Source organism: Coregonus lavaretus (assembly GCF_964263955.1).
Source record: "Coregonus lavaretus genome assembly, chromosome: 15".
Classification (NCBI taxonomy): Eukaryota; Metazoa; Chordata; class Actinopteri; order Salmoniformes; family Salmonidae; genus Coregonus; species Coregonus lavaretus.
In genome coordinates this window covers 36,014,569-36,158,747 of record NC_140002.1, presented here as the reverse complement: position 1 = coordinate 36,158,747, position 144,179 = coordinate 36,014,569, and the positions used below count along the sequence as shown (strand labels likewise).

The following is a 144,179-nucleotide window of genomic DNA, read 5'->3' as shown; positions in this document are numbered from 1 at the left end:
GGGCTTAATCAGGGAGGTCACGGCGCCACTTAGGATGTGTGCGCAGGGGGATCATCAGGAGATGATTCAGCTGTTCCTGATTGACTCTCCTGCGTATCCGGTGGTGCTGGGCATGCCCTGGTTGAGTACCCATAACCCAGCTATTTCGTGGCAGGAGAGGGCTCTGATGGAGTGGTCTGCTCAGTGTGTGGGTAGATGTTTGGGCGTTTCCGTAGGGGCTACCTCGGTGGAGAGTCCAAACCAGGTGCCCGCATTGCACGTTCCACCTGAGTATGGGGATTTGGCTATTGCGTTTAGTAAGGCGAGGGCGACGCGGTTGCCACCCCATAGGCAGGGAGATTGTGCGATAGACCTCCAGGCAGGAGCTGCGCTCCCACGGAGCCATGTGTATCCTCTGTCTCAGGAGGAGAAGAAAGCTATGGAGATTTACATAGACAAATCGCTGAGACAAGGATACATACGGCCTTCCACTTCCCCTGCGTCCTCGAGTTTCTTTTTTGTGAAGAAAAAGGATGGTGGTTTGCGCCCGTGCATCGATTACCGTGGTCTCAATCAGATTACGGTGAAGTATAGTTATCCACTCCCGCTGATTGCGACCATGACTGAGTCGTTGCATGGGGCGCGTTTCTTCACGAAATTAGATCTCAGGAGCGCGTACAACTTGGTGCGCATCAGGGAGGGTGATGAATGGAAAACAGCCTTTAGTACCACCTCGGGCCATTACGAGTATCTGGTCATGCCATACGGGTTGATGAACGCTCCGTCAGTTTTCCAATCATTTGTGGATGAGATCTTCAGGGACATGCAGGGGCAGGGGGTGGTGGTGTACATTGATGACATTCTCGTGTACTCACCTACCCGTGTCGAGCATGTGGCCCTGGTGCGTAGAGTGTTGCGGAGGCTGGTGGAGCACGACCTGTATGTGAAGGCAGAGAAGTGTCTGTTTTTCCAGGAGTCGGTCTCCTTTTTGGGTTATCAGTTGTCTGCGTCAGGGGTGAAGATGGAGGTAGACCGGGTGTCGGCCGTGCGTAATTGGCAAACACCAACCACTGTGAAGGAGGTGCAGCAGTTTTTGGGGTTTGCAAATTACTACAGGAGGTTTATCCGGGGTTTTGGACAGGTGGCAGCTCCCATCACGTCTCTGTTGAAGGGGGGTCCGGTGCGTCTGCAGTGGTCGGCCGAGGCGGACAGGGCGTTTGGGAGGCTGAAGGACCTGTTTACCTCGGCCCCGGTGCTGGCGCATCCGGATCCCTCTTTGCCGTTCCAGGTAGAGGTGGACGCGTCGGAGGCCGGTTTAGGAGCCGTGCTTTCACAACGGTCTGGCGCGCCACCTAAACTCCGCCCCTGTGCTTTTTATTCTAAGAAGCTCAGTCCGGCGGAGCGGAACTATGACGTAGGGGACAGGGAGCTGTTAGCCGTGGTACAGGCTCTAAAGGTGTGGAGGCACTGGCTTGAGGGGGCTCAACACCCTTTCCTCATTTTGACGGACCACCGTAACCTGGAGTACATCCGGGCGGCGAGGAGGCTGAACCCTCGCCAGGCAAGATGGAGTATGTTCTTGACCAGGTTTACTTTTAAGATCACGTACATCCCTGGGTCACAGAATGGCAAGGCAGATGCGCTGTCTCGGCGGTATGACACGGAGGAGAGGTCCGTGGAGCCCACTCCCATACTGCCTGAGTCGTGTCTGGTGGCACCGGTAGTGTGGGAGGTCGATGCTGAACTCGAGCGGGCGTTACGCACCGACCCTAGTCCACCACAGTGCCCGGAGGGTCGGAAGTACGTTCCGCTCGAGGTTCGGGATCGATTGATCTATTGGGCTCACACGTCACCCTCCTCTGGACATCCGGGTATCGGCCGGACAGTGCACTGTCTTAGTGCCAAGTACTGGTGGCCCACGTTGGCAAGGGATGTGAGGGTTTATGTTTCCTCCTGCTCGGTGTGCGCCCAGTGTAAGGCGCCTAGACATCTACCTAGGGGTAAGTTGCTACCCCTGCCCGTTCCACAACGACCATGGTCCCACCTCTCAGTGGACTTTATAACAGACCTTCCCCTCTCCCAAGGGAATACTACCATCCTGGTCGTTGTGGACCGGTTCTCTAAGGCCTGTCGTTTGCTCCCCATGCCGGGTCTTCCTACTGCCCTACAAACTGCCGAGGCACTGTTTACCCATGTGTTCCGGCACTACGGGGTACCCGAGGACATTGTGGCTGATCGGGGTCCCCAATTCACCTCCAGAGTCTGGAGAGCGTTTATGGAGCGGTTGGGGGTCTCGGTGAGCCTCACCTCGGGTTACCACCCGGAGAGTAATGGGCAGGTGGAACGCGTAAACCAGGATGTGGGTAGGTTTCTCAGAACATACTGCCAGGACCGGCCGGAGGAGTGGTCAAGGTACGTTCCCTGGGCCGAGATGGCCCAGAATTCCCTACGCCATTCCTCCACTAACCTAACTCCATTTCAATGTGTGTTAGGTTACCAGCCGGTTCTGGCACCCTGGCAGCAGAGCCAGATCGAGGCTCCTGCGGTGGATGAGTGGGCGCGGCGCTCGGAGGAGACTTGGAACGCTGCACACGTCCACCTGCAGCGGGCCCTCCGACGTCAGAAGGCGAGCGCTGATCTCCACCGCAGTGAGGCACCGGTGTACGCACCTGGTGATCGAGTCTGGCTCTCTACCAGAAACCTGCCCCTCCGCCTGCCCTGTCGGAAACTGGGTCGGCGGTTTGTAGGGCCATTTAAAGTCCTGAGAAGGTTGAACGAGGTATGTTATAGATTACAGCTACCTGTGGAGTATAAGTGTATTAACCCCTCGTTCCATGTGTCCCTTCTCAGGCCGGTGGTAGCGGGCCCACTCCAAGAAAATGAGATCTTGGAGACTCCTCCGCCCCCGTTGGACATCGAGGGGGCACCGGCGTACTCCGTGAGATCCATCTTGGATTCGAGACGTCGGATGGGGGGTCTCCAGTATCTAGTGGAGTGGGAGGGGTACGGTCCGGAGGAGCGGTGCTGGGTGCCGAGGAGAGACGTTTTGGACCCGTCGCTCCTGACGGAATTCCATCGGGGGCATCCGACGCGCCCTGCTCCGCGTCCTCCTGGTCGTCCCCGAGGCCGGAGTCGGCGCACGTCTGGAGCCGCGCGTCAAGGGGGGGGTACTGTCACGGTTTCGGCCGAGGCTGCCTCTCTCCCTTGTTCGGGCAGGTTTCGGCGTTCGTCGTCTCCGGAATTCTAGCTGCCACCGCTGTATGTTTCATGTTCGTTTGCTTTTGTCTGTTTGTTTCCACACCTGTTTCTGTTTTGGCGTAATTAGTGTCCTATAAGTTTCTCGTTGTGTTTGTCTAGTGTTGTGTGTAATTATTTTCCGTCAGTTGTGTGTATTGCTCGGTTGAGCTTCTCTCCACTGCGCTGGAGTATTATCGCACCTGTTTGTGCGCGGTTACATTTTGTCGCACCTGTTTGTGCGCGGTTACATTTTGTCGCACCTGTTTGTGCGCTGTTTCTTTTCGCCGTTGTGCGTAATTTTCGCCTTCGGGCCAAGTTGTCCTTTTTGCCTATGTATGGGCAGTAATACAAGTGATTGGAATATCGTTCTGAGTCCTGCGTTTGATTCCACCATTGCACCTACAGCACGCCCTGACATATATGATCAATACATGTTGATGATTTAATTCCCGTACTGTTTGTAACTACCCTGGTAGGTTGACTGATAACCTGAACCAGGTCGCAGGCACTGGTTACAGTTTGAAGCTTTCTCTTGAGTGGGCTGCCTGATGAAAGTCAGTCAATATTTAAATCACCCAGAAAGGGTTAAGGTTAGAATTAGTGTCCGTGTTAGGGTTAGAATTAGGTTTAGGGTTATGGTTAGGAGCTAGGGTTAGGTTTAGGGTTAAGGTTAGGTTTTTGGGTTAAGGTTAGGGTTAGAGTTAAGGTTAAGGTTAGGGTTAGGGAAAATATAATTTTGAATGGGACTAAATTGTGTGTGTCCACAAGGTTAGTTGTACAAGACTGTGTGTGTGTGTGTGTGTGTGTGTGTGTGTGTGTGTGTGTGTGTGTGTGTGTGTGTGTGTGTGTGTGTGTGTGTGTGTGTGTGTGTGTGTGTGTGTGTGTGTGTGTTTACGTACAGGTGGTTTTGTGAGAATGGTTATGTGTGGTTCTAATAAGCCGTGTGATGGTCTTTCTTTGATCCAGAGGAGATCGGAGAGCCATGTTTTTTCTCCTCTTTCACTACGCGATTTTTAATGGTACTCATGCCTCAGTCAACCCCTGTAGCAACTACCTCCCTCGCTCTTTCTGTATTTCAAAATGTGGACAAAGGAGAGTTCCAGCATACATGCTCCAATCTAGCCTGGCATGCTGAGAATACTGAAATGGAACTAAAGGTCAGTGCAATATAGTTCTGTTTACGTGTAGTCACCTCTGCTCTGTAAACTATGTAGATATTAACGGGGTCCGCCCTATGTTCCCTCAACCCTATGTTCCCTCAACCCTATGTTCCCTCAACCCTATGTTCCCTCAGCTCGTATGTTCCCTCAGCCCTATGTTCCCTCAGCCTTATGTTCTCTCAGCCCTATGTTATCTCAGTCCTATGTTCCCTCAGCCCTATGTTCCCTCAGCTCATATATCCCCTCAACCCTATGTTCCCTCAACCCTATGTTCCCTCAACCCTATGTTCCCTCAGCCCTATGTTCCCTCAACCCTATGTTCCCTCAACCCTATGTACCCTCAACCCTATGTTCCCTCAACCCTATGTTCCCTCAACCCTATGTTCCCTCAACCCTATGTTCCCTCAGCCCTATGTTCCCTCAGCCTTATGTTCTCTCAGCCCTATGTTCCCTCAACCCTATGTTCCCTCAGCCCTATGTTCCCTCAACCCTATGTTCCCTCAACCCTATGTTCCCTCAACCCTATGTTCCCTCAGCTCGTATGTTCCCTCAACCCTATGTTCCATCAACCCTATGTTCCCTCAGCCCTATGTTCCCTCAACCCTATGTTCCCTCAGTCCTATGTTCCCTCAACCCTATGTTCTCAGTACACACTGAAACAACTTCAATCATAATTGGCACAAATGCTTATTGTGCCAAGGTACAAAATGCTGATTATTTCAGCATCTACATAAATATGCAAGGATATGCACTGAGTGTACAAAACATTAAGGACACCTTCCTAATATTGAGTTGCACAGGGATGCTGGCCCATGTTGACTACAATGCTTCCCACAGTTGTGTCAAGTTGGGTGGATGTCCTTTGGGTGGTGGACCATTCTTGATACACACCCTCTGAATGGCACACATACACAATCTATGTCTCAATTGTCTCAAGGCTTAACAATCCTTCTTTAACCTGTCTCCTCTCCTTCATCTACACTGACTGAAGTGGATTTAGCAAGTGACATCAATAAGGGATCATAGCTTTCACCTCGATTCACCTGGTCATTCTATGTCATGGAAAGAGAAGGTGTTCCTAATGTTTTGTGCACTCAGTGTATATGGGTCCTGCTGAATAATATGTTTAATCACTATGACCTTGATCTTTTGTCAATATTAAAGCAGAACTGCATTTTCTGAGATAAAAAAAATATATATCTCAGCATCTACTCAAGTAAGATAAATGTAATGCTTTATCGGAGCAGTTCTATGCAAGGTACAAAAACATTGTGTTACAATAAACATGCATCTGATCTGTTATTGATGGTCCTTATTGATTAATTCGTGCAACAGAGGATCAACTCACTAGAAGACCTGTGTACATCAAGCATGTGAAAAATATATGCTATGTAAAATATGTATTTTCACATAACACATTTACCCTTTTAAACAGGGGTACATTCCGTGCAGCTCCAAAAGTTCTAAATATTGAGAGAATTTGATATAATATTTTTCTCATTTGGGTTGCCGACCAATAGTTTAGAAGATAGAACTGAGGGAACATAGGGCTGAGGGAACATAGGGCTGAGGGAACATGGGGCTGAGGGAACACAGGGCTGAGGGAACATGGGGCTGAGGGAACATGGGACTGAGGGAACATAGGGCTGAGGGAACATGGGGCTGAGTGAACATAGGTGTGTGGGAACTGAGGGAACATAGGTCTGAGGGAAAATAGGGCTGAGGAACCATAGGGCTGAGGGAACATAGGGTTGAGGGAACATCTGGCTGAGGGAACAGGGCTGAGGAAACATAGACATGGTCCCCTATATACAGTATCTCACAAAAGTGAGTATATCTTTTCATGTGACAACACTGAAGAAATGACACTTTGCTACAATGTAAAGTAGTGAGTGTACAGCTTGTATAACAGTGTACATTTGCTGTCCCCTCAAAATTACACAACACACAGCCATTAATGTCTAAACCGCTGGCAACAAAAGTGAGTACTCCCCTAAGTGAAAATCTCCAAATTGGGCCCAAAGTGTCAATATTTTGTGTGGCCACCATCATTTTCCAGCACTGCCTTAACCCTCTTGGGCATGGAGTTCACCAGAGCTTCCACTCCTCCATGACGACATCACGGAGCTGGTGGATGTTAGAGACCTTGCACTCCTCCACCTTCCGTTTGAGGATGCCCCACAGATGCTCAATAGGGTTTAGGTCTGGAGACATGCTTGGCCAGTCCATCACCTTTACCCTCAGCTTCTTTAGCAAGGCAGTGGTCGTCTTGGAGGTGTGTTTGGGGTCGTTATCATGTTGGAATACTGCCCTGCGGCCCAGTCTCCGAAGGGAGGGGATCATGCTCTGTTTCAGTATGTCACAGTACATGTTGGCATTCATGGTTCCCTCAATGAACTGTAGCTCCCCAGTGCCGGCAGCACTCTTGCAGCCCCAGACCATGACACTCCCACCACCATGCTTGACTGTAGGCAAGACACACTTGTCTTTGTACTCCTCACCTGGTTGCTGCCACACACGCTTGACACCATCTGAACCAAATAAGTTTATCTTGGTCTCATCAGACCACAGGACATGGTTCCAGTAATCCATGTCCTTAGTCTGCTTGTCTTCAGCAAACTGTTTGCGGGCTTTCTTGTGCATCATCTTTAGAAGAGGCTTCCTTCTGGGACGACAGCCATGCAGACCAATTTGATGCAGTGTGTGGCGTATGGTCTGAGCACTGACAGGCTGACCCCCCACCCCTTCAACCTCTGCAGAAATGCTGGCAGCACTCATACGTCTATTTCCCAAAGACAACCTCTGAATATGACGCTGAGCACGTGCACTCAACTTCTTTGGTCGACCATGGCGAGGCCTGTTCTGAGTGGAACCTGTCCTGTTAAACCGCTGTATGGTCTTGGCCACCGTGCTGCAGCTCAGTTTCAGGGTCTTGGCAATCTTCTTATAGCCCAGACCATCTTTATGTAGAGCTACAATTCTTTTTTTCAGATCCTCAGAGAGTTCTTTGCCATGAGGTGTCATGTTGAACTTCCAGTGACCAGTATGAGGGAGTGTGAGAGCGATGACACCAAATGTAACACACTTGCTCCCCCATTCACACCTGAGACCTTGTAACACTAACAAGTCACATGACTCCGGGGAGGGAAAATGGCTAATTGGGCCCAATTTTGACATTTTCACTTAGGGATGTACTCACTTTTGTTGCCAGCGGTTTAGACATTAATGGTTGTGTGTTGAGTTATTTTGAGGGGACAGCAAATTTACACTGTTATACAAGCTGTACACACTACTTTACATTGTAGCAAAGTGTCATTTCTTCAGTGTTGTCACATGAAAAGAATGTCAGGGGTGTACTCACTTTTGTGAGATACTGTACATGCAAGTTTCTCTCCAGGTCTACCACCCATTCCTTCTCTTGCCATGCACAGACATTACCCATCAACAGAGGTCACATGGAATGCTCACGAAGACTGTATTTGCACAAAGATAAACATGCACCAAAGCACACTGACTGACGCCCCCCGTGCACGTGGGTGGACGAGACCAGCTCCCCTCTACTCTCAGCATCTGCTGGGCCAGCTGGCTGCACAGGCCCTGTGTGTCCCCACATCCACTCCAGGGATTAGTGTGTTCACACACTGCCCCAGTCCCCTCCAGTGGGGTCCCCCTCTCCTCCCACCGGTCAAGTCTGGGTTGGGCCACATACTGGAGCTCAGCTGCACCATGTCCTGACTGTGTTCAAAACAACAAGACAGTAGAACAGCACGTGAGCAGAGAGATCATGTTCACTAATGCCATTGTGATAGCAAATAGACCTCCACCTCCCTGAGGTAGACAGTTGACTAATCAAGATAGATTTATTGATTAAGTGTGAGAGAGACAGTGATCTGGCATTTGCCTCTGACGCACAAAGACAAATAGAGAGCCAACATCTATGGCTGGCCCAGAGTTGAACCTCCCACTGAGGACAGTGATGGCTAGGAGCAGGTACACACACAAAGCCAAATAGAAAGCCAACATCTATGGCTGGCCCAGAGTTGAACCTCCCACTGAGGACAGTGATGGTTAGGAGCAGGTATATTGCTGAGGATAATGCATTACATACATAGGACCTGAGCCCTGTAAAACACACTGTTCTTCCTTTAGTGAATCTCAGGCATATTTCTATTTTTAATTTTTTTCATTTGTCATTTAGCAGACGCTCTTATCCAGAGTGACTTACAGTTAGTGAGTGCATACATTTTCATACTGGCCCCCCGTGGGAAACGAACCCACAACCCTGGCGTTGCAAGCGCCATGCTCTACCAACTGAGCTACAGGGGACTGTAAAATAGTCTGTCAGGATCAGGTACGTCCAGACAGTCTGGACTGACAAAGGAGGAGAGAAGTGAGATAAGGCTCATGATTGCCCTCTTCTGTTGTCTGATGAATGTGTGTGGGTGCAAGTGTGACTGTGTGTGTGTGTGTGTGTGTGTGTGTGTGTGTGTGTGTGTGTGTGTGTGTGTGTGTGTGTGTGTGTGTGTGTGTGTGTGTGTGTGTGTGCGCATGCGTGTGCTTAGAATGAGTACAATTGTGAGGGGTTTACACGTAAACAACATCCTCAGATAGATTTCCATGACACTCTACATTCAGGCTTTTAAGCTTAGTCGATGAGCTCAGGTCATTTAGTCATAAGGGGATGACCAATGCCACTCACAGAGCCTGCTCATACTCAAGCTCATTCAAGTGGAACTCTCAGCATCCATTTTGACAAGCCTTTCAATACTGCAAAGCTGCTGCTTCTCAGATAACATGGAACTAGAGCCCATTACAGTATTTAAACCATAAACTACTCTTAATCTTTTCTAATCTGTAATTTTTTTCTCCCGAGAGTATCATTTCACAGACTCAACTGGGGAGGTAACAACACATCTGCCACACTGATCCTCAACACGGGGGCCCCTCAGGGGTGCGTGCTCAGTCCCCTCCTGTACTCTCTGTTCACCCATGACTGCATGGCCAGGCACGACTCCAACACCATTATTAAGTTTGCCTACGACACAACAGTGGTAGGCCTGATCACCGACAACGATGAGACAGCCTATAGGGAGGAGGTCAGAGACCTGGCCGTGTGGTGCCAGGACAACAACCTCTCCCTCAACGTGACCAAGACAAAGGAGATGATTGTGGACTACAGGAAAAAAAATAGGACTGAGCACGCCCCCATTCTCATCGACGGGGCTGTAGTGGAACAGGTTGAGAGCTTCAAGTTCCTTGGTGTCCACATCACCAACGAACTATCATGGTCCAAACACACCAAGACAGTCGTGAAGAGGGCACGACAAAGCCTATTCCCGCTCAGGAGGCTGAAAAGATTTGGCATGGGTCCTCAGATCCTCAAAAAATTATACAGCTGCACCATCGAGAGCATCCTGACTGGTTGCATCACCGCCTGGTATGGCAACTGCTTGGCCTCCGACCGCAAGGCACTACAGAGGGTAGTGCGTACGGCCCAATACATCACTGGGGCCAAGCTTCCTGCCATCCAGGACCTCTATACCAGGCGGTGTCAGAGGAAGGCCCTCAAAATTGTCAAAGACTCCAGCCACCCTAGTCATAGACTGTTCTCCCTGCTACCGCACGGCAAGCGGTACCGGAGTGCCAAGTCTAGGTCCAAAAGACTTCTCAACAGCTTCTACCCCCAAGCCATAAGACTCCTGAACAGCTAATCATGGCTACCCGGACTATTTGCACTGCCCCCCCACCCCATCCTTTTTACGCTGCTGCTACTCTGTTAATTATTTATGCATAGTCACTTTAACTCTACCCACATGTACATATTACTTCAACTATCTCAACTAGCCGGTGCCCCCGCACATTGACTCTGCACCGGTACCCCCCTGTATATATAGCCTCCCTACTGTTATTTTATTTTACTTCTGCTCTTTTTTTCTCAACACTTTTTTTGTTGTTTTATTTTTACTTTTTTTGTAAAAAATAAATGCACTGTTGGTTAAGGGCTGTAAGTAAGCATTTCACTGTAATGTCTGCACCTGTTGTATTCGGCGCATGTGACCAATAAAATTTGATTTGATTTGATTTGATGGTAGTATTCATAAATAGCAACTAACCCTCAACAACCCTGAGGAGTAGCCTACCCACGCAACACCCTGGGGAGTATAAATTCACAGTAGAGAGTCAGTCATATCTCCTTAGTTTAGCATCCACTCACATTGGATTTGACGTTACAGAATCTGTCTGCCATGAAAATGATTTCACAGGTTCATGGATAGGTGTGAAGTATCTACATAAATGAGTAGATGGGCACGTTACTAAGGGAATGAGAGGACTTGGGCTTACTTGACATACTGTATTCCTTTCAGCTCCTAGTGGAGCAAAGGGCCTCAACGCTACATATCCAGCTAAATCTGTGCTGGGCGGTTTTCTTGACTTCATTCCAGGTGGTTGCTGCCTTCTCCATCTTCTCCTCATTCGTCCTTTTCCATGTCTTCTGAGAATGAGAGGAGATCACAGATCAATGTAACATCGATCCAAATTAAAATAGTGGAGCAAGTATTGGAGTATTTTCTTTCATGAGAGTTTGAAGCCGTCTTTGGTTTTGCTCATGTAGAACTCTGATCACACAGGCCAACTCGTCTCTTGTCTTGCCTATAGGCAAGTCCAAAAGGACTAACATTTTTGGATATTTTATGCCAGAAAAAACATAAATTAATTAGCTCTCCTTTAAACTGAGGAACTGGCAATGTATGCATGGGATTGAGTGCTGTAAGGGCTGAAGGCGAGGGCACAGGTGAACTCCAAATCACCCCATTCTACAGTATTTGAACAGAACCATCACTCATGTGGATAGATTGGTCCTGAATCTGAGCGGCTGCTGATGCTGTGCAGATGAGATATGGGGCGCCCACAATCCTCTAACAGGCAAAGCTATATATTTCATCAGTTGCCATACCTTTTTTTTTCTCTCCATCTCTATAGTGTTCAGTTGACCACATGGGACTCCAGCCTGTGCGTGTCTGTGTGTGTGTGTGTGTGGCAGAAAGCTCTAATTGCCGGCAGCTAAAAGGTGATTAATGAAGCCCCATTAAATCTTTAATCATCACAGAAGAGATCATTTAAGTCTAATGAGTCTATGAGCATAAACATCCGAACCACAGGTAATACAAGGAGAGTATGACTGCATAGTGGAGGGTCAAAAACTAACATGTCTTTGATAGTCCATCGTGAATGGAATTACTACCTTACAATTTCACCACAATACAGTATTTTAGAGAACGTGATTCCTTAGTCTATACGCATTCATTCTGTGACAAAGGCAACAGAAATTGAACTTATTCCTTATCCAGGTGTGAACAAAATGTCCTTATCTGATCCAATTGAGAAAAGATTCAGTACTATGAAGGTTGGACCTCTGTGCTTCGACTGCATGCTGAAAACAGACTCTTGTTGTGTGTTCATGTGTCTTCGATTTATTCTCTTGGCTGTACGGTGGGCCTCTATTCCCTCTGGCTCTCATAGGCAGGCAGCATCCTCCAGTTTTGACAATAAATCATCATTAGCTGATTCTCAACGTTTTATTAAACTCACACATTTATAAGCAATTAGAGGCGTCCTCCAGGAGTGACTGCTTCACAGCAGAGAGCTGGGGGCCATATCTCACTGCTGCCAGAACCACACATACGCAGGCAGGCCACACCAAAAGAAAACACAAACAACATTTACAGTACGCATACACAGGCAGAAATAACGGAGAGAAAAACAGCGGTAGCTGGGTAAAACTGAGATATGATGGAGAAAGGAGGTAATGACGAGATAACCATTTCTCTGGTGTTATGGAGCACCTTGGACATGTCATTCCCAGTGATTATGGTCCATGGAAGCCCTAGCAGGCCAGCAGACACCCTCTGGAGCCAGTGATCTGTGCTGGCTAGGTCCTGCCTCAACTTCCCCTCTCCCCATCTCTCTCACATCCCCATTAACCCCAGGACAAAAATAACCATTCACTCACCAGCTTCATCATCTCCACAGCCATGGAAGGGCTCACCAGTGTAATCAAAGGTTTTTGAAAGGTTTCTGCTGGACGAAGAAGGACAGGTTAGAAAACGGAGGAGGAAAAATATTGTCTTGGAACAAAGAGCTTGTTAAGGGACAATCATTAGTCGAAACATTAACAAAGTGTACTCCCTGCCACTGTTTCAGCAAAAAGCTGAGGGACGGGGCTGGAGAAATGTAACCACACTCTAATTCATAGACAGAGCTATGCATGCAAGGGTTGACCATCCATGATTATAGTTTTAACTATGTTTTGAGGCTATACAGTGTTTGTTTACATTTACTTTGTTTACAAACACTGGAGTAAAACAAGCTTATATTTTGAGTTCTGATATGGTATGACAGTTGAACTAAGCTCATGCGATATTTGTAAGATATATTCTTCAAGAATCAAACGGGTACATATAATTAATTTAGTCCAAAAAAGGATGTAGCAACTGCAGATTGTCCCTTTAAACAACAGACAGATGATTTGCATAAAGATATTAGAAGTATCTGGCAACTCTCATCCTCTTAATGGCTGAAGTGAAATGGGGAAATTATTATTCATGCATTCTGTCACCGTGGTGATTCTGACAGCCTGGGTGAATGAATGACTAGATGTGCTTTGAGGCAAGTGGCAGCTAATGTGAATTTGTGTCTCGTCATTCATTTAGAGATGTAGTAAGGCAGTCTTTTCATTGTGCTGACAGTCAGTCTCTGTGAGAGCACATCCTATTTAAAGGATTACCGCGCCTTACTGGGATGCTTCCCTGCTGTGCTCTGACAGAAACTAACATCAACACGTGCATTTCCTGTTTAGAAACCCCCTAGATGAATAACATCAGCATGAGCACTACTCAACAGCAGAATAAACCGCTTGCAATTCCTTTTGGTGTATTTGGAGATGAATGGAAGAAAAACGATATTTAAAAAATTTGAATTGTGGAAAAGTGAATTAGAGAAATCGGAAGCATAAGGAGTACTTTCCTGGACTGGAAGATACTTGAAAAGGTCAGAGAGCGTCCCATTCCCTGAACCAAGATATTTAATTAACTAATTTGCATAATTAACATTTTGAGCCAACCCACACAATTAAATCAGCATACATTAATGACATTCATTTGGTGAATATCAATCTAGCCTCGCTTGATAACATATTTCACGCATGCCTGTTATAAGCCCTCATGGAATAATTACAAGAGAATCCAACTGTTTTAATTGCATGTAATTTTACCTCTGAGTAACATTTCTAAAACGTCTAATGACTCATGTGGTGCAGTTTGAATAGAGATACAGTACTTTGTGAATGTGGGTCCTTACTCCATCGTCCTTCTCATTCAGTAGAGTAGTCTTTATTATCACTGGGAGGCAATTCATTTTGCAGCACTTAGTAAAAACACAGGGGACAGATGACAATAAATATACACAAAAACTATATATACAGCAATATGTACACAGGTAGTAGACCCTTAAACCACACATTAATAGTCAGTCCATACCTAACAGTACAGTACTAGTTACAGCTTATTGAGAAACCTGATAGCAGCTGGCATGAAGGAGTTTTGACCTGTTAGTTTAAAACTTAGGCAGCCTGTATCTGCGCTCTGAGGGGGGATGCTGGGAGTCCCTCAGAATGGATTTCGCCTTAAGTATGACTCATGTCTGATACAGGTCAGAAAGGTCAGTTATGTTTGTACCAATGATCCTGCTACTTAGTTTCACAATGTTACCAAGCCTGTTCTTACTCTTTAGGTTTAGATTACCAAAGCAGCAGATCATCTTGAATGTTAAAATGGATTTGATGAATGATCTGTAGAAAATGGTCATCAGCATCTTATTCACCCTGAAACTGCAGTTTCCTCAGGAAGAACAAGCGTTGATTTCTCTTTGCACAGATAGCATCCACATTGGCCTCAAAATTTACAGTACCTTGCAAAAGTATTCATCCCCCTTGGTGTTTTTCCTATTTTGTTGCATTACAACCTGTAATTTAAATGTTTTTTATTTGGATTTCATGTAATGGACATACACAAAATAGTCCAAATTGGTGAAGTCAAATTAAAAAAATAACTTGTTTCAAAAATGTCTAGAAAATAAATATCGGAAAAGTGGTGCGTGCATATGCATTTACCCCCTTCGCTATGAAGCCCCTAAATAAGATCTGGTGCAACCAATTTCCTTCAGAAGTCACATAATTAGTAAAATAAAGTCCGCCTGTGTGCAATCTAAGTGTCATATGATCTCAGTATATATACACCTGTTCTGAAAGGCCCCAGAGTCTGCAACACCACTAAGCAAGGGGCACCACCAAGCAAGCGGCACCATGAAGACCAAGGAGCTCTCCAAACAGGTCAGGGACAAAGTTGTGGAGAAGTACAGATCAGGGTTGGGTTATGAAAAAATATCAGAAACTTTGAACATCCCAAGGAGCATAATTAAATCCATTATTAAAAAATTGAAAGAATATGGCACCACAACAAACCTGCCAAGAGAGGGCCGCCCACCAAAACTCACGGACCAGGCAAGGAGGGCATTAATCAGAGAGGCAACAAAGAGACCAAAGATAACCCTGAAGGAGCTGCAAAGCTCCACAGCGGAGATTGGGGTATCTGTCCATAGGACCACTTTAAGCCTTACACTCCACAGAGCTGGGCTTTACGGAAGAGTGGCCAGAAAAAAAGCCATTGCTTAACAAAACAAATAAGCAAACACATTTGGTGTTCACAAAAAATGCATATGGGAGACTCCCCAAACATATGGAAGAAGTTACTCTGGTCAGATGAGACTAAAATTGAGCTTTTTGGCCATCAAGGAAAAGCTATGTCTGGCGCAAACTCAACACCTCTCATCACCCCGAGAACACCATCCCCACAGTGAAGCATGGTGGTGGCAGCATCATGCTGTGGGGATGTTTTTCATCGGCAGGGCTGGGAAACTGGTCAGAATTGAAGGAATGATGGATGGCGCTAAATACAGGGAATTTCTTGAGGGAAACCTGTTTCAGTCTTCCAGAGATTTGAGACTGGGACGGAGGTTCACCGTCCAGCAGGACAATGACCCTAAGCATACTGCTAAAATAACACTTGAGTGGTTTAAGGGGAAACATTTAAATGTCTTGGAATGGCCTAGCCAAAGGCCAGACCTCAATCCAATTGAGAATCTGTGGTATGACTTCAAGATTGCTGTACACCAGCGGAACCCATCCAACTTGAAGGAGCTGGAGCAGTTTTGCCTTGAAGAATGGGCAAAAATCCCAGTGGCTAGATGTGCCAAGCTTATAGAGACATACCCCAAGAGACTTGCAGCTGTAATTGCTGCAAAAGGTGGCTCTACAAAGTATTGACTTTGGGGGGGTGAATAGTTATGCACGCTCAAGTGTTCTGTTTTTTTGTCTTATTTCTTGTTTGTTTCACCCCCCAAAATATTTTGCATCTTCAAAGTGGTAGACATGTTGTGTAAATCAAATGATACAAACCCCCCAAAAAATGTTATCCCAGGTTGTAAGGCAACAAAATAGGGAAAATGCCAAAGGGGGTGAATACTTTCGCAAGCCACTGTAGGTTGCTGTCAAGGAAAGTGGTATGTCCTGCACACTAACCTACAGGGAGGAAAACGGCTGTACAGTAGGGACACTTTACAAACACCACATCCCCTTGGAGACACAAAGCTATCCTCCAAAATTTCTCAACATTTTGTGACTTGGAATTTTTGTGGAAAATACATTGGAGCTATCCAAGCAGAAGAAACGTCTCCTTCAAATGTTGATATCAACTCAATATCACTTTTGCAATATGGTAAATAGCCTATTAACTTGTCAACAAGTTAACAAATGATATGTTGGATACACGTCTCCATCTCAACAAAAATTAAAATTGTAAGAATTTAAATAATAGGATTTAGCCAGTGGCTCAGCGATTAGAGCTTTGGGACAGTAACTGAAAGGTCGCTGGTTTAAATACACAAGCCGACAAGGTGAACATTTTGTCGATGTGACCTTGAGCAAGGCACTTAAACCTAATTTGCTCCAGGGGCGCCGTAATGGTATGGCTGACCCTGTAAAACAAAACACATTTCACTGCATCTATCTGGTGTATGTGACAATAATTTTTTATCTATTTTTATCCAAGCAGTAGATACATCTCCTTTAAATGTTGATATTTGGTTGGGTTGTCAACCGAACACAATTAAATATTACTTTCGTAAGACAGTAAATAGCGTAATATTACAGGGCAACTCCACCACTTTTCAACCTCATATTCATTATCTCCAGCACCAAACCAGTGCCTACATATGTGAAAACGGCACGTTTCTATGATCTGTGGTAAAAAAATATAAGGTCCTAAATAATGCTTTTCTGTGACATCACAGGGTAGGATAAAAAGTAGTGTTCAGTTGACCACATGGGACTCCAGCCTGTGCGTGTCTGTGTGTGCGTGTGTGTGGCAGAAAGCTCTAATTGCCAGCAGCTAAAAGGTGATTAATTAAGCCCCATTGAATCTTTAATCATCACAGAAGAGATAATTTAAGTCTAATGAGTCTATGAGCATAAACATCCGAACCACAGGTAATACAAGGAGAGTATGACTGCATAGTGGAGGGTAAAAAACTAACGTCTTTGATAGTCCATATTGATTGGAATTACTGCCTTACAATTTCACCGCAATACAGTATTTTAGGGAACGTGATTCCTTAGTCTATACGCATTCATTCTGTGACAAAGGCAACAGAAATGGAACTTGTTCTTCCTTATCCAGGTGTGAACAAAATGTCCTTATCTGATCCAATTGAGAAAAGATTCAGTACTATGAAGGTTGGACCTCTGTGCTTCGACTGCGTGCTGAAAACAGACTCTTGTTGTGTGTTCATGTGTATTCGATTTATTCTATTGGCTGTACGATGGGCCTCTGATCCCCCTGGCTCTCATAAGCAGGCGGCATCCTCCAGTTTTGACAATAAATCATCATTAGCTGATAAAGAAAATATGCGTTTTTCCCACCAGTGGTGTTTTTCCAACAAACGGACTTGCGGATAGAAATCAGTGTGTGATGACGTATCGCGTAAGTGTTCATGTACTGAATAAAAATCTAAAGTTCAATGTGTTTCCATCGCATTTTCAACTCTACCAATAGTTTAGACACAAAAACTGCTGCATTAAATAGCAAATGTGCTTACTCTGGTCTTGGCACATGGGCTCTAGCCAACAGCTCGCTAGACTACATGATGAGATTATTATGGATAAGAGCGAGAATATTTTTATTTGTCAAATGGCAGTCAAGAACTGATCATCATGTCACCAGAATAAGACCCTCGATATTTAATGGAAAGGAGCATCAAGAGCGCCGTGCACTTTTACCACCCTGTGAAATTCATCATAATTTATTTCATCTATAATATGCCATTTAGCAGACGCTTTTATCCAAAGCGACTTCCAGTCATGCGTACATACATTTTTTTTTGTGCATGGGGATCGAACCCACTACCTTTGAGTTACAAGCGCCGTGCTCTACCAGCTGAGCTACAGAGGACCACATCTGCAGCCTAATAAACTGTTCCCGGGTCGTATTGGGAGGACCACACACCATATCATCATGTGACTCCAAATTTACTTCAATATAATGGTTGTTATATCAATATTTGCGTATAAAGGCATTTCCATCGTCATTTCTCACATTATTAATTTTACCGAGACAAAAATATCCCACCATGTCGATCAAACAAATGATCTGTCGGCATTAAAATAATTACACCAAAGCTTCACATTTTGATCACAGTTGTCATTATATTTTTTTATGCTATGGCTTTACTTGCATAACAACTGTGGATGGAAACGTGGTTAGTGTATGAAAATCACTGTTTTTTGTTTTGTTTTAAGTTCTACCCGATGACATCAAAAGTGAATGTTGTATTTTTTTCTACAAAAAAAATCCACCGTTTTCACATACGTAGACACTGGTTTGGTGCTGGAGATGAGGTTGAAAAGTGTCGGCGATGCCCTTTAAGGCTATTTTACAAACTAATGTAACAGTATTTATTCAACCTTAAAATGAGAAACACATCCATGGCCACATTTTGGGGTTACTGTAACAATGTCTTCTTATGTTATCATAGAAAGCGTGCATGTTCAGGGTCGCAGGTCTGTGGAAATCTTCACAATTGCTATAATAATCTACACAGAATCTCAAACGGCATTGATCACTTGCACCATGCCCTTTAATGTAATATCAACTGCAATCCAGGTCATTTGGTTGTGCTACAAGATGAAGCACACAGTGAGAACACATTAAATTGTTATATAAATAAACAAAATATCTGACATTGTATTCCCATTTGAACTTTGTTGTGCTTTTAAATGGTTGAAATCGCAGTGATAACACGTTTAGGTGACAACTAAACCAAAAATCTGACATTGATTTTCCATTGGAATTTGGTTGTGCTTTTTAGATGGTTGAAAGCATAGCGATAACACATTAGGAATTCAACAAACTTCTGGCTGTCTTTTTGAGTGGGTGAAAATAGGTTGTGATCTCATTGATCAACGTATCTACCAAATATTAGGCCTACCCAATTCTCCACGTTGAAATGACGTGGTGTGCCCAATGGGCTCATTCCTTGTTCAAACAAACCTCCAAATAGAGGAGAACATTATGGAAATAATGAATGATTTGATTAACATCTTAAAAAGCTGAATTACATTAAATCATGATTGGCACCTTGTGAATGCAGGTAGAGTATAAAAACAGCCTATTTTTTTCCATTTCACACAGGGGAGCTGTAGGCCTATCAGCTGCATCTAAAGTTATAAGCTATGATGACAAACAAAGGTCTGTGAGACAACAGAGGAGTTTGGACCAAGAAAGGAGGCGGCATACTGAAAGTCAACAGAAGCACTGCTGTGGAACCCAAAGTCTGTGACGATTAGGGAAATGGGATGAAAGCAAATACGGGGACGGGAGGATATGGAAATGGTAATCCACTGACTGTGTCGACTGGAACACAGTATATTTACATGTGAATATATTTACCCCTGGCTGTGTGTGTAACTCATTTAGAATATTAACAGCAGGCAACGTGGAGAAGAGGGAATAAAACGTTGAAATAATTGTAGATGGTGTTGGCTTTGTTTTATTGACACAGCCTCATAAATATTAATGTTTGTAAGATTTCTTCGTTTCAACTGTAAACTGAGCCAACCAAGGGCATGATAATTATTCTCAATATTGTTCAGTATTTTGAACAGTGGCACTCACATTGATGATAAAATAAACATATCCAAGTAATTCATTGTGAACTGTGTGTGTTTGCATTTGCTCTTCTATGAGTAAAACATTTTTTGTTTTTTAACCATTCCTGGAGTGCATCGTGAATATGAGGTGATGTGTAAGTAACTACTCACAATGCTATTCAGCAGACACCACAATGACCCACAAAACAATACGGTTCCACTTTTTATTTTGTCCTGTGACATGATATCAATACACGTGTGTGTGTGCGTATATATATATATATATATATATACACACACAAACATATATACATATACACAAACATATATACATATACACAAACATATATACACACACACACACACACACACATTCTACCAGTCAAAAGTTTGGACACACCTACTCATTCAAGGGTTTTTCTTTATTTTTACAATTTTCAACATTGTATAATAATAGTGAAGACATTAGAACTATGAAATAACACATATGGAATCATGTAGTAACCAAAAAAGTGTTAAACAAATCCAAATATATTTTATATTTGAGATTCTTCAAATAGCCACTCTTTGCCTTGATGACAGCTTTGCACACTCTTAGAATTTTTGCAATTAACAGGTGTGCCTTCTTAAAAGTTAATTTGTGGAATTTCTTTCCTTCTTAATGCATTTGAGCCAATCAGTTGTTGTGACAAGGTAGGGGTGATATACAGAAGATAGCCCTACAAGTCCATATTATGGCAAGAACAGCTCAAATAAGCAAAGAGAAACGACAGTCCATCATTACTTTAAGACATGAAGGTCAGTCAATACGGAACATTTCAAGAACTTTCAAAGTTTCTTCAAGTGCAGTCGCAAAAACCATCAAGCGCTATGATGAAACTGGCTCTCATGAGGACCGCCACAGGAAAGGAAGACCCAGAGTTCCCTCTGCTGCAGAGGATAAGTTCATTAGAGTTAACTGCACCTCAGATTGCAGCCCAAATAAATGCTTCACAGAGTTCAAGTCACAGACACATCTCAACATCAACTGTTCAAAGGGGACTGTGTGAATCAGGCCTTCATGGTCGAATTGCTACAAAGAAACCACCACTAAAGGACACCAATAAGAAGAAGAGACCTGCTTGGTCCAAGAAACACGAGCAATGGACATTAGACCGGTGGAAATTTGTCTTTTGGTCTGGAGTCCAAATTGGAGATTTTTGGTTCCAACTGCCATATCCTTGTGAGACGCGGTGTGGGTGAACAGATGATCTCCGCATGTGTAGCTCCCACCATAAAGCACGGGGAGGAGGTGTTATGGTGCTTTGCTGGTGACACTGTCTGTGATTTATTTAGAATTCAAGGCACACTTAACCAGCATGGCTACCACAGCATTCTGCAGCAATACGCCATCCCATCTGGTTTGTGCTTAGTGGGACTATCATTTGTTTTTCAACAGGACAATGACCCAACACACCTCCAGGCTGTGTAAGGGCTATTTTACCAAGGAGAGTGATAGAGTGCCGCATCAGATGACCTGGCCTCCACAATCCCCCGACCTCAACCCAATTGAGATGGTTTAGCATATGTGGGAACTCCTTCAAGACTGTTGGAAAAGCATTCCAGGTGAAGCTGGTTGAGAGAAGGCCAAGAGTGTGCAAAGCTGTCATCAAGGCAAAGGGTGGCTACTTTGAAGAATCTCAAATATAAAATATATTTGGATTTGTTTAACACCTTTTTCATTACTACATGATTCCATGTGTTATTTCATCGTTTTGATGTCTTCACTATTATTCTACGATGTAGAAAATAGTCAAAATAAAGTAAAACCCTGGAATGAGTAGGTGTGTCCAAACTTTTGACTGGTACTATGTACAGTTGAAGTCGGAAGTTTACATACACTTAGGTTGGAGTCATTAAAACTTGTTTTTCAACCACTCCACAAATGTCTTGTTAACAAACTAAAGTTTTGGCAAGTCGTTTAGGACATCTACTTTGTCCATGACACAAGTAATTTTTCCAACAATTGTTTACAGACAGATTATTTCACTTATGATTCACTGAAACACAATTCCAGTGGGTCAGAAGTTTACATACACTGAGTTGACGGTGCCTTTAAATAGCTTGGAAAGTTCCAGAAAATGATGTCATGGCTTTAGAAGCTTCTGATAGGCTAATTGACATCATTTGAGTCAATTGGAGGTGTACCTGTGGATGTATTTCAAGGCCTACCTTCAAACTCAGTGCCTCTTTGCTTGACATCATGGGAAAATCAAAAGAAATCAGCCAAGACCTCAGAAAAAAAATGGTAGACCTCCACAAGTCTGGTTCATCCATGGCAGCAATTTCCAAACACCTGAAGGAACCACATTCATCTGTACAAACAATAGTACGCAAGTATTAACACCATGGGACCACACAGCCGTCATGCCGCTCAGGAAGGAGACGCATTGTCTCCTAGAGATTAACGTACTTTGGTGCGAAAAGTGCAAATCAATCCCAGAACAACAGCAAAGGACCTTGTGAAGATGCGGGAGGAAACAGGTACAAAAGTATCTATATCCACAGTAAAATGAGTCCTATATCGACATAACTTACCAAGGAAGAAGCCACTGCTCCAAAACTGCCATAAAAAAGCCAGACTACGGTTTCCAACTGCATATGGAGACAAAGATCGTACTTTTTGGAGAAATGTCCTCTGGTCTGATGAAACAAAAATAGAACTGTTTGGCCATAATACCCATCATTATGTTTGGAGGAAAAAGGGGAATGCTTGCAAGCCGAAGAACACCATCCCAACCGTGAAGCACAGGGGTGGCAGCATCATGCTGTGGGGGTGCTTTGCTGCAGGAGGGGCTGGTGCACTTCACAAAATAGATGGCATCATGAGGAAGGAAAATTATGTGGATATATTGAAGCAACATCTCAAGCCATCAGTCAGGAAGTTAAAGTTTGGTCGCAAATGGGTCTTCCAAATGGACAATGACCCCAAGCATACTTCCAAAGTTGTGGCAAAATGGCTTAAGGACAACAAAGTCAAGGTATTGGAGTGGCCATCACAAAGCCCTGACCTCAATCCTATAGAAAATGTGTGGGCAGAACTGAAAAAGCATGTGTGAGCAAGGACACCTACAAACCTGACTCAGTTACACCAGCTCTGTCAGGAGGAATGGGCCAAAATTCACCCAACTTATTGTGGGAAGCTTGTGGAAGGCTACCCGAAACGTTTGACCCAAGTTAAACAATTGAAAGGCAATGCTACCAAATACTAATTGAGTGTATGTTAACTTCTGACCCACTGGGAATGTGATGAAAGAAATAAAAGCTTAAATAAATAATTCTCTCTACTATTATTCTGACATTTCACATTCTTAAAATAAAGTGGTGATCCTAACTGACCTAAGACAGGGAATTTTTACTAGGATTTAATGTCAGTAATTGTGAAATACTGAGTTTTAATGTATTTGGCTAAGGTGTATGTAAACTTCCGACTTCAACTGTATGTATGTATATACACTGCTCAAAAAAATAAAGGGAACACTTAAACAACACAATGTAACTCCAAGTCAATCACACTTCTGTGAAATCAAACTGTCCACTTAGGAAGCAACACTGATTGACAATACATTTCACATGCTGTTGTGCAAATGGAATAGACAACAGGTGAAAATTATAGGAAATTAGCAAGACACCCCCAATAAAGGACTGGTTTTGCAGGTGGTGACCACAGACCACTTCTCAGTTCCTATGCTTCCTGGCTGATGTTTTGGTCACTTTTGAATGCTGGCGGTGCTTTCACTCTAGTGGTAGCATGAGACGGAGTCTACAATCCACACAAGTGGCTCAGGTAGTGCAGCTCATCCAGGATGGCACATCAATGTGAGCTGTGGCAAGAAGGTTTGCTGTGTCTGTCAGCGTAGTGTCCAGAGCATGGAGGCGCTACCAGGAGACAGGCCAGTACATCAGGAGACGTGGAGGAGGCCGTAGGAGGGCAACAACCCAGCAGCTGGACTGCTACCTCCGCCTTTGTGCAAGGAGGAGCACTGCCAGAGCCCTGCAAAATGACCTCCAGCAGGCCACAAATGTGCATGTGTCTGCTCAAATGGTCAGAAACAGACTCCATGAGGTTGGTATGAGGGCCCGACGTCCACAGGTGGGGGTTGTGCTTACAGCCCAACACCGTTCAGGACGTTTGGCATTTGCCAGAGAACACCAAGATTGGCAAATTCGCCACTGGCGCCCTGTGCTCTTCACAGATGAAAGCAGGTTCTCTGGCACACTGTGACAGACGTGACAGAGTCTGGAGATGCCGTGGAGAACGTTCTACTGCCTGCAACATCCTCCAGCATGACCGGTTTGGCAGTGGGTCAGTCATGGTGTGGGGTGGCATTTCTTTGGGGGGCCGCACAGCCCTCCATGTGCTCGCCAGAGGTAGCCTGACTGCCATTAGGTACCGAGATGAGATCCTCAGACCCCTTGTGAGACCATATGCTGGTGCGGTTGGCCCTGGGTTCCTCCTAATGCAAGACAATGCTAGACCTCATGTGGCTGGAGTGTGTCAGCAGTTCCTATTGTCCTACAGTTGATGTGGACTGGCCCGCCCGTTCCCCAGACCTGAATCCAATTGAGCACATCTGGGACATCATGTCTCGCTCCATCCACCAACGCCACGTTGCACCACAGACTGTCCAGGAGTTGGAGGATGCTTTAGTCCAGGTCTGGGAGGAGATCCCTCAGGAGACCATCCGCCACCTCATCAGGAGCATGCCCAGGCGTTGTAGGGAGGTCATACAGGCACGTGGAGGCCACACACACTACTGAGCCTCATTTTGACTTGTTTTAAGGACATTACATCAAAGTTGGATCAGCCTGTAGTGTGGTTTTCCACTTTAATTTTGAGGGTGACTCCAAATCCAGACCTCCATGGGTTGATAAATTTGATTTCCATTGATAATTTTTGTGTGATTTTGTTGTCAGCGCATTCAACTATGTAAAGAAAAAAGTATTTAATAAGATTATTTCATTCATTCAGATCTAGGATGTGTTATTTTAGTGTTCCCTTTATTTTTTTGAGCAGTATATATATATATATATATATATATATATATATATACACACACACACACACATCTCATTTACATTCTTCAGATATGTAAATGACCCCCTTTTTTTGCATTACAGTCATCAGTGGATATTAAAGAAAACATAACCAAAAAAATGCTCACATGGATGACATACAGAAGTATGAACAAAAGGTATCACTTCATTGTAAGGTTTCCTTAATAAGGCTTAATAAATACCTCACATCGAAAGGTTAACAACACACTTTGACCACATTATGTGAAACAAACAAAAGGCAAACAAGAGCTCAGGTTTGTTAAAAAGAGAACAGATATTTTCCATGGCTTATGACAGAGGACATGATCACACCCCTATCATATTAGTGTTGCGGTACATTTGGATCCAAGTCTGTTTCTCATCTTCAACACATGTAATAATTCAATCATTTATCTTAAATTAAAGAAAAGCATGTATTACTCATTTGTATTGCATTGATTAATACGTAATAAGACAAATATGTATCCTTTAATGTCACCAAAGCAACCTAAATATCTTGAGCATTACAACAAGGAATCTACATCGACAATCCAATGAGTTTTTGTTAGTAGGTTAAACGTATACCAGTACAAGACTTCCCGTCATGTCCTATATTTGTCCTTACAGAGCTGAAACACACTGAGGACCTCTGTCCTCTCCTGTTCTAAGAAGCTATGGTCAGTCCTTATATACCATCAGCCATGCAAAGTGTGCCCACCGGTTGACATCTACACTGGAGTGAATATATAATGGGTTAAAACCGCTTTCTCAGCAAAACAGAAAAGAAACAGGTGAGCAATAAGTGGATTAGAGACGTGCGTAGTGACAGTCACTATTGATATGGAAGGAAAATATTTGACACGTGAAATGTAGTCAAATCTATAGCCACAACACGCAAAAATTATTCTAAGTATTTTTTAGGCCTCAAAGCATGTTACAATATTACAGTGTGCATAAAAAATATATTACATACTAATACCAGGAAGCTCTGTTTGTACAAGGCAACCAATGTCTGACAGTTACAGTAAGTAGTATAGAGTACTTAGCGTGTAGAGTAAGGAGTAAAAATTATAGGAGTGAGGGAAATCATGCAAACAAATAAACAATGCAATACTCAATGTGTAAAACCAAAGCCTAACCTCTGGCTTCTTGTCTGGTCAAATTGCTGTCCAAAACAGATGAGAGATTGAGGAGAAATGTGGAGCTATAAAGTCAAGGAGGAGGATAATTAGTATGGTGATACAGATATGGAAACACTGCTGCACCAGTGACCACATAGTGGTAGGAACTGAGGCTAAAAAGGCATCTCCATCTCACAGATATGTTACACACACTTAGAAAAATATCTTCATTTAATAAAAAAAGAACGTATTTTTAACCAACTGCATTCAGAAACAAAGGGAAGACTATGCTCTAGTCAGTCAACTATGGGATAGTGTATTTTAAAGATGTTGTGTTTCTATGTAGTGAAGTGTTCATATGATTTACACATACTGCATGCTAAGGAGGAAACTCCCACACATACTTCAGTCTGACTCTTTCATAGACAAACACTGTCTGTGGGTAAATAACACTTTCCGTATTGCAATCTTTGCATAACAAAATGCCTTCTGATGATTGAATGCATCAGGCTTCTTAGCACTCCTGTAGGGTTGTCAGACACACTGCTCATGAAAAATAATAATTCTAAAGCCCAGCAGAGGGCAGTCATGTTTAAAAACGTAAATTCAAAAATGAAGTGCGAGTTAAATTAACAGTGTGTGGTACTGACAGACGGTGTCATGTCTATCACAACGATAGTAGTGTTTCATCTGCCCTTAAACCCAATTAATTAGGAGGCATAAAATCTGTCAGATCTTATCAACAGTTTGAAAGGACAAGGGGGTAGCTATCAATAGCTCTGTCACTGCTCAGATGCAACTAAATGTAACATACAAAACAGTACAGACATACAGAATGGAGTAAAGGAAAACAATTATAACACTTAACACATGCGTAAAGAAACCGTATACAAATAAAATGAAGTTAAATAGATAAAAAACTTGGTTATACAACAGACTAACATACAAAATCTGAACATAAAAAAAGGATGACAAAATCTACTTCAGGCCCATTTCCACAGAATAGACCTGAAGAGGACCACCATAAAACACGATTCGTTTAGCTTTGACATCAGAAAGCTGCCATCTTCCTTGACTCCAACATACCATCCACTTGGTATACAGTTGGAGTGCAGTAACAGACAGCCTAAGTTTTCTTTGAGACTTGAGGTTTCACTAAAACTTGAGCCAGGCTCTAAAAGTATGCCATCTCCATTTTAGATTTGAGGAGATGAACTATACACATTTTACTGCAATTTGCAATACACATACATACATTTTCTGCTATAAAATAAAGATAATGCACTTGCTGGTTTACCAGCTCCCCCGGAAGGAAGAGGGGATTTAAAACAAAATGGCATTATAACAAAATGTACTATACAAACTATATATACCCCAAAATATGTATTTGCCGAATATTATATTGGCTAGCTAGCATGTCTTAGTGCTTCCAGCTCAAGACTCAGACATTCACCAAGTAGCATTTTATATAGACTTCTCATGCCACTGTTTCTAAATCACTTCTTTCAAGTCTATATATATATTTAAAAAAAAAAGATATTTCCATAAGCAAATGGCATGAGTTCAACCACATTCACAATTCAATTGCACATCTTCCATTTCTATGTTCACAAATATACTATATTTGTTCTGCAAAACAAATAGCAGAGACAATGTTACAGAACGGAACTGTTTTCCTAAGCATAATTAGTGTTGGTACTTTGTAAACTAGACCAAGTTTAACCAACTATTGCTGTCACTCAAACCACTGTCCAAGAGTCCAGCAGTTTCCACTTAATAGACCAATGAGAAAGAGTTCCAAACATCCTGGTGGGCTGGGCCTGTGGGTGGATTGGAGCGGTGTGTAGTGGGTTAGTTGGCACCTCTCAGGGTGTCTGGGACCCAGACCTCTTGAAGCTGCCCAGCAGGCTCTGAACTCCCTTCTTGACACTTGAGCCCACACGGCGTGCCACGGAGTCAGCCGGCGGGCCTGGTAGGCAGGAGCTGGTACTGGGTGGCCTGGCGTCCAGACACTTCTGGTAGCGCAGCTGTCAAAAGGCACACAACATTAGCACCAAATCACAATTGAAATATAAACTTGGATTCAACAAGGCTGTGTATGTTTACTATTTGCTCTTAGTAAAACAGTCAAATCCCTGCAAACAACTCCCATCTAGAAGAACCACTCACCCAGTGTTTATGAAAAAGTTGCCATATCAAATAGGAACCCATCTGAATGCAGTCATGTGTAGGGTAATGCTTTTTTAGGACTACTCACTGCCGATTCATTGACACCACATGGAAGTGACTACAATAATTATGCAAGGAGGAATGATATCCTACCAAGTGAACATTGGCTCCTTGCACAATGCACGTCTCTGTCCATCTGGCTTGTAAATATTCTCAGTTTCAGTGTCGATCTATTTTTCCACTTGTCTGTGCCGCCATCCTTTGTACAGTAGCTAGTTAGCCAACTAGTTAGTTTGATTTGCATTGTTTTGGGCATTTCTAAACTAACTACACGACCAGGCATTAGATTAGAGGTAGAGGAGGGAAGCAAAAATACTTAATCTCAATACTCCTCCATGATGGATTTGAATGACATTTCTGTACATTTTCTTATAGGGAGCAACGTCATCTTATAGGGATGTCTAGCAAAACATAAAATAGCGGAACACTGCTTCCAGCTGTCACAAACTCAATGGCGCTTGAAACTTTGCGGGCAGAGCTCAGTTGATACAATGTTGAAAGTTTGCTAGCGAGAGTGTGAGCTCAAAACAGACAGGCAGAGTAGAGATGATGCGATCGAAAGACAACCTGAACCAACCTCCATGAATAGCCAATGTGATTTAGAGAGGATATTTATTTTCAATAGGATATTTTCTGACGGACAATGCATTTGTATCGGCGAAAAGCCAGCAGTTACTGGCTGACGGAAACGTTGCACTCACCATGCAGGCCGCCTGCACGGCCTCACTGAGGCTGGCAGCGTTGGGCTCACACCAGAACATGTGGCAGATGAAGTCCCCGGAGCCCTCGGCCATGATGAAGGCAAAGGTGTGGATGTCCTTCCCCACACCCATGAAAGACAGGAACCGCACCCGGCACTCTGACAGAACCTCCTCTGTCTGCAGGGAACACAACAGTACACCTTGGGTTCTATTCCCACAGCAATTTAAACAACCTCAAAAATATATATATTTTTTTGAGATTCTGTGTGTACATTTGTGTGTGACCATCTATATGTGTGCTCACCTCAGCAGTGATTATGGTAAGTGTGGCTGAAGCCACGTTCACAGTTACTGGCGTCCACTCTTCCTTGTCTTTGGAATTCATTGCTGTGTCGAGGGCAACGTTAACTAGGTCCATACCTGGATAGGAATAACAACCACCTAGGTTAGCTAGTAGCTACATCTACAGTGCATTCGGAAAGTATTCAGACCCCTTCCCTTTTTCCACATTTTGTTACTTTACAGCCTTATTCTAAATGAATCCTCATCAATCTACACACAATACCCCATAATGACAAAGCGAAAACAGGTGTTTAGATCTTTTTGCAAATGTATAAAACATTTAAAACAGAAATACCTTATTTACATAAGTATTCAGACCCTTTGCTATGAGACTCAAAATTGAGTTCAGGTACATCCTGTTTCCATTGATCATCCTTGAGATGTTTCTACAACTTAATTGGAGTCCACCTTTGGTTAATTCAACTGACTGGACATGATTTGGAAAGGCACACACCTGTCTATATAAAGTCCCACAGTTGACAGTGCATGTCAGAGCAAAAACCAAGCCATGAGGTCGAAGGAATTGTCCGTAAAGCTCCTACACAGGATTGTGTCGAGGCACAGATCTGGGGAAGGCTACCAAAAATGTTTTGCAGCATTGAAGGTCCCCAAGAACACAGTGGCCTCCATCATTCTTAAATGGAAGAAGTTTGAAACAACCAAGACTCTCCCTACAGCTGGCCGCCTGGCCAAACTGAGCAATCGGGGGAGAAGGGCCTTGGTCAGGGAGGTGACCAAAAACCAGATGGACACTCGGACAGAGCTCCAGAGTTCCTCTGTGGAGATGGGAGAACCTTCCTGAAGGACAACAATCTCTGCTGCACTCCAATCAGGCCTTTATGGTAGAGTGGCCAGACGGAAGCCGCTCCTCAGTAAAAGGCACATGACAGCCAGCTTGGAGTTTGTCAGAAGAAACATAAAAGACTCTCAGACCAGGAGAAACGAGATTCTCTGGTCTGATGAAACCAAGATTGAACTTTTTGGCCTGAATGCCAAACGTCACGTCTGGAGGAAACCTGGCACCATCCCTACAGTGAAGCATGGCGGTGGCAGCATCATGCTGTGGGGATGTTTTTCAGCGGCAGGGAGTGGGAGACTAGTCAGGATGGAGGGAAAGATTAACAGAGCAAAGTACAGAGAGATCCTTGATGAAAACCTGCTCCAGAGCACTCAGGACCTCAGACTGGGACGAAGGTTCACCTTCCAACAGGACAACGACCCAAAGCACACAGCCAAGACAACACAGCAGTGGCTTCGGGACAAGTCTCTGAATGTCCTTGAGTGGCCCTGCCAGAGCCCGGACTTGAACCCGATCTAACGTCTCTGGAGAGACCTGAAAATAGCTGTGCAATGACGCTCCCCAATCAACCTGACAAAGCTTGAGAGGATCCGCAGAGAAGAATGGGAGAAACCAAATACAGGTGTGCCAAGCTTGTAGCGTCCTACCCAAGGAGACTCGAGGCTGTAATTGCTGCCAAAGGTACATCAACAAAGTACTGAGTAAAGGGTCTGAATACTTATGTAAATGTCATATTTCAGGTGTTTGTTTTTTTATATACATTTGCACAAATTTATAAAAACCTGTTTTTGCCTTGTCATTATGGGGCTATTGTGTGTAGATTGATGAGGGGGGAAAACTATTTAATCCATTTTAGAATAAGGCCGTAACGTAACAAAATGTGGAAAAAGTAAAGGGGTCTGAATACTTTCCAAATGCATCTGTCTGAGTACACTCAATACCTGATAATATTAGGAAAATGGAAGGAAGGAATTACAGGAAATGTGTTAGTTCATAATTCACAGAAAACAAAGAGAGTTAAAAGTTCAATATCCCTAACAATAGGATAGCTCATAGAAGTCGAGACTTCACACAGTAAGAAATCAGTATGACAATCTGTAGGAGAAATTAGTAGAGAAATACATACAATAATTTGAGACACATTCTGTAAAGTAAATGTGTATTGAATGCATTTCATTGAGTGAAACCGAACTTAGTAGAAAGTTAGCATTAATTTAAATACAGTACCAACATACAGGAGGACAAGTGGAAGGTTAAATACAGGCAGTGACCGAGAAACACACACAAGTTTACCTGAAACAATCATTCAAAACACCACAAGATACACCAACACAACAGCTAGGAAAGAGAAGAAAAAGCATTCCTTACCAAAGCGTTCCTTACCTACGGGTTTAGCCACCGGCACGTTACCCAGGTAGCATACCTGGAAGCGCTGGACTAGCTCATTCTTTGGTGCAGGGAATTCTGTAGGGAGAATAGAGGACAGAGTGAGAGAGAGACAGAAGGACCTGAAGGAGCCCATAGATACATTTGGTTTCAGATTATACATTAAGTATATAGTCATACAGTAAGTGCCAGTGTTTTACCCTGGAAAGGAATGTCCACCAGTTTAGAGGGGTCTATGTTGAGTCTGTTCAGAGAGGACTTGGATGATTTCCTCAGGGCCATTATCTACAGATAAGGAAAGACAAGAGAGACACAGTTTAGCCTTAATTTCAACATTTGAAAAAAGTTAAATGTGGAGACCAAAGTATGGTGCAGTGCACCATAGCAGATGGGCTTACCTTAGAGCAGATGTCATGCATGCTTGTGGCAATGTTCTTAGCAGGTGTGTCACACCTGAACACATGGCACTTCAGAACATGAGTCAGTTTGTCTCTCGCCACATAGGCAAAGTCCCTAAAGTTAGCACAAACACACACAAAAAGAGGTATCAGAGAAAGAGGCTGTTATGAAGGCTGATCGTGACAAATGAGGCTGATGAAATGGACAATGCTGAAATCAGTCAATACTGATCAGGATCTTTGACCAATATTGTTCAGTCTCTACTCAAGAGAACGATCAACCTAATAGTGTACGTTTTCAAGAATACAATGAACAAATGTAACCACAATTAGGACTGAGAACACTTAACGTAGTCAGACTATTATTGATAACTAGTCTACACTGAGTGTACAATATTAAGAAAACCTGCTCTTTCCATGACAGACTGACCAGGTAAATCCAGGTGAAAGCTATGATCGCTTATTGATTTCAATTGTTCAATCCACTTCAGTCAGTGTAGATGAAGGGGAGGAGACAGGTTAATGAAAGATTGTTAAGCCTTGAGACAATTGAGAAATGGATTGTGTACGTGTGCCATTCAGAGGGTGAATGGGCAAGACAAAAATATTTAAGTGCCTTTGAATGGAATATGGTAGTAGGTGCCAGGTGCACCAATTTGTGTCAAGAACTGCAATGCTGCTGGGTTTTTCACGCGCAACAATTTCACGTGTTTATCAAGAATGGTCCACCACCCAAAGGACATCCAGCCAACTTGACACAACTGTGGGAAGCATTGGGGTCAACATGGGCCAGCATCCCGTGGAACGCTTTCGACACCTTGTAGAGTCCATCCCACAACAAATTGAGGCTGTTCTGAAGGCAAAGGGGGGGGGGGGGGGACTCAATATTAGGAAGGTTCTTAATGTTTTGTACACTCAGTGTATAGGTGCTACTTACACAGAGAAACTGATCGAAAGTCATGGGTGTGAGTGAGAAACATCAAGCATTATGGGATGTGGGTGAGGAATCAACAACTGACAAGCCAATGTCGTAACTATGACAACCATAACCTACGTGACATGACGGAAGATGGTGGATACAACAATAACAATACACTACCTCTCCCTGTGTGCCCAAGTGCAGCAGGTTAGAGAGAAAACACCAAATCAATCAATTCAACAGCAAACAAAGCAGGATTCACAAAGTAAGGCAAATGGAGTTTCAGTTAAAAGCCAGGCAAATAAAACTAAAATAAGAAACATTTCCCATAGCAAACTGGCAAAAACTGATATTTGTAGATTTTTTTCTTTTCTTTTTTGAAATATAGTTAGAGTAGCAGGGACTGGCCTGCCGTTGTCCCGGCCCACTCCCCACACTCGGATGCTGACGATAGGCTGGGTGTGCAGCAGAGTCTGGCCCAACGGATCAATCAGGTTCAAGATCTCATTCTCCAGAACAAGGAGCATGTCTTTTCCCTGTGTGGAAACATTACACAACATTTCTCTAAACATTGTTCTACCAACATTTTGAGGTTATATTCCCACACACAAATCATTCAGTCATATTCCCACACACAAGCCATTCTCTGACCTCTCCCCAGATCCCAGCCGTGTCGTGCAGGTTGTGTTTGTGGTAGGAGAGCTGTCTGATGCAGTTGTTGACAGCCACACTGCTCTTCCCTGGGGCCATCTCCTCCTCTGATATCTCCACCCAGCCCAGAGACCGCACTGCAAAAACCTATTCAAATCAAATCACATTTTATTTGTAACATGCTTCGCAAACAGGTGAAGACTAACAGTGAAATGTTTACTTACAGGCCCTTACCAACAATGCAAAAATAAAAACATGTGGAATAAATACATAATGTGTAACGATAACTTGGCTATATACACGGGGTACCAGTACAGAGTCGATGTGCAGAGGTATGAGGTAATTGAGGTTGATATGTACATACAGTGAGGGGAAAAAGTATTTGATCCCCTGCTGATTTTGTACGTTTGCCCACTGACAAAGACATGATCAGTCTATAATTTTAATGGTAGGTTTATTTGAACAGTGACACACAGAATAACAAAAAAATCCAGAAAAACGCATGTCAAAAATGTTATAAATTGATTTGCATTTTAACGAGGGAAATAAGTATTTGACCCCCTCTGCAAAACATTACTTAGTACTTGGTGGCAAAACCCTTGTTGGCAATCACAGAGGTCAGACGTTTCTTGTAGTTGTCCACCAGGTTTGCACACATCTCAGGAGGGATTTTGTCCCACTCCTCTTTGCAGATCTTCTCCAAGTCATTAAGGTTTCAAGGCTGACGTTTGGCAACTCGAACCTTCAGCTCCCTCCACAGATGTTCTATGGGATTAAGGTCTGGAGACTGGCTAGGCCACTCCAGGACCTTAATGTGCTTCTTCTTGAGCCACTCCTTTGTTGCCTTGGCCGTGTGTTTACCAGAGGTCCTCTGTAGCTCAGCTGGTAGAGCACGGCGCTTGTAACGCTAAGGTAGTGGGTTCGATCCCCGGGACCACCCATACACAAAAAATGTATGCACGCATGACTGTAAGTCGCTTTGGATAAAAGCGTCTGCTAAATGGCACATTATTATTATTATTATTATTTTGGGTATTGTCATGCTGGAATACCCATCCACGACCCATTTTCAATGCCCTGGCTGAGGGAAGGAGGTTCTCACCCAAGATTTGACGGTACATGGCTCCGTCCATCGTCCCTTTGATGCGGTGAAGTTGTCCTGTCCCCTTAACAGAAAAACACACCCAAAGCATAATGTTTCCATCTCCATGTTTGACGGTGGGGATGGTGTTCTTGGGGTCATAGGCAGCATTCCTCCTCCTCCAAACACGGCAAGTTGAGTTGATGGCAAAGAGCTCGATTTTGGTCTCATCTGACCACAACACCTTCACCCAGTTCTCCTCTGAATCATTCAGATGTTCATTGGCAAACTTCAGACGGGCATGTATGTGCTTTCTTGAGCAGGAGTTGCCATCTTTCTGCACTTTCTGGGATGATGGCGTTGATGTGAGCCATGACCAGCCTTTCAAAGCATTTCATGGCTAGATGTGAGTGTTAAGGGGCGATAGTCATTTAGACAATTTACCTTGGCGTTCTTGGGCTCAGGGACTATGGTGCTCTGCTTGAAACGTAGGTATTACAGACTGGGTCAGGGAGAGGTTGGAAATGTCAGTGAAGACACTTTCCAGCTGGTCAGTGCATGCTCTGAGTATGCATCCTGGTAATCCGTCTGGTCCTGAGGCCTTATGAATGTTAATCTTACTCACATCGGCTACGTAAAGTGAGATCACACGGTCGTCCGGGGACAGCTGGTGCTCTCATGCATGGTTCAGCGTTGCTTGCCTCGAAGCGAGACTAGAAGGCATTTAGCTCGTCTGGTAGGATCGCGTGACTGGGCAGCTCATGGCTGGGTTTCCCATTGTAATCCGTGATAGTTTGCAAGCCCTGCCACATCTAACGAGCGTCAGTGCCGGCGTAGTAGGATTCGATCTTAGTCCTGTCTTGATGCTTTGCCTGTTTGATGGCTCGTCGGAGGGCGAAGTGGGATTTCTTATAAGCGTCAGGATTAGTGTCCAGCTCCTTGAAAGCGGCAGTTCTAGCCTTTAGCTCAGTGCAGATGTTGCCTGTAATCCATGGCTTCTGGTTGGGATACAGTGCATTCGGAAAGTATTCAGACCCTTTGACTTTTTCAACATTTTGTTACGCTACAGTCTTATTCTAAAATGGATTAAATAAAAAAAACTTTCAGAATGCACTGAATGTATGTACAGTGACTTTGGGGACGACGTCGTTGATGCACTTATTAATGAAGCCACACAAAGACAGAGAAAGAGTGATTGACCTTATGTTGAATGTTGACAGAGAGAAACATTTGTTTGGGATGGGAGTGGAATGATGGTTATGTCCATGTGTCCAAGTGAGAGTACATACCTTTGCCTCTGGGTCATTGATGAGCGAGTTCATCTTTTCCTTTTCTTCAGATTGTGAGCAGCTAGGAGGTGAAATGAGTCAGATTATCAGTGAGTTGACATCTACACAAGTCAAGAGCATCTAATGATAACAGACACCATACATGGTGGGGGGGGGGGGACAGGACTCACCTGAGGTTGATAGAGGCATAACGCAATGTGGCTCCTTCAAAATCCTTTAGGGTCTGATCAGCCATGGCATCTTCCTCCTGAATTTAAAACAAGAACAGTAAGAAGTCACAATCACATTTCTACATTTGATATAGTAAATTGTTCAATGTTTAGGTAAAGGTTTTCAAACTGCATTGATGTTGGGTTTGTTTTAAGTAGAGTCGGCACTCAACCTTCCAGAACTCCTCGTCATTAAACCTGTTGGGGCGGGACTGGGTGAGACTATTCCACATCAACTGAAAATACGAAAAAGAGATAAGGACCAATTAGAAGTAGAAAACTAAATCAGTTAGCACTAGCGGTGGGTGCTTAATGGAAATACAATGACTGTGCGGCACAGGACCTAATTGACACAGGCAGGCATTGAGTACCGGTAGATGGGTCAATGCACGTACAAACCACTTGCTCAGTCCATTTTTTTCTTCAGAATTCACAGTCCTGATAAAGTATGTGGGACAATGTATGCTTCTATCAAATGGCGAGAACAATGTCCTCAACACAGACACACAGCCCCCCTCGCTCTACCCTGTAGCTCTCACCTGTGGCTCCTCGTTGGGTGTGATGGCAGGGGAGGTACTGAATGGTCTTTCTGGGGCTTCTCCCTCCTCTAGGGAAGAGGGGGGCTCCCACTGGGTGGTGCCTGTGGGGATGTGCCAGTAGTATGTACCCGACTCGTCTCTGACCCGCATCCACCCCGCAGGCAGGTCTGTGTCCGTCTCAAACGCACTGCGGTCCCAGTAAGACTCTATACAACAAGGAGGAACAGTGAGATAGATGTAAGGAGATAACTAGGAAACAAGAGATGACAACAATGTTCCACAAACCCAGAAAACAATTGGATTGTGTCCCACTTCCTGTTTATGACAAAAACAAAGTGTGAATCTTATACACAAACACACATTCAAAGCCAATCCATTGTTAAGACATTTTGTTGCCCTTCTTACCTGGGTCACTGTCTGGCGTGCTGTTGGCTGTGCTGCCCTGAGACAGTGACATACAGCTGGAGTCCTCATCACTGGGTGCTGCATTTCTGCCCTGAAACAGCAGGCAGGTGTCCTTGACTTCTCTACTGTCATCTCTCTGAGACTCACTGCTACTCTGCGCCTCAGACGAGTCTGTGTCCCTCTCTCCACCTGTTGGAAGTAGTAGAGACTCTTCCTCGTCCCCATCCTCCTCTTTCTCTTCTTCCTCTTCCTCCTTCCCATGAGGGGTCTCTGAGGTGTTGATCAGCAGAGGCTCATTCAGGTCAGAGCACAGGGACCTCAGGGTCTTAGAAGAGGGGTTCTGCTCACTGTCTTCCTCCAGCTGGTCCACCACTAAAGAGTTATGGTTGGGGTTTCCGTCTGGGCTCTCGTTGTGATTCAAATCCTGGTCAGAATTTCTATTCTGGTCCTGCTGCCTCTCTGCCACTTTGCGCAGTTGATTCTGACCCTCCTTGAGCCACTTGGCATTGGTCCCTGTGCAGTGCTGGCCCTGCTCGTTCTCCTGGTTCCGGACCCTCTCCTCCTCTCGCTGCTGACTGGACTCTTCCTCATCGATGCCATTGCTGCCCATGGTGCCATTCAGCAGGTCCAGAGGTGTGGATGTGGCATAGTTGTGGCGCTTCTTGGTGGAGGACGTGGTGGTGCCTTTGGCCTTCTTGCTCAGGTCAGAATCAAGCAGAGCACTATGTGGGGAGCGGAGGTCAAGGGTCAGCGAGGACGACAAGCATGTGTTCTCATTGGCCAGGTCGGAGGTCTTCTCCAAAGACATGGCAGAGAGCTTAGAGCCACTGTTGGCATGTGGGGGAAACAGGAAATCAGGCCCAAATATTAACAAGGGTGTTTGTCTAACACAGCATACACAACTGTATGGAGACAGAGTCCGTGTATCAGTGTTTAAATTGTCTGCATTTAATAGATCTAATTTGAACCTCATCTGATTTATAAAATGTAGCATGAATATGATTGCAAACCGTTAACTACTGGCAAAGCTTGTCATGCAATTTTTTCAGCTCCTCCCAGCAGGACTCCAAGGCTGTACAAGCAACACAAACTAGGTAAAATATGTTTAATTAGCTAACGCGTTAGCTCGTAAAGGCCCACTGCATGTTTAGCTCGTTGCAAGCCTGTCAACAAGTTAGATGCAACTATGCACACAAAAATGAGGGACAGAGGACATGTCATCTAGCTAGCTAGCTAGCCAGCCCTACAGAAGAACAATGTTTGGAATGTTCGTTAACTAGCTAGCTAACGTTACCTAACGTAGCTGGCTAGTTTGCTAACTAGCTAAAGCTGCCACCATTGAAAAAAATGCTATCAATACTTATATCTAACCACATATGACACACATATTAGCTAGCTATATAATTATATTTCGTATAATAGCCTAGAAGCCGTCAAATACATCACATTAGCTAGTTAGCTCGAGCAAGCTAATGTTCGCTAGTTAGCTACAGTAGCTAGTAGTTGTGACTCTCGTAGCACTATCATTCTCCAATTATAAACACACCCTTAGCTTGGGTGCTAGCGACGCTCTCTAAAAAAAAAAACTCAATGACATGGTAACTTACCCTAAATTGTATTTTGCACTCTTTATTTTCCCTCCCACCTTTATTTCAGTGGTAAATAGATCAACGTAATGGCTCGCGACATTGAAGACGTCGTGGAACGAAATACATTTTGTGAACCGCAGCAGTAGAAAAACACGTCACTCATGAACGTCATTCCGTAGATTAGAAATTGTCCGTAGGGACAGCTGCAGTCCCAGGATCAGCGTTTCCCTCCTGAGAACAGTGTGTAGTGGCTTCATCCTCTGTAAATAATGACAGTCAGACAAGCCGAAGATCAGAGGTGGGTAGAGTACTGAAAATCTGTATTTAAATTAAAGTACTGTTACTTAGGTTGTAATTTACTCAAGTAAAGGTATCCCTCTTAAGAAACTACTGGTAAGAGTAAAACATTATCTGGTCAAAAAACTACTTAAAGGACAACTCAGCCCCTTTCAACATTTGCGTGGTTATTATGAAGCATTTAGTGATGTCCTACACAGTTTTAGTGTAAGTAAAAGTAGCCCTCTTAAGAAACTACTCCTAAGAGTAAAAAAGTATCTGTTCAGAAACCGACTTAAGGGACAACTCAGCCCCTTTCAACATGTGCGTGGTTATTATGAAGCATTTAGTGATGTCCTACACAGTTTTAGTGTAATTTTATGATTTCATGTCTATTGACTGTTTAGTGATGAGCAAAACCGGAAATTGCTTCTCTGTGACGTTTTGAAATAGGATCCATGAGGTGACTATAAATTATGGAGAGTCATTTTCAGCAATTTATATAACCCCTCTGTAGTTTTGATTATATTGGAACTCCCTGCTATATGTTGCTCTGGCTGTCTATGTCTAATAACATCTGTAAATATTCTAAATAGTGCCCAAAAACCTATAGAATTATATTTATAGTCAGTTTACTCCAATATTTGTTCAAGGCTCAAACTCCCATGATTCAATTAGGCAAATCTACTCCCACCATCACCAACCAAAGTTGCAGTGCCTTGTTGTATTAAATTACTTGTAAAAGTCACACTTTGTATTAGTTCCATAGATGAAACTGCTGTTATTGTTGCAAACACTTATTGTTTCTGATGTAGCAGTCGGGCTAGCTAGCATGCTAACTAGATACAATAACTCTGTGTTATGGTTAGCGTAGCTAGTTAGCATCTAAATACAAATTATGTTTGAGGGTATTGCAATTTATTGATGACAATTACATGAACATATATTCAGCATGAAATTCATGCAAGCATATCATATATTTACAACCCAAAAGTAATTTGAAATGTACTCATAATTTATGACATAAGCAATATATTTAGACTAAACTTAATCTGGGTTTGATAGCCAGCTAGCTAAACTAACTGCAGGCTAATTAGGCGGAGCATTGCATCATGGGAGACGAAATGCACCCTAAGAATTGTAGTGTGCTGTAGAGGAGGGCAATACAGAAGCTTCAAAATGACAAAAACGAGGAATATTGCAGTAAGACTAACAAAAAAAGGGCAACAAATGTTTAGCAAATCTTACAGTAGTGCTAACGACAGCATAATAACTGGTTGTAAAGTGGCAGAATTGTCTACTAACAAATTTTGTTAGGTAATTTTTTACACCTTATGGTAAACTTTAACAGCAAACAAAAAGAACAACAACTTAGTATAATTGATTTGACATTCATTTATTATTTAAGCCTGCCAGCACTATGACCAGCACCACTTGTTGACAGTGCACATATGCCCCTCCCGGGAACATGCTACTTCCGCATTCCCAGAGTACAAGTACAGCCCACAGAGAGTAACTAGAAAAGTACTAGTGACACCAACCCTTACTTAAAAAGATTGCAGTCAGAGTGCAGTATAACTGCAGTATAACTGCAGTTAGAGTGCAGTATAACTGCAGTATGCGGCAAATACTGCTTCCAAAATACCACAGTCGACTGCAGTTACTGCATTTTTACTGCAATTTCAAAACTGCTATCTTTTTTGTAAGGGGAAAATGTGCTTAAAGATGCACTATACAGAAATCGCTCAGCCATTTCCTGGTTGCTAAAATCGAATAGCTTGCCTAATTTTATTTTATGTGACAAAACAAGCAAGTTTCACTGCTGTGAATTTTTTTTTTCCATAACCAAAAATATTGTATTTTCAACTGTTTTAAACTTGTGTACAAAAGCACAAGTAAAAGACCAGATCTACCACTTCTTAAACATCGAGTTCTTAGACTTGCCTTCAATGAGAATGACAGATCTATAACTCACATTTCTATGAGAATTGTTGTTGGGTCAGCCAAAAAGGTACATATTGCAGCTTTAAATACATGTTACTTGTAGGGCGTTACTACCCACTGCTGCCAAAGATAGGCATGGGACTGGGTCTCTAGAGTGTCCAGCAGTGTTTGTGGTGTCTTTTTTCAAGAACTTAGCTGGCTAACTAGCTACTCCCCTTTATTTCAAGTCCATAAATCTTAGTAGGCCAAACCCTAATCCTCGCATGAACCCCTGGACAAAACCCAGAGTCCAGGCTAATGCCATACATAAATTGATTTAAAGCACATCAAAATCACTAACAATTGTAGGCCTTTTAATGTACAGCTTTTCTAACACACACAATGAAAACGTTGCATTGGAACCAAATACTGTGCACCGGTCATGTACTGTATCATGTGAATAATGTTCTTATTATTTGTACCTGAGGGGCTCTGTAGGCCTTTTAGGATGCATTATTCAATATAGTTTCATTGTAGTAGACCTACTACCCTAAGTAAAGGGAAAGAAAACAGATTTTGCAAACATGCACATCCAAACATGTTATGCTACTTGAAGTAATTTACACATATTTAGTCTCTGTGAAGGAGAGTGGGGCAGATTTGACCTTGGTCGCCAAATTCAATATTGGCCAGTAGGACTCCGTTGTCCACTTTGATGTAATCCTGCAGTGCAGACAATATACAAACACAAGGAACTGCATGAAAAGGTAACATTTTGAATGTCCAGATTGCCTCTTAAATAATTGTAAATAATAAGGATATGAGATGCAGAAGGAATGCTAACTGAAGAAGCCACACTCACTGCATCATCCTCCAGGATGTTCTCCAGGACCCTGACTATGTCGTTGAAGGAGGGCCTTTGGGTGTTGGGCTCCAGCCAGCAGTCCCTAATCATCTGCAGTCTAGAAGTAAAGGGGTCCATTTACTAGCACACCAGTATCATGCAAATAGTCAGATATGCCTGGGAATATTACATGTAAAAATTTACCAGAGAGGGGACCATTACTCACATCTCTGGCCTGCATGTCTCTGGTACTGAGTTCCTGTTTCCAGAGCAGACGTAGCGCACCACCAACTCTGGAGCCTCCAGGTTAGGATATGGTAATGTCCCTAAGATTAAGATGAATCATTAAGGACTCATTATTAATACATTAGTGAATACATTTCATTCAGTTAATCTCAGGTGCTCTTTCCAACATACCAAATGTTTGCATCTCCCACAGCACAATGCCAAATGCCCAGACATCCCCTTTGAAGCTGTAGTAGTTGTTTTTGAAGTACTCAGGGGGATACCAACGCAGGGGCACTCTTTGCTGTGAACCGAAGAACAAAGAACAACCAAGTTAGAGATAGCATTATGCCCTGGTCACAATGTCTGGGTTACTTCAAGACAGTCCTCCTCACCATGTGGTCCCCTTTGCGGCTGCTGCGATGGCTCCTTTTGTGAGTCAGGTCTTGGGCCAGTCCAAACTCTGCCAGCTTCACCTCTCTGGGGAAATGGTTCACCATGATGTTCCTCAGGGCTAGGTCACAGTGCACCACCTGGAGTATGAACAATTGTGCAACAGAACTGATGAGGACTGTAGGAAAAAATGGAATATATGACATCATTTTTAGAATGATTTTAATGTACCATGTTAGAGCACAGGTGTCTCATGGCATGGGCAATGTGATATGCTGCTGTGGTGAAGAGATTTTGCAGTTGACTGTCCCTGCTCAGTTGGTCTTGATTCACTTGAAGGAAACTGCGCAGGGTCCCACTGCTCACCGACTCTAGGATCAGCATGTAAGGAGCTGGAGTAAAGGGAAATAAAACACACACAACAACACCTTTTCACTTTTTGCCATGGGACAAAATGCAGAAACAATCAACGCTAAATAATCGATACTGAACAGTTCATATGAGGAAATCAGGCAATTGAAATAAATTCATTAGGCCCTAATCTATGGATTTCACGACTGGGAATACAGATATGCATCTGTTGGTCACAGACACGTAAAAAAAAAACGGGCCTCACAATAGGCCTCAGGTCTCGTCACTGTATTTCTGTGCATTGAAATTGGCAACGATAAAATGCAATTGTGTTCGTTGTCCGTAGCTTATTCCTGCCCATACCATTACCCCACCGCCACCATGGAGCACTCTGTTCCCAATGTTAACATCAGCAAACCGCTCGCCCACAGAACGCCATACACGTGGTCTGCGGTTGTGAGATCAGTTGTACATACTGCCAAATTCTCTAAAACGACGTTGGAGGCGGCTTATGGTAGAGAAATGAACATTCAATTCTCTGGCAACAGCTCTGGTGGACATTCCTGCAGTCTGCATGCCAATTGCACGCTCCCTCCAAACCTGAGACATCTGTGGTATTGTGATGTGTGACAAAACTTGTGCGTTTGGAAAATTTCGGGGATCTTTTATTTCAGCTCATGAAACAGGGGACCAACACTTTACATGTTGCGTCTATATTTTGGTTCAGTGTAGTATGTGACTCTTACCCTGTGTGATGTTCCAGTCTAGCAGCTGCAGTATGTTCTTGTGTGTACCCAGTTTCCTCATGATGCTCACCTCTCTGGCTACCCTCCTGTGAGTAATCCCTACAGATGGTGAGGGTTGGAGAGCATTACTCATTGATTGATATTATTGTAAGGATTAAAGTGCATTGTCTTTTTGGTATAGATGATGAATGTGTTAGTGAGCTTGATGGGTGTGTCATAACCCTCTTTGGTAATCTTGCAGGTGACAATGAAGTGGCCCTTGCAGGTGCCACGCATCATCTTAGCCTTGTAGTACACCCCTTCCCTCCCTGCTTTGATGATTTGCTGTAGACCCAGCCCAGACGTGTTGAAGCAGGAACCCTGAGAAATGAAGTCTACACTGTTACACCATTTCACAGCTAAATGTTTTTTTTTACACTGTTGCTTTTTCTCCACAGTAAGTTTACCGTTTGCTGTGGTCTCCAGAGAGACCTAGAAGCTGACTTGGTTGTCTGCCTTTCCAGGGGAGTGGTTAAGCTGGTGTCCTGTGACTCCTGTCCCAGATGGACAGAGACAAGCTCTAGTGTGGGAGGGCTTCTAGTCTCACGCACCAGACACTTCCTCAAGGTTAGGGGACTTCTAGCTGGGGGGTTGGATGGAGGAGCTCTGCCCAATAGACCCTCAACACCCCGCAGCTCTCGAATGGTGTGAATCATAGTGCGATACCTGGAAAGGGTATGAAGCATGTTAGTAGTATTATATGTTATCAGCTGTATTTGGTGTAGTAAGGTTGCATCCAGTATGGAATAATCACATCTACTGCCGATACTGTATTTAGGAAAGGTACAAATGTTTGATATCTTTACAAGTGGTGTAAGCTTACTTCATCATCCACAGAATTGCCAGTAAAATGACAATGGTGACAGTAAACCCAGAAATACTGATTAGAATGTAGAACATCCCGTTTAATCTGCCACCTTCAGAGAAAATACATGTTCACCAGTTACATCAGAGCTTGCGTAACCGTCAACAGTAAGCTTTCCATCTCACATTACATATGATTACACGACTCACCTACTATAGGATCTGAAAATGGATGACCAAGATCATTTGTTATATTTGAGTTCCTGATGATGGAAGTTTCTGTGTGATTACTTGTTGCACTCAGATATGACATTTTTCTGTTGTTGAGTGTGTATGTTTCCTTCATCTGAGGACTCAAGAGCAAAAATATGAAATGGTATGAAACAAATTACATAGAACAAGGAGTCCTAAAGCAGGCATAGAGCTAGGACTTTTTTCAGAGTTACATACATGTAAGTTGTATAGAGAAAGAAGAACATCTCACCCACAGTGCCCAAACTGGTAGTAAGATATTCAAGCAACTTCTGTCCAAATTCATGCGAAATATTTTCTATTGCGACCACTGAGAGGACCATGTATGTGCACTCTTTACCTCACACTTTGCATGTGGCTTCCTGTAGTCCCTCACTCACAGGAAGGAGCAGCTTTGTCATCAGCACCAGTATGTCTTGCTGGACCAATTGAGTTTTCGTCATTCTATATTAATGTACTCGTATGAGCTTTTGGGTGACAACGGCAGTTGGTTAACACTTTATGACTGGCCACTAATCATTTCAAATAAAACATGACCATATTGGACCATAATAACAGTTATCAAAGGAAGTGTGTGTGTCAGAGAGGGCTATGGGTGAGAGGCATTTCCCTGCTGTATTCTGACGCACAAAGCTTACTTTCACCAACAGTTAAAAGGTCTGAGCATAGATTGACAAAACCCACAGTTCTGGGCTGTAAGGGCGGTGGGGGCGACATTACACCTTTGTGGTTTCCTTTGTTTCAAGAAACCTTACTAAAATTAATTTTCGCTGAGTTATTTTAGCTGTACTTTTCAAAAGTATGTGGCCCTGAGAATATGTTGTCTAGCTTTACCTAGGCTACTTGACATTGTTATTAAGTTAGGACCAATAGAAATGACTAAGTTAGGACCAATAGAAACCAATAGACACAAAAGCTGTGGATTTTATTGGCTGCCTGCTTTAATAGTTACAGATAAACTAATCACTCCATATACAAGACAGATCTTTACAGTTCATATTCCAATACATCCCTTTTCCAAAAGTATTTATGTACAGTACATGTTAATTTTTCCTCAAGGGTCAGTGCAAAGTAATTTTAGACTTTAAACAACATTTTAGAAAAGTACATTAAATTAATAATAAATCAAAGAAAAAAAACATTACAACTAAATAGACATAAAACACAAAAATAAAAAAAACATTCAGTAGTAATCACTGTATCAAGGTTTTCAAAGGGACAATACTGAAAATATGACCACCGCAACAGTTGGCTAAGGTTAATGTTAAAAATGAAAGACATCAGAATGCTTATCGTTCTACCATCATAGGTCAGGTAGAGTGGGTAGGTTTCTGTCCAGGTGCTATAAATCAGTAATTGATTAACGAAATAAAGCATATACCTCAACAAGCCTTTAAAGAGAGCAGAAATGAGAGCTGTGGAGTATAACAGATATAGCTCAAGGCCTAAACAGTTAGATTTTTGTATCTTCATATGATTAGATTAATTCAACTACTTGTGAAAATGTTTCACATATAGTGTATGTCAACATAGTTACAGTAAATACAATGTCTTCCGAAGCGTGTAGGGAAAGGCTACCTATTCACTTGTCGCATAACGGTAAGGTGCAACCACTCAAACTGTAAAAATGTCCCACTCTGTCTAATCATACCTATGCCATTCAGAAAGATGCAACATTAATCACAACTTCTGCTCTTTGAAGTTGTGATCTCATTACTTGCATAACGAATTGTGTTAAATTGGGCACAATAATAAAGTATGACATAGCCTACTGGTAGCTACTATAATGACAGTCAACTGTTGATGTGATAACATCACAATGTTGTAATGGCACAGACTGATATGTTGTTGGAATGGACCTGCACACAGAATGGGACAAGCAGACGCTACAGGAAGATTCTCTCAGATGGGTAAGGGGTCTGAGGCTTTGTTCTTAGCAGACCTGACATGATAAACAAACACGAAAGACAGAGGTACATTGCAATGCAAATACATTAATGTAGTTCAGCAACACTGAATATAATCCAGGCCTATCAGTCTAGAGTCTAAATCATTTACATTTGAGGACATCAAAAAAGGGAATTTTCTAAGGAGACATTTTAGAATTGTGACTATGGATTTGACTACTGTCCAAAGCAGGGTATGATGAGGTAGTGAACACTTGCTTCTACTGCAATCTTTTTTTTTGTAGTATTCAATGAGGGGGGTTTTCAGTTACATGTCACTATATCAATTGTATTATAACATCTTTAACTGCAGAGAATACCAATCAAATGTGTCTACACATATTAATGGCATATTGCAACTGGCATTGGTTTACAAACACACACACACACACACACACATTTGTCACATCTGGCCTAGGACCAGCACCATGGGCCTAAGTATGGTCACCCTCCGACAAGGTGTTAATACTGAAACAAACCAATACACAGCCCTCTGTTTTATTTGACATCGCTAACGCAAAATTTATTGAGTACCATTGCTTGAAAAAATGTCTATCCACTATGAAGAGGTGGAGTAAAAATGGTTTGTTGTCCACTTCTAACCACCAGGGATGATTTCTAAGGTTCAGCTCATCTCAACCTGAGAGATTTCAGATTCAAATAGTAAGGTGGTTTTCTAGCACAAGCATGTCGATGAACCAGCAGCACATTGACACATCAACAGTCCATTACTGAAGAACACAGTACTTCTTATAGTCAGATTCAAAGTCCTCGTCCATGCTAGTTGTGTCGGCCATCTTTTTGCCGTCAGTTTTGGGCATGAACAGAGAATAATCCACTCCCTGCTGCTCGTAGAACAGGATATAGGCAGAGTCTGCATCAATCTCCTCTGACCGCAACTCCTGAACACAGAAAACACAGTGAGGCTCGGTTTATACTTGTGAACTTAAAATAACTGAGTTAAAGACGACAATGGACACTGCATCACATACCAGAGATTTAAATTCTGTTTTTGGAATAAAAACTCATGACTTAACTTACCTTACAGCTACTGTCGTTGTAACAGTACCACTTTTCATTTGGGTTTTTGGCATATGTCACATAGTGGCCTCCTCCGAGGATCCCTGAATGGCACTACAGACACAAAAGTGATTGGTAGTTAGAGGATATTTCAGATGGTAGATTGACAGTCACTTTGCACTCCTGCGTCTTCAGCTTATAAGAGCAATATTCTTACAGAGAAAAACTAATATTTAATACTTACTGAAATTGCATACAAGTTGTACATGGGGTCCAAGCAGATTTTGTCTCTTTGGTCCTGAGAGGCCTCCAGATCTATGCTGTCCTCGGTGTAGCCATTGCTCTCCAGCTCAGACACAGACGTTGTGTTGTCACAGTCCCTGGCCGTGTCCTCTCCAGAGGTGGAGTCGTTGAGGCCCTCTCCCCTGCTCCCCATCCCACTGGCCTCGAGCTCCATGGGGCTCTCCCTGCCACTGTCCAGGCTCTCTTTACTGAGGGATAGCTGGTACCTGCTTTCCATGGGCAACACCCGTCCACAGCCCTGCCTCCTGCCCTCACTCTGTGGGCTGCAGTTGGGGCTGACATCTCCGCTGAGGGGAGTGCTGGCCATCCTCCCTGAGCACAGAGAGTCTGAAAACAGACACATACATTCATAGATGAACACCAGCCTCTCTAAAGGAATAAGTCGGATGTGACAGCTACATCTGAAACCAGTCAAGACTCTTTACAAACCTTTCCCATTGTTGAGAGTCAGGGTGGGGTTACAGACAGTGTCTCCACCCCCAGACTTTGGTACTCCTCCCACTGTGTCGTGTAGCTCCTCCCCTAGCCCGTCCCTCCAGCTCTGTTGGCTTTGGTCTGCATCTCTTGGGGTCAGGAAAGCACTGGGATCAAATGTCTCCCTGGGAAACCTCACAATCTTCTGGGATTTGATCCACCGCCCATTCATAAACTGGAACCGTTTTAAATGAATAATCTGTAATTCAAATGGACAGAATAAAGTTTTAGAGTGGGTGATGTCCTGTGCAATCTTGCACTTCAGACATGGCATTCAAACTGTTTGACTGGAGTTTCTTTATTAGGCTTTGCATAGGTTTCAACTGTTGCCTATAGACACTAAAATGAATAGGGAGAGGACTGGGGAGTTAATGCAGAGTGAAGGAGCTGTATATCTGACCAGGATGGGCGGCAGCCTCCACAGGTCTAATTTCTTGGTGGCCAGGCGGTGGGTCTTGCACTTGGAGCAGTAGTAAAGCTCATCCTCTCCCAGCTCCTCCTCACTGGTAAAGGCCTGCAGACAGCTGTCCAGACTGATGGGCTCTGCCTGGGCCCTGCGACTCTGTTCCACACTGGGGTGCTCCTCCACGATCTACAGGACACACACATTACTTAGTATGTCGTCTTTCCATTAGATATGTAATAAATTAGGCATGTGCATCTTTCCTTTTCAAGACGATTCGATGCATGCGCTCCGATACAGAAACAATACATTTTAGTTTGAAACGTTTCGGTTTGATTAGAGGAACGAATCAATGCGATACGATGCACTAACATTTGTTGCATAAACACATCCATTTTCCATTCCAAATTCGAATCTGCTGCTGATAGAGTTGATGAGCTGGGCCTCTCTGAGCTGGATCTGTCCGAGCTGACCTCTGTGTGTTTGTGTGTGTAAATGATGTATTTGTCTATGGCAGTGGTATTCAAAGTCGGGGTCGTGACGGGTGGAATTGCAGTTGGGTCGCCAAATAAAAATATGTTTATAAAAAATTACACATTTATTTGATTTGGGGTGGGGTCAACAGAATTTCAGGCGGGAAAAAATGGGTTCCCTAGGAATTCTATCCCCCCAAAAATGGGGTCCCCGCTGAAAAGGTTTGAATACCACTGGTCTATGGTGTATGTAGGCACTTGACCTGAGCCATAATGGAAACTGGGCATCTACCACCCCACTATCAGTTAGGGGGAGCAATGCTTGCTTTTTGTTCCCCCCCCATCTTTGACCTGAAATCACCATCAACCACTAATTAATGTCATTTTTGCAGATTAAAAGTGTTAGAGCTAGTAATGTATAAATATTTATCTTAAAAAAGGTGCTATTACATAGCAAATTAATATATAGTACAACTTTGGATTTCACCTCCGTCTCATAGTCGAATGGTTTAGACCGTTTGGAAGTTGACAGACTCGGAGTGAACTTCTCTTCTCCTGCTTCGACCATGCGGGTAGCAAAAGTGATTGCTGTCCTCGTTATGAAATTATCAACTTTACCCTATATATCTAAAAATGACTATACATACTGATTGTTTAAAGCAAAACTACCAAAACTATTGCTGATGGTGAACCTGAACAGTTGAAATAAAATCTTATGTAAGCCCCGATCAGCATGTTTATTTTATTTTACAGTGAGGGAAAAAAGTATTTGATCCCCTGCTGATTTTGTACGTTTGCCCCACTGACAAAGACATGATCAGTCTATAATTTTAATGGTAGGTTTATTTGAACAGTGAGAGACAGAATAACTACAAAAACATCCAGAAAAACGCATGTCAAACATTTTATAAATTGATTTGCATTTTAATGAGGGAAATAAGTATTTGACCCCCTCTGCAAAACATTACTTAGTACTTGGTGGCAAAACCCTTGTTGGCAATCACAGAGGTCAGACGTTTCTTGTAGTTGGCCACCAGGTTTGCACACATCTCAGGAGGGATTTTGTCCCACTCCTCTTTGCAGATCTTCTCCAAGTCATTAAGGTTTCGAGGCTGACGTTTGGCAACTCGAACCTTCAGCTCCCTCCACAGATGTTCTATGGGATTAAGGTCTGGAGACTGGCTAGGCCACTCCAGGACCTTAACGTGCTTCTTCTTGAGCCACTCCTTTGTTGCCTTGGCCGTGTGTTTTGGGTCATTGTCATGAAGGAATACCCATCCACGACCCATTTTTGGGTTCTCACCCAAGATTTGACAGTACATGGCCCCGTCCATCGTCCCTTTGATGCGGTGAAGTTGTCCTGTCCCCTTAGCAGAAAAACACCCCCAAAGCACAATGTTTCCACCTCCATGTTTGTTCATTGGAAAACTTCAGACGGGCATGTATGTGTGCTTTCTTGAGCAGGGGGACCTTGCGGGCGCTGCAGGATTTCAGTCCTTCACGGCGTAGTGTGTTACCAATTGTTATCTTGGCGACTGTGGTCCCAGCTGCCTTGAGATCATTGACAATATCCTCCTGTGTAGTTCTGGGCTGATTCCTCACCGTTCTGATGATCATTGCAACTCCACGAGGTGAGATCTTGCATGGAGCCCCATGCCAAGGGAGATTGACAGTTATTTTGTGTTTCTTCCATTTGCGAATAATCGCACCAACTGTTGTCACCTTCTCACCAAGCTGCTTGGCGATGGTCTTGTAGCCCATTCCAGCCTTGTGTAGGTCTACAATCTTGTCCCTGACATCCTTGGAGAGCTCTTTGGTCTTGGCCATGGTGGAGAGTTTGGAATCTGATTGATTGATTGCTTCTGTGGACAGGTGTCTTTTATACAGGTAACAAACTGAGATTAGGAGCACTCCCTTTAAGAGTGTGCTCCTAATCTCAGCTCGTTACCTGTATAAAAGACACCTGGGAGCCAGAAATCTTTCTGATTGAGAGGGGGTCAAATACTTATTTCCCTCATTAAAATGCAAATCAATTTATAACATTTTTGACATGCGTTTTTCTGGATTTTTTTGTTGTTATTCTGTCTCTCACTGTTCAAATAAACCTACCATTAAAATTATAGACTGATAATTTCTTTGTCAGTGGGCATACGTACAAAATCAGCAGGGAATCAAATACTTTTTTCCCCTCTCTGTATTACATTTCACCTTTATTTAACCAGGTAAGCCAGTTGAGAACAAGTTCTCATTTACAACTGCGACCTGGCCAAGATAAAGCAAAGCAGTGCGATAAAAACAACACAGAGTTACATATGGGGTAAAACAAAACATAAAGTCAAAAATACAACAGAAAATATATATACAGTGTGTGCAAATGTAGCAAGTTATGGAGGTAAGGGAATAAATAGGCCATAGTGCAAAATAATTACAATTAGTATTAACACTGGAATGATAGATGTGCAAGAGATGATGTGCAAATAGAGATACTGGGGTGCAAATTAGCAAAATAAATAATATGGGGATGAGGTAGTTGGGTGGGCTAATTTCAGATGGGCTGTGTACAGGTGCAGAGATCGGTAAGGTGCTCTGACAACTGATGCTTAAAGTTAGTGAGGGAGATAAGTGTCTCCAGCTTCAGAGATTTTTGCAATTCGTTCCAGTCATTGGCAGCAGAGAACTGGAAGGAATGGCGGCCAAAGGAGGTGTTGGCTTTGGGGATGACCAGTGAGATATACCTGCTGGAGCGCATACTACGGGTGGGTGTTGCTATGGTGACCAATGAGCTAAGATAAGGCGGGGATTTGCCTAGCAGTGATTTATAGATGGCCTGGAGCCAGTGGGTTTGGCGACGAATATGTAGTGAGGACAAGCCAACAAGAGCGTACAGGTCACAGTGGTGGGTAGTATATGGGGCTTTGGTGACAAAACGGATGGCACTATGATAGACTACATCCAATTTGGTGAGAAGAGTGTTGGAGGCTATTTTGTAATTGACGTCGCCGAAGTCAAGGATCGGTAGGATAGTCAGTTTTACGAGGGCATGTTTGGCAGCATGTGTGAAGTAGGCTTTGTTGCGAAATAGGAGGCAGATTCTAGATTTAACTTTGGATTGGAGATGCTTAATGTGAGTCTGGAAGGAGAGTTTACAGTCTAACCAGACACCTAGGTATTTGTTGTTGTCCACATACTCTAGGTCAGACCCGTCGAGAGTAGTGATTCTAGTCGGGTGGGCGGGTGCCAGCAGCGTTCGATTGAAGAGCATGCATTTAGTTTTACTAGTGTTTAAGAGCAGTTGGAGGCTACTGAAGGAGTGTTGTATGGCATTGAAGCTCGTTTGGAGGTTTGTTAACACAGTGTCCAATGAAGGGCCAGATGTATACAAAATGGTGTCGTCTGCGTAGAGGTGGATCTGAGAATCACCAGCAGCAAGAGCAACATCATTGATATACACAGAGAAAAGATTCGGCCCAAGAATTGAACCCTGTGGCACCCCCATAGAGACTGCCATAGGTCCAGACATCAGGCCCTCCGATTTGACACATTGAACTCTATCTGAGAAGTAGTTGGTGAACCAGGCGAGGCAGTCATTTGAGAAACCAAGGCTATTTAGTCTGCCAATAAGAATGCTGTGGTTTACAGAGTCGAAAGCCTTGGCCAGGTCGATGAAGACGGCTGCACAGTACTGTCTATTATCGATCGCGGTTATAATATCGTTTAGGACCTTGAGCGTGGCTGAGGTGCACCCATGACCAGCTCGGAAACCGGATTGCATAGCGGAGAAGGTACGGTGTGATTCGAAATGGTCGGGGATCTGTTTGTTAACTTGTCTTTCAAAAACGTTCGAAAGGCAGGGCAGGATGGATATAGGTCTGTAACAGTTTGGATCTAGAGTGTCACCCCCTTTGAAGAGGTAGCCTAACTATAGCCAGATGAGAGTTGGCTACTTTTACAACACTATTTAAAACACAATTTTCAACAACGCATTTGTTTCTCTTACCCTCTCCTGAGAGGTCTGGTAGCGGAGGTGCAGAGCGGTGGGGTCCCAGTCCACAGCCATGAAGGCATTCCCCACAGCAGCCCTGTCATCGTTACACTCCACTGTGCAGCCTCTGCAGAACCTGAGGGGCACAACAACAGAGGGTATCAATTAACACCTTCTCCATCTTCAACCGTATTGTGATATGTTGTACTGTGTGTCAGACTTAATTACCTGTACCACGGACACCAAGCGCAGGAGTTGCCATCTTTCTGCACCACACGCAGGGTGAAGGGATACTGGTAGCCCATGCTGTCATCACTGTGTGTTCACAAAAATCCCCAAAATAAAACACACATCAGTATCACACACCTGTGCCATTAGGATAACACTGGGCACTGCAAAGCAACCTGACATAATACAGAGAGTGGTCTGGAGAGACTGACCAGTCCTGGGCGTGGTTGCTGGCCTCCTGAGGGGGCAAGGGACTGGCCAGGCGGGACACCTGGGTCCAGACAGCATCATACAGGTCCCTGGTCCTGGTTTGGACTGTACACGGCACGATCAATGGCATCCCAAACAGACTGGGACGGTTCTTCTGACTGGACAGGAAGTATAACTCTGCCCGCATCTAGGAAACAAACACAAATGACACTTTGTTTAGAAGTGAGCATTATAGACTTTGACTAATCTTGATGCACTGATAATCTTGTCTCCATCTTTAGCCCATCCAGCAGTTCTCACCATCTTCCTATGGATGGCGATGATGTACCCAGAGAAGGGGCTGTCCAGAGGGGGCATCACGTGGCCGTTGGGGAGACCGTTGGCAAGGCTGCCCTCTGTGACACAGGGCACTACAGTGCTGGGCATGCCCTTGGGGATCAGTCCCAGTTTCAGAGAGTTCCTCTCAGTTACCATGGCAGCATTCCCATTCGCTAGCGCTGGAGCTTCTGGAGATGACATGAAGAACAAACAGCTTGTCATGTTGTCAGTGAAGACTCAAATAAGACATAACAGCAGTGTTGACAGCTTCTGTGACGGTCATTTAGCTTTGTTATATTGTTCAGTGTCAAAGTATCTACCTTTCCATCTGTTATCTAAAACCTGTGCATTTGTTGAATTCTAAAATGTTCTTGGTTGCTACTTCTTTGCATTCTAAATCCCTTTCATCACTTTTCACTGATTGCTTTTAAAAAGAGCCTTATGACAATGGCTTTGAAAAGAGAAGAAACCACTGTTAAACAGAAGAACCAATCGGTATACCATCACCATCTGTTTCTGTGGGGGTAGACACCACAGACGTGGACACGCCTGGCACCGGGATCTCAAACGCACACAGGAAGCCGGTCACCACCCGACGCACTTTCTGGTTGTCCAGTGGAAAATTCTAAAAAAAAAAATAGGGTAGACAGACAATCACTTTCACTAGTCTGTGTGCATATTGACAGTGTGATGATTGGATGGACAGTGATGAGGACAGATGATGATGGCTGATGAAGGCTCTACCTTGATGTTAGAGGCATGGACTTCAGCTAGTAGGATCTGCTCAGGGTTAACGCAGCAGAGCTCACTCAGGAGTCTCTTCAGGCCTGTGTACTTCTCATCCACATTGAGCCGGAGCCCATACCGCACTGGGCATGACCCATCCAGCTTAATGACTGGACAGAGGAAACAAAGAGCAGTGTTGCAGAGGCATGGGATCCAATGTACTTTCTCTCACAAGACAACAGGAACAAAAGAGCTTTCTATTCAACACCACACTGTTACTGTAAAGCTCTGAGGCTAGCACAAGAAAGGGTGGACAGGCGACAGATTTCCTGAGACAAATATCTCCAATATGATGCTAATCTCTGATGTTTTGGGAAATGTTTTCTGGATGTTGAACTGAACTGTAGTGCTGTATACACTGCATTATAAGGCTCACCTATGATCTCTAAGTGCATGGAGTTATCCATGGGCAGGGGGAGAGAGAGGAAGTTGAAGGGGTCGAAGCGGGCACTGACATGGCCACAGGTCTTGCACTTGACCTGTGACCTGAGCTGGCCATGGAACAGGTCCACCACGATGGAGCGGTTCCTCCTCAAGTGATTCTCCCACGCCTGGGGGAACACAACACAACTCACCATCATCACACCAGACAACTTCTAGCAGTTCAAGACGGCACAGAAAGCTAATATTACACCCTCAAATCAACATTTACACTCAACTACATGGGGTAATTCACCCAGGGCCTCATTTCTGCATCGCTCCACTATGAAGATAGGAAAAGTGGGTATGAACTCTGACCTCAGAAGCCACCTCCCAGTCTGGCCGCCCGTCGCTGTCCTTCAGCTCCACGTAGGGTTTCTCGTGAACGCGATTCAGGTCCTCGTGAAGGCCGTCCAGCAGGAAGGCCAGCAGCTCCTGGGAGTCCTGCTGCTGGAAGCCATTGAACCGCGGGGCGTACTTTGCTATCGTCCACTGAGGGAAGGGACAGGGTAGACAAGGAGAGAAGGGAAAAAGACAACCATTTGACTCTTGTTTTTTAGGTTGAAAGACTGTACTTTTTAGGTTGGTAGACTGTAGTGTTATTGGGGGGTGTCAGTTGAAGGCTTGTTTGACATACTCTGAGTTTCAGAGGGGCCAAGTTCTTTTGTGTTCCACTCCACAACTCCTGTACCAGATCGCCATAGCATTTGGCCATGTGACCGCGCATCCCAATGGGATTGGTCCTGTTATGAAGACAAAAAGCACAAATGAAAAAGAAACTCGCAGACTCATCTCTGCTTGCTGTGGGTTTATTTAACCAACGTTTTGCCCAAAGTGTATAATAAGCATGCATAATAAAAATACATTATTGTATAATAAGAATGCATTCTTGTCAATCTAAAATAATGCACACATACCTGTTGAGCTCGTAGAGGTGGTTTCCTGAAGTGAAGTAGTCTGTGAGAGGCTTGGTGTTGCTCACACACTGGATACTGGAGTTCATGAAGCACGTGTTGCCAAGGTTGCTCAGTCCAGTCGCACCTTTCTCAGTAGGGACTGTGAACAGGAGGAGGCAACAGTCTGAGGATGCTATTCAACCATCAAAAGCTCCTACAGCAGTCAGTACGACCGCTTTAATGTTTGGTGAAAGCAAAACAAGTATTGTCTGACAGACTTATCTATAATTTATCAAAGTACTTATCAGCTCAGTTAGTGTTACATTCTCAATAGTCGTTCAATGTCATTTCAGCAAGCAATGAAACCCACCATCACAGATTATTCTAAAATCGTTTTTGAAGTTAAAAACAGATCGAAATTAGCAATCCTGTAACATTATTTTGTTGACATTTAATTTGAGCTCTGAGAAATTGATTGCGCCCAAACTGGCCATTTTAATTTATAGGATTCACATAATATATTCAATTAATATAGTACCCAACATCCAATTTGGACCAAACTTCTTCCTACCATTGAGTAAGACAATAAAATGGTCAAAAGCCACCCACGGACCCCCACACACCACCCCAACAACCAGTATCAGTATGGAGCTGAGGCTTGGAGTATTGATTCTTCATCCTATGTAATGTTTTCCCTGTGAATCTGGTGATGTTTTTTTTCCTCCCCTGCTCAGAGAAATTAGCCATTGAAGTATCTTGCATAATTTACCATAAATTAGTGTGAAAGTAATGGATCACAACATTTTCTTTGCAATTTTGGGTAGAAAATCAATAGCTTTTGCTCATTTACATTTTAGTAATTTAGCAGACACTCTTATCCAGAGCGAATTACAGTTAGTGAGTGCATACATATTTTTTTTTTTTTTCATACTGGCCCCCCGTGGGAATCGAACCCACAACCCTGGCGTTGCAAACGCCATGCTCTACCAACTGAGCTACACGGGACTATAAATGATGAAAATAAATAGTCAAGCCAGTCCTCCATGAAAGCAATTCAGTTTGTCTTTCTCTTAGCAACCTAATGCTTCAACCCAATTCTCTTCGAATAGTCCAACAAATGGCAGTTCTCTGAGAGGGCTCTCCCTTTGGTGCTTGTGGGAGGCTTTTGATCATTTTATTGGATTCATCATGTCTTACTCATTGTTTGGAAGAATTATGGTCCAAATCTGATGTTCGCTATATGAATCCTATAAATTAAAAATGGCCAATTTGGGTGCAATCAATTAGCTTAATTTCTCAGAGATCAAATGATATTTAAACAAAATAATGTTTTAGGAATGCTAATCTTATCTGTTTCCAACTACAGAAATTGAGATGGTGGGTGACGAAATCCTTTCTTGTGCTTTTGGAGGTGGACTGACCCAATAAGGATTACACAATAGTAGTGCTAATGTTGTAATGATGTAGCTGTATGCAGTGACTGTCTCACCATTGTGTCTGTTCATCCTGTTGCTGTTAGCGATGAAGGACATCTCCTCGGGCCAGCTCATGTCCTTGCTCCTTACTAATGAACACAAAGAAACTTTAATCTACTCATCCTGACAATACATGATGAATCCATTTAAACACAGATTCATTATGATGCATACCTTCTATAACCATGTACTGTTCATCTGGGATCTTTAACCCCTCCAGGGAATGGTCTTCATCATCAAGAAGGGTCAGATAATTCTGTGGAATACATCGTTTTGAAAGATATTGGAGATTTAACTGTAAATAAAATAATATATATATATATATGTGGCGTGCATTTGTGTGTGTATTGGAGCTTGAGTGTTTACTGTGCATGTGTGTGTGTTGATGCTGAATCAACCTTCTGAGTCCCCACCCACCTCATTGTTAAAGAGCCACAGGCGCATGTCTTCCTCCTTGATGCGGAGTCTCTGGGCCAGGTACTCATGGATGTCTTTGATGGTGCCCACCCTACTGAAACAGCCCGTGTAGACCAGCACACGCTTTAGGGGGGCACTAGGAGAGGGGACATTACCTGGGGAAGGACCGGGAGACACCATTAACTACTGTTCATAGATGGAAAACTGTAAACGCTTGTCGTAGCTAATTTCCAGAATATTTTGCTGTGGCCAAAGGCTCTGCCATACAATGAGGCCCAACTCCTAACTTGAGATCTGCGCAGATCATGCATTGGCGTCAATGGAGCGTGCATATCTTAGGATATTGCCCTGAGTGTCACAGACAAAAGGGTGTAAGAATATTGAGCACTCACTTCCCCACACAGAAGTGACCTCACATGACTGAGATTAATGTGTCCCTGTGCTGCCACAAGTCTTGTGACGTCCATGTAAAGGCCACAAAAAAAACGATGTATTGGTTGTGTGGAGAGAGAACAGAGAGCCGATCTCACAGGCTGCACACTCTGGAACTATTATTCAACAGGACAAACTATTCTATAATTAAAGAAATACAAAAATAGTAAAACTTTTTTTAAACAAGTTGAATGTAGAGTATGATCTAAATCAGACACGCTTCAGACAAAGGTCTGATTGTCAAATAATCAGATTACATCATGGATGTAAAAATAGACTCACAGACTGGCACTGACCCTGCACACTCTTGGAGCAGAAGGTGACTAGGCCCTTGTGCTACGCTTGTCCCTCCTTTGGAAAGGTGCTGGAGACGCATGCAGGGGAAGCTCTTACCCATATTGACCCAGACGTTGTTCTGGGGGGTGCGGGCGGGGGGCTGCTGCCTCAGGAAGAGCAGGTGTCGGGGGAACAGCTCCAGCTCAGCACAGTCTGTCTTGGTGTTTCTGATCACCTGGGAATGCCCACAGGAGAAGAGGAGAGGGGATGGGAATGTGAGGTTATCACAATATCAGGATCAATAGCGATGATAATGGTAACTGGGAAATACACAAGTGGATCTGCTTCATAGAGTTAAACTGTACATACCGGCCTGGGGAGACTCAGGTTGGCTCCGTACCAGTGGTAAAGTGCCCTCCACACAGGCTCTGGCACAACCTCAAAGTCCCTGCTTAGAATCAGGGATGGGGAGCGCCTCAGTAGGCCCCCCTCCATGGTCAATGTGGGAGCCTGGGCAAACAGTTCAAGAGGGACAGGTTTAAAACTGAAACAATATGGCAATATCAGTTTGAGGATTAGGAACATACTTCCACAGTGTTGTTGGTAGTGCCTACCGTACCTTTAAGGGCTCCGACATGACCAGAGGCTGGTTATCGATGGCCCCAGGCCTTAGAACCGCCATGTTCCCATCAGCCCCCAGGAGGCACTGGTTGTCTGTGTCTGGGATGTCATACTGCCGGGCAAAGCAGATATCCGTAGCAGTCGAGCCCAGGGGTAGAATGCCTAAAAATAGCAAATTAATTTGATAAGTTTTCAGTGACATTCAATGGAAGACTTACTCTCAGATATGCAATAGTTAACAGATATGCAATCCTTAAGCTATACTAGTATCCAACTGTTTTGCTAAATGCAACGCTGAGTGCTGAGAATTCTTAGCCACTCACTGCCACTGGTTGTCTCAGAGGCCTCTGATGCACTGGAGATGTTGTCTGAGAACTTCTCCTCTGGGGAGCTGTGGGAGCTGGCCATGCTCTCCACCTCTGGGCCCTGCTCCGCCCTGGCCTGCGTCTGGGCCCCGGCCCCTCCACCACTCTTCCCTGTGCCAAACACTGACGGCTGTTCCACCACGATATGCGTGTTGTCCTGGACGAGGCGCCAACAACCACATCAGCAAAAAAATTATACTGTAGAGTGGGCACATTATGAGAAACAGATGATCCTGGTGTCAAGCGAAAAAGCCTTGCTTACATATTTGACGTAGTCCCTCCACCGCTGCCACCACGGCACTGCTATGAGGAACCAGTAGTCTCCTGGCTGGAGGCCGTGTCTGCTCTCTCTCTCCAACCAGCCCCTGCAGACACAAGTGAATGAGTTTGAGTGGTAGATTGATTGATTGATGAGGGGCATGTGTATGACAGCAGGAGAGGACAATGACATGGTGACACACACACCTGATTATCTGTCCCTCCTCTTCACATGAGGCAGGCCGCAACCCCAGGACAATATGGCACACCTAGGCAGCAACAGGAGAGCAGAAGACTGGTGATCCAGCAGAAAAGCACACACAGCACATAATGGTGACCAAAGTAGAAACACAGTGGCTGGCTCTTACCTGAAACAGCAGGTTGAGGAACTCATTGGCAAGTGCACTCATCACACTCCATATTTGGTAATCCTCCAGGGTCAAATGCCCTTTCTTAAGAACACAACAACAAAATGCTGGTTTCTACAACTTCTGACAAAATTGAAGAAATATGTAAGAATGCAAAGCAATGCAGGCAGTAAGGTAATACCTTAGTGGTGTCATGCTCCTTCAGGATGTCTTCCACAATGGCATGGACATTACTGTGCGTTTCCTAAGGGGACAGAGGCAGCGTAAGGTAAGAACTCAGTGGTTACGGGACAGGTTAAAACAAACATAATCTAACTACAAACACTACAACAGTTATCATTGTCTACTGTATGTCCATCATATGTCCAGTATGGCCAAATGTTACTTACAGGTAGAGGGTCTGTGCGATTGTCTTTCCACACCTCCAGTAATGCCCCAACCATTTCTGTGATTTCCTCCCGAGACAGAAGCCCATCATGGTCAACATCAAACACTTTGAAACAGACTGGGGAGAAGAAACAAGGGTAAAGTCACACATTGAAACTGTCAATAGGCAGGTTTCCATTGACCCAGGTTTATACGGCAAAAGCAATGTCGTAAACAAAATCCTTGCGCCATGCGTAATGGAACTGACCGATACAGGAGAAATTTCAAAATGTTTAGCCATTCGACAGGGGTGGATCTTTGTTTTGTCTAACTTTATGGCGACAAATGACGATGGAAACTGTGTTTTTAGAATAAATTATGATTGCCGAATAATTTTGAAGGTCTGCGGGGCACGTGATGTAATCACGCAACTATAAAGCTCCACTCCACATTTAATTCTAAATGCCTACTGCTTGCAAAATCTATTGTTTCAACTATAACCAACCTTTGCAGGACAAGGATTGTTCTGACTTTCAATAATGCCTGAATTCCTTTGTCACACCCTGGCTCTGGGGACTCTATATGTTGAGCCAGGGTGTGTAGATTCTATGTGTTTTGTTCTATGTTCACAGTCTAGTTCTTGTATTTCTATGTTGGCCAGAGTGGTTCCCAATCAGAGGCAACGAGTGTCAGCTGTTGCTGGTTGTCTCTGATTGGGAGCCATATTTAAACAGTCTGTTTTCCCTTAGTGTTTGTGGGATCTTGTTCCTTTTGGTGTGTTCCGTGTTTAACATAGGACGTCACGTTATCGTTTGTTGTTTTGTTGCTCGTGCATTCATTAAATAAAAGAAGTATGTTCGTTCATCACGCTGCGCCTTGGTCTACTCCGTCTAACGATCGTGACAGAAGATCCCACCATACCAGGACCAAGCAGCGTGTCCAGGAGCAGGCAGCCTGGACATGGGAGGAAGCACCGGGAAAGGAGCTGGAGAGGTTGGCGATGGCCCAGGTGGGCAAAGTGTGGTCCTGGGAGGACATGCTCGGGGGAAAAGGGCCATGGGCTAAGATTAAGGCCCTGGCGAGAGAGGAGCAACGGCGTCAACAGTGTCGTCGTCGGACGGACGAGAGGCAACCCCAAAAAAATTTTAGGGGGGGGGCACACGGCATGGGCGACTGGGCAGCAGGAGGCTGCCACAGGGCGAATTGGGAGGTTGGCAGAGGAGGCCGCCAGGTTACGGGGGCCACTGGTCAAAGAGGGGAAGGAAGGTGTAGAGGCACGGCGAGAGGTACTGGGGTGTGTTACCAGTCCGGTCCGGCCCGTTCCAGATCCCTGCGTAGGGCCAGTGGTGTGTGTCCCCAGTACGGTCCGGTCTGTTCCTGCTCCTCGCACCAAGCCTATGGTGCGCGTCGCCAGCCCGGCTCGGCCCGTTCCTGCTCCACGCACCAAGCCAGGGGTGCGAGTCGTCAGCCCGGTCCGGCCCGTTCCTGCTCCACGCACCAAGCCAGGGGTGCGCATCGTCAGCCTGGTCCGGCCCGTTCCTGCTCCACGCACCAAGCCAGGGGTGTGCGTCGTCAGCCCGGTCCGGCCCGTTCCTGCTCCACGCACCAAGCCAGGGGTGCGCATCGTCAGCCCAGTACGGCCCGTTCCAGCTCCACGCACCAAGCCAGGGGTGCGCATCGTCAGCCCGGTCCGGCCCGTAGCTGCTCCACGCACCAAGCCAGGGGTGCGCATCGTCAGCCCGGTCCGGCCCGTTCCTGCTCCACGCACCAAGCCAGAGGTGCGCATCGTCAGCCCGGTCCGGCCCGTTGCTGCTCCACGCACCAAGCCAGGGGTGCGCATCGTCAGCCCGGTCCGGCCCGTTTCTGCTCCACGCACCAAGCCAGGGGTGTGCGTCGTCAGTCCGGCACAACCCGTGCCTGGGTCACCGGTGCCTGGTCAGGTACCGGTCAGCTGCTCCACACCGGAGCTGAAGCAATCCCCTCCTACGATGTCCAGTCCAGCTCCAGCCAACGGGGCCAGACCGGACCAGGGGCGCTACGGGGGGATTATTGGAAGGTGGTGGGCAAGCCCGGAGCCGGAACCGCCTCCGAGGAGGAATGCCCACCCAGCCCTCCCCTGTTTGGTTTATGTGGCGGCGCGGTCGCAGTCCGCGCCTTTGGGGGGGGGGTACTGTCACACCCTGGCTCTGGGGACTCTATATGTTGAGCCAGGGTGTGTAGTTTCTATGTGTTTTGTTCTATGTTCACAGTCTAGTTCTTGTATTTCTATGTTGGCCAGAGTGGTTCCCAATCAGAGGCAACGAGTGTCAGCTGTTGCTGGTTGTCTCTGATTGGGAGCCATATTTAAACAGTCTGTTTTCCCTTAGTGTTTGTGGGATCTTGTTCCTTTTGGTGTGTTCCGTGTTTGTTGTGTTTAACATAGGACGTCACGTTATCGTTTGTTGTTATGTTGCTCGTGCATTCATTAAATAAAAGAAGTATGTTCGTTCATCACGCTGCGCCTTGGTCTACTCCGTCTAACGATCGTGACATTCTTGTTGGCTGAACTATTTCAGATCTACAGGAGTGCAAGTTTCACCATGGCGTGGACCATGGCGATACGTTGGCACATGAGAATTATTAGAATATGGCAAATATTAGTCAATTTATTAATCGCAATTAGCCTAAATGGGTAATGGAAACACTTCAACCACTTCATTTTTATTAAACACTGTAGGTTTTAGCGAAATAAAGTGTATATATAATTTTTGGGCGTGTGACTAGGGCTGTGGCAGTCATGAAATTTTGTCAGCTGGTGATTGTCAAGCAAATAACTGCCGGTCTCATGGTAATTGACCGTTAATTAGCATAAACACGTTTAGCATGCCCTGGCTTCCAAGCATAGCCTACAAGCCACTGATGCAGACCTTCGGCACATCTACATTATAAAAAGTATAATAAATCAATTTAATATAGCCTACACCATCACAATAAATCCATTATTTTAAACAGGTCTAAAGAAACATGATATGAAGAAAATATAGTATATTTCAGAAGAACAGAATAGCATACTCTGAGTAGCCCTTATGTTAGGCCCTTATATTGCTATGCCATATGGCTGTGGGCTACACTAGTTCATTTAGCAGACAATATTTGCTTAGAATTCCATGGTATTCTTTTTTATTATTTTATAGTATGAAGAATGCAATTGAACATAGCTTAATAAAATAAAGGATATTTTCTCCATACGATTTCATAGGAAGTGCACGAGGCTATTCTGTGTTGAGCAGTTAACAAAGAAACTGGTCCTACTATATGCTTAATTTAGAGTTATTTATGCAACTTTAGTTGTGATACAAACATTGGGCTATATGTTTTGATGTTTAATACATTCTAAGGCTGCATGATGGACTCTAATGATGATTTGAAAAAAGTTGCAAGCTGCACACACTTCATCAGTCTCTCATTCACAATTTGACAAGCACTTGATAATATTCTCACCAGGCCTCAAATTTCCTGGCGGCATCTCCCTTGTGTGGCCGTAATGCCCCCTAAAAAATCCATGCCTTTTACAGCCAAAGTGGCTGTTGTGCCCTTGGGCTGAATATAATAGGCTAATTATAATTATCTTCTCCTGGCTGCCATGCTCCGAAGCACCACTCACTCACATGGCTCTCTCAGATGTAGCAAATGCCCGTCACATGATTGGGTCTTTCTCACAGGCATTTCAACTAAGAAGTAGGCAAAAAATTAATGAAGACAGACACATCCGGGACCTAACTGCACGCATCCTTTGAATTCCGAAGCGCATATTGAAGACGTTAGAACTGTCCACATTTGGCCTACTTTTCGTCAGCCAACAAGATGAGTAGGCCTAACGAACAGCAAAAGCACAAGCCTATGTCAATCTACTGTCCCCATAGTACAAAAGTTGACCTATTCTATTGGTCAACTTCTCCTTCTGTGCAATAAATAAATATTCCAAACATACTCTGGGACAGTTGTGGGATGCGACAGATCCCCAAATTAATACAACCACTCGCATCAAAAAACCTTTTAAAAGCAATGAGGCTGATCATTTAGCTTAAAATGTTGATAAACTATTAGGCGATTTTTTTCACATTATAAGCGCAGCAATGCGCACATTCGCAGTAGGCTATAAGCATGAATGTTCCAAAATGCAATCAATTAGCGGGGAAAATGTTTTCTCGAAAGTGACAGCAAATGTGATTATGCATGTAATGCTTTATTATAAAAGGTGCATTTTTATGGTGGAAATTATCTTGCCCAAACTTTGAGATGGAGACGTGAATCCAACATATCATTTGTTAACAAGTTAATAGGCTATTTACCATATTGCAAAAGTGATATTGAATTGTTTGGTTGTCAGCGCAACCAAATATCAACATTTGAAGGAGACGTTTCTTCTGCTTGGATAGCTCCAATGTATTTTCCACGTAGATTCCAAGTCACAAAACGTTGACAAATTACATTGTGGTCCTCTGTAGCTCAGCTTGTAGAGCACGGCGCTTGTAACGCCAAGGTAGTGGGTTCGATCCCCAGGACCACCCATACACAAAAAATGTATGCACGCATGACTGTAAGTCGCTTTGGATAAAAGCGTCTGCTAAATGGCATATTATATTATTATAACTAGTTTGTGCCCAGTGGGAGAAGAATTTTGGAGGATAGCTTTGTGTCTCCAAGGGGATGTGGTGTTTGTAAAGTGTCCCTACTGTACAGCCGTTTTCCTCCCTATAGGTTAGTGTGCAGGACATACCACTTTCCTTGACAGCAAACTACATTTACATTTAAGTAATTTAGCAGACGCTCTTATCCAGAGTGCAAACATTTTTCATACTTATAGCGCGACTTTAGAAGGGATTGATTGAAGCTACCGAGAACCACATACCGGACTTTTAACAGGGTCGTTAGCATTAGGAGAAAATAAAATGTCTTGCCCAAACCTAGCTCAATATCTAGGCGTTGGATAAAAAAAATGAGAGACTACAGCGTCCATAATTAGACCAGTAGACTTGCCACCTTTCGGACTAAATACGTTTGTAGGGGCAACAGTTTTAATTAAAATGTATAATTTATCGCTCTCACATGCCAATAGAGAACCAACGATGTGCTACCTTTCTGTAGCATTTCTGACAATGCTAATATCTTTTCAGCTGAATCTAAAACCGGGACCAGCAACTTGGTTGCTGCGCAACAGCAGCAGCTAGCTAGTAGCAGGCTAGCAGCTGTAGCTAGCTAGCTAACACCAGTCAGATGAGAAGCAAGCTACAAGCAAAGGTATATTTTGCTATGGAAGGTTTTCATATGGCTGAAGTACAGTGGCTTGCGAAAGTATTCACCCCCCTTGGCATTTTTCCTATTTTGATGCCTTACAACCTGGAATTAAAATTGATTTTTGGGGGTTTGTATCATTTGATTTACACAACATGCCTACCACTTTGAAGATGCAAAATATTTTTTCTTGTGAAACAAACAAGAAATAAGACAAAAAAACATAACTATTCACCCCCCCCCCCCCAAAGTCAATACTTTGTAGAGCCACCTTTTGCAGCAATTACAGCTGCAAGTCTCTTGGGGTATGTCTCTATAAGCTTGGCACATCTAGCCACTGGGATTTTTGCCCATTCTTCAAGGCAAAACTGCTCCAGCTCCTTCAAGTCGGATGGGTTCCGCTGGTGTACAGCAATCTTTAAGTCATACCACAGATTCTCAATTGGATTGAGGTCTGGCCTTTGACTAGGCCATTCCAAGACATTTAAATGTTTCCCCTTAAACCACTCAAGTGTTGCTTTAGCAGTATGCTTAGGGTCATTGTCCTGCTGGAAGGTGAACCTCCGTCCCAGTCTCAAATCTTTGGAAGACTGAAACAGGTTTCCCTCAAGAATTTCCCTGTATTTAGCGCCATCCATCATTCCTTCAATTCTGACCAGTTTCCCAGCCCCGCCGATGAAAAACATCACCACAGCATGATGCTGCCACCACCATGCTTCACTGTGGGGATGGTGTTCTCAGGGTGATGAGAGGTGTTGGGTTTGCGCCAGACATAGCTTTTCCTTGATGGCCAAAAAGCTCAATTTTAGTCTCATCTGACCAGAGTACCTTCTTCCATATGTTTGGGGAGTCTCCCACATGGCTTTTTGGTGGGCGGCCCTCTCTTGGCAGGTTTGTTGTGGTGCCATATTCTTTCAATTTTTTAATAATGGATTTAATGGTGCTCCGTGGGATGTTCAAAGTTTCTGATATTTTTTATAACCCAACCCTGATCTGTACTTCTCCACAACTTTGTCCCTGACCTGTTTGGAGAGCTCCTTGGTCTTCATGGTGCCACTTGCTTGGTGGTGCCCCTTGCTTAGTGGTGTTGCAGACTGGGGCCTATCAGAACAGGTGTATATATACTGAGATCATGTGACAGATCATGTGACACTTAGATTGCAAACAGGTGGATTTTATTTAACTAATTATGTGACTTCTGAAGGTAATTGGTTGCACCAGATCTTATTTAGGGGCTTCATAGCAAAGGGGGTGAATACATATGCACGCACCACTTTTCCGTTATTTATTTTTTAGAATTTTTTGAAATAAGTTATTTTTTTCATTTCACTTCACCAATTTGGACTATTTTGTGTATGTCCATTACATGAAATCCAAATAAAAATCAATTTAAATTACAGGTTGTAATGCAACAAAATAGGAAAAACACCAAGGGGGATGATACTTTTGCAAGGTATGCCAGTTAGGCTCTACACCGGTTATAAAGTGGATTAATGTGCTTAATTTTAAGAAGTTATTTGGCCACTTTAGTTGTGATACAAACCTTCTCAACACATATAGGCCTATGGGCTAGGATACATGAGGTGTGCGACTATGATTTGAAAAAGTTGCAAAACAAAGGTATGCGCTGTTTCTTGCACAAGCTGGGCATCATTCTCAAGTGATAGGCTAATATTGTCACCCATCAGACTATTCTTAATTTAATGTTGTCTTTACATATACTAAATAATATGTGTGAGATATTAGTTTTGATTTAGAATGGACCATTATCATTCACCTGTCTCGGAACAGCGGCATGGAAAAAAAAATACATGTCATCTATGCACTTAAATAGCGAATGGAGGACGCTTTTCCCATGGTTCATTTTCATGCCAGCCAGGTAGGCTATACTCATGTTATAAAGCGAAGCAATGTGCTTAATATTAGGAAAGTTGATACATAAATATAGTAGGCCTAGCCTACAGAAAGCTGATGGGATACCCCTCTTTTTAATAGAGGCCATCAAAACTCTGTTTTCTCACGCAATTGCATAGCCTATAGAAATGTTGCCCAACATGAGCTAATGGGCTCTCATGAAGTGTTTGATTAGAATTTCGAAAACATTTGCATTGATGTCAGAGTGATTAGAGGGACAATAGAGTGCCGAGTACCAGGCAGTTAGCAAGTTTGGTAGGCTACTAATGACCATCAGTAGCATCAGAGCTGGGAGAAGCCTAATTACGTGACTAAACGGTCACTCGTGACCACCGGTGTCACCGTAACAGTCACCTCACCATAACAGCCCTAGGTGTGACGTCATTACGTCCAGCTGTTTTTATCGACACAAGATAGTTAAATGGAAACGGACTGTAGCAGGCAATTCTCATATCTATTTTCTATGCTGACTTTATAAATGTAAAAAAACACTGGACAAGTTAATGGAAACATAGCTAATGTGATGAAAAAATGACAAACAGCAAGGCTTAATGCTTGTGTATCCACTTACACTTCTGTCTCTCTGCCAAAGGCCCTCTGCAGCAAGCAGATAGTCCACACGAGATTTCCTTGAAATCTATGTGATTGTCCCTGTTTTCATCAAAGGCATGAAACAAACCTGGACACAAGGAAAAATGTTGAAGATGGAAGTAGTAATGATTGCTTTCAAAATAAGTATCCAATAAATCTAATCCACATCCTGTGTATTCTCTTACCTTTACTTAGGGATGCATGAATAGGGGGAGAAACTAAAGGGACAAAGGTTTCCAGGTCAAATCGGCCCGTCCGAGACTGAGCTTTCAGCAGCCAGTATCTCTTCTCCAGGTCAATGATATCCGATTCCTCTACTGCAAGAGAAAATCAATAAGTGGCATGACAAGACTAGTGATCATATCAGACCCATAGCCTATACTATTGTTCAGTATATCTCCAAAAGGATCAGGATGAGTGTCACTCACAGTGTGTTACTCCAGCCAAGGTCTGGTAGAAGGTGGGTGTGTCACTATCGTCTGTCAGGGTGACACACACCCCACTGGACAGGAGCCAGCGAGAGAAGGTGAAGGCATCCTTGTTCTGCAGGAGCCAGCTCTTAAATTTCTCATAATTTACCTTCTCACCCTGGTAAAGAAAAGAACAAGAGATCAACATACTGACCGGACATCCATCTACACTAAGCCTTGAACAAAGGTGCAATTATCTTCCTGTGTCAAGTAGCATTAGCAGCCCTGTGCACTTGGTTAAAAGTCCTGTCAGCAGCTTACAATTAGATAAGGCATGAGGATACATTGTGATATGTTTGTAGTGAACAGATGTTGCAGATTAAAATAGAAAAAAAGGTAGCCTAACAAGTACCGGGCCACTGATGGGTAATAGCAGATGTTCACCCACCCTGGTGGTCATACGTGAAAACATGGCTGTCAAAAGGTGTGTTTAAAACAGTAAAATACATATTCAATCAACTAAGGCATACGAGCTGACCTCTGAGAAACACTTCCTGAGAGAAAGTGGGATCTCTCCATCCACGGTCTGCAGCATGCTTTCCATGTCCTCTCGCGTAGCATGATTGCTCGAATCACTGGCAAACAGACTGAAAATGTCTGAAGGAGTGCCACAAAAGAAGCTTAGTCTGTTATTCAACTCTGTCACGTGTGATACGCACAAGGGGATGAATCACATTAGAAGATATTTTCAAGAATAAAAATTACACACCACTATAAAAACTAAGTGTGAAGATAGTCCATTTGTTTAAACTTCATAAATTGTGTACAAAGCCTTTCTTTAAATATTATTCTAACAGAGATCCTATTAAATTATATTAGTCACTATGATTATTCTTGAAATTACATGGTCAACACAAACATCTGTAGTGGTTCCATAAGTCTGTCTTACAATACTCACATTTAGCTTTTTCCTCATCACGTCCTCTAGTCAAGAGGACCAGGCCAACAATGAGGTTGTTGAAGTGCAGGCCTTTAGGGGTCCCGCCGAATGAGCTGTATATCACCTAGAGACAGGGGAAGGGAGCTGGGTTCAATTCAGGTAAACATGTCAACTCATTCATACCCAGTCCTGACCTACTATCTTTGACAGGTTGTTGTTTTTTGGAGAGTGAGCGCTGTAGAAATCATTTTCTCCATGCAAATGGTAAAGGTGGTAGTAGATTAATTAGAGCTTTAAAAGGAGAATGTAGCTTTTTTACAACCAAATCGCTATTTTTGATGTAAATGGCATGTTATAGAACGGTCCAGACACTTTCTTTGCGACTTCACTTGTTTTTGAGAAACTTACTCCAACCAGCGATTCACTTCCTCATCCTTGGTGTGCAGTACAGGGGCTCAGAAAAAAACATGAATGCTCCAAAAACACCCAAATATGTCCTTTTGAAACGGAAAAGCTCTCGGTATAGTGATGCAGGTCTTTAGATGTTGTACACATGAAAGTGTTATTCAGAACTTTATCCGCAATGTTATATTCAATGTTGTTGCGACTGGAGCGATCCCTCTCCGTCTCTCTTAGCAGTAGGCTACACGGATACTGGAACAGCTAGATCGGGAAAAGAACTCGATGCGCACAAAATTGAATATAACGTTACGGATAAAGTTCGGAATGACCAATTCCATGTGTACAACATCTAAAGACCTGCATCACTACACTGAGAGCGTTTTCAGTTTCTAAAAGGATGTATTTGGGTGTCTTTGGAGCATTTGTTGATGTTTTTTCAGAGCCCCATACTGCACAACGACGATTTGGAAGTTAATTACTGGTTGGGATAAGTTTCTCAAAAACATTTACATCAAAAATCTAGATTTGGTTGTAAAAAAGCAAACTTCTCCTTTAAAACAAGGTGACCATGTTAGTCGCTTGGGTAACCAAAATTTGACTAATGATTAGACATACACTGAGTGTACAGAACATCTGCTCTCCATAACAGGTGAAAGCTATGATCCCTTATTGATGTCACTTACTAAATCCACTTCAATCAGTGTAGATGAAGGGGAGGAGACAGGTTAAAGAAGGATTTTTAAGCCTTGAGACAATTGAGACATGGATTGTGTATGTGTGCCATTCAGAGCCTGAATGGGCAAGACCAAAGATTCAAGTGCCTTTGAATGGGGTATGGTAGTAGGTGCCAGGCGCACCGGTTTGTGTCAAGAACTGCAATGATGCTGGGTTTTTCAAGCGCAACAGTTTCCCGTGTGTATCAAGAATGGTCCACCACCCAAAGGACATCCAGGCAACTTGACACAACTGTGGGAAGCATTGGAGTCAACATGGGCAAGCATCCCTGTGGAACGCTTGACACCTTGTAGAAGGTGTTCTGAGGGCAAAAGTTATGCTTGACATAATTTCACTGTCGAGCATAACAGTGAAATTATGAGAAAAAATGGGGAGAATCCCATCCAGATATCTGACTTGCAGGACCACATTCCTAAATCTATTAGGAAGAGTCAAGCCTGTTTGCTGCTACTGTGAACTAACATCAGAAGACCACCGGGGCCGTCTGTTGAAAGGCTCACCTCAGCAACCCTGAGTGGTACGACGTCTCCCAGCACCTCCCTGAGGAAGCACTGCTGGCTCATGTAACAGGATAGGCCACTGGTCCTGCGGAAGGCATCCTTCAGACGCTGGAGCTCCACATCAGTGACTGGGAGGGGATAGAGACACAGTGAGTGTGAAAAAAATACAATCGCTTTTCTGTAAATGAAACATGGACTGTATGGTTACGGCAGAGCATCAAACCATGGTCACCAGTACAAGCAAAGGTTATCTGCTTAACTCCTTCACCCCAACCCACAACCACCATGGCTGTTAAATTGTATTACAATAGCAACTTTCATAACTAAATCAGGGCCTAAAACTAACTTTTTGCCACTGTGGCAGGTACACTAAAAATATACCAGCCACTCAGATTTGATATCAGCCAAAATATATTTTTTGCCATAATAAAAAAAAAAACAGATGAGCATGCTTTGTAATGTTTCTTACACAATAAATGCATTACTAGTAAAAAGTGATGTGGTATATTGCTACAATGTATTTCATTTTTTTGTGACCCGAGTATCGCGGGAGGTTACCATTATAACGACGGCAGGGCACTCAAGCCGCTCGAGTCCTCAGTGACAGTGTGCTATTAGATAAAGAATCTGACTAGTAGGCGATGTGTCTTCGCTAGCAGTTGAAGCAAACTCAAATATTGAAAAACAACCTTTCTTGTGAACAAAACAATGTAAATAGCCAAGAAACACAAGGACAAAGTCTCACTTTAGTACTTTCAAGTAAATTAGACCAACTTTTATGCCTGTGCACAGCGCTTCTAAAAATGAATCTTCAGCCCATCAATCAGTGTGCACAGCTACCCAGCCAGGCAAAGGTGGGATATATATCATAGGATTAGTATTTATTTGTGTGATTCGGTACCAGCTACGAAACAAAACTACAGAAACACTTTGAAAATAGCTACTGTTGCATTAATTTAGCTATAAATGTGCTCATACTTGATTTATTGACTACGAGTGAAGCCCTGACCACTGCTTGCACTGTGGAGCCCTGACCTCCCGCCAACGTGGCTGGTGAAATAGACATCTTACCCAGCTATGCCAAAATCTACTCGCATTTGGCAGGTGTTAATTCTAGGCCCTGTAACGAATCAATACATTTTTGGAAGATGTATCTCTGCGACCCAAAGGAATGGCACAATTACAGTACCAGTCAAAAGTTCGGATACACCTACTCATTCCAGGGTTTTTCTTTATCTTTACTATTTTCTACATTGTAGAATAATAGTGAAGACATCAAAACTATGAAATAACACATATGGAGTCATGTAGTAACCAAAAAAGTGTTAAAGAAATCAAAATATATTGTATATTTGAAATTCTTCAAAGTAGCCACCCTTTGCCTTGATGACAGCTTTGCACACTCCTGGCATGTTGCATAATCACCTTCTGGTGTAAAAACAATGGAAATTTAAAACATAAAACAACGTTTTAAGTGAGAATAGGAATTGGTCTTAAGCCAAAAAAGGAAATTCACATGAGCACCACAATGTCTATTCCACCCATGCTCTACCAAGGTTTTCCAGCGCACAGCTTTGACCTACTACAGTAGCTATGTTGGTATTGTACTTCAAACTATGTGTAGGCAGGTTGCTTAGGTTTCAAACCTTCTCTAACAGCCTAATTCATACTCTTCAGAGGGATAATGAATTTTACAGTGTCCTGCTATTAAAATGATGTATACTGAGATATATATATACACAGTGGGGGAAAAAAGTATTTTGAGAAATTGAGGAAAAAAAATCCAGAAAATCACATTGTAGGATTTTTTATGAATTTATTTGCAAATTATGGTGGAAAATAAGTATTTGGTCACCTACAAACAAGCAAGATTTCTGGCTCTCACAGACCTGTAACTTCTTCTTTAAGAGGCTCCTCTGTCCTCCACTCGTTACCTGTATTAATGGCACCTGTTTGAACTTGTTATCAGTATAAAAGACACCTGTCCACAACCTCAAACAGTCACACTCCAAACTCCACTATGGCCAAGACCAAAGAGCTGTCAAAGGACACCAGAAACAAAATTGTAGACCTGCACCAGGCTGGGAAGACTGAATCTGCAATAGGTAAGCAGCTTGGTTTGAAGAAATCAACTGTGGGAGCAATTATTAGGAAATGGAAGACATACAAGACCACTGCTAATCTCCCTCGATCTGGGGCTCCACGCAAGATCTCAGCCCGTTGGGTCAAAATGATCACAAGAACGGTGAGCAAAAATCCCAGAACCACACGGGGGGACCTAGTGAATGACCTGCAGAGAGCTGGGACCAAAGTAACAAAGCCTACCATCAGTAACACACTACGCCGCCATGGACTCAAATCCTGCAGTGCCAGACGTGTCCCCCTGCTTAAGCCAGTACATGTCCAGGCCCGTCTGAAGTTTGCTAGAGTGCATTTGGATGATCCAGAAGAGGATTGGGAGAATGTCATATGGTCAGATGAAACCAAAATAGAACTTTTTGGTAAAAACTCAACTCGTCGTGTTTGGAGGACAAAGAATGCTGAGTTGCATCCAAAGAACACCATACCTACTGTGAAGCATGGGGTGGAAACATCATGCTTTGGGGCTGTTTTTCTGCAAAGAGACCAGGACGACTGATCCGTGTAAAGGAAAGAATGAATGGGGCCATGTATCGTGAGATTTTGAGTGAAAACCTCCTTCCATCAGCAAGGGCATTGAAGATGAAACGTGGCTGGGTCTTTCAGCATGACAATGATCCCAAACACACCGCCCGGGCAACGAAGGAGTGGCTTCGTAAGAAGCATTTGAAGGTCCTGGAGTGACCTAGCCAGTCTCCAGATCTCAACACCATAGAAAATCTTTGGAGGGAGTTGAAAGTCCGTGTTGCCCAGCGACAGCCCCAAAACATCACTGCTCTAGAGGAGATCTGCATGGAGGAATGGGCCAAAATACCAGCAACAGTGTGTGAAAACCTTGTGAAGACTTACAGAAAACGTTTGACCTGTGTCATTGCCAACAAAGGGTATATAACAAAGTATTGAGAAACTTTTGTTATTGACCAAATACTTATTTTCCACCATAATTTGCAAATAAATTCATTAAAAATCCTACAATGTGATTTTCTGGAGAAAAAAAATCTCATTTTGTCTGTCATAGTTGACGTGTACCTATGATGAAAATTACAGGCTTCTCTCATCTTTTTAAGTGGGAGAACTTGCACAATTGGTGGCTGACTAAATACTTTTTTCCCCCACTGTATAGTGCCAGTCAAAAGCTTGGACACACCTACTCATTCCAGGGTTTTTCTTTATTTTTACTATTTTCTACATTTTAGAATAATAGTGAAGACATCAAAACTATGAAATAACACATATTGAATCATGTAGTAACCAAAAAAGTGTTAAAGAAATCAAAATATATTGTATATTTGAGATTCTTCAAATAGCCACCCTTTGCCTTGATGACAGCTTTGCACACTCTTGGCATTTACCTTGTATGCGGTACAAATCACATTATTGTGGAAGCACTTCCTCTAAGAGTATGAATTACATTACATTTACATTTACGTCATTTAGCAGACGCTCTTATCCAGAGCGACTTACATTATTATTTTATTTTTTTCATACCCCCTGTGGGAATCGAACCCACAACCCTGGCGTTGCAAACACCATGCTCTATCAACTGAGCTACATCCCTACCGGCCATTCCCTCCCCTACCCTGGACGACGCTGGGCCAATTGCACGCCGCCCCATGGGTCTCCCGGTCACGGCCGGCTACGACAGAGCCTGGATTCGAACCAGGATCTCTAGTGGCACAGCTAGCACTGCGATGCAGTGCCTTAGACCACTGCGCCACTCAGGAGACAAATTAGGCTGTTTGAGAATGTTTTAATCATAAGCAACCTGCCTACACATACGTAGTTTGAAGTACAATACCAACACAGCTACTGTAGTAGGTCAAAGCTGTGTGCTGGAAAACCTAGGTAGAGCATGGGTGGAATAGACATTGTGGTGCTCATGAATTTCCTTTCTTTTTCGGCTTCAGACAAATGCCTATTCTCACTTAAAACAGTATTTTTTTTATTTATTTTTTATATCATCATGAATATGATAAATTGAAACATTGGCACAGCACCAGACAGACAATGTCAACGATACAGTACTGGGAGACACACACACCATCATCATCATCATCATCAGTATACTACTAGTTAGCTCTGTCAGCTCTTAGCTAACTACCGGTAGATGGCCTTCCATTTTACATTTTAGTCATTTAGCAGACGCTCTTATTCAGAGCGACTTACAGTTAATGAGTGCATACATTTTCATACTGGCCCCCCGTGGGAATCGAACCCACAACCCTGGCGTTGCAAGCACCATGCTCTACCAACTGAGCTACACGGGGCCAACTGAGCTTCCAAGTCCCTGATTGCACAGTTGCTGTTCCAGCTCTAGGCTATGCCTGAATATGATAACATATCATGAATATGATAAATTGAAAAATTATCAGAGCACCAGACAGACGACAAGATGCGTTCATAAATTCACTCTGGCTATCTACTCCGATTTCAGAGCACTCTTGTCCGAGTGTGCCAGAGCGCAGAATAACTAACGAATTTATAAACGCCCAACACCCGTTGAATATGACCCGGTCAAGTCAGTAAACATCTGCAAAAAAAACGTTATTAAATTGACAATGTCAACAAACAGCTAGCGTTAGCTTCTCAGTGCAGCTGCTACTTGGTGGTGTCATGCATGCACTTCTAGATGACAGGGCATTGACAGTTACTGAAGATAGCTAGTTACTAGTAGCTCTAGGCCTTATTTTCCGGTTGTTGACCTCTCCCGGACACATATGTCATCATCAACCTATCCTGATCCCGAGGGCAGTATTGTAACGTACATTTTGGGTAAAGAAAATGTGTATATAAACTAGCTAACCGCAGCACTGCACCTTATTAACGTTAATGCCATTGCTAGCCAAAAGCTAGCTGTACTAGCTACCTAGCTAGCTAAATTAGCTAGTTAGCTAACCTGTACCAGCTGACATATTTGAATTAAGCCTTAGTCCACTTGACAGGGTTAGCTAGCTAGTAAAGTTAGCAACGTATTGCCCATCCAACAACAGCTAGCTAGCCTAAGTTAAGTTAGACAGCTAGCCAGCTAGCTAATGAATCTAACGCTAATGTTGACAGCTAGCTAGCTAGCCAAGGTTAGCAAATCGTCAATTATGTTTACCTCTGTTGATGGCCTCATCATACGAAAGGAAACCTATCCTTGACTCTTTGGCTCCCATGTTTTCCTCATTTCATAGCAGCAGCCTTACAAATATAACAGGCAGCTAGCAACTGCTGTTCATTTAACTAGCTTGTACACTGCCGTCAAAACTAGCTAATAATGTCTAGCTAGCCTCGCGTCTACCGACACTTTGCTGATGTCTCCTCCACTAAAAGTCACGTGATCACCTGTCAAGGCCAATAGTATCCAGCTGCAGCCCCGCAGCAGACAGTGACTATTGCCGCGTTCAAAACAACTGGGAACTGGGACCTCAGATATATCCTACTTCCGACATCAGTGCTTTCAAGACAACTGGGTACTCGGAGAAAAAAAACGAGCTCCGACTGGGAGAAATCGTTTTGAACGTTCATCCAACTCGGAATTCCAAGTTGGAAACTCGGACATCTTTCTAAAACTCAGACTTTCCGACTTCATGATTTGACCTCGGTTATTTTCGAGTTCCCAGTTGTCTTGAAAGCACAATAAAACTAGCCTGTCACTAAAACCAATACTAACGCCATCTACTGGCAGTGGTTAATTCCTACCACATACATGTGAACTTTTCTTTCCTAGATTCCTTTCTTCCTTTCCTCGATCCATTTCCTTTCTTCCTTTCCTAACTTCATTTTATTCTTCCTTTCCTTTCCTTTCCTCTGTACTGGTCATGGTTAATCTCAACCACATACATGTGAACTCCTCCTTTTCTTTCTTGAAACTCCTTTCCTCCTTTTCTCTCCTCCTTTCCTAGCTTCTTACCTTATCTCCTTACCTTTCCTAATTCATTTTTTCCTTTCCTAGCTCCCTTGTCCTAGCTTCCTTTCCTTCTTCCTTTCCTCCTTTTCTTTCCTACATTCCTCTCCTCCTTTTCTCACTCCCTGTCCTTTCCTCCATTCCTAGCTCCCTCTCTTTTCCTCCTTTCCTAGCTTCCTTTCTTTCCCCACCTCCTTCCCTATCTCCTTTCCTTTCCTAGCTTCCTTTCCTCCTTTCCTGGCTTCCTATTCTTCCCTACCCCCCTTTCCTCGCATCCTTCCCTATCTCCCTTTCTTTAGCTCCTTTCTTTTCCTAGCTACTTTCCTCCTTTCCTAGCTCTCTTTGCTTGCTTCCTTTTCTCCTTCCTTTAATTTCCTCCTTTTCTTTCCTAGATCCCTTTCCTCCTTTCCTCGTCCCTTTCCTTTCCTTCTTTCATAATTGGCAGAACAAGCAAGGAGGTGGGCCGAGCCAAGCACGAGCTAGCGAGATCCTATTGGCACGTTCTAGCATATATTTGCATATTTCCATTAGGGAACGCCTACTCTGTGAAGTGCACATGTGCAATAATAAATACATTCTCCCTTGCACTCCTTCTGAACAACATCATTTTTTAAAAACTTTAGCAAATTGTAAGGTGTACAAACTTATTCCACTCTGTTCGCAACAGATTTTAGTTTTGGGAACAGAAAACTGTATTGAGAACAAATGTTTCATCTTCTCTCACTACCGGCCACTGGGCTTCCTCTCATCACCATATTTGGTGGTGAGTGAAATGCCAACAGGATACTTCAGATTTATACATCTGGTGAAACATCTAGCTCATTGTTCTAGCTGTGCCACGGCCAGTAGTTAGGAAAGGAAGAAGGAAAGGAATATATCCGGGATCCAGTGATATCCGGGATCTTTGGGACGTCCCTACCCTAACCATTTTACATTTCAACTTAAATGGGATGGGGACGTCCCAAGGATTCCGGATAGCAAGGACCGAAAAAAAAAGGAATTTACATGTATGTGGTAGGGATTAACCACGGCCAGTAGATGGCGATAGTATTGGGTTAGTGACAGAGTAGTTTTAGTTACAGGCTGCTACAGTGCTGCAGCTAGATGCAGTTCATCAAGGCCCGTGAATTATTTCAACAAGTTTACATATTCAAGACTTACTGACTGTAGCTATCTAATAAAGTTTGTGTTATTGCCAAAGAATAACCGACACAGATTCATAATGTACAAACAAGTTTAATATCATTTAATGGTGGTGCATTGCGTTACACAAGCCAAGTAATGTTCATCTATCCATAAAAGAGCGCACTGTGGCACTAATGATTATGTCGATGTTTACATGTGTCTTTTTTATTCCTAGACATGTCAATATTCCTTCATCTTTTCAGAGCGTTGCAAAATGTTCATGAAAAAATGTACAAAAACACAGTGTTGATATGAAACAAAAGGATATTATTGAAAGTCCTTTCATTTCATATTGTTTGTGCAATTTCATTTAAAAGATCCCCTCCTATGACAGAATAATGGGCTGACCTGTTGCCATCTGTCTGTCACTGTTGCCAACTGTTAGAATTTAGGGGTACTGCAGCAGGCAGTACATAAAATTAAAATTATTTACATGTTCTCAGTACACACATTCCACTAATTTCCTTTTACCTTTCTGGGTAGCCATGGCTGTCATGATGAACAACCACTAAGGCCACTCTTAACTAGAGGACTGTATCCACAGCTATGTAGCAGGCAGCATTTCAAGCAGTATGCAATAAATACAATATCTCAAAAGATTTCAATGCACACCACAGTTCCTTAAAAACTCATACTGCATTTATGGAATATCTGCAATCTAGTTCTGCAAATACTGCCAGACACTTCTCTCAGTCATACCTAAACTCAAAATGTGTTTGCACGTGTAACCTAGAGGCACAGCACTTATACTCCTCTTATAAAACACATTTAGGGCCAGTTTCACAGACCAAGATTAAATGATTCCAGGAGTTGGCCAAATTACATGTCGATAATCAAGACCTTAAAATTTCAAGAACATAGTTTAACTATGGATGAAATACAGGGTAGTTTCTGATGCAAATCTTCTAAAATGAAGTTTAGCCATGACAGTCGTCATAATCTTAATCAAAACTACAATTTAGTCCAAGAGTGGGCTTAATGTAGGTCTGTGAAACTTGCCCATAGTTATACTTCTAGAATTAGACAATCTTCTATTTACAGGGGAGTTTATGTTAGTGTGGAAATAAATGTGCTGTACAAAAGGCTGGTGCCTTGCAATGCATGTGAGGATATAGACAGCATGTATTAAAAACTAAATCAAAAAAAGCTACATGGGCTGTATTTGCTCCAGTCCCAGTGGAAAATACATCTTGAAGTGATAAACTCTCAATGGAAGTTCCACCTATAACATACCAAGATGACACTTGAGAGCTATTCCTTGTTCCAGAGAGACATCTTCAATGAATCTTATAGCAGTCTTGCTGACACTGACAGATGTAAAGGTCAGGGGGGCTCAGCCCCAAATTCATGTGTGCAACAATCACAAATACCATTAGATATTCTAAGGAGCCCAAACAGTAACATTCACCAGAAACAATTCAAGCCTTGTAAACAAAACTAGGGAGATAAAGACAACCATATACCAGCCAGGGGTGACCACAACCTCCGTTTACAAGGTGGATCACTTTTTTGAACATCCAATTTCCTAAATCTAAAATGTTTTTATTGTCAGATGTACACAGGCAAAGCGCTTGGGCGTAAAAGGGTTGAAAACGGAGATGTCTATTTGCTTCACTTGTTCAGAATTTAAGATGCTATATCTGTACCTTGACCTGCCTCAGAACGGCCTTCCCTGTCACCTTCTGTCTCTAAGCTGTAACTCGGTTCATCCTAATTCATCACCAATGGTTCAATACTTTTCACAACAAAGCTGTTGAGTAAAGCTGGCTGACAAACAGTGCTGGCGGTCTTCACTCAGAAGGACTGGGTGTCCTTGATTTGAGGACAGCATGATCAGTCTTAGCTTGCAGATACACTACATGGCCAAAAGTATGCTAGTCGAACATCTCATTCCAAAATCATGAGCATTAACATGGAGTTGGTCCCCCCCTTTGCTGCTATAACAGCCTACACTCTTCTGGGAAGGCTTTTTTCAGCGGTCCCATTCTGTGAGCTTGTGTGGCCTACCACTTCGCGGCTGAGCCGTTGTTGCTCCTAGACATTTCCACTTCACAATAACAGCACTTACAGTTGACCAGGGCAGCTCTAGCAGGGCAGAAATTTGACTTACTGACTTGTTGGTAAGGTGGTATCCTATGACGGTGCCACGTTAAAAGTCACTGAGCTCTTCAGTATGGGCCATTCTACTGTTTGTCTATGGAGATTGCATAGCGGTGTGCTCGATTTCATACACCTGTCAGCAACGGGTGTGGCTGAAATAGCCGAATCCACTAATTTGAAGGGTTGTCCACATAATTTTGGCCATTTAGTGTATGCCAGGTCAAACATGTGACCTTCCTATCTCTCTCCAGTGTTGGCATACGGAAAGCAAGCATGCTAATAACCAGAGCAAGAGCACCTTGGGCTGATCGTCCTTTAAGGCTAAGGCTTGGACTTCAGTTGGAATATAACAGCACATGTAACATTAACAGCCATGAGACAGACGTGCATGTTCAAAAGCAAGGCAATCATTTCCATTTCCCTACTCCATACAAAATGGAGTACATTATTACTTTACTTTGGACTAGTTAACCCTTCACTAGCACTACTACTACCTTCATTCTAAAATGAAAACACAAGACCTATTCTATTGTTAACGGTGTGCTTGAGGGCCTCAGTCTGAGCATTTGCACTGGAAGACAGGGAGGGAGTCATCTGAATGGCAGGTTTTAGCCCACATGTTTTTGGTTTAGCTTTATGAAATTACTTATAAATACTTGGCATTTAAATTCCTCAAAAGGTACTCTAACGTACACTTTCAAATATACCATAAGTCAGTGGTCCAACGACGACTCTATTGAGCACAATTGTGGTCCAATTCAATACACATGCTTGTGCATTTCAAATTAATCAAATCACAGACAACCTTTAAGCGCATGCATGAAGACTGCACCATCTTTAGAGTGAGGCAGAAACAGGTGTTACAAAAAGAAACAGAACAGAAGATTTGGTCCATGGATGAAAGCTGTTGTAAACTCCCTCATGACATTAGAACAATAACAGAAGGATTGCACCCAGAAAAAGTAACTCTGGCTCTTTATAATTGACCAAAGCAAAAAGCCAAGAGGTGCTGAATCCATGCATACAGGGGACATCAGTGGTCAATAAAGGGCAAGGTCTGACCAAAAATGAAGCAGAAAACAAAACCATGTACTATTCTATAGTTAGGAAACACTATGTATTCATTGTTCTCTTTTCCCCCCTTGTCTCAATTCCTCTTACAGAAGACTGAAGGTGATGAAAGCGGTGTTAGGTAATGCAAAGTGCATGGCAAGTGATTCCTTCCATCAAATGTTCTATGCCGGGTTGATCACAGGAGAATGACAAAAAGACTGGATCAGATTCATTCCACAGGCCATAGTGCATTTCCCTTAAGCCAGGTGTCCCATTGCAAGGCCAACCCTGTAACTTGCTGTGGAGAGAGGGTGTGTTCAATAGATTTAAGTGAGCTGTGAACACCTTAGCGTTTCTATCTGCGTGTGGGCATGTGTGTGCATGTGTCTGTGTAGGGAGCCTAAGCAGGTGGGCCGGCCCCATGGTTCTGTGACAGTAGGAAGGACTGCACCACCTCCTCTGTGGCCTGGGGGCTGGTGTTGACGTCCTCCAGGGCATCAGCCACAGCAAACTGCCGGTCCCTCAGCCGGTTCCAATTGGATAAAATATTGTGGTACTCAAAGACTTTCTCATAGTTCCCGACAGAGTTGTACAGTTTAATTAGGCCCCTGTAGTCGTATTCCAGTCCACTGTAGCCCTCGCCAAACAGCTTCTTACCTGCAGGGGGAAAACACACACTGGTAAGAATATAGAATAGGAGGATGAGGAAGAATAGATTACAAAAGAAGAGTACAATGGTAAAATAGACCCCATCTAGCCTAGTGACTGACCGATAGCGATGGAGCGCAGGTAGAGCCTCTCAGCATCTTCATACTGGTTCATGTCGTAGTTGTAGAGAGAGGCCAGGTGGCCCACAGACAGAGCCACCTCATAGTCCTCCTGACCCAGAAGCTGCTCCTTGATCTGAATGGCCTTGATGTGCATCTCCTCTGCCTCCTGAAAAACAAAAACAGGTGAGACCTCCCTGTCATCCACAGCCTTGGGGTCTGTATAAGGCTTTTCAGCTACCATTAAACCCCAGAGCCTCTGTGACATTTAAGCCTCCTTAGAGAGCAGATTCAATTCCTGCTCCAAAAGTGTGTCACAGGGTTCGTAAACACTGTGGAGAACATTTGGATGGCAGTTTATGATGAAAGTGTGTCACAGGTCACCCTCTGCATGCTTTCTACAGACACTTGTCTCAGGGGTTGGAAGGGAGGGATGATCTGATTCTGACCTTGAACTTCCTCATGGATTGGTAGAGGCGGCCCAGGTTGCCATAGTGTTTCGCTGTCTGAACATTAAACTCCCCGAAGGCTTTCTTGGCCAGCTGGAGGGAGGAGAGGTGGAGGTCATGGGCATCCTGGAGCAGCCTCTCCTCTGTTTCCTTGTTGTGGCAGTCAATAGCAATCTCCTCCAGGATCAGAGCTGAGGGAGCAGCACAGAATAGTCAGAAGAAGTACAGAGAGTCATAGACGTACACCTGAACATCAAGTTAGTTAGGAAATGAAAGATGAAAAGGTATCAACTGATCTAATCCAAGTAACACAGACCTCTATTCACCTCCAAGATAAAACAACTCCTCTACAGTAATTGACTTGGCAGCAGTGGAAAATGTTTGATATCGTTGAGAATCACAGACATCATTGTGCCCATCATGGACACCTTGGGACAGGAGTAAACAGATAGTTGTGAAAGCCGTTTTACCCTTGACTCTTTTGGAGGAGGCCAGCAGCAGATGATCCTCCGGGAGAATGTGAGTGATTATGTCTATGGCCCTCTCTGCGTGGAATCTGTACACAACATACCCAGGGGGCACAGCAGAGAAACAGATTTAACTCAGTGACACAGTTACATCAGTAGCTAAAGCACAAACATTTCCTAGGAAAGAAAATAAGGCAGGAACATCACTTTTGGAAGGGACACTGCAAGTGGCCTGCATGAACTTCAGAGGTCAAAACACAAGTGAGACTAAAAGCACAAACATAACATGAATGGAAACCAAGTACCTTACAGCAGTGGTTCCCAACCTTTTTCGGTTACTGTACCACCAACAAAATGTTGCTCTGCCTGGAGTACCCCCTCATGTGCATTTTACCAGTAAGCCTATGGTCTCATGAGTCTTCTCAAGTACCCCCTGTGTATAGGCCAAGTACCCCCAGGGGTCCTAGTACCCCTGGTTGGGAACCACTGCCTTAGAGTTTATTTTTAAGGTCATAAGAGATCGTTAGGGGTGACAAAACGATTACTCACAGTGCGTTGTCAAATTTGCCAGAGCTGTACAGATGGACATATGAGGAGTATGCCAGGTCCTCATGTGCTGTTGCCACATGGATATTCTTTCCCCCGAAAACCGACTGCCGGATATCTAGAGCCGTCTGGAATATTAACAGAGTTTCAATATCATACATCTGATACACCTCCCCTCTGCTGTCTATCTACATCTCAGACTAACTCTCTCACCTACCTGGTATATTGCAACTGATTGGCAGATGTTATCCACATTCAGCAAATAAAACCCATAATCAAGGAGAGTGTCTGAATATTTGGGATGCTTGTGTCCAAAATGTTCACTGCAGAAACAATAAGGAAACAGACATTACTGAAGGAGACAGAGACATGGACTACAACACACAAACAAAAAGTGTGGTGAACCTAACTTACCGTGCCAGGAAAACAGCATGCTTTATCAGCTGCTCTGCCTTCCTGAACTCCCTCTTTACCACACAGGCCTGTTGGTCCAAACACATAAAGGCATGAAACCACTACTAGGGATGTGCATATTTCCCTTTAAAGACGATTCAATACATATCTAGATACTGTACATGGGCTCCAATACGATACATTTTAGTTTGAAATAATTGGGTGCGATTCGGTTTAATTAGAGATGGTATTGGCCAGGTGATGAGCGGTGCCTGGTTTCCTCCAGAAGTGATGCTTGGGATTCAGGCCAAAGAGTTCAATCTTGGTTTCATCAGACCAGAGAATCTTGTTTCTCATGGTCAAAGTCATTTAGGTGCCTTTTGGCTAACTCCAAGTGGGCTGTCATGTGCCTTTTACTGAGGAGTGGCTTCTGTCTGGCCACTCTACCATAAAGGCCTGATTGGTGGAGTGCTGCAGAGATGGTTGTCTTTCTGGAAAGGTTCTCCCATCTCCACAGAGGAACTCTGGAGCTCTGACCATCAGGTTCTTGGTCACCTCCCTGACCAAGGCCCTTCTCCCCCGATTGCTCAGTTTGGCCGGGCGGCCAGCTCTAGGAAGAGTCTTGGTGGTTCCAAACTTCTTCCATTTAAGAATGACGGAGGCCACTGTGTTCTTGGGGATCTTCAATGCTGCAGACATTTTTTGGTACCCTTCCCCAGATCTGTGCCTCGACACAAACCTGTCTTTGAGCTCTACGGACAATTCCGTCGACCTCATGGTTTGGTTTTTGCTCTGACATGCACTGTCAACTGTGGGACCTTATATAGACAGGTGTGTGCCTTTCCAAATCATGTCCAATCAATAGAATTTACCAAAGGTGGACTCCAATCAAGTTGTAGAAACATCTCCAGGGTGATCAATGTAAACAGGATGCACTTGAGCTCAATTTCAAGTCTCACAGTTAAGGGTCTGAATACTTATGTAAATAAGGTACCGTTTTTTAAAATCTTTAATACATTTGCAAAAATTTCTAAAAACCTGTTTTGGCTTTGTCATTATGGGGTAATGTGTGTAGATTAAAGCCTAATATCACGCAAGCCATTTTAGCATTTGAATGCTGAAGGTGCTGCGCAGATGTGCAAGATCAGGTCGCCTACCCTTGCGTTGGTCAGCACGCCAAGCTGGGCACAGTGCGCAGTTTGACTAGGCTACTGATATTGCCTGGGGTTGTTCTGCATGCAAAATGACTTACAGATCAATGACTGTCAACACAGTTACATGCATTTCGACACTGAATGAGAGGACACATCGGTTGCCACAAAATATGTAGGTACAGTGCCTTTTAGAAAGCATTCATAACACTTGACTTATTCCACTTTGTTGTGTTACAGCCTGAATTCAAAATTGATTAAATATATTCTCACCCATCTACACACAATACCCCATAATGACAAAGTGAAAACATGTTTCTAGAAATCTTTGCAAATTTATTGAAAATGAAATACAGAAATATCTCATTTACATAAGTATTCACGCCCGAGTTAATACTTTGGAGAAGCACCTTTATCAGTGATTACAGCTGCAAGTCTTTCTGGGTAAGTCTCTAAGGAGCTTTCCAAACATGGATTGTGCAACATTTGCCCATTATTATTTTCAAAATTTCTCAAGCTCCGTCAAATTGGTTGTTGATCATTGCTAGACAACCATTTTCAAGTAGATTTAAATCAAAACTATAACTTGGCCACTCCGGAATATTAATTTTCTTCTTGATAACTAACTCCATTGTAGATTTGGCCTTGCGTTTTAGGTTATTGTCCTGCTGAAAGGTGAATTAATCTCCCAGTGTCTGGTGGAAAGCAGACTGAACCAGGTTTTCCTCTAGGATTTTGCCTGTGCTTAGCTCCAGTCTGTTTCTTTTTTATCCTGGAAACCTCCCTAGTCCTTAACGATAAGCATACCCATAACATGATGCAGCCACCACTATGCTTGAAAATATGGAGAGCGGTACTCAGTAATTTGTTGTATTGGATTTGCCCAAAAAACATAATACTTTGTATTCAGGACAAATTTGTGCACATTTGCAGTATTACTTTAGTGCCTTGTTGCAAACAGGATGCATGTTTTGGAATATTTTTTATTCTGTACAGACTTCCTTCTTTTCACTCTGTCATTTAGGTTAGTATTGTGGAGTAACTACAATGTTGTTGATCCATCCTCAGTTCTCCCATCACAACCATTCAATTCTGTAACTGTTTTAAAGTCAACATTGGCCTAATGGTGAAATCCCTAAGCGGTTTTCTTCCTATCTGGCATCTGAGTTAGGAAGGACACCTGTATCTTTGTAGTGACTGGGTGTATTGATACACCATCCAAAGTGTAATGAATAATTTCACCATGCTCAAAGGGATAGTCAATGTCTGCTTTTATAAAAAAATTTACACTTCTACCAATAGGTGCCGTTCTTTGAGAGGCATTGGAAAACCTCCCTGGTCTTTGTGGTTGAATGTGTTTGAAATGCACTGCTCGACTGAGGGACCTTACAGATAATTGTATGTGTGGGGTACAGAGATGAGGTAGTCATTCAAAAACCATGTTAACCACAATTATTGCACACAGAGTGAGTTCATGAAACCTATTATGTGACTTATTAATAAAAAATGTACTCCTGAACTTACTTTGGCTTGCCATAAGAAAGGGGTTGAATACTTATTGACTCAAGACATTTCAGCTATTCATTATTAATTAATTCGTAAAAATGTCTCAAAACATAATTCCACTTTGACATTATGGGGTATTGTGTGTATGCCAGTGACAAAAAATCTATATTTAATCAATTTTAAATTCAGTTTGTAACAACAAAATGTGGAAAAAGTCAAGGGATGTGGATACTTTCTGAAAGCACTGTATTTTTCTGAAGGTAGAATTAATGTAATAAATGTTAGTGAACCAGCAAAAAAAACACTTCTAACGTTTGAATTGATTTTCTGACCAATGTATGCTACATTTGGATTGGTTTGGGGTCCCCAGATGTATGCACTTGCATCTGGGACCAATGCACTTGTATCTGGGACCAATGCACTTGTATCTGGGACCAATGCGTATCGGTGAATCGTTACATCCCTACTAACTACAGTCCGAAGCAGCATCTATGACTAACACAGTCCTACAGTGACTCATGTGACAATAGGGGGAACAGTATGGGGACATCTCAAAAAGTATTTGTTTATACATTCATAGACATGTCTATAGTCTATAACACAGGAAAAGGGAACACTCGTACCTTGGAGGCCTGCCTTAGAACATCTACCACGACTTTAACAGGCAAACCCACTGTGATCTCTTTCATTGCCTCGATGCACCACCTGTAGGCCTGCAAAAGACATGAGATCTATATGAAAAACCAGAACACCAAACAAATCTAACAGAACCAACTGAAATATCTTTACCAGGCAACATACCTCATCATAGTGGCTCTTAGCAAAGAGCAGAGCACACAGCTCTCCATAGAGTGCAGCTTTGTTGGCCTGATGACCATGTTTGGCCAATTTGTCCATGTACAACTGGGCCAACTTGACAGTCTCTTCACCAAGGTGGTACTTGCAGTTGCCATTCCTGACATGAAGCAACCTAAGAGAAATTAGTGAGTCTGGTAAGCTTTTGTGGACAAATACAGACAGAGTATCAAGCCATAAAACTAGAATTGGAGCCGAATATACTAACTCTCTGTGACCCACTGACCTGACACAGCACTCCACAGCACGGTACCAGTGCAGAACCTCGTCATGCAGTGTGCACAGCTGCAGACACGACAGAAACACCTTCTCTGCATCACCATACCAGCCTGCGTCAGACAGAAAGCCACCTACAGGACAGGGCCAACATTAGTTCAACCAGACAGAAATGGTGAAGAAAGGTGAGGAAAGTTTATGGGTGCGGGTGCCTACCTAAAACAAAGCCAAACTGAATGGCCTTCTCTTTCACATGGGCATCAGACTCTGCGATGTAGGAGCAGCGGCGGCTGAAGGAGTTGGCCAGGACAGAAGCCACTTTCACCCCATGATCCATCAGGGCCTGGAAGCAGTGGTGCAGGAGGTGTCTGCAGGCACACAAAGACGACGTGATACAAACGTACATGAGAACAGCAGCATAAAGGCTTATCTGTCAAAATGTGTGACAAGGACATTCAAAGTTGGCTCAAGGCTCGTCAGATCCCTTTTGTTTCACATGATTATGAAGTCAGATTACCATACAGAATGAGCCAAGATTTAATTTTTTATTTAACCTTTATTTAACCAGGTAAGCCAGTTGAGAACAAGTTCTCATTTACAACTGCGACCTGGCCAAGATAAAGCAAAGCAGTGCGATAAAAACAACAACACAGAGTTACATATGGGGTAAGCAAAACATAAAGTCAAAAATACAACACAAAATATATATACAGTGTGTGTGAATGTAGTAAGTTAGAGGTAAGGCAATAAATAGGCCATAGTACAAAATAGTTACAATTTCGTATTAACACTGGAATGATAGATGTGCAAAAGATGATGTGCAAATAGAGATACTGGGGTGCAAATTACCTTTTGTCAGATGCCCTTAGAACTTTGGCAAACACCTCCAGCTCACAGAACTCCCCTCCCAGCTGGCAGAGCCGACCCTGCTGGTACAGCTGGGGAAGAACGAAGACAGGAAGTTAGGAAAGCAAAAGGGGCAGGAGTGTCAGAAGCTAGGGTTCCATCCAATTGGTGACAGATTTTCATGCAAATATTCTAAAATCTGCATAAAGAAAATGTGTGCATTTTCCCACCAGTGGCGTTTCCACCAAACGGACTTGTTGCGGATAGAAACTAGTGTGTGACGACGTAGTGTACACAAAATGTACTCTTTCCAGTGTGTTTCCAATGCATTTTCAAATCTATCGATAGTTTTGTCACAAAAATGGTTGCGCTAAATAGAAAATGTGCCGACTCTGTTTCTGAGCACGTGCGCTCCAGCCAACAGCTCGCAGATACAGTGTGGGTAGGCTAGTCTACATGATGAGATTATTATGGATAAGAACGAGATTTTTAGTTATTTGTCAAACGGCAGTCAAGTATCGATCATCATGTCATCAGAATAAGACCTTTAATATTTATTGTAAAGGAGCATCAAGATCACAGTGCACTTTCACCACCCTGTGAAAGTGTTTAGCTTAGCAGCCTGGCAAGCTAGCTAGCATGGTAACGGTACAGTAACATTACAGTAGCTCCAGCATTCGTTTTCATAGGTAAAAGAACTGGTCTGCTAAGCCTAGCTTACATAGCCTGTTGACAAATTTGCAATGATGAGCCTACTTGCTTGAATACAGACTAATTTCCCAATAACAGTGTATTCTTTTAGGCTGACTGCATTAGCCTAGTTTACATTAGGTTTGCCATGTATTGCTAATTGTTCTTGTGGTAGTGTTATACATTCATCCTGTTGGATTCAGATGTCTAAAAAGACCCATAAGCCCTATAAGTAAGTGGGTGTCCTGCTTGCGGACATTTGCCACCACAGGGCTTTGGCCTGCCAATGGGGCAACAGGCCAGCTCCAAGGCAGAAAAGGTGGTATGACCTCTTTCAGAAGGTATGTATCATGACAAGAGTTAATGGCAAAACATGCATAGGCCTATGACGTGTTCATCTAGAAAACATACTGTATTACACTACATGACCAAAAGTATGTGGACACCTGCTCGTCGAAAATCTCATTCCAAATTCATGGGCATTAATATGGAGTTGGTCCCCTCTTTGCTGCTATAACAGCCTTCACTCTTCTGGGAAGGCTTTCCACTAGATGTTGGAACATTGCTGCGGGGACTTGCTTCAATAACGCTTACAGGCTAAAACAACATGTATTCTCTTTTCTGATTTACTGAAATGAGGTACCATACTCTAGTATTGTCCCCCCCTATATTTTAAGCAGGTCTCTCCAGTGGACCTGCTGGGCCAACACCTACAGCGCCGCCAGCGTCTGGATCTGCTGTTAAGACTCCTCCATTGAGGACCACATTGAACTTGTTATCAATGGTAAATATTACATTTTTTGTCATATTATTTTTTCACAACTACTATGGCTCTGCTGCCATGACAGAACATTGATTCAGATAATCCTTTTGACAGGTGACTTGGTTTCCTCCTCTGTTCATTGTGACCATTAGGTTTTTCTCTCTCTTTTGCAGTTCAGTAAGCAAAGGTTTGGGGGCTCTCATGTGTCTGCAGCAAGACCAAACCTTTTTTACGTAAAAAAAATACAAGCTAACCTGTCAAATGCTTGGTTTGTATTGATCGGTTTTTACAACAGTATAACCTTCCATAACCTTAATGTAACTACATGTTGTTTTACAGACACAAGATGTCTGTAGCCCGGCCAAGATGTCTACAGCCTCTGTGAGTGCCCCCACCCTTCCTCTGGCCTCTGAGTGCCCCCACCCATACACAGCATCTACAAGTGCCCCAATCCCTGAACCGCTGTACGGTGGTCATTTTAGAACTAATACCTAGAACTAACATTCATCAAAACAATTGTGTCATGTTTTAAATCTCACATGCCTGTATTGTCAGTATTCATTTTTTTTTTTTTTAATCGGTTTTTCCTTTATAATTTCAGCATGACGTGCCTAGGAAGCCTGTTCGGGTAAAAATGATATACACTGAGTGTACAAAACATTAGGAACACCTGCTCTTTCCATGACACAGACTGACCAGGTGAAAGCTATGATCCCTTATTGATGTCACCTATTAAATCCACTTCAATCAGTGTAGATGAAGGAGAGGAGACCAGTTAAAGAAGGATTTTTAAGACTTGATACAATTGAGACATGGCTTGTGTATGCGTGCCATTCAGGAGGGTGAATGGGCAAGACAAAAGATTTAAGTGCCTTTGAACAGGGTATGGTAGTAGGTGTCAGGCGCACTGGTTTGAGTTTGTCAAGAACTAAAACGCTGATGGGTTTTTCATGCTCAACAGTTTCATTTTTACATTTTAGTCAATTAGCAGACGCTCTTATCCAGAGCGACTTACAGTTAGTGAGTGCATACATTTTTTTTTTTTTCTCATACTGGCCCCATACTGGGAATCAAACCCACAACCCTGGCGTTGCAAACGCCATGCTCTACCAACTGAGCTACACGGGACTAGTTTCCTGTGTGTATCAAGAATGGTCCATCACCCAAAGGCCATCCAGCCAACTTGACAAGACTGTGGGAAACATGGGCCAGCATCCCTGTGGAACACCTTCGACACCTTGCAGTCCATGCCCCGATGAATTGAGGCTGTTCTGAGGGCAAAAGGGGGTGCAACTCAATATTAGGAAGGTGTTCTTAATGTTTTCTACACTCAGTGTAGCTTAACCTGGAGCTGGACGACATGGACAAAAATCCATATCGCGATAAATTGCCTGAATTGATGCGATAACAATAAATAGAACGATACGTTTATAAAATTAACCTGCAGCACAGTTGTTGTTTTACTACCCTTTAAACTATTACTACTAGTTCAATGGTTGTAGCCATCAATTGTCCCATTAACAATCACCCATATTAGCAAACTTATTTCATTTCAAACTTCACATTTCTCTAATATAGGCTACTTATCGTAATGAATGATTTCAACCAAATGCCTGCGATAAGTGATCGGTATGGTCGGTGTCGATCACTCTCAGTTTATTGTCCCAGCTATAGCTTAACCTGTCAAGAGCATGTTTGATTACATATATTTGTTTTTAATACTGTTTACGCTCAAATAATTTTCATATGAGGTTTTATAATAATCTTATACATTTTCCCCTTTCTCCCGGCCCCTCTCCAGCCCTGCTACAGCCTCTGTGAAGACCACCACTGCTGTCTCTCAGGGCACTGACAGCTCTGCTAGAGCCTCTTTAAAGGTGTCCGCATGCTTCCCAGCCGAAACAATTTGAATACTTTGTGCATATTTTACTACAACATTTTGTGACATTAGTTTTTTCATTTTGGACTTCGGTAAGGGTTTTTACGGTTGTTTGGGCACACCATTTTTCTTGAGGCAAGCCGAAGTCGGTAGCCGAAGTCTACGCCCTTTCGTCGGTGATTGGTCAACTGTAGGGATTCTTCAGTAAAGTCTGTTGTCATTCAACAAGAGACGACTCGTTTTCAAGCTCATTTTTTCATTGAGAAATACTGCACCAAACATCCTAGTTAGATGTAAAATTGCGCAACTAAGGTCTCCTCTGCAAAAACGTCAAAATTAATGACATGTTTCTTGAATTATCTTAGATTAATTCTGACTATTTTGAGGAAGTGTATATTGGCTACGGCATCTCAAAATGGACAAACAGTACCGCTTTTTCAAGCGAACGTCTTTTAAGGGAGTATTCGAGCATCCTCGGTCGGTTCGGCTACCCGCCAGCCGAACTGAAGCATGCTGATGCTGAAGTACTCTCCTCTGCTATAGCCTCTAACCTCAGTACATTCCACACTGTCATTTCTTAACTAATATCATTACATCCATTAACACACGGCAGAAACAAAACTGTGTGTCAGTGTATTGATATGAAGATATTGTGAGTAATCATTTTCATCAATTTTTGTCTTGTTTTGCATTCTGTTGTATTTGTCATTTTTCAGGAGAGCTGATTGGTGTGGACTACCTGCTCGGGCAGACTGGGAAAGCCATGCAGGACATGGACCCTGACTTGGAGGAGACTGATTTTGAGGACTATGCAATGGACCCCACAGTTGGTAGTCTTCTGGATGACTGCACCACCACTGCTGATGAGGATTTCTCTGCTGCCAGCCCCACCCAGGCTTCTCCCACTACTGTCCAACCTACTTCCTCCAGTGCCAAGTCTGCTGCCACCAGTACCTGGCCTGCTTCACCCACAGCCCAGTCTGCTGCCAGCCAACTCCACCCATGCAGAAAACCTGATTGGTTTGAGAAATGGCAAAGCATCACTAGTTTCCATATTAGACTCTGCTGTACTCTAGACCTTTTTATCTTATTTCTAAAATTAGGGGCTTGATTCAATCAGATCAAGCATTAACCCAATGTTGTTTGTGTGTCACAAACCACTCCCGTCTTTATTATCCCTACCACATTAGAAGTTCAAAATGGCGATAGAAAGTGTAGGCTATTGCATAATTTTCATGTTAATTTGGATGGGGGGATTTAAAGCCTATCAGTCTGGTCAGGAGTAGGGCCTATAGCCTACAATAGAACATCACGCATTCAAGTGTTTGTAACGTGGCTGGATGGGATTTGTTGGATATAAAGTTGGCTGGTTTCGTTGCATTCAATGGCAGAGTAGGCGATAAGGTAACACAAGGATCCGCTTGTGAATTTGACATCTCTAACACAGTTCCACCTCCGGCACCGCCAAAACAACCGCTACGCGGGTGTTGACCAACACTAATCTGATTGAATCGAGCCCTAGAACTTTTAGATGGGAGTTATTTTCCTGTTTGCATGGATGTTGTCATATGTTTGGATCCTGTTGTGTCATTCACTCAGAATCAGGCAGTGCCATACCCACTCATTACTTTGGGTCCCTAGGGGCTGTGTGTGTGTGTGTGTGTGTGTGTGTAACGTTTCACATTTGTCATTAATAAACATGTTTCTATATTTCAACCTGCAGTTTCTTGTGAACTGCAAATTACCTGATTATAATTATAAATACATCATGAATAACAATTTACTCACAGCCACATATTTTAGTTATTAAAAGTCAATGACTTGATTGTAGGTCAATCATTCTTCACTTTTAATAACTAAAATATGTGGCTCTGAGTAAATTGTCATTCATGATGTATTTATAATTATATCAGGTAATATGCAGTCCACAAGAAACTGCAACAGATAACTAATAATTTAAGATACTAATTGCATAAACAAGGTAACGGGAGTACAGTACAGTAATAAACCAACCTCATTAGAACAACTATTCTTCCTGCCATCCAGGACCTATATACTAGGTGGTGTCAGAGGAAAGCCCAAAAAATTGTCAAAGACTCCAGTCACCCAAGTCATAGACCCGGAACGCCAAGTCTACGAACAAAAGGCTCCTTAACAGCTTCTACCCCCAAGCCATAAGACTGCTGAACAATTAATCAAATGGCCACCTGGACTATTTACATTGACCCCCCCTCCATTTGTTTTTACACTGCTGCTACCCGCTGTCTATTATCTATGTAGTCACTTTACCCTTACATACATGTACAAATTACCTCGACTAACCTGTACCTCGGTACCGGTACCCCCTGTATATAGCCTCGTTATTGTTATTTTATTGTGTTACTTTTTTATAATTGTTTACTTTAGTTTATTTGGTTAATATTTTCTTAACTCTTTGTTGAACTGCATTGTTGGTTAAGGGCTTGTAAGTAAGCATTTCACGGTAAGGTCTACACCTGTTGTATTCGGTACATGTAATGAATAAAGTTTGATTTGATTATGCTACCATAATCGTTCCATTGACTCTTAAATTCAAAAAATTAACACTTTTGGTGGTTCTTTAGAACTGTTATTTCGTTTACAAATGTTATTTCTGGCCGAGGCGGGGGGGGGGGGGGGGGGACACTACATTTTCCTTGTTTTTCAGCTTACCATAATAAATAATGAATAATAAACACTTACATTATGACGAACCCTCAATTTTAAAATGTTCATTTTTCTTCTCCCCCCTTAAGATAACATTATTCCCCAGCTTTGGTGCTTGCAACACCAGGATAGTGGGTTCGATTCCCGGGACCACCCACATGTAAAAAAAATGTATACATGCATGACTGCAAGTCGCTCTGGATAAAAGCGTCTGCTAAATGGAATATATTATTTATATATTATTGTTAACCTTGTAAGCAGGATAGCTAGCTAGCAAGCAAGTTAATTAGTTCATTTGCTTTGCAAAGAGTTTGCAATGTTAGCTGTAATTGGCTAGCAAAAACGAATCACCTCGCGAACATCACATTGTATAGTTAGCAAACTAGACTTACAACTTACCTTGTAATACACATCAAATTGAATATTTTCAGGGAGGGAACGAATATCTCTTCGCGATCGACTGTAATTGTCCACCACTGCTGATATAGCAGTGTTGTACAGTGTCTCTGGGATCCATTCGAGCTCCAAGGCCGCCATGTTGTTTTCCTTTTCCCCAGCCAGCAACACCCCCTCTGCTCGATCGACGGTCGGTAGCTAACTAACCACCTTGCCAAGTTTGAACTCCTTTTTCTTGTACCTTCTCATGTAACAAAACAGTTTTGACTGTCTCATCTAGTTAAGCACCAACATAACCATCGGCCATGTTCCTAGGATACGCACTCAACCCGTGCAGTCTGCCCGAAGGTCTATCTCTGCCCCCACCCAGTTTTTCACACTCCGGGTCTGATTCGCCGGAGTCAAATGTACTTCGCTTAGTTCCTGAGGGAGTTCGATTAAGTGCACCCGCACCGGACTAATACCGACAGGGAGTATGTGCCCGTTCATGCCTGACGTGAACGGGCAGAGCGGTGAGGGAGGAGCGCCCGTCGGTCATATATGTTGTTTTCAAAGGTAGCATGCTGCATCGTTCAGAAACATACATCTCGTTTCCATTAAATATACTCTCTAATTTTCAAACTAGTTTTCATTGGGAGTGCAGATATACTTTCATCAAAAGCAATCACTTTTGCATGTGAAAACAGAATCTTACTCATTACGCGTGCTTAACCTACATCACTTTTGTTTTGAGCCGATTTCACCGTCGGCCAAAACGGGGCACCTGGCTCACGCCAGGGAGGCAGCACGTTTCCAAAACGAATGCGGTCAACGCTAACCCGGTTCGTCCTTGGCATTAATCGAATCCCCTCACTGATGCGCAGACGATGATCCTGTCACAGGATTCTGTCGATAGACCGGGGTAGACTGTGGTCTTGCTAATGACGCGTTCAAGTACTAGTCAGAACTAGAAACTCTGAAATGTCCAACTTGCTAACTGGTTGTAGTTATACACGTGCCGCGTTCAACCAGTTAGCAAGTCGGAAACTTCGGAGTTTCCTAGTTCCGACGATCACATGAAGGCGGCATAAAACCAGCCTTGCTGTGTAGTCACGTGGGTCGCGCGTCAGCCAGGCTAGGTAGACTGTGCTGGAACGTCAGTTGTATGCCTATCTTGTCAAAGAGATTGCAAACTCTGATCTGGTGATGCGAGAAGATGGAAGTGGAATGAATGTGTGTGGTGTTTTCTTAATGCATCCAAAATACTTGCTCAGTCAATCAGTCACCAATTAATCACATACTCACAGCATAATATAAAACAATGAATCATCAGTATTCATCGTTGTCCTACGGACGTCATTCCTTTTTTTCTTTCTTAAAAAATAAGAATATATATTTTATAAAATATGTGTGTCCCTGGAACATAAACGTGACAGATCTGCAGCACACAAAATACATATTTATACAACCGGCCGTGATTGGGAGTCCCATAGGGCGGCGCACAATAGGCCCTTTTCACGATGACGTCATCTAACTTCCGCCTTTCCGCGTAGCAGGTTAACTTCACTTCCGTTCGCCCGTAACCTGAGACTTCTCAACGAAAATACAACTGTTGACCACTAACTAGCAAGCTAGCTACTTGAAGAAATTCCAAAAGGTACGTTTAAGTTAAATTAGTAAAGTTAAGAGTAATAATGTTTACGTATATGCAATGGTTTGTAACTTGCTAACGTTATTGTTAATTCATAATTGTTCACTGCCTTAGTTACTTAAAAGTGGGCTAACGTTAGCTAACAACAACTTAGTACCAGATACCGATAACGTTAAAAGGTAGCGTTACATTGCTGCCTGGCTGTAATGTAACAAGTTTACTTAGCTAGCTATCTAACCCTTTGTTAGGCAGTTAGTTTATTCATGAATGTATAGTAACTCACCTATTCAAATACTGTTGTGCATGATAGCTAGATAAATATTGATTCCTGGTCAAAGCTGAATGTTAATTTAGCTGTTTCTTTTCTCCCGGTGTCTGTATCGCAACAGTATCCCATCCAACACCGAAGCATGGCACAATCTTCGAGAAGATGCTATTGCAGTGTACCATTTTGTTCAAACAAAACTCAGATACGGGAATTTCTGTTTGTTCACGATTTCCCTGTTGATGGAGAAATACGTGCCCGTTGGGTGAGGGCGATCAGGAGAGATGAGGGACCAAGTTTTAAGATTCTTTGTGGGAGCACCTTTGTTTGCAGTCAGCACTTTCCCCCTGAGGATAGATACACCCTATTTTATAGGGTGCACTGGTAAGAAAGCACAGACCCAAATGGCACAGGGCCAAATTTAGAGTCCACCAAATTAAGGCCCTCAAGCCCGTGCAGCAATTTGCAAATCCCTGGTTGTGGACGGATGTCTTTCAGTTTCTCAGCACTGGCCATGACGTGAGGATCCGGAATAGGCCCTGGCATGAAAGTGAGATGTCAAGTTTAGATTTCATTAAATGCCACCTTATCTTTTTCACTAAAAAAGACAACCACACTCATCCAGTCTCGTACATGCTTCTAATACAAATAAAAAAATATCCACTGAAAGTCTATATAAAAAGTAACAAATAATAATCACTTTTATGTTTGTATTATTTTAGAAATGCACTAAAGTCTTTGTGCTCTAGTACAGGCGGGGGCTCATTCAGACTCACCATCATAGGCTCGGTACAGTGTGCACTTCACACCAGCTCTGACACTTGTTTTTTTCTTAGCCGCTGGTTTACACACCGCCATATCATTGGTGGCCTCTGGTACAATTCCCTGTGATATAATAATGATGAACAATACATTGTCAAAAGTCAATACAAACTGCAAAGTTCTGCATCAGTGTAACAAATAATGTCTGACCTGTGTCCTAGGCCGGTGCCAGGTCTGCAGTGCGCTGGTGCATGACAGAGGCAATGGCACTGTCTTAAAGCCCATGGTAACATAGTGAGCACTTTGAAAAAGAAGTGCTACTATGTGATTACATAGTGCTTTCCCAGCAGAGCAGGAACATGACATGTGATTGAGTACCACAGGAACCTCTGCAGAGTCTAGTGTAACCTGTTCATAGAGACATAACAATTAGTGCTGTACTTACAAAACATTTTTTCTGCGTTTCATTATAAACTACTGTACACAATTTTCAAAACCCAATTTCTTTTTTTAATTAAGAAAAATTGGCTGTTCTGAAACCTTTGACAAGTAGTGCCAACACTTATCGAAAATTTGAACATTTTGAGTTATCACAGAATCTTTCCCAGTCTTTATTGCCGTCAACAACCCACATCGGTTTGTAAGAATTTCGTTGTGTATTAAGTTTAATGATACAAAATCAGAGCTCAGACTGAGAAACAAACTGATCCACAGTGGAACTTTGTGGAATCATTCTTATTAAATCTGCAACCGCAGCAAAACACAACAAAAAGAAAACTTATCTATCTTAACCTATCTTATCATAATGTTAGAGAACTGTTTATCTGAGAAACCTGAAGCCGATGAGCCTCCTCATTTTTCTTCATGGACCTGTAACATCGCCCTCTCACTGTCACCTCACCGTTAACTACACTTGAGACTGTTTCAATACAGTGATTGGGAGAAAGGGCGCAGCATTAGCCATTAATACATTACTGACTCTTATCTTACGGTCGATACAAACAGCAGTAATATTAAAAAGAGGCTGCAAAACAGAAACTCGTCAGCTCATAACCTTCGCTAGCATAGGGCTAATTTAAGCTAAATAAAGATAAACACGTACCTTCATAATCAAACAGGTAACCTTCAACGAAGAACTTGTAGCCTTTATCAAGCTTCGATCTTGAAGTAAGGGACCACTTGTCAGCAAGTCGTTCTACGTCGTTAAGTCGTATTGGTGGCAGATGTGAAAGGGACTGGGTGAACTCCATAATGATGTGCTACTAGCTAAGCGTTCCTAAGCGACACCGGATGTAAACATAACCTGCATCGCGGCAGAACGGAAGTTGTCTGACGTCACGTGAAAAGGGCCTATTGGCCCAGCGTCGTCAGTACGTACATTGGACCTATGTGAAGCTAGCCACAATAACGATTAACCACAATAGTGGATTTGCAGTTTGCCTTCAAAATAAAAGTCCCAATTGAAACATACAAAAGGTTACACATAGTGGAATAATGCCATATTTTGACTAGATAATGCTAAACAAGGTTGGAATGTTGTTACATTACTTAACAATAAATACAATAATTAACTAATTTGATAATAATTATTTATGAATGTTCAATTACGCATAATAGACTAACTAGGGAGGTGATTTTTCACAGTCAAAGTCCTGCAATAAGAGCTACCACGGTAATATTTGTGTTAACTCTACATAATTGTAATCTGTGGGTGTCACTGAGTAGGCTGATACCCCAGTTCATGGGTGAACACTCTATAGGTAAGGCTGTACAGTGTAATATGAATGTTCAATATGTATAATATGCTGACTGTCGGTTAAGATGGCGTCTCATGGAGACATAACATACGCAGTTTGAGCTACTCTCTGAAACTCACTTAGATAATTCCTTTGATGATACAGTGGTAGAAATATATGGTTACAACATCTACAGAATAGACAGGAATGCCAATGGAGGAGGTATTGCTGTTTATATTCAGAGTGTTTATATTCAGATGTCAAAGTAATATGACTACAGGTTCACCTACCTCACCTAAAGCCTATTCTTGTGGGAAGTTGCTATAGAGCACCAAGAGCTAACAGTCAGTGTCTGGATAATATCTGTGAAATGCTTGATAATGTATGTGATATCAACAGAGAGGTATATTTTCTGGGTGAGCTAAATATTGACTGGCTTCCATGAAGCTGTCCACTCAAGAAAAAGCTTCAAACTGTAACCAGTGCCTGCAACCTGGTTTGGGTTATCAGTAAACCTATTAGGGTATTTACAAAGAGAACATAAACTAAATCATCCACTTGTATTGACCACATCTTTACTAATGCTGCAGAAATCTGCTCTAAAGCAGTATCCACACCCATTGGATGTAGTGATCATAATATAAAAGCCATATCTAGGAAACCCAAGTTCCTAAGACTGGACCTAAAATAGTGTATAACCGATCACACAGTATGCTTTGCAATGATTCCTATGTTAAAGATGTGAAAGATATTTGTTGGTCTGATGTGTGTAATGAGGAACATCCTGACGCTGCACTTGAAGCATTTATGAAATTGCTTTTTCCAGTTACTGACAGCCATGCGGCCATAAAGAAACTGACTGTTAAAACAGGCAAATCCCCATGGATAGATAATGAATCGAAAAACTGTATGGCTGAGAGGGATGAGGCTAAGGGAATGGAAAATAAGTCTGGCAACACAGCAGATTGGCAAACATACAGTAAATTGAAAAATCAAGTAACTAAACTAAACAAAAAGAAGGAGAAATTATACTATGGAACAAAGATAAACGATATAAAGAATGATAGTAAAAAGCTCTGGAGTACCTTAAATTAAATTCTAGGCAGAAAAGCTAACTCAGCTCCATCCTTCATTGAGGCTGATGGCTCATTCGAACCCACTACCTTGACTCATGTGGTCCTCTGTAGCTCAGCTGGTAGAGCACGGCGCTTATAACGTCAAGGTAGTGGGTTCGATCCCCGGGACCACCCATACACAAAAATGTATGCACGCATGACTGTAAGTCGCTTTGGATAAAAGCGTCTGCTAAATGGCATATTATTATTATTATCATTCATAACAAAACCCTTTGCCAACCACTTAAATAACTAATTTGTTGACAAGATTAGCAATTGTAGACATTACATGCAAAAAACAAATGCTGAGCCTTCATATTCATGCATAACGGACCAAATAATGAAAGACAACCACTGTAGCTTTGAATTCCACAAAGTTAGTGTGGAAGAGGTGAGATAATTGTTGCTATCTACAGTGAGGGAAAAAAGTATTTGATCCCTTCTGATTTTGTACGTTTGCCCACTGACAAAGAAATGATCTGTCTATAATTTTAATGGTAGGTTTATTTGAACGGTGAGAGACAGAATAACAACAACAAAAAACAGAAAAACGCATGTCAAAAATGTTATAAATTGATTTGCATTTTAATGAGGGAAATAGGTATTTGACCCCCTCTCAATCAGAAAGATTTCTGGCTCCCAGGTGTCTTTTATACAGGTAACGAGCTGAGATTAGGAGCACACTCTTAAAGGGAGTGCTCCTAATCTCAGCTCGTTACCTGTATAAAAGACACCTGTCCACAGAAGCAATCAATCAATCAGATTCCAAACTCTCCACCATGGCCAAGACCAAAGAGCTCTCCAAGGATGTCAGGGACAATATTGTAGACCTACGCAAGGCTGGAATGGGCTACAAGACCATCGCCAAGCAGCTTGGTGAGAAGGTGACAACAGTTGGTGCGATTATTCGCAAATGGATGAAACACAAAATAACTGTCAATCTCCCTCGGCCTGGGGCTCCATGCAAGATCTCACCTCGTGGAGTTGCAATGATCATGAGAACGGTGAGGAATCAGCCCAGAACTACACGGGAGGATCTTGTCAATGATCTCAAGGCAGCTGGGACCATAGTCACCAAGAAAACAATTGTTAACACACCACGCCGTGAAGGACTGAAATCCTGCAGCGCCCGCAAGGTCCCCCTGCTCAAAAAAGCACATATACAGGCCCGTCTGAAATTATGCCAATGAACATCTGAATGATTCAGAGGAGAACTGGGTGAAAGTGTTGTGGTCAGAAGAGACCAAAATCGAGCTCTTTGGCATCAACTCAACTCGCCGTGTTTGGAGGAGGAGGAATGCTGCCTATGACCCCAAGAACACCATCCCCACCGTCAAACATGGAGGTGGAAACATTATGCTTTGGGGGTGTTTTTCTGCTAAGGGGACAGGACAACTTCACCGCATCAAAGGGACGATGGATGGGGCCATGTACCGTCAAATCTTGGGTGAGAACCTCCTTCCCTCAGCCAGGGCATTGAAAATGGGTCGTGGATGGGTATTCCAGCATGACAATGACCCAAAACACACGGACAAGGCAACAAAGGAGTGGCTCAAGAAGAAGCACATTAAGGTCCTGGAGTGGCCTAGCCAGTCTCCAGACCTTAATCCCATAGAAAATCTGTGGACGGAGCTGAAGGTTCGAGTTGCCAAACGTCAAACGTCAGGCTCAAACCTGGTGGCCAACTACAAGAAACGTCTGACCTCTGTGATTGCCAACAAGGGTTTTGCCACCAAGTACTAAGTCATGTTTTGCAGAGGGGTCAAATACTTATTTCCCTCATTAAAATGCAAATCAATTTATAACATTTTTGACATGCGTTTTTCTGGATTTTTGTTGTTGTTATTCTGTCTCTCACTGTTCAAATAAACCTACCATTAAAATTGTAGACTGATCATGTCTTTGTCAGTGGGCAAACGTACAAAATCAGCAGGGGATCAAATACTTTTTTCCCTCACTGTATAAATAAGGACAAACCACCTGGAACCGACAACCTGGATGGTAAAATACTGAGGTTGGTAGCGGAATACATTGCAACTCCTATTTGCCACATCTTCAATCTAAGCCTAGAAGACGGAGTGTGCCCACTGGCCTGGAGGGAGGCAAAGGTCAGTTCTCTGCCCAAAAATAGCAATGGTTATAGCAATGGTTCAAACAGCAGACCAATCAGCCTATTACCGGTTCTTAGCAACGTTTTGGAAAACATTGTGTTTGACCAAAACATTTTTTTTACAACAGACTTTCAGCATGCTTATAGGGAAGGGCACTCAACATGCTCAGTGCTGACACAAATGGCTGATGATTGGCTGCAATAAATTGATAATAAGAAGATTGTGGGAGCTGTTTTGTTAGACTTCAGTGCAGCCTTTAATATCATTGATCATAACATATTGCTGAAAAAACGTAGGTGTTATTAACATCCTCTACCTTATAATGGATGGACAGTTACCTATCCAGTAGAACACAGAAGGTTTTCTTTAGTGGAAGCCTCTCTAATGCAAATGTGAGTGTGGTGTACTGCAGGGCAGCTGGCTTGCCTTGGACCATTATTGTTTTCTGTGTTACTAATGACCTTCCACTGACCTTGAATAAATCCTGTGTGTCCATGTACGCTGACGACTCAATAGTATACACATCGGCTGCAACAGTAAAACAAATAACTGACACCCTTAACATAGAGCTCCAGTCAGTTTTAGAATGGGTCACTAGAAATTGGCTGGTGCTAATTATGTCAAAAACTAAAAACATCATGTTTGGGACAAATCACTCGCTCAACCCTAAACCTCATCTGGATCTATTATTGAATAATGTGGCTACTGAGCAAGTTGAAGAGACTAAACCGCTGGGTGTCACCCTAGATAGCAAGCTATCATGATCAAAACATATAGACTCAATGGTTACTCAAATGGGAAAGGGTCTGTCCATGATAAGGCGTTAGTCTGCTTTCTTGATATATATCTCAGTCAACCAGACAGGTCCTACAGGCCCTAGTTTTGTCGCACCTGGACTACTGTCCAGTTGTGTGGCAGGTGTGGAAAAGAATCCCATAGGCAAATTGCAGTTGGTCCAAAACAGAGCAGCACATATTACACTTAGATGTACACGGTGGACGAATGTCAATGATATGCATGTCAATCTCTCCTGGGTCAAAGTTGAGGAGAGATTGACTGCATCACTATTGGTCTTGATGTGCTGAGGTTATCTAACCGTCTGTTCAAGCAGTCGGCACACAGTTCGGCCACTCATCGTATCACACAAGACATGCAACCAGAGGTCTCTTTACAGTCCCCAGGTCCAGAACAGAGGCTTGGAAACACACAGTATTAAATAGAGCTATGACTAAATGGAACTCTCTGCCACCCCAGGTAACTCAAGCTAGCAATAAAACCAGATTCAAAAACCAGATAAAAGAACACCTTACAGCACGACGGGGACTGTGAAGAGACACACATACGTGTTTATGCATTTTGAATTGTATTTTGCATTGTATTATGTATTGTATTATGTGGTTGGGATACGACTGTGATATGTGGTTGTCTCGCCTGGCTATCTTAAGATGAATTGACTAGCTGTGGGTCGCTCTGGATGGGAGCATCTGCTGAATGGCTAAATTTTAATGAACAAGCTAAACACCTTCTTCGCCCGCTTTGAAGATAACACAGTGCCGCCGACACAGGCCGCTCCCAAGGACTGTGAGCGCTTGTTCTCCGTGGCCAATGTGAGTAAGACGTTTAAGCGTGTTAACCCTCCCCTAGCCGCGTCCTCAGAGCATGCACAGACCAGCTGGCTGGAGTGTTTACGGACATATTCAATGCTTCACAGAGTTCAAGTAACAGACACATCTCAACATCAACTGTTCAGAGGAGACTGTGTGAATCAGGCCTTTATGGTCGAATTGCTGCGAAGAAACCACTACTAAAGGACAGCAATAAGAAGAAGAGTCTTGCTTGGGCCAAGAAACACGAGCAATGGACATTAGACCGGTGGTAATTTGTCCTTTTGTCTGGAGTCCAAATTTGAGATATTTGGTTCCAACCTCTGTGTCTTTGTGAGACGTGGTGTGGGTGAATAGATGATCTCTGCATGTGTATTTCCTACCGTAAAGCATGGAGGAGGAGGTGTTATGGTGTGGGGGTGCTTTGCTGGTGACACTGTCTGTGATTTATTTAGAATTCAAGGCACACTTAACCAGCATGGCTACCACAGCATTCTGCAGCAATACGCCATCCCATCTGGTTTGGGCTTAGTGGGACTATCATTTGTTTTTCATCAGGAAAATGGCCCAACACACCTCCAGGCTGTGTAAGGGCTATTTGACCAAGAAGGAGAGTGATGGAGTGCTGCATCAGATGACCTGGCCTCCACAATCCCCCGACCTCAACCCAATTGAGATGGTTTGGGATGAGTTTGACCGCAGAGTGAAGGAAAAGCAGCCAACAAGTGCTCAGCATATGTGGGAACTCCTTCAAGACTGTTGGAAAAGCGTAAGTCGCAGAAAATAGAGGTTGTGGTGGCAGCTTTAGAGAGGTATTTGGGTGTGCGAGACTTGACATCAGAAGAGCTACAGGGTGTGTTAATTGGCGGTGTCCCATTCTTTCAGGCTGTTGAACTGAAGTAGGACTAAATAGATTTAAATAGTGGAGTATGGTATTTATTCTCATTTTTTATGTTTTGTGAGTGTAGTGTTAGATGGTAGGGTATTAGTATTATTATTTTTATTTATTTTTTAAAGCAAAGTATAAGGGAGTTATACTCCAATCTAGTAGGTGGCGGTAATGCAACATTTATTGGATGCCAACCGCCGTTAAACCTCATTGAAGAAGAAGAAGGTGGTTGAAGTACCTTACGACCAATCGTCGAAAAAAAATAAAAAAACATTTTTGTTTCAAACACGGCTTAGCATAACCGGTGGACAAGTGTTTATTGTTCTTGTATAGCTTTGCTTGGAGTTTTCATGGCCATGAACGACGCATTAATTTTTCGAGTTAGTGCATTCTCCGAGCAAGGAGGAAGGAGATACATGGAGGATGTTATTGAGTTTAAAGTGGAGTACGAACCGCCTGAACCAGAGCCAGCAGAGGGTGGTCTGAATTCGGCAGAACAACAAGGGGAGTCAAAAGTAGAGAATCAGCAGATTGATCATACTGAGCAGACCATAATAAGCAATTCCCCCGACAACGTTCAAGAATCGATGCCTGTTACTGCAATGTGGACAGAAAACATAACATGTGAGAAGCATGAGGACGTTTCCCAGGCAGAAGTTCCAGAAGAGCACACGGTCGCTCGGAAGTCTGTGGCGTTTTTTGGTGTATTTGACGGTCACGGAGGGCGAGAAGCAGCTCATTTTGCGCGAGACAATCTGTGGGGTATTCTGAAAAGGCAAAGGGGGTTTTGGTCAAAAGATCAAGGAGATGTCTGTGAAGCAATTCGAAAGGGGTTCATTGCCTGCCATCATGATATGTGGAAAGAGCTACGTAAGTGAACTAGTTAGCTAGCCTAGCTTGTGTTTATAGCATATTCGCTGACTTTGATGCTATCTACCTGCTAGGTAGCCAACAACACTAAAGTTAGTGTTGAGAAATTATGGCGCCACATCTGTGGTTTAGCTAGCTACAGTCTGTAGCTAGCTAACCCCTTATTGCTGCTGCTACTATAGATGATTGCCTCTTCCTCTCTGCTACAGTCAGGATATCCATCCATCCATCCAGTTATTATTAGCTATTACTGGCAATTTTATGAGCTGGTCTTTTCTATGTATCGCTCAGGGGTTTGGGAATACACAACATCTGGGGGTTTGGAATACCTAGCTCTGCAAGTAGAGCATAAAAGGTCAGCATGTCAAGCTCATCATTGCTTTTGAAGCACAAGGTTATCTCATGTCAAGCATGCTCCTGTCTCAACCTCAGACGTGTCATCCTAAGATCTCCTGATTTCCTCTAGTCTAAATACACTTCTCTCATATGTAGGCCTAATGCCAATTGTCACATCCACTAATCAGTGTTGCTGCAAGGTGTTTGTTCATAATAATGTCTTCCAATGCTTTCCCCATCTGAATCCTACAGCTGAGTGGCCCAAGACTCTGACCGGCCAGCCCAGTACGGCAGGAACAACGGCTAGTATAGTGCTGATCCGGGGGGATCAGATGTATGTAGCCCATGTGGGGGACTCAGCAGTGGTTGTTGGGGTGAAAGAGCCGGGTGAAAAGAACATCAGGGCCTTGGAAGTCACACAGGATCACAAACCTGAACTTCCCAAAGAGAAGGAGCGCATTGAGAGACTTGGGGGCAGGTGAGTAGGAGGGGACACTTCAGTCTCAGTTTGTGTCATTGCCAAGTGTGTACATGGAGTAGCCAGCCAAATTGTTTTTCAGATGTATTTTATTGGCGCAGTGGACACTAAGGGTAAGGAAACCAATGTGTTATTTGGGTGAACTATCCCTGGCCTGTCAATTAATCGCTGTGGGGGGGATTGTCAGGGAGGGGAAAGGATGTTTGTCAGAGTTGGTAGGGTTTTAGACCTGTCAATCAATCACTGGGTGGGACTTTGAGGGAAGGCAGTAGATTAGTAATCTAGTCAGAAACTAGTCTAGTCTACTCTTTCAATGTAATTTATTGTGGCAATAACTAAATATAGTGTACTCTTTCAATTTTCTTTATTGTGGCAAAAACCTAAGAACAAATGTGGTGTTCTGTCAAGTAAACATCGATTCCCTTTTGAGAAACGATATAGAATTGCAGGGGATTTTTTTTTTATGCATACATTTTCAGGGGGAGGACCCCCAGACCCCCCGCCAGATCGATTTATACAAAGTCAGTCGCACATGAATAGACCTACAGGTATGATTGAAGGATGAAGCAGGTGTTAAACATGGGCTTTGCTACACAGAAGTTGACTACACCATTGTTGACACTAATCAAATCAGTAGACCTATACCAATATCTTTAATAATACCATATACACTATATACAAAAGTAAGTGGACACCCCGCTATTTCAGCCACACCCGTTGCTGACAGGTGTATAAAATTGAGCACACAGCCATGCAATCTCCATAGACGAACATTGGCAGTAGAATGGCCTTACTGAAGAGCTCAGTGACTTACAACGTGGCACCGTCATAGGATGCCACCTTCCAACAAGGCAGTTCGTCAGATTTCTGCCTTGCTAGAAATCGTCTGTCCTCGGTTGCAACATTCACTACAGAGTTCCAAACTGCCTCTGGAAGCAACGTCAGCACAATAACTGTTAGTCGGGAGCTTCATGAAGTGGGTTTCCATGGCCGAGCAGCTGCACACAAGCCTAAGATCACCATGCGCAATGCCAAGCGTTGGCTGGATTGGTGTAAAGCTTGCCGCCATTGGACTCTGGAGCAGTGAAAACACATTCTCTGGAGTGATGAATCACGCTTCACCATCTGACAGTCCGACGGATGAATCTGGGTTTGGCGGATGCCAGGAGAACACTACCTTCCCCAATGCATAGTGCCAACTGTAATGTTTGGTGGAGGAGGAATAATGGTCGGGCTGTTTTTCATGGTTCGGTCTAGGCCCCTTAGTTCCAGTGAAGGGAAATCTTAACGCTACAGCATACAATGACATTCTAGACGATTATGTGCTTCCAACTTTGTGGCAACAGTTTGGGGAAGGCCCTTTCCTGTTTCAACATGATAATGCCCCGTGCACAAAGCGAGGTCTATACAGAAATGGTTTGTCGATCGGTGTGGAAGAACTTATCTGGCCTGCACAGAACCCTGACCTCAACCCCAACCAACACCTTTGGGATGAATTGGAACGCTGACTGCGAGCCAGGCCTAATCGCCCAACATCAGTGCCCGACCTCACTAATGCTGTTGTGGCTGAATGGAAGCAAGTCCCCAACATCTAGTGGAAAGCCTTCCCAGAAGAGTAGAGGCTGTTATTGCAGCCAAGGGGGTCCAATTCCATATTAATGCCCATGATTTTGAATGAGATGTTGGACTAGCAGGTGTCCACATACTGTTGGTCATGTAGTGTAAGTATCATTAGCTTTTATAACCTTCAATCTGTTTTCTTTTATCATATTTTGGACCAGAGTGAGACTCTCGCCACAACCTATTGTTCCTGCAGTGAGGATTCACAGTTTTCATTTAATGTTTTCATAATTTAGCTGCAGATAATTGCCAAAAAGCAGTAGAAACCTACCAGTGCGCAAATTAGAGGGCCAAATGAATGTCTCTCACGATGCGATTCGGTTCCCGATGTTCAAAAAGAGCCGTTAGTTCGCGAACAACCCATCACCATCACTAGGCTACACTGACAAGTCATTTTAGCGGTCCCTGGCAAGTCTCGACATAGGCTTCGAATCCTAGGAAAATACAAACGAGATCTTTGGTTTACTGGTTGCGATACGATGGAATAATAACTATGTTGTGTGATCTATAAATAGCAAAGGGATATAGGAGAGCGACTTGATTCAGTCAGTTCGACACCTTTGTTAAACTTGTCAAGAGTTTCCCAACTCCAGTCCTCCAGTACCCCCAACAGCACACACAGCCCCGGACAAGTGCACCTGATTCAACTTGTCAACTAATCATCAGGCCCTCAATGAGTTGAATCAGGTGAGTTTTTCTGGGGCTACAACAAACATGTGTGCTGTTGGGGGTACTCGAGGACTGGTGTTGAGAAACACTGAACTAGTCAACACTTGCTGTTCGGTTGTCAATCAAAGCACACAGTAAATAGCCTATGCGACCCGACTCTGTGGCTGGCTATATGAAACAAGCGAAATGTATGTGCCACAACAATAATTAAGTGTGTTTCAACTCATCGTTACCACTTGCATTACGTGTAAATTAACTAACATGAAAATTAATTTGACTGCAGCCAACCACAGCACACAAAAATAACACGGGTACCGAGAGGCAGGACAGACAGCAGACTGACAAACCAGCAGTTTTTCCCTGTCATCACTCACCTTGTGACTGACAGGCGCCTGTTCTTTCAATAGATTACTAGAAGATGTACTGTATATCGTTCATTCTAGTGGGAGAAGGCTATACAGACTTTTCTGACTAGTGAATTGAAACTTTTAAATGAAAAGAAGCCTAGTTCATTTATGTATAGAAAAAGTAGTGGGACGACAATGAGTCTGTTACCAGCGGGAGGGCAAAAATGGGTTGGTTAGCGATGCAGTATGTAACTATTTGGCCTGCGGAGCAACAGTGATTTGATACTTAGGACCAAATGGGTGCACTTTTGGGATTGAATCATACAAAATTAAAATAAATACACTGAACAAAAATATAAACGCTACATTTAAAGTTTTGGTCCCGTGTTTCATGAGCAGAAGTAAAAAATCCCAGAAATGTTCCATGCGCACAAAAAGCTTATTTCTCTCAAATTTTGTGCACAAATTTGTTTACATCCCTGTTAGTGAGCGTTTCTCTTTTACCAAGATACTCCATCTACCTGACAGGTGTGGCATATGAAGAAGCTGATTAAACAGCATGATCATTACACAGGTGCACCTTGTGCTGGGGACAATAAAAGGCCACTCTAAAATGTGCAGTTTTGTCACACAATACAATGCCACAGATGTCTCAAGTTTTGAGGGAGCTTGCAATTGGCATGCTGACTGCAGGAATGTCCACCAAAACTGTTGCCAGAGAGTTGAATGTTCATTTCTCTACTATAAGCTGTCTCCAATGTCATTTTAGAGAATTTGGCAGTACATCCAACCCGCCTCACAACCGCAGACCACGCGTAACAATGCCAGCCCTGACCTCCACATCCGGCTTCTTCACCTGCGGGATCGTCTGAGTGGGGGTGGGGGATGCTGAGGAGTACTTATGTCTGTAATAAAGCCATTTTGTGGGGAAAAACTCATTATGTGGGTGGGCCTGGCTGCCAAGTGGGTGGGCCTATACCCTCCAAGGCCCCTGACCAGTCATGTGAAATCCATAGATTAGGGCCTAATGAATTTATTTCAATTGACTGATTTCCTAATATGAACTGTAATTGTTGCATGTTGTGTTTTATATTTTTGTTCAGTATATGATCACATAATAAATCCTCCGTCTTGTGTCCTTTTTAGTGTAGTGAAGAAGTCTGGGGTGAACCGTGTGGTTTGGAAGAGGCCCAGACTGACCCACAATGGCCCTGTCAGGAGGAGCACTGTCATAGACCAGATTCCCTTTCTCGCTGTGGCCAGAGCGTTGGGTAAGCACTACACTGTTGGCCTAAACACAAGTTTCCTCTGCCCTCCACTAGATAACATACTGATTCATCTGGTCCATAGCTGCTGCCTTTATGCAAACAGTATGATTTTCAGTAAGGTTGTCATACAATCATTTCATTTAATATTTGCCCATTGATGAAGCATATTAATGATGTGTGTGCTCTGTTGTTGACAGGGGACCTGTGGAGCTACGACTTCTACAGTGGGGAGTTTGTGGTCTCTCCAGAGCCTGATGTCACTGTAATGACCATTGACCCAAAGAAGCACCGCTACATCATCCTGGGTAGTGATGGCTTGTGGAACATGATGCCAGCTAAGGATGCTGTCGCTATGTGTGAAAGCCACGACCAGATGGTGGTAAGCCAGAGCTTCTTGTTTCCCATTCAGACCAAAACGTCTTGGATGTGTCTGCCAATGCCCTTCTAACAGGTTGATGGTGTTACTATGTCTGCTCTTAGGGCCCTAAGGGATGGTCCTGTGCCAAACGGTTAGGATGCACGGCCCTGCTGTTCTGGCGTCAGCGCATGCTCCGTGCAGACAACACAACGGTCATAGTGATTACCGTGCAGCACCCTGATGAGCCACCCATGACCATGCACCTACAGGAGCTCTATGTCAATATGGCAGAGGGCCTTGATAAGATCCCCCCCGTTACAACCGCTAACTCTCCCCGCCGTTACGACACCCCTATTATGGTACGTGCCAAGAGTAACTTACAACAGCACCCTCACATTTTAACTTCATCAGGCTTACATGGTAATCAGTGTTTGTTTTATTTTAATTGTATTTTGTTAACACTATTTAGAAGAAGAAAAAGCAGAATTGCTAGAGCGATCTGGAACCCCTGTGTCACTAGGTCGTTCCAGTCGTTTATGGCTGAGTCGTGGAATCTGACCGCTCATTCACCAAGATTACATTTTGTTTTTGGGACGGAGAGAGGAGGAGGATGAGGATGGAGAGGTCTATTTTGATGAAGAACATGGGCAATAGCGACACCTAGAATGGGAGTGAGGTGACTGTCCACTCAGTGTGATTGATATTTGTTCAAATTAAGGCCAATGGAGGAACATACAAATTGCCATTTGTTGTCATTCAAAATTTAAAGATTTGAAGGTGTCACATTTCAGATCTATACAGATGTAGGGAACTGTAAAAATAATTAAACATTTAGGAGTGTCACTATCCTCAACTGTTAGATTTTCTGCTAGGCTACATTGGTTATTGTGTTCACACCAAGCTACCCTACATGGATGCTGTTTTTGCACAGGGAGACACAAAGCTGCTGATGATGAGTGGGCCCCAATTTTTGTATTCACAAATTAAGAGGGCTTCTGCCTTTAACAGACCTGTGCATCTAGTTTGTGTACTGTTGGCGCATTCAACTAAGCAGCCATCTAGTGTTTTGGTAAGAGAGGAAAACTAGAGAGTAGGCGGCAGACGTTTTCTTTAAACGGAGTGTCTGTGGTTCTGGATTTTCTGGAACCCGATTTGCTGCTGATAAGAATACAGAGATTTCTGCGCATGTGCAGATTTTTTATTTTTTTTTACTAGCTGCTGCGCACTCCGCTACCGCTTCCCCCCTTCCAGATTGTTTTACTTAGCTGAGCGCACTCTGCTCAGTGCTCGACTGCCGCTTCCCGCTCATTGATCGGCGATGAACGCCTTTGTTTGGTGTAGCCTTCAAAGTTCATGTTGTACACAAAAGACATTGTCGACATATTCGAACTATTGCAAAAGAGTAGGCTACTAAGCATAAGCGTGATGTTGTGTTCTTTTTTCAGAAGGGGAGTTAGACTACATGCAGAACTATTTACATGTTGGGGCACCGGGCGATGCAAATCGAACTCGCCCCTTGACAGACTCTGGTTTCCGGTTTGGTTGTCTAGAACGTTCGGCTGCCCAGAGATGGAACAGCTAGGTAGCCGACTCGTGCCGTACTTGCATGATCTTTTGAGAAATAAGTGAAATAGCAGTTTAGGGCCTGTCTGTGGTAAAAACGCAGATTGTGTTTCGCCCCAATGCAAAACTGAAGTGGGGTGTTACATGAAGCTATCTAGGCAGCATATAAAACACGAGCAAGACAGACACGTAGTCTAAATATAATTGTAATGTTATTTTTTCATCATTGCAAACATTGGCTAAGCAGGAGGCAGACAGCCATTCGAAGTAGTAGTGTTATTTTTTTCAGGAACTGTGACTAATGTACGATATGGCAGCAACTATAGCCCACATCACACTAAACGTGGTTGTTATTGGCACATTGCAATGTGGAGGGACTGCGTCCTGCTTGTGCAACTGCAATATCCGTTACAACAGACAGAGAATGTTGTAGCCTTCATAATAGGCAATCTTTTTTTGTAACGTTCGTTCAAATCGACGCAGGTTTTTTTTATTTCAGCTGTTCAGAAATATGAGGCAGAGACAGGCTACATCATCATGGTTAAACAGGGTGAGTGAAGGGATGGGGGAGTGTGAGCAGCAGCTACGTGGAAAAAAATTTGTGCGTAAAATAACATGCGCAGAACGTGATCTGTATCCTTAGCTTTGAGGAAGAGGTTTCCGCTGCCAAAGCCGTTTCAAAATCATTTTAAGTGGAACGTGGGCTTATTCAGGGTGAGGGGGTGGGAGTCTTTGATCTTCCCCAGTTTTCTCTGCAGTGCAGTTGTGATTCTGATAATGCAAAATTGAAAGAACAACGATTAGACATAGAGCAGCTAAAAAGGTAGCTTGGGGTCTGGCAATGGTTGTTCATCTTGATCTAGTCCAGATCTCTGACTCCGGGTTAGTTGATGGATCTTGGTTAATTGCATATCTGCATCCTCTTATCATTCTGATTAAACTACACGAAATGATGTTGACCAGAACTCCAGGAGAGCTGGAGGATGTCTGCAATTGGCAGTTACATTACACATGAAGGCATCCACCTTGTTTTCTCATTTATGTAGTGCTGAGCGATTAGTGCTTTTTGAGGTTGGTTCGGGTGGTGTTGAGTGCTGTAACAACACAGAATAAAACCATTAATACAAGTCCCATGATAGTAGTGACTGCCCATTTACTGATTATTACTTATTAACCATCATTTATTCACATTACTTTACTAAAATATTTCAGTTGTGTATGTTACATTTGTTTTATTTGATGACTTTATTTCATTCCATGTCATCTCATCTCTATAGAGATGCTGCCTATTCTGTTTGACAAAATCACTATTTTAGTAGTTCTTCAAAGTAAATAAGGCATACATTTAGGACTGCTGAATACCAACTATCAATAACTTAGATCGTATATTCAGGTAAAGATACCTCACGAAGCAACTGCTCTCTATCCCTCTCGATCGCACATTATTCTGTCTCTTCTCACGCTCTCTGTGTCTGCCCCACCTAACAGGCATAAAATAAACACACTCGACAAGTAGGTGTGCAATGAATTATGCTCATTGTAGTTAATTACCATTTGTTCTGAGCTAAACTATGTAGAATATTGTCTTGTTGAAAACTACAACGCCCTACTACATCGCACAGTTTGGGCTTGATCTGATTTATCTCTAGAGAAACTGCACAATGTGCACATTGAGCTCACAGAAAAAATACAGAACAAAATTTAATTTGAATAATTGAACCAATGTCAGTCAATTCGTTGTTTAAAAACGGGAAAATAACTGACATTTCTTTAATCGCTCAGCACTACATTTGTGTTGCAATAACCCTTCATTTCTGGAATCTACTCAGGGGTGCTTTGTTTGCTTCATATCAAGAGTGATGGAATATAGAATGTTAACCTTTATGTGTTTGTTTATCTGCCCTATTCCAGCAGAGCCCAGAGGGAAACACTGTGCCCTCTGTGGGTGAGCCTCTCCCCCTCCCAGCTCTGGAGTGGAGGAATAGCCTGTGTGAGGCTGGCCTCTGTCCCTCTTCAGAGCCCATGGCAGAGGTGGACTCTCAGAGAGTGCCCCCAACAGACAGAACCTTGAACGTTTGTGCAATTGAAAGCACAGGGACTCCAGGGGGCTCGGAACCATCCACCCCTCTGGTGAGGCGGCTTCGTAGGCCCCCACACACTCCCCTCTCCCCCAGCATAGCACATCACAGCCTTGGTCGGTCCCCTCACAGTCCCCTGTCCCCCAGGATGCCTCGCCGCAGCCTGGCCCGTTCTCCACGCAGTCCCTTGTCCCCTAGAACGTCTCGCCGCAGACTCAGTGACCGAACCCCTCTGAGGCGAGGTGGGAAGGGACAGAGACGCTCCCCCAATGTTCCCGTCATCCTGCCACAGAAACGCAAAGCTGCCTTGTGTGTGTGCTGAACCTCATCTTACCACGGACAGACAGATTGACTAGGATGATGACCTTTATCATTCTGCATAGAGAAATTCATAAGGGCATCTAAACGTTGTGTGCTCATGTATCAACAGTATGCCACTGTTCCATTCATAGATTAAGTATACTTTTATAGTGGAGTCTGGTACCATCTAAACATTTTTGTAAAGATGTCAGAATGTTAAGTTTGTGTATATGCTTACTTTAGATGTTAAATGTTTTAATGATATTTTGTTTATTAAGTTATTTATATATTTTTTTAATGTTTACCCCATTTTCGTGATATCCACTTGGTAGTTACAGTCTTGTCCCATCGCTGCAACTCCCCTACAGACTCGGGAGAGGCGAAGGTCGAGAGCCATGCGTCCTCCGAAACACAACCCTGCCAAGCTTCTTGACACCGTCCAGCTGGCGACCGAAGTCAGGTGCCAGACCCGCCACATGAGTTGCTAGAGCACAATGGGACAAGGAAGTCCCGGCCGGCTAAACCCTCCCCTAACCCGGACGACGCTGGGCCAATTGTGTGCCGCCTCATGGGTCTCCCAGTCACGGCCGGCTGTGACACAGCCTGGGATTGAACCCGGGGCTGTAGTGACGCCTGAAGCACTGCGATGCAGTGCCTTAGACCGCTGCATCACTCGGGAGGCCCTGTTTATTAACTGTTTTAATGGAAAACATATTTTATCTGGTGTATATTTCTGGTCATATTTCCACCCCCTTATGTATAAAAAATTATAAATAAATAAACAAAATCCCATATACTGTACCAATGGAGAAAGATTATACAAAATACTTTACAAACTGTACATTCTATTTTCATACTTAGCAATATGTGTATTTTTGAAAATACACATTTAATATTTAAATCATAATGAATTGACTATCCTGAACTAAACCACAGAGCTAGAATGAATTTGGTGATAAGCCCCACACCTTGTTGTAACTTACATGCAGAGATCAAGTTGCTTAATTTCTAACGCTGGACAGGTGAAGAGCAGTCAGGAATGCCAAAAAAGTGTGTTTTGAATCGTGAGAGGGAGATCCATGGTGTTTTCGCAACTACGTGTTAAATGTATTATATCCAGAATGTGTCATGCTACCTGCTATGGATACTTCATATATCCCCATAGTTGATTAAGTTGTTATTTCAAATAGTTTAATCTTTCCCTGGTTCTCCATGCATAGTTGGCCTTGCATCATTGTTCTCATGTATTGTCTGCAGCTATCCACTGGAGGGCACCCACTGCAAGTGTAAATGTAGTTTCAGTGCTGTGAGATTTACTTTGCAAGTGTTCAAATACCCCAGATACATAAAGTATAGTGGACGTGATATCATGAAAGTTATGTGATTGTTGTCAGTTATATAATGCCCTCTTGGATTTCTGAATCCATAAAAGTGTGGATTAAATCTTAAAACGATCAACAAATCCCCTGTAGCTTTGTTGGTAGAGCATGGCGCTTGCAATGCCAGGGTTGTGGGTTCGTTTCCCATGGGGGGCCAGTATGAAAAATGTATGCACTCACTAACTGTAAGTCGCTCTGGATAAGAGCATCTGCTAAATGACTAAAATGTAAATGTAACAAATGACAGCTCATTACTTCACCCAGTTGGGAAGTTTTCCTTGTTTGTATGATGAGATATTTGGATTTAGAATATTTCACTCAGCTAAAATGTATTTGTTGACAATTACCCAAACGTCAATCAGTCAAAAAGTGCTATGTTTACAAAGCTGAGTTCTCATAACCAGACCAAAGTGGAATACACCTCTGAAATACAATACTTCTAACATCTCATTCCAAAATCATGGGCATTAATATGGAGTTGGTTCCCCCCTTTGCTGCTATAACAGCCTCCACTCTTCTGGGAAGGCTTTCCACTAGATGCTGGAACATTGCTGCGGGGACTTGCATCTGTTCAGTCACGGGCATTAGTGAGGTCGGGCACTGATTTTGGGCGATTAGGCCTGGCTTGCAGTTGGCCTTCCAATTCATCCCAAAAGTGTTCGATGCGGTTGAGGTCAGGGCTCTGTGCAGTCCAGTCATGTTCTTCCACACCGATCTCGACAAACCATTTCTGTATGGACCTCACTTTGTGCACGGGGGCATTGCCATGCTGCAACAGGAAAGGGCCTTCCCCAAGCACATAATAATCTAGAATGTCATTGTATGCTGTAGCGTTAGGATTTCCCTTCACTGGAACTAAGGGGCCTAGCCCGAACCATGAAAAACAGCCCCAGACCATTATTCCTCCTCCACCAAATTTGACAGTTGGCACTATGCATTGGGACAGGTATCGTTCTCCTGGCATCCGCCAAACCCAGATTCGTCTGTCGGACTGCCAGGTGGTGAAGCGTGATTCATCTCCAGAGAACGCATTTCCACTGCTCCAGAGTCCAATGGCGGCGAGCTTTACACCACTCCAGCCGATGCTCGGCATTGCGCATGGTGATCTTAGGCTTGTGTGCGGCTGCTCAGCCATGAAAATTGATTTAATGACGCTCCCGACTAACAGTTCTTGTGCTGAGGTTGCTTCCAGAGGTTGTTTGGAACTCGGTAGTGAGTGTTGCAGCCGAGGACAGATTATTTTGATGGCTTCAGCACTCGGCGGTCTCGTTCTGTGAGCTTGTGTGGCCTACCACTTCGCAGCTGAGTCGTTGTTGCTCCTAGATGTTTCCACTTCACAATAACAGCAATTACAGTTGACCGGGGCAGCTCCAGCAGTGCAGAAATTTGACGAACTGACTTGTTGGAAAGGTGGCATCCTATGACGGTGCCACGTTGAAAGTCACTGAACTCGCCAGTAAGGCCATTCTACTACCAATGTTAGCCTATGGAGATTGCATGGCTGTGTGCTCCATTTTGTACAACTGTCTGCAACGGGTGTGGCTGTATTAACCAGATCCACTATTTTGAAGGGGTGTCCACATACTTTTGTATAGATAGTGTATGATGCCATATTTAGTGCACCCATGGCTCACTGGATTTACAAATTGGATAATTGCACTTTTCAAAACATGTAGCACAGATGAATTGTGTTTACACCAGCCATTGTGGTACCATTGACACTCCGCAGAATAATGTTGATCTTGTACAGGTGTAGATTAATAAAATGATGTGTGTTATTTTGAATACAGAAAAATATCTTCCATAGCATTGAAGTGCTTTTGTAAATATGATTTTATTTGTACAGTATATTATTATGCAAAACCAGTCATTGGGTTTTACATGAATGTGGCATGGTCAGCTCTGTTTGTGATAAAGTGATGGCTTTATTAATATAAATTATTATTTGTATTACATAGTAATTTCCACTTTACATCCATTACAGTGATAATCAATGTATGTCTTGATGTCAAACTGAAATACCTGCCTTGAATGTGACTAAATAAATTTGTTGAATAAATGTTAATTTATGTTTTTATTATTGCTAAAGAAAGAGTGGTCGACTCAGAAACACTTAAAGGAGAGATGTCCAGGCAGAGATGACAGACACTGGTGTGACCTGGAAAACCAAACTGAGTGAGATGAAGGCCATTCGTTAAGGTAAGTCAAGGAAGTCATTAGAATGACTACATGTTACTAATGCACAACCATCAACATCTTATAAAACAAACAAAGCACATACAGATATCCATGAAGACTGCCAGGGCCCTCAATAAAATAGCCATCGCTACCACCACGTTAATAAGTGGATTTGCTCATGGGAGTTGCATTGTCATAATCTCTCCACTAGATGCCAACAAAGACAGTGAATTTTTTCATTAGCTGGTCAAGAGAGGGAAGGCTGCAGTTCAAAGGGAGGTGCACAGCACACTAGTGTCACATCAAAATAATTTCAGGTGGGTGACAAGGGCAAGTTTGAACCAGGGCTGGGTTTCTCTAAAGCATCGTAGCACTAAGATAATCTTTCGCCCATTGAGTTTCAGTGGAATTAAGATGATCTTAGTGCTACGATGCTTTTGGGAAACCCAGCCCAGAGCCGTATATGGTTTGAACCATTTGACATGAAAAAACAAGATAAGATGCTTGTAATTGGATATGAAAGTGGTCACCAAAGTATTTTGTGCTGATGTTTTAATTTCATGCTACATGTTTTGAACAGGGTAGGCTGGTGGGAGGACGTGTTTGACTCCGTTCCATTTATTCCATTCCAGCCATTACAATGATCCTGTCCTCCTATAGCTGCCCCCACCAGCCTCCTCTGGTTTTGAACCAATGTTTTTCATGGTTATGTTTTTCTCTTTGGGAACGTGTTGAAAGCTGCACAATCTAAGGGTATGAGTGATTGTGAAATGTTCATGACAGCCACTAAGCAGACACCCTCGTTAATGGCAAGGAAACACCTCTCCCCCTCATCTCTGCTGCATCGTGTGCCTCTATTTACCCTGAGTGTGTGTTCACATTAACATCTCCACTAAGAGGGATCTCTGACTGGCGAGGTGTATGTCCCCACTGGGAAATAGGTGGGAGGATTTGCTGGGTTAATTGAGAACGTGTTGGGATGAGGAGGTGTTGCTGGGAATGACATGTTCAGACATAGAGGTGAGGTGTCAGTAATGGTGTTTTTACAAACGCCTAAAGGAGGCCAGTGCAAGCATTCATGAAAGGAAGAGTAGCCATAGTCCATGTCATCAATTCAGATAGTTTATATAACAGATCAAAAACTCTGTGAGCTTTATGTTTTTCTTAATAATTGTAAATTTTCCTGCCAATTTCAAGGCTTGATGACTGAAACACAAAGGGAGTCAAATCTATGAATAGTGGTCTAGGTTTGTGAATGACTGAAAGCACAATTTCCTGTGCAATAAGGACACTGTCTAAATGACCAGGATTAGCCAGCATGATTACTGTGTACTACATCTGAATAGGCTTTTGCCTTTTTTTCTTTGCAAACAATTTGGGAACTATTGGGGATTTTTCTTCTTCTTTACTGTGTGGTCCTCTGTAGCTCAGCTGGTAGAGCACGGCGCTTGTAACGCCAAGGTAGTGGGTTCGATCCCCGGGACCACCCATACACAAAAATGTATGCACGCATGACTGTAAGTCGCTTTGGATAAAAGCGTCTGCTAAATGGCATATTATTATTCCTCTCCTCACCATCCTGTGGAAACTAAGGGCTCCAGTTCAACAAAGTGTTGTGCCTGTTCCCTGTCTCTTCTCAGTGGGTTTGCATGTTGCCCTTCTTATTCCAATACCTTGCATAATTTTGTGGTCAGGAAAGACAAGTTAGTAAGTTGTCAGGAAAGGGAAAAGACGGTACAGATGTATTTTTACCATATTTTTGCATGACTTTTCAGAGCCTAATCTAATCACAGAACCACTGTTGTGGTGACTGAGTCCTACTTCCTGCTGCCTGTAGTAATTCAGTAGGGGACACTATAGACAAGAGACTTCAAAAGGCTTTTAAAGCGGAATACCCGCGTTGTTTAGACTTTTGAATTTTCCTGTGCCCTTCACAGGTCCTCTGGAACCCGGTGACAGCTTGTCAATGACAAGACCACCCTCTAGACGAAACCACTTCAAGTAAGTAGTGACGATACACAGTCCTGCCCCAATTTCTCCACAGGTCTGGCATTTATTCTTTGATCAGCATAACATATTCCTTTAATATGAAACAAACACATAAAACACAGTGCACAGTTATCAGGGCCATGAGCTACATCCATCATTCAGACCTCACAGTTATCAGGGCCTTGAGCTACATCCATCATTCAGACCTCACAGTTGTCAGGGTCATGAGCTACATCCATCCTTCAGAACTCACAGTTGGGGGCCCTCCACTGTACTTCTCTGTTCTAGATCTCTCAGCTGCAGTGTTCCTCTAAAGTCCCAACCCATTCCAACCCTCATCATAGCCAAAGCAACATGACATTGTCTTACTGTATGTGTCTCCTCAAACAACCGCATAATAAATGACTATTTTGAAGGAAACCACATCTGATGCTTTAGCCCTCTCAAGCATAGCCTTGTCTTCAGAGCAGGCCTTGGAATAACCAGAGACCATGTCATCTCAACACAAGAGTTTGGAAAATAACCTGCTATTTCTGAGCCTCCAGAGGGAATGATCCTTTCCATAAACCAGCTCATAAACTTGCAAATGTCCTCACACAATTTATTGTATAATCATTTCAAAAGTATGGCTTTTGTTGACCACCTAAAAAGATGCAGCCTTGCCCTTGACACATGGATGGAAAACAGATTTTAGCTGTGGGCCAATGTGGCTCTGTTGGGTTTAGATGTTGATTTGTTCAGCTTTGGGCAAAGATTATAAGATCTAAAAAAAAAAGTAGGAAACTACAAAAAGGAAAAAAGCATGTGTGATGTTCTGTTTACCTAGAATTCGTGCCAAAGGCACTCACAGTGGAAATACTTTCCTAACTGAGTACAGGACTTGCACTATTGCCATCAATGCTTATGAATACTCATCACTGTATAAATGCATCCTTTAATGTGGATAGCCATGCATATCTGTGGGCATAGGCTTTGGGATTCACTGATTACTAAGGGGTTTCAGAGATGTGCTGGTCTACTCTAAATTGAAGTAGTACCAACTTGGTATTTGAAGGGTATGGATGTTTGTCAGCTTAGATATAGTGTGTGCCTTTGAGCAAACCTCAAACCATGTTCAAATCAGAACTGACCTTATTACCATAGACCACGCAGATCTTTGTTATCAAAGGCAATGCTCTTGTGAGGCTCTCACAGCTAAACTGATTATAATGGCTCTGTATATGTTGCAGCCATCACCCCAGTTTAATACAATGATCTGTCTCCTGATGGTCCTCTGGGATGTCCAGTCAAAGGGCAATCAGATTCACCATAATTGATACATTAATATAATGCAATCATACCAGATATTAGACAGGATTGGAGGGTCTGACATTCAGACATTATTCATAATAATCACTGCAATCTAAACCCGTGCTTTTGTTTTCCAGTTTGTAAAAATTACATTAGGCTACATCAGTAAAGGGAAATTGTTCATCAGAAGAGGGGAATCTATAAAAATTTGATTCAAAACCGTTGTGCAAAATTATTTTAGGCTTCAAGTGGCATCTTCCTAATCGTCAACTGTCCCATAAGACATTTTACCATAGTGTGTGGGCTGCGTAAACATACATCTGACCAATTATGTGAGACTTTAGTTCTGGGTTAACCGTACGTAGGCCTACTATAGTTTATGGGTGTGAGATGTATTTTATTTACTTCTGCCTGTCTAACTCTCAAGGGGCCTCGATCTCTGTTGTAGGCCAATTTGAGAAGCTATAATAATGCAATGTTTAAGAACATATGGATTACTTTCATTACTAATGCAAGAATACCTGCGCATCAATTTAGCCTACATCATTTGACATAGACTGGACAGCGGGAATTGGGATTTTGTAGGCGGTGGCTATTGGCTATACCACCAAATTAAATATTTTTCCAGGCATTATGTTAGCCCTACAGCTTTGGTTATAGTGGAAGTACGTCATTCCGTGAGGCCTGCAACACCTTTCTTAATTGGATGGCTTCGCAACACCTCTCGTAATTGGATGACTTCGTCGGCTTTGCAAAGCAGGACAGGACAGCCAGTCCATGGTAAATAGGACTTTTGCGATAAGTTTTGTTCTTAAGGTAATAACACAATCAACGTTACCCACAGTTACATTGCTATTCATACTTTTCCATTATTGCTACATTTTTGATAGCACTTGTTCCAACCTGTTTTCATCACCACGGTCGTGACTGTTTCCGCGCTCCAAATTATTAGCTTTTCTCGCTGGACTTTTTATTCACCAATCACCGCACTGTCGTGGTTCTAGTAGGCCTACTATAAATAGTCCTACACATGGGTTATTGATACCATACAGCCAACAGTTGTTTTACTATACTGAGCAAAAATATTAACACAACATGCAACAATTTCAACGATTCTACTGAGTTACAGTTCATATAAGGAAATCAGTCAATTGAAATAAATTAATTAGGCCATAATCTATGGATTTCACATGACTGGGCAGGGGAACAGCCATGGGTGGGCATAGGCCCACCCACTTGGGAGCCAGGCCCACCTACTGGGGAGCCAGGCCCAGCAAATCAGAATTAGTTTTTCCCCACAAAAGTGCTTTATTACAGACAGAAATACTCCTCAGTTTCAACAGCTGTCCGGGTGGCTGGTCTCAGACGATCCCGCAGGTGAAGAAGCTGGATGTGGAGGTCCTCGTCTGGAGTGGTTACACGTGGTCTGTGGTTGTGAGGCCAGTTGGACGTACTGCCAAATTCTCTAAAACGACATTGGAGGCAGTTTATGGTAGAGAAATGAACATTACATCCTCTGGCAACAGCTCTGATGGACATTGCTGCAGTCAACATGCCAGTTGCATGCTCCCTCAAAACTTGTCACACATTGTGTTGTGTGCACATTTTAGAGTGGCATTTTATTGTTCCCAGCACAATGTGCACCTGTGTAATGATCATGCTGTTTAATCAGCTTATTGATATGCTACACCTGTCAGGTGGATGGATTATCTTGGCAAAGGAGAAATGCTCACTAACTGGGATGTAAACAAATTTGTGCACAACATTTGAGAAAAATAACCTTTTTGTGCATATGGAAAATTTCTGGGATCTTTTATTTCAGCTCATGAAACATGGGACCAACACTTTATATGTTGCATTTATATTTTTGTTCAGTATATACACTACCAGTCAAAAGTTTGGACACACCTACTCATTTAAGGGTTTTCATTTATTTTTACTATTTTTTACATTGTAGAATAATAGTGAAGACATCAAAACTATGAAATAACACATATGGAATAATGTAGTAACCAAAAAAGTATTCTTCAAATAGCCACCATTTGCCTTGATTACAGCTTTGCACACTCTTGGCATTCTCTCAACCAGCTTCATGAGGTAGTCACCTGGAATGCATTTCAATTAACAGGTGTGCCTTCTCAAAAGTTAATTTGTGGAATTTCTTTCCTTCTTAATGCGTTTGAGCCAATTAGTTGTGTTGTGACAAGGTAGGTGGGGGTATACAGAAGATAGCCCTATTTGGGAAAAGACCAAGTCCATATTATGGCAAGAACAGCTCAAATAAGCAAAGAGAATCGACAGTCCATCATTACTTTAAGACATGAAGGTCAGTCAATACGGAACATTTCAAGAACTTTGAACGTTTCTTCAAGTGCAGTCGCAAAAACCATCAAGCGCTATGATGAAACTGGCTCTCATGAGGACCACCACAGGAATGGAAGACCCAGAGTTACTTCTGCTGCAGAGGATAAGTTCATTAGAGTTACCAGCCTAAAAAATTGCAGCCCAAATAAATGCTTCACAGAGTTCAAGTAACAGACACATCTCAACATCAACTGTTCAGAGGAGACTGTGTGAATCAGGCCTTCATGGTTGAATTGCTGCAAAGAAACCACCACTAAAGGACACCAATAATAAGAAGAGACTTGCTTGGGCCAAGAAACACGAGCAATGGACATTAGAAAAGTGGAAATGTGTCCTTTGGTCTGATGAGTCCAAATTGGAGATTTTTAGTTCCAACCGCCGTGTCTTTGTGAGACGCGGTGTGGGTGAACGGATAATCTCTGCATGTGTATTTCCCACCGTAAAGCATGGAGGAGGAGGTGTTATGGTGTGGGGGTGCTTTGCTGGTGACACTGTCTGTGATTTATTTAGAATTCAAGGCACACTTAACCAGCATGGCTACCACAGCATTCTGCAGCGATACGCCATCACATCTGGTTTGGGCTTAGTGGGACTATCATTTGTTTTTCAACAGCCCCTCCAGGCTATGTAGGGGCTATTTTACCAAGACGGAGAGTGATGGAGTGCTGCATCAGATGACCTGGCCTCCAGAATCCCCCGACCTCAACCCAACTGAGATGGTTTGGGATGAGTCGGACCGCAGAGTGAAGGAAAAGCAGCCAACAAGTGCTCAGCATATGTAGGAACTCCTTCAAGACTGTTGGAAAAGCATTCCAGGTGAAGCTGGTTGAGAGAATGCCAAGAGTGTGCAAAGCTGTCATCAAGGCAAAGGGTGGCTATTTGAACAATCTCAAATATAAAATATATTTTGATTTGTTTAACACTTTTTTGGTTACTACATGATTCTATATGTGTTATTTCATAGTTTTGATGTCTTTACTATTATTCTACAATGTAAAAAATTGAAAAATAAAGAAAAACCTTGGAATGAGTAGGTGTGTACAAACTTTTGACTGGTACTGTATCTCCTACAGCAGCATTTTCCAAACAGTCCTGGGGACCCCATGTCAAGGGCTGATGTAAGTGTGGTGTGGAAGTCAGGCGCAGGACACCGAAGCTTAGTCCAACAAAGTTGACTAGTTAACCACTAGGCAAAAATACAATAAACGGCCTCAAAAACACACAGAGGCGAGCGATTACGCAAACTGTGCGTAAACTCCAAAACAACAAACAGAGCAAACACGCAGCACTAACTGACATGCGAAAAACAACACACAACCTAACCAATACAAAACAGGCAACTTATAGAACACATAATCAGACACAAACGGACACAGGTGCAATAGACAGACAAAAGCAATCAAACATAGAAACATTCAACGGTGGCAGCTAGTACTCCGGGGACGACGAACGCCGAAGCCTGCCCGAACAAGGAGGAGGAGCAGCCTCGGCAGAATCCGTGACAGTACCCCCCCCTTGACGTGCGGCTCCAGCCGTGCGCCGACCCCGGCCTCGGGGACGGCCAGGAGGACGCGGACCCGGGCGCGTGGGATGCCCACGGTGGAACTCAGTCAGGAGGGATGGATCTAGGATGTCCCTCCTAGGCACCCAGCACCGTTCCTCCGGACCGTACCCCTCCCACTCCACGAGATACTGGAGACCACTCATCCGGCGCCTCGATTCCAAGATGGTCCGGACCCTGTACGCCGGGGCCCCCTCGATGTCCAAAGGGGGCGGAGGGGTCTCTCCTATCTCATCTTCTTGGAGTGGGCCAGCTACCACCGGCCTGAGAAGAGACACATGGAACGAGGGGTTAATATTCTTGTAATCAATAGGCAGTTGTAACCTGTAACACACCTCGTTCAATCTTCTCAGGACTTTAAAGGGCCCCACAAACCGCCGACCCAGCTTCCGGCAGGGCAGGCGGAGGGGCAGGTTTCGAGTCGAGAGCCAGACTCGATCTCCCGGTGCGTATACCGGTCCCTCACTGCGGTGGCGATCGGCGCTCGCCTTTTGTCGACTGATGGCCCGCTGCAGATGGACATGTGCAGCGTCCCACGTCTCCTCCGAGCGCCGAATCCACTCATCCACCGCAGGGGCCTCAATCTGGCTCTCGTGCCATGGTGCCAGGACCGGCTGATACCCTAAAATACACTGTAAAGGTGTTAAATTGGTGGAGGAGTGGCGGAGAGAGTTCTGGGCCATCTCTGCCCAGGGGATATACCTAGACCACTCCTCCGGCCGGCCCTGGCAATAGGACCTCAGAAACCTACCCACATCCTGGTTGACTCGTTCAACCTGCCCATTGCTCTCTGGGTGGTACCCCGAGGTAAGGCTCACCGAGACCCCCAAGCGTTCCATGAACGCCCCCCAGACTCTGGAGGTGAACTGGGGACCTCGGTCAGACACAATATCCTCGGGGACCCCATAGTGCCGGAACACGTGGGTAAATAGGGCCTCAGCGGTCTGTAGGGCAGTAGGGAGACCCGGCATTAGGAGGAGACGACAGGCCTTGGAAAACCGATCCACAACGACCAAAATGGTGGTATTCCCCTGGGAGGGGGGAAGGTCGGTCACAAAATCCACCGAGAGGTGGGACCATGGTCGTTGTGGAACGGGCAGGGGATGTAACTTTCCCCTGGGCAAATGTCTAGGCGCCTTACACTGGGCGCACACCGAGCAGGAGGAGACATAAACCCTCACATCCCTAGCTAACGTTGGCCACCAGTATTTCACGCTAAGGCAGTGCACTGTCCGGCCAATACCTGGATGTCCAGAGGAGGGTGATGTATGAGCCCAATAAATAAGGCGGTCACGAACCTCGAGCGGAACGTACGTCCGCCCCACAGGACACTCGGGGGGAGTAGGGTCGGTACGCAGTGCCCGCTCGATCTCCGCATCGACCTCCCACACAACCGGAGCCACCAGACAAGACTCCGGCAGTATGGGAGTAGGCTCGATGGACCTCTCCTCTGTGTCATACCGCCGGGACAGGGCGTCTGCCTTACCGTTCTGGGACCCTGGGATGTATGTGATCTTAAAAACAAACCGGGTCAGGAACATGTTCCACCTAGCCTGACGAGGGTTCAATCTCCTAGCTGCCCGGATGTACTCCAGGTTACGGTGGTCAGTCAGAATGAGGAAAGGGTGTTGAGCCCCCTCCTAAAAATTTGCTGGGCTTGTCTCTCCCCCGTGGACCAGGCCTCCATGGTTCTCGCCCAACTCTCACTCCACTGCTCCCAATTCCAACCTCTCTCCTCATCACGCTGCTTGACCCAGTCGTGGTGGTTTCTTCTGTCACGATCGTCTTGAAAAGAAGCGGGCCAAGTCGCAGCGTGAGATGCGTACATATTTATTATTTTGTACACCACAGCGAACAAAACAACAAACGATACGTGAAGTCCTACGGTACAAACACAAACCAAAAGGAACAAGAAACCACACCAAACGAATGCCTTACGGCTACCTAAGTATGGCTCCCAATCAGAGACAACGAGCTTCAGCCGTCTCTGATTGGGAGCCACCCTGGCCAACATAGAAACACAAAACTAGAACCTAACACCCTGGCTCAACATACGAGAGTCCCCAGAGCCAGGGCGTGACACCCCAAGGGGTGCACATTTTGGTTTTTGCCCTTGTACTACACAGCTGATACAAATAATCAAAGCTTGATGATTAGTTGATTATTTAAATCAGCTGTGTAATGCTTGGGCGCAAAAAAAATGTGCACCCCTTGATGTCCCCAGGTTTTGGGAACCTAGTTTGGGAAACGCTGGCCTATAGTGTGTTAAAATAAAGGTTACATTTTTTTATAACAGGGAGTGAACACTGAGACCAGGGTCTAATTTCCAGGTGAGCCCTGTGTACACAATACACATTGTGATACAATATGCACTTTTAAAACTATACATGTATAAATACATGTTAAAAACACGCAAAAAGCAAAAACACAATCATAAACAACAGTTGCATTTCTCAGCTAGTAGGTCCTAATCAACACTCTGAACTGGCACCAGAACATCCCATTTTTATGAGATCTGCAGATTGTTCCAGCAGTGGGGGGCACTAAAACTAAAAGCGGATTTACCTCATTCTGTGGAGACCCGAGGAATCTCAAGACTTAACCAACACTGTGTGTGTGTGTTTGCTTTGATGCATTAGCTCAGCAGAACTCCACGCTCAGTTGTTGCAGTGGGATGGTTAAATTGATCGCTCATGACAGTGGTTTCCCCCCTCAGGGCTTAGCGGGGTCAGAGGGGTCAATATGTCTGTCAGTTAATCAGCACAGGAGCCATCCTCCAGCCACTGGCTAACATGGCTGCCACTTAAGACGCGTAGGCCTAAATGGTTTAGATGTATACATTTATTTTAATGGCTGCTGCAAATTGTCCCCTTGACGCAATGCATTGTCTCTCTTGCCCAAACCTGGTGTAATACAGTGTCTATGTGTCTATCTGGTTGACCCAAGAGGCTCACTGTCTCTGTGTGACGTGTAGCTATCTCTACCCTTACTCTTTCTCCCTGAGTACAGTGATGCCTGTATGGTGGTGGTGGGGGTCTGTGATGATGGTCCATCCCTGGATGCTGCCCAACCTGTCAGCGGTCCTGTGACAGCTCCCCCACATGCCAGCCTCTGACTTCAGCCTGACTCACCAACACCTGGGGGGTGGGGGAAATCTAGGGGTGGAGATTAGGGGTCACAACTTTGCTTTTTCACCATGGAGGAGTGGTTCCTTTCTCCTTCCCAACAGATCTCCCGAAGATATTGATATCCACATATCAGAATACAGGCCTTAAGCCTACCTTTGGAACCTATGTGGGTATAATGTCATATTACCTGACTCTCTTCAGGAGGGCCAGGACCAGCAGTGTCCTGAACCATAACATATTTTACCATACAACACATTATTCTTCTGTGTTGATAAATCAGCATCACTCTGCTTCCCATATGGTTCCAGTCTTCTCTCAGCCTCTCAAGCATTATCAATGATTTATTAAGGTTACGTCTGTATCCCCCTGCCACTCCAAGGCCCCCTAACGAGCTCCCAACAGCTTGAGCGAGACAAGGGCCATTAGCCTTAATGGTGGGCCAGATCAAAGGGGCTGTGCCGAGATGGAGGTGAACGGAGAAAACGAAGTTAGAGGGACTAAGCGTGCAGACTGCCCGTCTGCAGCACAGCGCCTTAATTTGTAACGATGCCCTCGAGGCGAGCCTCAGCCCCCCCCCCCCCATCTCTCTCTCTCTCTCTCTCTCTCTCGCTATCTCTATCTCTCTCTATTCTCCTGTGAGTCTGTGGGCCCAGCCATGGAGCAGGACAGCCCAGGAGCCAGCTAGAACGGCTGTAGGAGCCCAACAAGCAAAGCTGTAATCAGACTACTCAAAATGATTCGAAATCTGTACTTTTATATAGTTGTTGCTTTTAAAGCTGGAATCCGTACTTGGTGAAACTGCCACGACTGTTCCCAATATTACAACAACAAAGAAGTTACTTAAAACAACGAACACTATTTTTTCCCCTCGAACATAATTGCACACGCGATAGAACTGCAGAGTATATACTAAGATTTGTTTTTCTTTTCTGGATTCTCCTCTCCTCCGTTTTAATCAACAAAACCAAAACAACAACAAATGCACTGGGGTGAATAGTGGCACTGTTTCACCTTATGCGGATTTCAGCTTCAACCAATGTGACTTACTGTATACTATATAGATTAGTACTTTAACCATCTTGGCAGGGCTCTCTGTCTGTGAAGGCTCTAACCACACTGACTGTTTGTAAATTGTCCCTCATTAATTATTCAGCGAAGCATTAACCTCTGGATTGATCAACTGTAGTGTGTTTTCTAATCACTGCACCTAAGAGTGTTTAGAGCTAATCACAGTAGTCAGTAGTATTGATGAGCAGTCTGGAGCCAGACTAGGGCCTAGGCTGAGAGGTGCCTGGCTCTCTAATCATCAATCTCTCCCATTATGTCACTGACTCACTGCTGGTGCTCAGTCGGGGCCTGTGTGACGGACAGCAAGTCACTCACTGCTTTACTGTCTTATGTCGGACCTCCACCTCATCTAGCTATTAGAAGATGTGCTCTTACCTGGGTCATCTTATGAGTCAATGTGACCAACATTATACAGTCCTGTATAAAGAGATGATTGGAATGTTACATTTTAAGATATGGTGTCTTGGGCAATGTTTCATACAATGATGCATGGATTTATAACATTGTCAGGTTACATACTGTAACATACTGTCTAATCCACAGGAAGTTGGTGGCACCTTAATTGGGGAGGACGGGCTCGTGGTAAAGGCTGGAGCGGAATTAGTGGAATGGTATCAAATAACTCAAACACAAGGTTTCCATGTGTTTGATGCCATTCCATTTGCTCCGTTCCAGCCATTATTATGAGCCATCCTCCCCTTAGCAGCCTCCACTGGTCTAATCTAATCTTTACTTCAGTGCTATATTGGTTTGAATTCGTATTTGGTGTTGAGACATCTCTCTTTATTTTCTGCTTGAAAACAGTATATATTTTTTATATACTTCAATATTGGTGAGTCAGGGGATATTGTGACAATTTGTAGCCCGTTTCCATGTTCGGTCCACTTAGTTTGCACCTTGTATTAAATCAGACTGTGTGTCTGTCCTGTTCAGTGGAGATTACATCTCTCCATGCGGCAAGGACTGTCATCACCTTGTCATGAGGACGCACTCTCTGCCGGTGCTCCAGATAAACACACACTGTACTGTAAATGCTCTTTAGTCATCTCAGCAGTCAGCACAGGCTGCCAATCTCCTCCAGGTATGGTCATGCATGTCAGGTTTCACTATGCTGAATGAAGGCAGGCAGTAAGTCAACAGAAGATTTAAAAGATGTTCTTTTCAGAGAGGTTCGTCCTTCTGTTTGGTCTGAGGACTGGAAAGTGTAAAAAATACATCTCTTGCCATATTTGTAACTTCTGCAAAAAATTACAGACCACAACATATCTACCCCCCACCAGAGACGCCCTACGTCATACTCTGAAGAAAATGACCTCTAACACTGAGCTCTTTTGACTGTTTGTTGTTTAAAGAGCCATTGAACACGCCGATTGGCATGTGTGTTTTTCTGTTGCTCATTAGAAAAAAAGAAATGTCAGTCTTGGGGGTGTGTTTCCTGACCGATTCCCCATTTTGTTAATGGTGTTTGTCCCCCATGAGACACTGTAGACGCGGAAGCCTATTTCACTTTCTCAAAATCCCCAGAATGAATCTAGAAATCTGTAATACATTTTGAAGTTTTTGCCAAGGAGGTTTTAGTTGCGCAATTTTACATCTAACTAAGGTGTTTGGTGCAGTACAGTGGAGGCTGCTGAGGGGAAAACGATTCATAATAATGGCTGAAACGGGGGACGGAGCGAATGGAATGTCATCAAACACATGGAAACCATGTACACTGCTCAAAAAAATTAAGGGAACACTTAAACAACACATCCTAGATCTGAATGAATGAAATAATCTTATTAAATACTTTTTTATTTACATAGTTGAATGTGCTGACAACAAAATCACACAAAAATTATCAATGGAAATCAAATTTACCAACCCATGGAGGTCTGGATTTGGAGTCACCCCTAAAAATTAAAGTGGAAAACCACACTACAGGCTGATCCAACTTTAATGTAATGTCCTTAAAACAAGTCAAAATGAGGCTCAGTAGTGTGTGTGGCCTCCACGTGCCTGTATGACCTCCCTACAACGCCTGGGCATGCTCCTGATGAGGTGGCGGATGGTCTCCTGAGGGATCTCCTCCCAGACCTGGACTAAAGCATCCGCCAACTCTTGGACAGTCTGTGGTGCAACGTGGCATTGGTGGATGGAGCGAGACATGATGTCCCAGATGTGCTCAATTGGATTCAGGTCTGGGGAACGGGCGGGCCAGTCCATAGCATCAATGCCTTCCTCTTGCAGGAACTGCTGACACACTCCAGCCACATGAGGTCTAGCATTGTCTTGCATTAGGAGGAACCCAGGGCCAACCGCACCAGCATATGGTCTCACAAGGGGTCTGAGGATCTCATCTCGGTACCTAATGGCAGTCAGGCTACCTCTGGCGAGCACATGGAGGGCTGTGCGGCCCCCCAAAGAAATGCCACCCCACACCATGACTGACCCACCGCCAAACCGGTCATGCTGGAGGATGTTGCAGGCAGCAGAACGTTCTCCACGGCGTCTCCAGACTCTGTCACGTCTGTCACATGTGCTCAGTGTGAACCTGCTTTCATCTGTGAAGAGCACAGGGCGCCAGTGGCGAATTTGCCAATCTTGTTGTTCTCTGGCAAATGCCAAACAGGCAGGGCTCTGGCAGTGCTCCTCCTGCTCCTCCTTACACAAAGGTGGAGGTAGCGGTCCTGCTGCTGGGTTGTTGCCCTCCTACGGCCTCCTCCACGTCTCCTGATGTACTGGCCTGTCTCCTGGTAGCGCCTCCATGCTCTGGACACTACGCTGACAGACACAGCAAACCTTCTTGCCACAGCTCGCATTGATGTGCCATCCTGGATGAGCTGCACTACCTGAGCCACTTGTGTGGGTTGTAGACTCTGTCTCATGCTACCACTAGAGTGAAAGCACCGCCAGCATTCAAAAGTGACCAAAACATCAGCCAGGAAGCATAGGAACTGAGAAGTGGTCTGTGGTCACCACCTGCAGAACCACTTCTTTATTGGGGGTGTCTTGCTAATTGCCTACAATTTCCACCTGTTGTCTATTCCATTTGCACAACAGCATGTGACATTTATTGTCAATCAGTGTTGCTTCCTAAGTGGACTGTTTGATTTCACAGAAGTGTGATTGACTTGGAGTTACATTGTGTTGTTTAAGTGTTCCCTTTATTTTTTTGAGCAGTGTATTTGATATCATTCCACTGATTCCGCTCCAGCCATTACCAAGAGCCCGTCCTCCTCAATTAAGGTCATACCAACCGCCTGTGGTGCAGTATTTCTCAAGTAAAAAAATGTGCTATGTGTTGTCTAATGTAAACAAAGTCAGAGCTGCTGGGCAGGTCTGTCTCACTGTCTAAGCTATTGGATAGAGAGCAATCACCGCAGCTATTCACCCCATGTTAGTGGGCAAATGGATATTTGTCAAAACCCAACCTTCTACCCGTTGTGACGCACGGATGTTCCAAACTCCGTTTTAGACGAGACTGAATTTATGACCAGAATTATCCTGTTACCACTTTGTAGTCAATTTTGACACTAGAATAACTGTTTCTGACTCATATCGATGCAACATAGGCTGTTTTCAAAGGGATTCGTTGCCTTTTAAAGGCAGTTGCTCTTTAAATGTTTGCAGTGCTCACACATGGCTAATTGAGTAAGAACAGAGCCTTCCTCCCTCCTCCAGTGGTAGAGCTACATGACCCCAGGAACGCAGACCTCTGGTCCGAGGGTTGTAAAAAGCTGGTGTGAGCTGAGTTTTTTATTTGCTCTGGAGAATTGAGTTATACCCCTAATGCAAACACCACCAGACCACACACACCTTTTGCCAGTCCCTTTTAAAAATATTCATAAATGGACTGTGATGTATGCTTAGTGAAAATAAAACTGAATCCAGAATCATGAATGTTATATTTCATTATGGAGAGTTATGTCCTGGTAGTGACCTCACTTTCTTTCCTTTTAAAACATATATTTTTGAAAGTGTGGCCATTTACCATGTTAGAGATCAGAGCAGGAATAGTCTTGTTGGCTGCCCTGTAGATTTGGTGGCCGGGGCCGAGGATGTCTGTGTTGGCTCTGCCTACCTCATGGTGGACCACTGCAATTCAAATACTCAGCTCAGCCTCAGCCCTGCCAGTGGTGCCAGCACTCACAGACTTGTTGGAAGCACATTCCTGAGGCTTGGCTCTCAGCTCTGTCAAGGTGCAGGCCTGGGTTCTGTCAGGACCAAAAGTATTCTGCTGCTGTGAAAGGAGAGATTGGAGGGGGGCTACAGCATCAGCCATTCAGGTCACCTCAGCAATGCCTTCTCCCAGGCCTCTTAACGCCGTTCCTCAGCCCTTTGTCCCCATAGGGGCGGCGTCTTCAGAGGAGAGGACTGACCCTCTGATTGAGCGCAGTGAGCCCCCTGTCTCCTGTGTAATAGGATTACCTCACAGACGTGGGCTGCTGCTAATTCTCTTTCAAAGAGAACGACAGGATACCCGACAGGACAACATTGTCCTACCATCTGTAATAAGGGGATCTGTTTTCATCCGGAAAAAGCGTCTGTGTTTCAGTATTTGGTGGTGCTTTTGTTGTTATTTGGGGTGGATCCTGTTATAAGATGTTTGGGCCGTAATTGCAATGTGGCCACAGATTTATCACCTGTTCAACTCAAATTGTAGATGTTTGAGTTTAGTTGCTTTGGATCAACTTTTTAAAGTGTACCTTGGACTTTTGTTGTTGAAAAGTTGTGTTGGGACTTACCATAGTTTAATTTATTTATACACAGGCTACAGTGCCTAGTTGAGACACACAGATTGTAGGAGCCATAGCTACTCACTGTTATACAGTTGCATATAGGGCATGGCACCCTGTCTTTTGAAAGCTCTTCACAGAGAACACTTTGAGATATCCCTGAAATCAGAACACCAGAGCTGGGAGTCGATTCATTTAAAATGGAAAAACAAACACACTGTACCAACCACAGACAGACTGTAGTACTACAGTCATTTCATCTCATCCACACCTCTCCTCCCCGGGCTTTCTGCCTTAGAGGCAGCTCTTTGGTGCACTTAAGGGTAAGTATGCCTCTCCCACACATCAGCCTGGGCTTCTTAAGTGGAGCGGTGTCTACTCTGAGCCGTTAGCCCTTAGACCGGGTGTCCATTAGGAGCAGACCGAGCCAGCTCCTCACTCCTGTCAGAGGGGGGTTCTCTCTCCCCCAGTGCACCACACTATGGCCCTCTCCTCTCCACAGGCTCTCACATGCTCCGATGGGTCTGGTCTGCCGGCAGACAGACACACACACACGCACACACACACACAGAGAGAGAGAGAGATGGGGCTTGTAAGCGCATGGCTGAGACAGTGATCTGATTGGTAAAGGGTGAGAAGATGGCCGAGTGCTGCTTGACATGGCGGACAGGCCTCTGTAGGTGCGAGGCTGAGTGTTTGTGGGGATGTTGTCACGAACAGAGGAGGAGAGAAGAGGCTGGGGTAATCTGGTACAGCTGCTGCAGTAGGGAAATAAAGCTATGTTCGGCAACATTGGCAAGGCAACCTACTGACGTATTGCACAATGAGTTAATCTATTATACTGTATAGGTTTGCTGTTGGATGGGTTTGTTGCTAGGAGCCCAGATATTAACAGGCTCTGTCATCCTTATTAGGGCATGTTTATATTACAGAGAAACAATGAAATTGTAGTGTTGACTTCTAGAGGGAATCTGCATATAAGGTGAGTTGTCAAAGACCTTAGTGTTGTCTATTTTCCCCTGGAGCCCTGGCCTATCTGTAGAGATGTCCTGACCTCACGCTGCACTGCTCCTATGGATGGCTTTGAATCATACAGCGTCTGCTTCACCCTATCGCTGCTCTGCTTCCTCCAGGAAAAGATAGGCCTGGAAACAATGTGCCATTGTGAGCACAAAGCTGGCCCTTTGAGACTTCTGGGAGTTTATTCCACAGCAAGGCACACTTTATAATACAAGACAAAATACTTCAAATCATTAAATACTTTCTAGTCTGTTGCTACGGTACTGCTACGGTGATTCCTCTGTTGATGCTTGAAACATTATCATTTATTTGCTAAATTAATGTTGTTTCAAACTAGTCCCACATCCTTTGTAATGTTGCATCATCACATCTGTTGTCAGTGCAGCATGTTAATCCAGGTTAATGAGGTGAGAGCAGACCATGACAATAGTTTTACTGTAAACCTGCTTTCTCTAAGCACTCATGTCATATTGGAAATTAACCTTGTTGAGAAAGAAAGCATCATTTTAATTCTGTGACCTTGGTCTTAATTGGTCTTCTCTATACAGGCAGACAGGAAGTATCATAGAGGGATATTAAAATTCTAACCAAGAGGAAAGCAGCACAGATTAGCTGTGGGTCTCAGCCATTGTTGTGATTATGGTGTTATTGAAGTTGAACAAAAGGTAAGCTATTTAATGCAGCTCTGCTGACAAGGAATTCGATTTTAAACATGTTGCCTAGTTTCCATCCAATTAGTGACAGATTTTCATGCAAATACTCTAAAATACGCATAAAGAAATATGCACATTTTCCCACCAGTCGTGTTTCCACCAAACTGACTTGTTACAGATAAAGATAAGTGCATGATGACCTAGTGCACACAAAATGTACTTTTTCGCTTACATTTTCATGTACAGAATAAAAATATGAAGTTAAAATGTGTTTCCATCGCATTTTCAACTCGACCGATAGTTTTGTCACAAACACTTTTGTGTTAAAAAGCAAATGTGCCTACTCTGGTCTTGGCACATGCGCTCTAGCCAACTGCTCGCAGACAAAGTGCGGGTAGACTGTGTTGGAAAACTAGTCTACATGATGAGATTATAATGGATAAGAGCGAGAATATGTTTATTTTTCAAACGGCAGTCAAACTTCGATCATCATGTCACTAGACCCTTGCTATTTATTGGAAAGGAGCATCAAGATCACCGTGCACTTTCACCACCTTGTGAAGTTCATTGATTTAATCTGTAGTCTAATAAACTGCATGGTTTCCCGAGTCGTAGTGGGAGGACCACACACAATGTCATCGCGTGACTCCAAATGTACTTCGATATGATGGCATAAAGGCGGTTCCACTGCCATTTCTCGCATAATTAATTTTACCGACACAAAAATATCCTACCTTGTCTAGCGTTTTGTCGACATTTGAAAGTTTACCGAAAACATTTCTGTTTCAATAAGGCCTGTCAGAACACTTTTCGATCCACATAAAAAGGTTTGATGGAGACCTGGTTACAGATGTCCTTTTATCATGTGAGCATTTAATAATATCATATTATTATATCAGCCTTCAAATCAGCATCACAACTAGGGCCTACTTTCAAAAGCTATTGTTGCTGGATCAAAGCATTGTTTATTTGTAAGAACCAAAGGACAGGTGAAAGGAGTAGGAAGCAACAGTCAGGTATACAGATTTACAATATGATGGTATGGAGAGACTCAGCCTCAGACAGTGTAGCACTATCTACAGGGGGCGCTATCGGTCAATCTTTAGTCAGTCCACAGGTAGAGCACTGCAAATGCCTACTTCACAACAGTACTCTCCCATACAGCCATGTATGTACTGTATGTCCATCACTGTTGGAGTTGGCAACATTTAACTGAGAAATAGAATGGGAATTATATAAATAGTTAATTTGTATGTAGGCTACATGCACATTGAATAAGTGTGCACTTGTACTGCAATTAGTTGTCACTTTTTTAATAGTCAAAATAAAACATTTATGAGCTCTTTTATTTTTGACTATTGTAATAATAACACATGGGAAAAAACTGCATTTGGTTAGGCTATATTTTCTGGCACCAAATGTATTTACAGTGGCGAGCACTTTCCATGACTTACCTTTCTCAACTGCATTGATCTCTGTGAAAGGCCTAAAAAACAGTGGGGTAAGCTGAGTGCCGCCAACACAGATGCCCCATGGTGAGAGGTCTGCAGGCGGCTAGTTTCAGATAACAGCAGGACGCGGAGGACTTCAAACGCTCCCAGCCTCCACTGTCAGCTCTGATTAGAAATAATGAGACATGTCTGTTATCACCTCATTTGCTTCACCGTAAATCTAAAAACCTTCCCAATAATTGTTTTTAGTTATGAAATTGTTTGGCACCAAAAGAACAAAGAAAGAGAGGAAGCCAGTCACCAGTTATACCTGTGTTTGTGAGCCTAACAAGGCTGCGGAGGATGCAAATTACTTGCATGCCAAGCTTGCTGGGGTTTAGACTCCCTCATTCTTAATGCTTAAACTATGATCAAAAAGGTCTCGTAGGAGGAGTGGTCGGAGGGTTAGAGAGGAGAGGGAAAAGCCTGAATTGAATTAGCTGTAAAATCATGGAGCCTGTGAAGGGTGGTGGTGGTGGTGGAGGGGGGTGGTGGTGTGGACAGACCCTTACTGCCCAGGAGGCTATAATTCCCCTCAATTACCTCTCTGATAAGAATCAAGGAATTTGCTCCTCCACAGAAGAGCAGTCAGACAGAGACTGGCATGCTTTTGGACTGTGTTTGGCCATGGGCTCTTAAAGAGAGATAGGTGCATTTCATTCAACTGGTAGACTCCCATTTTCCTGTGGGCCCGATGGTAATGTTCCTTGACAATGCTTAAGTTCCATGGCCCTGTAGTTTCTTTTATGGGATCTCCATTAAGATTGTATAAGTGTTGTCTTTGGTTGCCACTTTGTCACACAACACTGCATGGTTTGATGGAACATACACACCACATCTCTCTCAGTTAAAATAACATTTCATCAAGTGAACTTCCTCACAGTGTGTTTGGTTGTTTGGAGTTGTTGTTTTTCCCTGAGGAGTGGACTATTTTGTCTGTGGTTGCATCCTTGGCGACAGTTTTTCTCTACAACAGGATTTGGCTCTGCCACTTGTATTTACCAGAGTTGCACACATTCGCGTATGTCATCAAAACAACTGAAGTACTTTGGAAACTATGGAGAGTTTCAAAAAATAAAAGCTTACAATGTATCTAAAACCCACCAAAGCCAATTAGATTGGGAACAAGAGAATGGTAAAGACTGTGAAATCTTCCCTGTGTGTTGAGCATGCTTGGGAGGATTAATAAGTTAACGTAACACTCCGATACAAAGAGGAGAGTTTAGATGTAAAGAGACTACAGACTGCCTGACTGTCAGGAGCTGGGATATGGAGGTTTGGGGTATGTGGGGAAGTAAAAGGTTACACATTCTCTAAACCCTAAAGCCTTTTGAAATGGTGTTCTTTTTCCTAGAAACACAGAAAACATTTGTGAGAATCTTAAGATTTCTCTCATTGGTTTTGGCCACATTTGGTATGGCCTTGTTCAGTTGGAAACATGGGAAACAGCAGATTTGAGATTTTACAGTGGTTGTTATTTAACAGTGGAAAGTAGGCTGGTGGTTTTCAGTGTGCATCAAGCAAATTATGAGTGCTATTTTTCCATCCGCTCTCTCTGTTTGTCCTCAAAGGGACCTTGGGTGTGGTTTTCATAAATCGCTGTAGCTGGTGTCACGGTGTTGAGGATGCATCATGGCTCTCAGTTACAACTGAACCATGCTTAACAATGCTCCACTTCCCCATGACTAGGGACTATGTGGCGTGCTGACTAGTCACAGTGAGAGCTCTGGGGTGGTGTGTGCACCGCCCTGCTGGATCATCCATACTGGCAGTGCTGGAAAACGTACTCAATTTTCATACTTGAGTAAAAGTAAAGATACATTAATAGAAAATGACTCAAGGAAAAGTCATCCAGTGAAATACTACTTGAGTACAATTATCTGGTTTTAAATGTACTTAAGTACAGTTGTGGAAAAAGTACTCAATTGTCATACTTGAGTAAAAGTACAAAGTAAAAGTAAATGCTATACATCAAATTCCTTATACTAAGCAAAATGTTCTTGTTTTTTAATTTATGGACAGACTGGGGCACACTCCAACACTCAGACATAATTTACAAACGCAGTATTTGTGTTTAGTGAGTCTGCCAGATCAGAGGCAGTAGGGATGACAATGTGTTATATTGATAGGTGCGTGAAATGGACCATATGGCTTTTCAGCTAAGCATTCTAAATGTATCGAGTACTTTTTGGTGTCAGGGAAAATGTATGGGAGTAAAAAGTACATATTTTCTTTAGGAATGTAGTGGAGTAAAAGTAAAATATGTCAAATATCAATAGTAAAGTACAGATACCCCCAAAACAACTTAAGTAGTACTTTAAAGTATTTTTACTTAAGTACTTTACACCACCGCATACTGGTCCCCTGGTTCTCACTCATGATGGTTCCCGCCACTGGGATTCATTTAGGCTCCAGCCGCCCAAAGTAGTGCAGGTCCAGTCATCATCACTGTTCCGCTGTGTTCCCTGTGAGTCACAGTGGAATCACTGAGAGAGAACAGGAGTTTGGGCATAACAAATAAACAAAGAGCAGAATAGCATGCAAGTCCTTGTTTAGGAAATTATGTAAAGTGAAGAAACTGTGAGTCAGGTTTGTCGGTAAACCATTAATAACTAACTGACCCTGCTGTATGATGACTCTGTCTGGTATTCCAGACTCGGGTGGCCAAGGGGAAAGATGGGTTGTGATAAGGTGTGGGTAAGTCAGTAACTCAGTATCAACACTCTCTTGTGTCCTGCATGGTCTCTCCCAATCTTTAGCTACCTTCCTGGTCTTTGTATCTCCACATTGTGTGTTTACTGCACACTCCACACTGTGATTTATAGACTAGAGACAGTTGGCCTGAATGCCAAAACTGGGTGAATCCAGCAAATGGGTTCCAACCGCTGAGAGACTACTATTCTTTTCAATACTCCTTTTTTCTCTTCAAAATGTCTGTCAATAGTCAACACTTGAATATAAAATGCTGTTACTGCTGCCTATAAGACATAGGTTACTGTTTCAGCTGCTGTTTCCAATCTGTTTAGTACAGCAGAGAGAGAGAGGCTGTGGCAACTCACTTCTGTATATGAAACATCCTGCAACTATTTATTGGATTCAGCAAATGTTTTGCGTTTAGAATATTGGAACCATGTGATGAAGGGACTACAACGAATCATAATACTGAATATTGGAACCATGTGACGAAGGGACTACAACGAATCATAATACTGAATATTGGAACCATGTGACGAAGGGACTACAACGAATCATAATACTGAATATTGCTCCTCACCCCAAGACTTTACTCTTGGAAATGTACTACAATAATGGGTCACATGCGCACAGACACACTGGTATGTTGACCTCCTGTAGTCTGCATGGTAGCTCCATCTTATAAATACACAATGTCAATAACACCTCAGTCTATTTTAGCAGTTTATTTTCCACCACTTAAAGTCACTTTGGGTGACCAACCATGGCAAGGAATCCTAATTGCATTACCAAAGTATGACAGCTTTTTCAGTGGAGGTCATTCCCATCACACATTCTTTCATTCCTCTGAAATTGAAACAGAAATGGAGTAATGTATTTGAGATGGGTCTGTGTGTAGGAGGTACAGAAGATCTTGGAGCCATGTTAAGAAATCCTACTCTCAGGTTTTGTAACAGTGCATGGCTCCTCTCTGTGTGTTTAGGTTCCAGCAGGGCCACCCAGCAGTGCAGTGTTTATTGCGGCTCTGTGTCTCAACGATAACTGGAAATCACCATTCACCCAATGCCTTTAATCCTCCCCTGTATCTCCCTGTGTTTTCTAAATACTGTCAAGATACGTGACTTCCAGACACACTTGAGAATCACTGTATCTGTACTAGAGCAGAATAAACCTAAAACACACACACATAGAGACACACACACACTTGCGCATCACACACATATACACGTACACAGACATACGTACAGTAAACACATACGATACACACACAGACATACACACAGGCTCATTGCCCAGATGGCGGGGGTGTTGTTTAACAGGCTCTCTCTGGACTGCCATGAAGATATCCGTAGGGAAGAAAAACAATCCCGATAGTTCTTCTTCTTTTTCTCCAAAGAAGAGTTGGATTGATTTGTGGGAGTCATAATTTAGACCAAGAGACTGCTTTTAACATACAAGACAGTTGTGCGACCAAATGTCATGCAGCTGTAGAATTGCAGTATTGTACCGAATCAAGTCATTGTCATCCAAAGCAAACATATTTCAAAGTCAAAATGATTAGTGTGATGACTAGAAATGGGTAATAAGTGGCTGATTGTGTGTTCATTCAGCTGAAGCCCCCTGAGTTTTGCCTATATCCATCTATAATGCTTTCAGAGCTTCAACAAGGAACATGTAATATTGTGAAGTTGGTGGTTAAACTACTAATAAATCAAATTGGAAGTTCAAACTTAGCTGCCTTTGGAAAATAATGACAACCTTTATCTCTTCCCTTTTATAGGTCTGTATTTCCTCTAGATAGATCTAACCACTTTTTTTATGGGGGCCATATATCTAGCTTCAGTGCTTCAAGGCACATTCTAGCCTGTGCATTTGTTGTGGAATACTCTCTCTGTCCCATAGTGTCTGAGACCATAGCCAGCCAAGTATTTTGGGACGTACTCAGGCCACCATCAGTGCTGACCAGGTAAAGTATCTAGGGACACTGATGTGCCATCTGCCATGGTCCCATCAAAACTGAATAAAGCATAGGTAAACCAGGTCCCACTCAAGCCATTGGACAGTGAAGTGAGAGAAAGAGATACAGCAGGCGGACAGGTGAGCTTCCCCAGGTTATAGTGTGAGGGAGATAAGAGGACCTGGGACTGCAGTGTGGCTGAGGCTAGGCCAGAGATAAGGACAGGGTTATTCTGTCTAGACTGGACTTGTCTGTGAGAAGAACACTGTCCTTCAGACAGTCATAAAATATACAGTATCAGGCTGTGCATGCCAAAGTTATGGAGGTTTTGTCATGTTATTATATCACAATAATTTGTTATTTATTGTATTGAATTACATGTATTTGGTCTGCATGTACTCACGCACCCAAGTAATACTGTGTCCTACTTTAATATGACATGTCAGCAATGCATTGAGAAATATTTAGTATCTCTGGCCTTGAAAAAAGCATTGTTTACAGTGGGAGTAAATAGTTGACTGTCTCTCTGTAGGAAGTACATGGTAAATAGGAAGCACATAGTTAATAGGAAATAGTTGGTAAATAGAAGGTCTTGGTCATTGTCCTAGGAACAATTGGCCTGAAAAATGTTTGCTCGGTGAGACGATCTTCAAGACTACGTTTAAATGTAGATGTAAAGAGGTGACGAGGCAACTAGAGACATTATTCTAATAATAATAATATGCCATTTAGCAGACGCTTTTATCCAAAGCGACTTACAGTCATGTGTGCATACATTTTTACGTATGGGTGGTCCCGGGGAATCGAACCCACTACCCTGGCGTTACAAGCGCCATGCTCTACCAATTGAGCTACAGAGGACCACATTCTCAAACAATCTGTGTCTCATTGTTACGTTGTAGAAATGTAAAGACTAGTTGTGGCTCTCTAGTTGTGGCTCTCTGTAACCTGTATTTGTGACCTCACTAACCTGTGAGGTTCTGTTTGACTCAGCAGAATTAATATTTACTCCAAAAGGGTAGTGTTATACACACACACACACGTACATGCACTCATGCTCAAACATGAAAACAAGCACTGTGGCCGGCACAGTCAGATGTTCCGTTGGAGTCCCTTCCCTTTACAGTTTATTGACTTGATGAGCATTCTTTACTAGTATGAAATCTGAGAGGTGACTGAGTTGGAAGCTGTTGCACTTGCCTCGACCAGAGGTGTTTTGTGCGAGACCCAGAGAGCGAGGTAGAGTTTGTGGGTGGGCTGTCCACATAGCTGCAGGCCCATGCCACAAAGCTCACGCCTCTGCTGGTGGCAGCGACTTTACGACCCTCCTGTAGTTTACAACCTAGTGTAGCATGGGCTGTCATTAGGCAGGAGTATTTACTGTGTAAAACACCTCAAGGCTCCGTCAGGGAGCCGGACTTCTCGTGTACAAAGCCCTGGGAGTGGAGAGAATGGCAGGGGCCGGCAATGGGGGGGCAGGTCTCAGTCCAGATGAGTGCTGGTTAATTTGTCAATGGCTGAACAGCAGAGGTTTGCAGGCCGCTCATGCATCAGGCTTTGATCCCGGTCCCGGTAAACAGTAGAAACACAGAGAAGAGAGAAAGCGTCCTGAAAGCTGCGTTATCTCTCCAGAGTAAACTGATAATGGTGACCGGCGGACAGCTGGGACGTTGCCTTATCTTTCTGGCAGC

General features: G+C 43.4%; 5 protein-coding genes across 9 annotated transcripts; 1 reads left to right on the top strand and 4 right to left on the bottom strand.

Annotated features, from left to right (window-relative positions):
• Nucleotides 1–25,181: 25,181 nt before the first annotated feature.
• On the bottom strand, nt 25,182–38,536 carry LOC311142928 (amyloid beta precursor protein binding family B member 1-like). 3 transcript variants are annotated; one of them, XM_084178681.1, is made up of 14 exons: nt 38,388–38,536; nt 36,781–37,502; nt 36,376–36,581; nt 36,010–36,072; nt 35,798–35,874; nt 35,628–35,688; nt 33,258–33,404; nt 33,015–33,142; nt 31,688–31,802; nt 31,490–31,574; nt 31,272–31,367; nt 29,067–29,182; nt 28,763–28,939; nt 25,182–27,859 (listed from the first exon to the last, which is right to left on the bottom strand). In XM_084178681.1, exons 2-14 carry the CDS (start codon nt 37,388–37,390, stop codon nt 27,698–27,700), a joined length of 2,043 nt encoding a protein of 680 aa, XP_084034807.1. In that variant the 5' UTR covers nt 37,391–37,502; nt 38,388–38,536; the 3' UTR covers nt 25,182–27,697. The 3 variants fall into 3 exon arrangements, with proteins under 3 accessions (XP_084034807.1, XP_084034805.1, XP_084034806.1); XM_084178679.1 differs by having other exon boundaries at nt 36,781–37,607; nt 38,388–38,499; XM_084178680.1 differs by having other exon boundaries at nt 31,287–31,367; nt 36,781–37,607; nt 38,388–38,499.
• Nucleotides 38,537–40,025: 1,489 nt separating this feature from the next.
• On the bottom strand, nt 40,026–44,205 carry LOC311142293 (fibroblast growth factor receptor homolog 1-like). Its single transcript, XM_084177913.1, has 11 exons — nt 44,181–44,205; nt 43,990–44,083; nt 43,574–43,832; nt 43,349–43,487; nt 43,128–43,226; nt 42,262–42,422; nt 42,033–42,170; nt 41,830–41,941; nt 41,639–41,738; nt 41,431–41,530; nt 40,026–41,291 (listed from the first exon to the last, which is right to left on the bottom strand). The coding sequence occupies exons 2-11, from the start codon at nt 44,064–44,066 to the stop codon at nt 41,199–41,201; spliced, it is 1,278 nt and encodes a 425-aa protein (XP_084034039.1). The 5' UTR covers nt 44,067–44,083; nt 44,181–44,205; the 3' UTR covers nt 40,026–41,198.
• A 921-nt stretch (nt 44,206–45,126) lies between these two features.
• LOC311142783 (ubiquitin carboxyl-terminal hydrolase 32-like) lies at nt 45,127–76,474 on the bottom strand. 2 transcript variants are annotated; one of them, XM_084178457.1, is made up of 34 exons: nt 76,265–76,474; nt 71,026–71,153; nt 69,407–69,512; nt 68,987–69,105; nt 68,467–68,626; nt 68,224–68,355; nt 68,019–68,126; nt 60,283–60,398; nt 60,075–60,137; nt 59,894–59,977; nt 59,733–59,794; nt 59,530–59,632; nt 59,226–59,424; nt 58,901–59,064; nt 58,651–58,791; nt 58,399–58,516; nt 57,574–57,728; nt 57,331–57,412; nt 57,171–57,245; nt 55,703–55,841; nt 55,423–55,528; nt 55,104–55,277; nt 54,742–54,916; nt 54,324–54,475; nt 54,081–54,204; nt 53,562–53,767; nt 53,264–53,448; nt 53,052–53,138; nt 52,839–52,959; nt 48,366–48,557; nt 47,921–48,164; nt 47,433–47,818; nt 47,210–47,302; nt 45,127–47,070 (listed from the first exon to the last, which is right to left on the bottom strand). In XM_084178457.1, the coding sequence occupies exons 1-34, from the start codon at nt 76,320–76,322 to the stop codon at nt 46,897–46,899; spliced, it is 4,731 nt and encodes a 1,576-aa protein (XP_084034583.1). In that variant the 5' UTR covers nt 76,323–76,474; the 3' UTR covers nt 45,127–46,896. The 2 variants fall into 2 exon arrangements, with proteins under 2 accessions (XP_084034583.1, XP_084034584.1); XM_084178458.1 differs by having other exon boundaries at nt 54,087–54,204.
• A 1,799-nt stretch (nt 76,475–78,273) lies between these two features.
• Nucleotides 78,274–95,414, bottom strand: LOC311142533 (amyloid protein-binding protein 2). The gene is made up of 13 exons (XM_084178197.1): nt 95,004–95,414; nt 88,591–88,679; nt 87,958–88,109; nt 87,752–87,875; nt 87,472–87,640; nt 87,294–87,383; nt 84,035–84,102; nt 83,838–83,943; nt 83,624–83,748; nt 83,078–83,163; nt 82,608–82,798; nt 82,162–82,327; nt 78,274–82,048 (listed from the first exon to the last, which is right to left on the bottom strand). The coding sequence occupies exons 1-13, from the start codon at nt 95,139–95,141 to the stop codon at nt 81,792–81,794; spliced, it is 1,761 nt and encodes a 586-aa protein (XP_084034323.1). The 5' UTR covers nt 95,142–95,414; the 3' UTR covers nt 78,274–81,791.
• A 9,952-nt stretch (nt 95,415–105,366) lies between these two features.
• Nucleotides 105,367–115,800, top strand: LOC311142332 (protein phosphatase 1D-like). 2 transcript variants are annotated; one of them, XM_084177961.1, is made up of 6 exons: nt 105,367–105,982; nt 106,571–106,796; nt 110,579–110,703; nt 110,898–111,079; nt 111,181–111,417; nt 114,536–115,800. In XM_084177961.1, the coding sequence occupies exons 1-6, from the start codon at nt 105,463–105,465 to the stop codon at nt 115,019–115,021; spliced, it is 1,776 nt and encodes a 591-aa protein (XP_084034087.1). In that variant the 5' UTR covers nt 105,367–105,462; the 3' UTR covers nt 115,022–115,800. The 2 variants fall into 2 exon arrangements, with proteins under 2 accessions (XP_084034087.1, XP_084034086.1); XM_084177960.1 differs by having other exon boundaries at nt 114,533–115,800.
• The last annotated feature ends 28,379 nt before the right edge of the window (nt 115,801–144,179 follow it).

Bases quoted from the DNA above. Each gene is read 5' to 3' on its own strand.
- LOC311142783 (XM_084178457.1), bottom strand. From the start codon at position 76,322: ATGGGAGCCAAAGAGTCAAGGATAGGTTTCCTTTCGTATGATGAGGCC. The intron at 68,356-68,466 runs GTGAGTGACACT...TTTCTCTTGCAG, and splicing joins CTTGGCTGGAGTAACACACT to TAGAGGAATCGGATATCATT. The intron at 53,449-53,561 runs GTGAGAACTGCT...TTTGTTTCCTAG, and splicing joins TCGCCATCCATAGGAAGATG to ATGCGGGCAGAGTTATACTT.
- LOC311142293 (XM_084177913.1), bottom strand. From the start codon at position 44,066: ATGTTCTACATTCTAATCAGTATTTCTGGGTTTACTGTCACCATTGTC. The intron at 43,833-43,989 runs GTAAGCTTACAC...TACCCTTTCCAG, and splicing joins GCAATTCTGTGGATGATGAA to GTATCGCACTATGATTCACA. The intron at 43,227-43,348 runs GTTATGACACAC...CACCATCTGTAG, and splicing joins CTGCAAGATTACCAAAGAGG to GGATTACTCACAGGAGGGTA.
- LOC311142332 (XM_084177960.1), top strand. From the start codon at position 105,463: ATGGCCATGAACGACGCATTAATTTTTCGAGTTAGTGCATTCTCCGAG. The intron at 111,080-111,180 runs GTAAGCCAGAGC...GTCTGCTCTTAG, and splicing joins AAAGCCACGACCAGATGGTG to GGCCCTAAGGGATGGTCCTG. The intron at 111,418-114,532 runs GTACGTGCCAAG...GCCCTATTCCAG, and splicing joins GTTACGACACCCCTATTATG to CAGAGCCCAGAGGGAAACAC.
- LOC311142928 (XM_084178679.1), bottom strand. From the start codon at position 37,588: ATGTCTTTGGAGAAGACCTCCGACCTGGCCAATGAGAACACATGCTTG. The intron at 35,875-36,009 runs GTTGAGTGCCGA...TTTTAAATTCAG, and splicing joins ATGACGAGGAGTTCTGGAAG to GAGGAAGATGCCATGGCTGA. The intron at 31,575-31,687 runs GTAAGCCCATCT...CCTTATCTGTAG, and splicing joins TGCATGACATCTGCTCTAAG to ATAATGGCCCTGAGGAAATC.
- LOC311142533 (XM_084178197.1), bottom strand. From the start codon at position 95,141: ATGGCGGCCTTGGAGCTCGAATGGATCCCAGAGACACTGTACAACACT. The intron at 83,749-83,837 runs GTAGGTGAGAGA...TTAATATTCCAG, and splicing joins AATCAGTTGCAATATACCAG to ACGGCTCTAGATATCCGGCA. The intron at 83,164-83,623 runs GTGAGTAATCGT...TGTTGTGTACAG, and splicing joins GGCAAATTTGACAACGCACT to ATTCCACGCAGAGAGGGCCA.